We start from the raw sequence: 107,207 nt of genomic DNA, 5'->3' as shown, positions 1-107,207 counted from the left end.
GGCTACATTTCTCTGTCTTGATCAGTGCAGAATTTTGTTTTAATTAGCAAGAGGTTGCTCAGCATCACAGCATTGAATCTCRCCTTATGGAGAAAGTTAATTAAAAGCCCCCAACACTACAATTAGCCATTAACAATGTATAACAACATAATGCCATTCTAACGTTGTAAGGGGCCTGGTTGCTGTAAACAGACATGGCTCCTATYCATGTAGTGGGGGCTACTTGCACAAAGGCTTGACATTCGTATACTACTTAAGCTGTACTTTTCAGCAGRCCTCAGTTATAACCATAGAATCACATAATACTAAAATAATTTGGTTTGGACAGGACCTTTAAARGTCACCTAGYGTGWCTCCTTGCACTGAGCAGGGACATCTTCAATTGCATCGGGTTGCATACAAAAATAGTCAGAATAAACAAAACTTCTTAAATTGCAGTGGGTTTCTTTGCTTCTTTGTAAAAGTTCAGCTACTTGGTTGTGAGAACATGCCTTTGAGATCAGCATCTGCCTTAGAGGAACTGGAGGAAGGTGAGTAAAAATAAAAACTGACATAATTGCTGGAGTACTGGTTTGCAAACAGGAATATCAGAAAGTCATATGACTCAGATAATTCACAGTTAAGACTAAGAAGCAGAATGCTACTTGAGCTGAAATAAAGACCTTGCTATCCAATAAGAAAGCAAATTTTACTCGGTGAAGAACTCTGCTCCATTTCTTTGTCTGGATTTACTTTCTAGTAGTCGATCTGCTCGCAGGGAGGAAAATGTCACAGCAAACGAGTATTTGCTGTCATCTAGTGGTAGCATTTATTTCAGCAACTTCGGTAGCTCTTCAATGATGCTGATGTAGTCTTCTAGGAAATTCTATCAGATTTTGGTCTTATGCCCTTTTCTAGGTAATAAGGGAGACAGTTTATGAAAAATAATAAAAAAATGTATCCCTTTAGACTGATAGTTCCGTCTAACATCAGAGCGTGATGTTTTTCTCTCAGCAAATTATTTCCTCTTTCTTCCAAAACTAAGAATACTGACTTCACATTTTTGATGGAAGGCTTTGCTGATATAGTTGCAACATTGAATTATGATATCTAAAGTGCCTAAGAAGGTAAGGTTTAGCTTTCCACCCCCACCACCAAAGGAAGAGGGAGAACTTTAATCATGTTCTTTTAAAAGAGTGGTCAGTGTTGTCTTCATAAGCTATTTTCATTTTTGGTGGGRWTTTTTYTTTTWTTTTTTTTTTTTTTTTTTTTTTTTTTTTTTTTTTTAATTCCTCCCCCCTCTCACCCCAGTATTCTTGATGCTACAGGATGGACAGTGTTGCTGATTAATCATGTGGCTGTGAAAATGACTGGGGAGAAGTGGCATCATCAACATAATCTGATACAAAACCAAACTGGACAAAGATCAACAAAAGCAAGTCAAACAAGCAACTTTGGTTAAACAGCTACGTAGAAAAAGCTCTTCACTTCTGTGCAAGAGAAACATCCTGGGAAAAAGAACTAGTTGTTCTAGACTAAGGCAGCATGTTACTTCTCTAAAATCATTGTGATCTAAATAAGACATGTTTGTTCAAGACAGTTTCATGACAGATTTATTTTTTTCAGTGGTAGGCTCCAAAGACCTCAACCCAAATGTAAACRGAAGGTATAAATATATACTTTAACTCAGAGTCTCTGGCAATCCTAAGGAAATGGCCTACTCCACACCTGAAATTTGCTATTTCATTTTAGCTAACTTTTTTTTGTGACAGATAAGGACAGTCACACATTTTGCACAGTACATCATTTTTGTTCCACTTACACTTTCACAGAATCTAAATAAGAAAATCTTAAATTACCCTGGATTTATACACTTGAAAGTTCAGGCAAAACCAATAACAGAAGACGTATGAAAACAGAAAAACTAGTTTGTCTGACAACAAATTTCYAAAAGTGTACATACAAATAAATATCGCTAATGTCCTTTCTGGCATGCAGGTGGTGAGAAAAGAGACAAACTCCTCAGAGATGAGCCAGAAATTTTGGTAAGTCACATACGAGAAAAAGAAATCAGACTTTGTGGACAGAGCTGCACACAGCTTGACAGAGCAGATAGGCACACAGAAGGAGGCGCTGCTCAACCACTTTCCACACCTCACGGAGGCACCGGCAGGTGCTGGGTCCTCAGCTGCTAACCAGTACTTGGATCCAAATCTCTTGAGGTATCCTGAAATTATATCTTTGACTCATTTTCTAGTTTCCCCTGGACCTTAGCCAATTGTTCTTCCGGATTATTTTTATTATTTTAAAGAACTGCTTTTATGTCTAACCCTCTAAAAGAAGCAATCAGAGTCACTTGAATATAGAAAGATGGTTTAGTGGACTTGGTATGTTGCTATGAGAAATTTTCTCCCTTTCATCAGCTATTATCAGAAGATAAAACAAGTTCTCTGGCAAAATCAATTTGTCAGGTAGAATTTAGAGTATGTATGCTGAAAAATTACTTGACCCTTGACATGAGAGAGAAAAGCACTCTTGAAAAGACAAAAATCTGCAGAGCTATGTCCAACAGAATTTCCTTAAATGGCAGRGTCAAACACAGCTGGCATAGTGAAGGTAACTATTTTTCGGTGACTGCAAAAAAAAAACCCAAAGCAAATCTTCAAGCAAACTATGCAAAGAGATCAAAACTATGACATTGACACTTACAAAGGAACCACTGGAACTCTGTCTAGGACCCTGCCTTAAAACAGGACTTTTTAATCCCTAGGTCTCTTAGTGCTTCCTAAAAAGCCAGTGAATTTGTTTGGTGAGAAGTAAATATATCGTGTCTTCCACAAAACCTCAGAAATAAGGCTACTATTAAAATCCTCTTCCATGTGAAGGAGCTGTTTTTGTATGCTGCTTTATTCTTCCTTGTTTGTTTTCCTTTGTTTAGTTCCTGACTAGTTTTWGCTTTTTTAGTTGAGTTCTTGTCAGAGACACTATGACTCAGAGCAGGGTAATGGCATTTTGCCTTTATTACCTTCCTGTGTTATTACAGAAGGCCAGTATAAATAAGGCAAGGAATCCCTGTACCAATCATTGAGTGTATATCTTGCTTCAGACATGTTGGTTAAGAGGTGTTGTGGGAACATTTCTCTGTGTTTTAAAACTTATCATATGCTTTGACMTAATGTTAAAAATCATGGGCTTTTAAAATGGATGAACAATAGATCTCTACTATATATTCACTGTCTGTTTAATGCATTAATCTATTATACAGTAAGAAATCCAGTGGTTTTTCTGCTGCCTTTACTACCTAGCATCCCTGGGCTAGTAAATAGATAGGCAGGATAAAATTGAGAATGCATGTTCCCTTTCTGTGTTGTCATAGCCCAGCTCCCAGGATCAAACCATTGTGTCTCAGCTGAGATTTTCATTTTACACAGTAATTCCCCCGAGATAGATGGACAGTGCTCATAAGGAGTGAACTTTAGACCTTGAAGTAATTGGTTTGTCAGGAACCTGTATGCACAAGTGGGTGATGATGTGAAGGAAGCCATTTTGCTGGCAGTATCTGTAAGATGTATTTTGTCATGGCTGTAGTACATGATGTCATCTGGGCATTGCAGCTTGGGGGGCTTTGTCATACGTCACTCTCATTGGATGCAGTGGCAGGACCTATTTCTTGTACCTCTGAAAATCAGACCGGGAATCTGCAGGGCTGCACCAGTAGGAACAGTTTGTGGGTTGTGTTTTATTCTTTGCATATCATGTGCTGGAATGCCAATCAGATGGATAAGCTTTCCTCTCTTAACTGTGACACAACTGGTAAATAACCATAAATGGAAATGTAAGCCTTCCACAGTGTATATGAAATAAGTTCTGGCTAAATCAGGCCTTGACAACACAACACTTACTTGGCAGTACAAACAGCTTGTTAAACAGGACATATCTATCTCGGTCACACAGTCTAGCAAGACTGTGGTGACTGCACACTTAATTTTGCATAAAGTAAGATTAACTAACCTATTTTCAGTTAGAGAAAGTGTATCACTCACTTGATAGTGCACAAAACTATTTGAATAAACTTTCTGCAGCCTTTGGACATTTTGGGGGATGTCCTTTTTAAAGCAGTTGCTTTCTCTGTTAGGTAAATGATTGATGCTTGTCCTGGCTCCCTTTATCAGTCCCTCCTTCCTGTTTCTCAGACAACAGGCAATTTTGTAAGTAAGAACTTACTTGCAGAACATCACAAGTTGCTGGCATAGCAGGAGATTAGTTATCAATTATGAGAAATATGTTGTCAGGGTATTTTTCCTGTTTGGGCTTTGTAAATCAATTTCCATTTAAGTTTGTGTGAAAATGTTTCTTAAAAATACAACTATTACCCTGTTTCACAGTAATTACGCATGTACAGCTGAAGTGAAAAACAGCCTTTCTGGGGATTTAAATACAATTTCCAGAAAACAACCTGACTGGTATCCATGAAATCATAAACATTACTCATTARAACTCTGCTACAAGGGAACCAGCTTTCCTATAAGAACATAAAATACAGTTTCTTTGCCTTTTCTAACATAGTAAAAGTTCTAACATAAAAAAAAAACTTTAATTAGTGAACTGAAAGACATGACAAATCAAGTCAGTCAAAATAGCTGCCAGTTTTTCAATTTTATTTTCTCTTTAAATTTTTTTGAACTCCTAAATAATTAACATTTTGAAACAAAATCATTGCAAGCCAAAGAAAACAATGTTGAAAATACCTCATTTTGAAGCACTGGGGTTTAAAAGTCATCTCGCACTTATTAGCAAAACAATATATTAATTGAATTGCAATTTTTCGAGTGGTGTGGATAAGCTGACATTTCATTTTTTAGAACTGTTTTTGAAAAATGCTTATTTCAGTACCTCAGCTAACAACTTATAGTAAGTGTATGGCATTGTTCATATGATAATTACATTAGGAGAGGAACTGGAGTATCCAGCTCAGTGGCAGAATGAGAATTTCAACTTCAGTATATCGCACTRTGGGGAATGGCTGAACTAATTTTGAGTATCCACATTTCTATCTCAAACCCATATTGCATGAACAACTGTAAACAGTATGTTCCCTTCTACAACTCAGTAATTATACTGTCTATGGATTGTGAGCTTAATGGCAAAACTTKGTTAGTTAATGGCACTGGTTCAATTATGCTGCAAGATTTGCAAGCTGATGCAAAATGTTTTTCCTTAACAGAGAGGAAGCTCTATTGTGATTTCTCGTATACTGGCATCAAACCAGAGTTGGGCTGGGCTTCCATAATCTGCCTTCTAGAAGTTTCATCAGTATTTTCTGCCATCTTGCAGAGGGGACATTTCAGATCACCAGGTCAACTGATTTAGAAGTAATTGTGTGGATATAAAGGGTTTCTGTTGCAATGGGACAGACTTCCTTCCTTCATGTCCACACAGGTGACAACCCAATGCCCATCTCAGTGCATGAAAAAATGGATGAAGGCACCAGCACAATGCTGGTAAAAAAGGATGGACAAATACAAAAATTATAGCTCTTAAAATCATTAACACTGCCATGTTGACGCAAGACAAATAAGTTATGGTAAATATTTTAAGGTTCAGGAATTAAAAAGCTTTAAGAATCAAGAAAGAACCCAAGTAGGGGGCAAAAATGTTCTTGAACTAGATCGTGTATGTCAAACCAAGTTTCTAAAATTGATAGTCAGAAAGCTAATTGTTTTAGTTGGAAAGAGAACAAATTCAACATGTATCCTGTCACTCCATTAAGCTGGTTTTTATTTTAATAACCTTTAAAAAACTCACAACACAGTTTGGTAATACTAAGAATATGTTTAGCTGTTGTTCTCCAAGAAGACATTACAGACTTTTAATTTCATCTTAAACTGGTAATTATTTATTTATTGAAGATACACAGCAGTAACCAGTTAATGCACTGCAATATTGGCCATTTACAGAGACCTCCACTTTTGAATGACATCTGCTGAGAATGGGACTGCTTGTGGGACTTGYGTTGCTATAAAACAGAAATTGGTGCACTCACCCATGGATAAATTTATCAACATAATGCTAATCTGAGTGCTGGAAAAATAAAGAATTTATTTWAAAAAGTTTAAAAAATGTTCATTTTCTTCAGCTTTTGTACCAAAATGTTCAGACTCTCTACATTAACTTTCTCTACATTAACTTTACATTAACTTTCTCATGCTTTGCACTACTGCTCTGAAGTCTGGAAGTATTACAAGAATCACAATGAAAGAAGGGTCATATAAACTTTTGGTAGGACTTATCTAAAGCAGAGCTTTGAGTTTGAACTGAAAAAATTTACAGTGCTCATTACAACCCATCACACTTCTGGTAGTGTCTTTGTAAAGGCCATGCTTGAAAAGACTGTAAAACAAACTTTTTCATTATTATATATAAATTACATGGGTGGAGGCAAGCAATTCTGTAAAATTGACACTGATTGTCCCTCTTAAATGTACATTCTGGTAATGTTTGAAGAGTTTTTAGAATTGATTCAAATGGATATATTTTCTTCCACATTTCTTCTATCGGTATGAAAAACACAGTCTATTCTTTATTTCAAAGATTATCACATTTCTTCTTCAGTCATGTATCTTCCTTTTTCTCAGATCTCATCATCTGTTCTTTGCTGTTTCCTTGTTGGGTACTTGTCTGGTAGATAGCAGTTACCTGATTTCATTTCAGCTTTCACTGATGCACACTATATGTCAYGGTCCCATTGCTGGCAGTGCCCAAAGTTTGTTAAGATGGAGGTACCTCATTTATATAAGTGTGCTTTGCTTCCGTTAGGGATTTGAAAACTGGCATTGCCACAGGACAGATTGTTTTCCTTTTGTTGTTTAAAATGTACCCTGAATCAGTATAGGAAACCACAATCACTACAGGCAAGGTCTAACAAAAGAGAGAGAGATTAYGGCATCCCGGTATGTGCTCTGGCCCTCTGCTAAGGTAAATGGCCCATTATAAAAGTGTCCTGCCAGCAGAGCTAGAATTCTTGTATCTGCTTAAGCGATTGCTTYAAACTGAACTGCTGGGCCTTGCCTACCATAGCATGTGTAGTGTTTTACTGTGACTGCCAAAGAGATGGATGYGAAGTAAATAATTATATCTTAAACTGTCACAGTCTATCTGCTACAAACCACTGAGGAGTCTGCAGAAATAGGGCTCAAAACCAGGACTGAGTTCCTCTGAGTAGCATTCATCAGGTAACTCTCACCAACTCTTAATGAACCACTGAATGAACWACTTAATGAACTCTTAACCTCTGTACAAGGAAAAAGTGCTTTACCCCGTGTTTGCCTGGCCACCTCCTGTCMTGCAGCTAACATACTGCTTTGTTGAGCTATGACATTCCACTGTCCTTCTGAGTGGTGTATGAGCAGGCTCCTTTGTAGAAACCAGAAAAATGCCTTACAAAACTATTTTTGCCTGCTCAGATGCAAGTCTACACCAGGGATTTCCTAAGCACCAGGATGACATCGAGGTTACATGACTRTTTTTTCCAACTCTCATACTGAGAGCTGTCCTGGCAAAAAAATGCTGTGTGGGCCCGGTGTGAAAAGATCATTTGGATGGAAAATTTCAGCTGATGTTTGACAGTCACAGGCATCTATAAACACAGCCTTTGTACTGGGAAATGTCAGGCATCTTTGCCATCACTAGTGCCGCCACCTCTGCATTCATTTAACAGAATGAACCCACATCAATGAATTAAGCTTTACCATACATCTGTATTATAGAGAGGGTGACAGAGAGTCAGCCTGGAGCGAAACCAAGGCGATCAGTTAGCAAGCCCCTCTTTAAATTTAAAAATTGCTTTTGAACAATGCAGTAAGAAAAAAAAAAAAAAATCGATTCCCTTTGTAAGTTCTTTAATTGCCTGCTCCCTGTTTCCTGGCCTGGACAGCATCACCGTCCGGCCTCAGTGCAGCCGGGATTCTCCGCTCCGTGCGGGTGCTGCCCTCGGCCGGGCGGTGCTGCCGCCGTGCCCGGGGGTCGGCGGGGGGGCCCGGCGCTGACAGACCGTGATCCCCCCGAGCAAGTGTGCGGCGCTGGCTCGCCCGCTCCTCGCTGCCTCCAGTTACATCCCTGGCAGGAGCCCGCGCCTCTCGGCTTCGTTTCCAGGGTTATTTTTGGCCGGAGCCGCCGCACACTGACGGCAGCGGGCAAACCAGCCGCGGGCGCCTTTGCGGGCGGCGAGGCGCCGGCGGGGCCCCCGGCGGGGCGGGCGGGGAAGGGGCGGTGCGCACCCCCGGGCCCGCCCCGGCTCCCCMGCGACGCCGAGCCCCGGCCGGTGGGCCGCCGGGGGCTGAGCCGGCTGGGCCCCGCCCGGGGAACGCCTCTGGGCTCCCCACCGCTTGGCCGGGGCCGGCGCTGCCCAGCGGAGCCGCAGGCGGGCGGGCGGGCGGGCGGCAGCCGCCATGGAGCGGACCCCCATCCCCGTGCTCACCGTGCAGACGACGCCCTACGAGGACCAGCGCCCGACCGGCGGAGGGGGCCTGCGGCGGCCCACGGCGCTCTTCGAGAGCCAGCGCAACTACCTGCCCAACTTCGTGCAGAGCCTCCTGTCCTCCGTCGACCTCCGCGATCGGCAGGGCTGCACCATGGTGGTGGGCAGCGACGGCAGGTACTTCAGCAAGACGGCCATCGAGATCGTCGTTCAGATGGCCGCGGCCAACGGGGTAAGCGGCCCCCTCGCCCTCCCCGCCGCCCCCCGGCGGGCCCTGCTCCCTGTCCCCCTGGCAGCGGGACCCGCGCTCTGCCCGCTCCGCGCTCCCTTCCAGTGTCATCCCGGACAGCGCTCCACAGAGCCCGCAGGAGCTCCCCGGGCCGCTGTGCTCCRTGCTCGGCAGGGGCCCGAGCCAGCCCCACACGTGCCGCTTCGTGTGTCCCCCGGGCTGTGCGCTGGGCCTTGGCGACGGGACGGCTCCGTCGCGGTGTGACGGTGGCGATGGTGACAACCTCAGGACACTGCCAGCCGTGCCGTGCTGTTTCACACCTTATTTTAGAAGGAGGAAGGCTTGGGAGGCAGCCGAAGCGTAGAGTTCACTCGGAGGTGGGAAAATGYAGCAGAGTTAAAAATAAGTACACAGGAAACAAAGGTATCGGACATGCATCTAGGGCTCAGGATATTGTAAAAATATTAAAGGAAAATGGTACTGTTGAAGGAAGAGGAATTCAGTATTTTTCAGCATCTTAGAAAAATAATAGGTTTTTTTTTTTTTTTTTTTTTTTGTTTTTTTTTTTTTTTTTTTATTTTGATCACTAGTAAATTATAAAATACAGGAAGACAGGAGTGGCAGAAACCTCTGGCCAGATGGGATACATTTTTTTCTTGTGTAGTTTTGAAAGTAGGAAATAACTTGGGATGAAAACTTACATCTTTTGCTAGATACACGTGCATTCATGTGTGGATGTGTATACGCAGAAAACTGAAAACACTAGATGATGCAGGCTWGAAGTTTCTGTTCAAAATAGAGTTGAAACTGTTATCTCTTGTTATGATACCTAGATTGATCGACCAGATTTGGCAAAAGTAGTGATACAATTTTATAGGGTTTCTTTCTGTAGGGAATTTTCTTTTCAAAAGCCCAATAGTTCAAATGCAGTCCTTTCAAAAGATGTTTGAGTTTTGTAATCAGTCTCCATATGTGTTTCAATTTTCCCTGCTGATTTGTTGTCACATACAAGCTATATAGAGTAACCAATCTTGTATGAATAATGAGTATTTTAAATTTACTTCTAAGCGTGTTCTCAACATGCTGATAGTATCAAGCAGTTGCTGAGTGATGCCTGCGATTTCAGAGAGACTGTCTGTGTTACATACTCTCTACCTAGTGTGAAACCACTGTTCACATAGGGTCTTGTAGAGGCCTATGTGGAGTTTATGTGGACCAGGGTGTAGGAGGGCGATGGGCCAGACACTGGTGAAAGTGGGGACAGCGATGAGCCTGGCACAGTGGTTCCATGTGCAGTGACAGGGAAGGCAGCATGCAGGGAATGGCTGTAAGGCACAAGGAGTGAGCTGGACTGTGGGGAGTTGCGGGGAAGGTGGGACAGGGCTTGGAGCAGTGCTGTTCCCTTACTCGTTTGCCCATGTAGCTCAGGGGAGATCGTCTCACCGATGGAATTGTATGTGTTGACCAGGTGGGATAGTGCAGCAACAGCTAAAGCAAGAGCCCAGCAGCAGGAACTGCCCTGCTGGGGCTAAGGTCCTTTTCCTTGGTCCTTGGCATGCTGGTAGGAGCTACAAGAATGGGTTACAGTGCAGGGTGACCACAAGGATTGGGCTGCTGAAACAGACAAGAAGTTTAGGATTTAGAAGAGCAGGAGCTTCTCAGCCAAGTTATGCTGACAAATTTCTGCTGTCACCTGCCTCCTTGCTGCTTCTGTCACRTTCCCCATCTTGCTTGAGTAGCTTTTCGACTTCAGGACATTTCCAGTTTGGCATGTTTCTGGCACCTTGCTGTGGTAATGCTTCCCCTTTGTTAAGTTAYTACAAGTTTCTTAGAAACAGTTTCTCCTGAGTGTTTTCTGAAGTCAACCCCCAAATTTTTCTGCTGATAATTCCCACAGATATCTGAATTCATGTATGATTATCTTGCTGATGACACAGTCCTCAGAATATCAGGAGCCCAGCTGGTAGGGAGCTACTGACATTGAAAAGGCTTTCCATTTCCATGTTCAAATGCTCTGTTCCCTCTCTAACATCTTCACCCTGCTCACCCTCACCTCTGTTTCTCTCAGACACCATGCGAATGCATGAATCTCATGTTGCCTTTATATGTTTWATTTTTTGGCTGTTAAAATACACCTGCTGGGAAAATATCTAAATCTCCTTAATAGCATTGTTTAGTGCTGTGCTATGTAAGTAGGAGGAGAGGAAGACTCCTGAGAGCAAAACCTCTCCCTGTGGATGAGGTTAATATCGTGGGAAAGCACATAGCCAGTATCACAGGGAAAGGAGTGAGCTGATGTAGGCTGGATCARATGAAATGTGGGGAAGCCTTGAAGGTGCATTGAAAATTTTCAGCTGCCCTGAGTGCCAGGAGAGTAATAGCCTAACAGTGCTGATAAACTGAACTTTAATCTCCTTCCTGGAAGACACATACCGCGTGTCATGGTTAGTTGTGCCTGCTGAGTACAAAAATAAAAGTGATTTTCTATTATCAAGTGCAAATGGTTTGCCCTTTAGAGTTGCTAGGTTCCTCTTGTTCTAACTTGGTGACTCATCCCACATTCCCCCTGTGCTAACAGCCCAGCGCGGCTGGCATAGTCTCCAGTGCAAGGAATGAGATGAGGTCCCCCGCTCAGTCAGCTGCCAGTGCTTGGCCTGCCTTCTGCTCATCCTCAGTGTCGAGGGCTCTGCCCTCCATCTCGGGGCTGTGGGTGGATGCCCCACAGCCGCAGCCTGCACAGGCTTTCCTGGGCGGCAGCAGATACAGGCTGGCCCCTGCTCTGCTRCTGCAAGTGGCATATGTTCTGCCAGCTCATTCTGTTCAGAGCCGAGGGCTCGGGCAGGGTCGCCTTTGATGGGGCACACAGCTGGGGCTGCAGCAGACACGTTTGGAGAAGGGACTGCATGTCCTGTGAAGGTGGGGGAGCGTGAGGAAGGTCACACAGAGCTGTGCTGCTGAAGTGGTGGGAGTGGGGGAGTGAGGCTCTTTTTCTTTAGTCACCTGTGTCCCACAACAGTAGTGTCTGTGGCCCTTAGTGTCTGGAAGAATTGAGGTAAAAGGCTCCACAGCTGCAGTACAGTTCCTCAACGAATTAGATGCAAATATTCCATTAGACCCACCAACTGGATGGCGTGTCTCATTTCTGATGGAAAGTTTAGAATGGRTTTAAATGAGAAACTTGTTTGTGAGTCTCAGTGGCAGATCGGAAGCTAATGATCTTACACTGAATGTGGAAGGTCATGACAACATGACAGAGAGAGGTTGCTGGGTATTGCTAGTAAAGTTTGAGAAGGCAGGAATGCAAAAGGTCATCTTCTCTTGGTTCTGAATTTCTTCACTTTAGAAGTTTGAGAAGGCAGACAGCTAAGTTGCAGGTTGTCTTCTATGTAAAACCATTTTGGTTCTATTTTCCATGACCTTCCATGCAAATCCTGTCCTCCATGGGTCTGTGTGATATTTATTTGCTTCTGCACTGAGTGTGGTGTTCAGTCATCTTCAGGATACTGTAGTAAAGGATAGGAAGGCACTAAGATGTTCAGGATATGATCAGCTTGCTTCATGTTCTTTCAAGTATAATTGACTGAGGCATATGAGAGATTACTGGGAAAAATAATTTAAAAAAGCATTAAATGACTGCATGGTAATCAGCTAAATCGTCTGAAAATGCACAGCTGCAAGTGGTAATATTGCATAAAAGTGTTCTTGTCAAGTACTTGTTAGAATACTTTATTCTTTCTGTTTCCTCTGGGTCTTTGTCTGCTGTTGCTGCTAAAAGTGCAGTGATGAAATAGAATGTGGCGTAGGGACACAGTATTAAAAGAGACGTTACATGCCTGTGATCTTGTAGCTGTGCAAGTTTTTGAATTCCAAAGATAATCTTTCCATGCTATGAAAATGTCCAAGATCTTCAGAAGGATGTTTCTGGAACTTTAATTGTGAGTCAGTATGTGGGTAGCAGTTTGGTTATTGTTTTAGCCCAGATTGTGAGAAGTCTGTAAAATCATTAATTCATTAAAGAATTAYTGAAATGCTAGTTTAGTATTTGGTTCAAAATGAAGAAATTCAGAACCAAGAGAMGATGACCTTTTGCATTCCTGCCACCAAAATGAAGAAAGCAAAGGAAGATGGGTGGCACRTATACACCTCTAAGGTCCTCAGGGAGTTTTTTGGAAGCACTGATGAGCCTAATATAAGGTGGAATTGTACAGCAGCCACTGCGAATRAAATACCAGTGTGTCATTCGTTTGCAAGATCTTAATTTGGAATACTAAATACTGCAGTATTTCTACAGTATACAAATCAGTATAGTAAGTATTATTTCTAAGTAGTATAGAAATAATAATCTTGTGGCTGAAGGCAAATCAAATTACTCATGTTCATATTAAATTTGTCATCCAGAAGAATGGGAAAACTGGCTTGTAGAGCATCTGTTGAATGGGGAGAAATGAAATATGGTGAAGAGATATAGTGCTAGGTAATTTGTACATTCTGAATAAGTATTCTACAGACTTTTAAAAATACAGTTTTGTTGTGGATGAAGACAAAACCTTAAACTCACTAGTTTAGATATAGAAATACTGAAAACAGACTTGTGATAAGCCTGCATGCAAGTATAAAAGCGTTTATACTTGATTTGCTCGAGGTAGATTCAGTGTGGTTGTTTTCAAGCATTTTGTAAAATGCTATCGCTGTCRTATCCCTTTTGTTTACCCATACACAATACTGTTTTAAGAGCTGGCACCCATTTCTGACAGCTGTATTTGGAAGATTGAGTCATTGCACTTGCTTTCTACATGCTTCATAGTTTAAAAAAAGGAGGGACAACAGTCAAAACAAACAATTTCAGCATTTTTTAGTCATATTTATCTTTCCATAATAATTTTTGTTTGTTTCTTAACTTTTAGCTCTCCTGTTTTCTAGCAACATTCSATAGGCTTCAAAAATATCTACAAAAATTCTGAAAGGGGAAGAAGGTAGACAAACAACCCTTCTTTCATCAGAGCTTGAGGCAGAAATCTCAGAAGTGCATTTTCTGCACATTTTTTWAAGTTTGAAAGCAGATCCCGTGATTCTCAGTGGAAGAAAAAAGAGTAGATATAGTTTGTGATTGGTGAGAATTACCAAGAAGTAGCTTATGCTTATGGTAGAAGTTGATAATTTCTTTGTAATCTTAATTTTAAGTTCACAAATAGTTCACAAAACAGGCTAAATAAATAATCTCTTAATCCTTTGCTTTCTAAGTAATGCTCTTCTAAGTAACCATTAAGGCTCTCACATGAGTGCCAGAGAAAGGTCATCTGTGTATGAAGGAACAGCTCTTTATGGACAGGAGGCAGGTAGTGACACCTCCTGTGCTGTTGCTTTGCCAYACAGCCTGTAGAGCTATCAAATCTCCTTCAAACTAGAGAATGAAACCTGAAGTTCAACTCCACTCTGTTTTTAGATGGGGAGGGGGAAGGATTCAGTGTTCTGCCTCTCCCTCTGCCTCCCCTGCCTGCCCTACCCCTTCCCAAACTACTACTCAGTAGTGGTGGTGGTGAGGGGGGTTTATTTGATTTTTTTATATGGATGTTATTAAGAAAATCCAAGCTTTGGCAATATCCTTTTAAGCTCCATATGCAGCTGCCTCAGTTCTCATCTGTAACATTTAACCTCCCCTTCTCCCCTTGTTTTTTTATGTMTTCATGTTTCTCAGAAATTGGAACTCTTCTGTATTTCTTTGTAAATACATTTCTTGTTGGCTCCTAGATTATTTATGTTAAGCTGAAACTGTAGTATCTGTGTAGGGGATGAAGGCAAGGTTTTGAAATTGGAACCTTGCAGTGGAACTGCACATAATACCAAACACATTGAGTCAGTGTTTAATAACACCACCTGAAAGGTTTTTTTTTTTTTTTATTTTAAGAATGGTGGGAGCTTCCCTTGCTCAGCTGTGCCCTGGGAAACACACCCTGTTCATTTGGAATAGCTAAGGAGTCACTGATGGCTGAAGGAGGAGCAGCGTTTTCTGTGGGGCTGACATCCAAAGGTGTCTTGGCAATAAAAGTGGAACTGCAAAAGACAGCYGGTTACAGTGTGTAGTGATACTTGTGTTCGCACTGGAAGGCTGCTCTGTGAAAGGCAATTCTCCTTCTGTTCTCTTTTTGTTAAAGCTTCAGCCCTGCACAGTGCATCCCCACAGTCAGCCCTAAACAATACTGATCTCTGAAGGGATTTGCTGGTTTGTGTGGTTACCTGGGAAGTTTTCATAGCTGGATGACAGCCTAGTGCTATGCTTGGGAGCTTTGCAAGTCCCTATCATTCCTGTGCTCTTTACTGTCACGCCACAGGGGTTAAACATGCCAGGATACAGCGTTTTTTGTCTCCAGTGCTCCGGATGGGCATGCAAGTAACGCATATACATATATTTCCTAGCAAAAGAATATGTTCCATACCACAACTTTATCTATCCTGTACAAATATGCCCATATGTGTGTGTATTTTTGTACAAATTTTCAAAAWTTTGGTTCTATTCAGAGTACTTGGCCTTTTCTTTTTTCATGTAGATTGGCAGATTGGTTATTGGACAGAATGGTATCCTATCCACACCTGCTGTTTCGTGTATCATCCGAAAGATCAAAGCAGCTGGTGGAATTATTCTGACAGCTAGCCACAGTCCTGGGGGACCTGGAGGAGAATTCGGAGTCAAGTTTGAAGTTGCCAATGGAGGTATGGGTTTTGTAAAAAACATGCTACAACATTGCATTTTGGTATSCTGTAAGTAGGCTTTACAAGCATAACTAGCTCTCTGTAACTATGTGTTTTTCATTTACTCTGTTGAAACTGTGAAGAACATAGACCTATCCTTTAAAAAAAATAAATAATAGAAGTATATTTGCCTGCATGTGAAAATCTCCATTAAATGTTCATTGAAGCCCTTGGGGTAGCTGCAAGAGTTCTATAAACAACAGTCTTGCCATCCTGTGTTTACAGTGTTTTTTGTGGTCTTCCAGATCACCATAACCATTCTGATCCTTTTGTAAAGATGTCTATGAGGGAGCTCTGTTTTCTTCCTATTTTGCTTGTCTTGGCATTTAATTTAAAGCATGTAATTTCAGAAGTGCTGTAAGCAGTATAACTCATTGTTTTGTTAGAAGAAAGTGCTTCTCTACGTTTACCCAGGAAGTAACTGGTCTTATCCGGGTCGATAGTTGTATCGTTTTGCTACTGCAATTCCAGCATGGAGTAATGGAATTTGTGTATATAGCTRTTGTCTTGTTTTTCAAAATTGACAACTTTAACACATGTAGGTATGTTATCCATTCCCTATGTTTAACATATATGTACACTCATAAAACATGATGATGGTTGCTGGTACCTTGTATACCTCACACATGTAGAGTTCTTTCCATCTAAAAAAATGAACAGAAAGTGCTTTTAAAGTGTCTCTTTCCCTACTTTGAAGGTGAGAGAACTTGAGAAGGGGGAGTGCTTTTTCTTCCGACCCTTGTTTAATTGAAAAATATACATGGTTAAATGAGTGTGATTTTACAAACAGAATAGGCTTGAATCCCAAAGAGATTAAAKGGAGTGTGTAAGGTCAGCCAGTGAGAAAGCCAGGGTCACAGCATGCATATACCAGAGCCAGACCATTAGATGCATTAGCACTCTATAAACTTTGAAACACCACATGTGTCTGAAATCTGCTTGATAAATGGGTAACAACTGGTGGGGCAGTCTTTCTAGTGTGCTTTTTAAAGAGAATTCAAAAAGGCTGTTAAGCTTTATATATGAAACACTCCTCAAACRCAGGTTGCAAGGTTCAATTATTTATGTTAATCAGCAGGTGCATAATGAAGAGTAGTTGGTTTTCAGTTCCAGGTGAGAAAATATGGTTTAAGTATTAGGCAAGACTTTTAAACTAAGACAGTGGTTCGGCCCAGCAGCGATTGCTTTGGGAAAGTTATTGTTACTCTATGTTCTTGCTCAGTCTGTTTTGCAGATCCAGGTCGAGCTGCAGTGGTTCGCTTCTATAGCTGTAGAAGAGAATGTAGAGTCACTATGATATATCCTTAGCTGGAAATACAAGTAGAGAGCACATCCATCTACTAAGTTAATTTGGAGCTAATGATGTCTTCACCCTTTGGATGGGYTTGGATTAGATGAGTAAGAAGTAATTTTCCTAAGGTAAATGAAGAGTTAACTGGCTGGTTTTGGATGTATTGGACTGCATCTGAGAAGATACTGATTTATGTGGCAATGCACTTCATGTAGCAGCATTGCTGGGGGAGTGGGAAGTTCACATTGAAAAAGCCTCCAAAGATTCTTTGGATTAGAAGACAGAACACATGCAAGGGAAGAAAGCRAATAATTTTTATAGTGAAAGTGTGGCTTTAATATAATCGATGGAGAGTCAGTTAAGCCAGAAATTACTTTTGTTGCAACTGAGACTCAACCTTTGCCCTGCATATGACATTGTTTGTCCAGTAATTTGCACATGAAGTCAGCAGCTTTTCTTCGGTTGACAATAAATCTTTGAAAATAAAGCCATTTTTCAGGCTTTGGCAATGAAAGTAATTCACAAGTAAGATGTGTTTGCTGTTTCTGATTGATATAACTGATCCAGGTCATAATTGTGAACTGTTGAGCAATTAAGGTGTTTTCCAATGAAGATAAATTTCATTSAGGTAGTGGAGGGAATCTGCAATTCGGCACCACTGTCAAATGGTAAAACTTCTAAAAATAGTATTTTTTTATAATGAAATAATGCAAAACACCAGGCTATCGGATCTTCACAGATTTGCACAAAGTCCTATGAAACACCAGAAACTGCTGCTGAAGAAAAGGCTTTCCTTTAATAGCTGTTTCGAGGWTTTATGCAGAGTTAAAAAAAACAGTCTTTGACCAATAAGCCCAAACAAATATGACTGTGGTTACCTCATCCTCTCTGTCCCTGGCCAATTGATTTAAATAGCCTKTGTGAATCAAAATATTGTGAGTAATGCAGTGTAATTCCATGTCTTATTTTTTTGAAAAATGCTTAAAACCGGTATTGTAATGAAAGAACAGACCTTGTTTACTRTAGCAGTTTGTTTTTATTTATTCCATAGTAACTCCAGTATATTCAGAAAAATGTTTGCTGTAGCCATCCGTTTTAAAATAGGAAACCTTCATTTAAAAGAAATGACCCACCACATTATTTTTTCTTAYAGGACCTGCTCCAGACATGGTTTCAGAAAAAATCTATCAAATCAGCAAAACCTTGGAGGAATATGCTATTTGTCCTGATCTTAGAGTTGATTTATCACGTCTAGGAAGACAAGAATTTGATCTGGAGAACAAATTCAAACCTTTCCGAGGTATCAGTGTGTGCTTTTATGCATGCTTAGTCCATTGAGTCTAAATAGTAATACTATGGCAGAATTATAATGGGTAATTATATAACAGAACTTCAGTTTTTCAAGATGCCTTAATAAAAGTTACCAAAGTAAAAGGCAATATAGAATTGTGGAATGGTTGATGGTGGAAGGCACCTTAAGGATCATATTGTTCTAACCCTGGTGTCATGGGCTGGGAAGCCTTTCCTTAGACCAGGTTGCTCAGATTCCATCCAGCTTGGCCTTGAGCACTTCCAGCAATGGGGCAGCCAATTCTCTGAGCAACCTGTTCCAGGGCCTCATCACCCTCATAGTAAAGAATTTATTCCTAGCATCTGATTGAAATCTCTCCTTCTGTTTACAACCCTTCCCCCTATATATACCTGTTTTCAACTACTATAGTTTTTTCAACTACTATATACCTGTTTTCAAAGTCTTTGTATAAGCCTGTTTCAGGTCCTGGAAGACTGCTATTGCATCTCTTTAGAGCCTTCTCTTTATGTGGAACAGCCCAGGTCTCTCAGCCTGTCCTCATAGGAGAGGTTCTCCACTCCTCTGATCATCTTTGTGCCCCTACCTTGGATCTGCTCCAACAGGTCTAYGTCTTTCTGGTATTGAGAGCCCCAGAGCTGGATGCAGCCCTGCAGGTGGGGTCTCACAGAGCAGAGCAGAGGGGCACAATCCCCTCCCTGGCCCTGCTGCCCACCCTGCTTTGGATGCAGCCCAGGACACGTTTGGCTCTTCGGGCTGTGAGTACCCGAAGTACCGGGGTCATGTTCAGTGTTTCATCCACAAAAGCCTCCAAGTCCTTCTCTGTAGGGCTGCTCCCTGTGAGCTCTTCTCCYAGTTAGTACTCACGGCTATCTGGGATTGCCCTGATCCAGGTGCAGCACATTGTTGGACTTACTGAACCTTATGAGATTCTTATGGATCCACTTGTCAAGCTTGTCCAGGTCTCTCTGGATGGCATCCTCTCCTTCTGTTGAATTAACTGCACTGCTCAGGTTTATATCATCTGTAAACCTGCGGAGGATGCACTCATTGATGAAGGTATTAAGGAGTTGTCCTCCCAAGACCGAGCCCTAAGGGAACCCACTCCTCACTTGGACACAGAGCTRTTGACAACACTCTGGCTGTGTCCACCCAGCATACATCTTATCCATTGAGTCGTTGTCCATCCATGAGATCCATGTCTCTCCAATTTGGAGATAAGATGCCATGCGGCACTGTGTCAAAGAACTTAAAGCAGGCTATGTACATGGCATTGATCTGTCATTCATCATCTGAAAGGTCAAAGCAGCTGCTGGCATTACTCTAACAGCTAGCCGCAGTCTCAGCACAGCACCCCCACCCCTCCTTCTCAGCCTGTCTCTTTTGAAAAACTTGTAGCCCTCAATTGCATTGCTCCAGTCATGTAACTCATGCCACTATGTTTCTGTGATAGCAGTTAGGTCAGAGTTTTCTAATTGCACTGTTGAGGTTTCAACTCCTTTTGCTTGTGTCCAGTGCTGAGTGCATTTATRGGTAGTATTGTGTTTGTTTTGCACTTAAGGAATCTGAATTACAGACCTTTAAGTGCATCAGGTCTTATCTTTCAGCCARATATCTTTGCCAAGTTATGCTTTTATGCTTGCTAATGGTTAAACACCAAACACAAACCTTTTGGATTAGGAATGCTTTGCTTATTGAAGTCTAAGTGACAAAAGAGTAAGTGAAATTCTCAGTTTATTCATTCTTTGTTCACACTTTCTGAAAAGTGGAATTTGTRAGGCACTATCCATCCAGTGACTGCAAATGTGAAGGGATTGCTTAAGCACATGATTAATTTTAAACATGTGAATACTTTTCTGCTTACACCTGATTTAAAGTTATATTACACAGCTGTTTTCTTGAAGGTGTCAAAAACAAATCAAGGCATCCTGACATGTATTTAAAATTTCATGTGTATTTCATATATTTCAAATACTATCCAGTCTGTGTGGCTTCAAGAACTTTTYTGCATTCCTGATGCCCTAGTATTTAAAGCCATTTTGTTTTCACCCAAAATTCACATTTCAAGACAATTTATGTTTTTAGAAATTAAGTTTTTAATTATCAAAAGCCCCTAAATTATAGATTCAATGGGGTTATTTATTTTATTGCAAAGAACGTGTTTGGTGTTTTTAGGCAAACAAAAACCAAAGAGAATTCCAGCACCACTCTGGAATCATAGAATTGCTACAGTATTAAATTTTGCTTTTTAAACTTTATCTTGCCAAATAGTATTTTTCTAAATGAAAATGAATTCCCCATATATGTATAAAAGTATATACAAGTAGTTGCAATTTTTTGGTATTTTTTTTCTAAGAGAAAATAATTTCCCTATCATGTCTTCCAAGAATACATCAACCTGAGACAGTAGAGCTACCAGGAAACCCTGCTGAAGCAATGTAATTGGCTTGTAAATGCATGAATAAATACGGTTTACACAGATTTGAATGCAGATTGAAATTGCTGAAAGAATGAAAATAATTTAAAAAGTAATGTAAGGTACTATCTGTTGTATATAAAACTTGTCCTTTTTCAGTTGTGTGAGYTTACTCCTGGGAATCAAGGCTACAGGTGGCTGAATAAACTGAGATTGGGTTTGGCAGGAGTTAAAATAATTTTTAGACTTCAATCCTACATGTACTTTGTCTTCAAATGTTTACATGTGTGAACAGCTCCACTGGAGTTGCCACATTTGTTCATGTGTGTAAAGCTTAGAGCCTACTCAAATGCTGCTGGAGCAGGGCATAGATGATGTGAAATAATATAATCTTAGTGAATGTTTGAGACTTTCAACCTTACTGTAGAATTGACTCTTTCTCAGATAGGTTTTACAGATTGTTTTTCAGCCTTGACAACTTTTTTTGTTTCTTCAAGTGTGTTGTCGCAGTCCATTCTAAGTGTTTTTCTCAGGTTCAAAAAATGTGTATTTCATTTCTGTGTTRCTGTAAAGAAAAGTGTTAGTGTGAGGTCAGTGTTTCTGAGCAAAATTGGATGAGATTCTAAGTAATAATTTACCTTTTCAGTAAAATGTTTCAAGATACTTATTTAACCAGATGAAAACACTTTTGTATGACATATGCTTTTTCATTTGATTGGGAAAAGTAATTCATTCCAAGATGACTGAGAAGCATAGCTTTTGACAGTTTGGTATGTGCTTTCATTATGACAGACTTATTTTCATTAATTCTTATTTGTTTGATGTGTTGCATCCAAAAGAACTAGAAAAATTGTAGTGCTCTGCTTGTATGAATGTGTATTTCAAATTATGAAGACCTTAGTGAAAAACCAGATGCTGTATCTGAGTCTTGCTTTCCTAAATCAATGAGATCTACAATGCAAAAGTGTAGTTTGTTGCTCTATGGCAAGCTGAACACAGGTATTGTGGATACCAGAATTTACAAGAATTGGCTGTATATCTGTCTGATGGAATGATRCAGCTGGATACTGCTGTCACATAGAAGAATAGAACCTCTGGTGTCAACTTGTCATGGACATCTTCATACTCTGAGAATGAAGCTATTTATCTTGCAAAGTTTTTTAGGGTTTAGTTGTGTGCTCTGACTTTAGTGGGTTGCGCAGAAGAGARGTGGAAGAGAGAACTTGGCTTGTGTGAACTGTAGTCACTTTTTTCTGTGTAATTTTTCTAGTGGAAATTGTGGATTCTGTGGAAATCTACCTCAATCTCCTTCGAAGTATTTTTGACTTCAATGCTATCAGAAATTTGCTGACCGGACCCAATCAGATTAAAATAAGGATTGACGCAATGAATGGAGGTATGAACTCAAATGCTAACAGGACAGAATCGTAGGTATACTGAAATAACTTCCCACTAAAAGTTGTATACTGCAGTGGTTTCCCAATAACAGTMCAGCATATAAAAGTCAGACTTTTATGTAAAGTTAAGGATAATAAGAAAGGATTTGAACCTTATACTACCAACAAAGGCAATCTTAACRATGGGTTAGATCTGTTACTAGGCAAAGAGGTTTATCTTACATGATCAATAAATAAAGGCATATGTGCCCAATAAAACTTTTCTTTCTGCCTTTGGAAGCAAGCAAGATGAGGTAAGCTTGCCATGACAGGGTGATGAGGTAAATTGCAATGTCCAGTGACTGAGTAGGTTACACGGCAGTCTCCACTAAGAGGAAATTCGAAATGATGTAAAACTAGTTAAGTCTGAATAAATAAGTTAGGTGAGACCTCTWTCTCACTAGTGTTGAAAGTGAACAAATTTCAGTGTACTGTGAACAAGTTGAAAGTGTCGCAGAAGACAGGTAGGGGAAGACAACAATGGTGTGCTGATACTAAAAACCACAAACTGTGTCGCTTGGGGAAACACAGATCAGGATGAGATCTATTTTAGGCTACACTATGAAAATGTAAATAAAGATTACTACAGATAATGAGTTGAAGGAGTGTAAGTAAGAGTGTTCAACATTATCTTAYGGAAAACAGATAAACCAGGTTTCATTCCTTAATGGGATTACAAAAACAGACCAATAAAGGGGGCTGGATAGACTTAGAAAACTTCCRTAAAGCATTTTGTCCAGTACAGTTCGAAATACCATAGAGAGTTTACAGTAGTGTTAACACMCAGCTCACTGTGGCCAAGGATTACAGTCTCATCCAATCAGTGTAAACACCCAGTTTTTCCAAGCTGTGTCAAAAGGGCAGGTGGTGTCTTTGAGCGATGCAGAGGGAGCAGTGAGGAAGGCGCTGTCTCTTGGCAATTACATGTTGCTAAAATACCTTACAGAGCTCTCGTGTCCAGTCTGTTCCTGAGTGTTAAGAATTTTTGCATGTTGTCAAAAAGATGCATGGTCTTAGGGTTAGAAAAACTGATACGACATACAAACATTTTAAAGGACTGAGTTTATTTACTTTATWTACATGGTGATAGAGATTTGGCTTTATGACCTTGCATCTCAGTGGAGAGATAGCCTTACTATAACATAAACTACAAGAAGATTAAGTGTATACAAGAATGTTTCTTTGTACTACAAAGAAAGTAGRTGTTTTGGGGGATTTTTCTGCAGAAAAAGTGTTTTTCTGACTTCTATTCTGAAAATTACCAAAAAGAATTAATAGAGAGAGAAGTTGAATCAAAGCAAACTCTCCTGAAATGTTGCTTGCGTGTTTATGYGTAACAGTGAATAACCTTTGAAGTAATCTATCAAAAATATTTGGGGTTTGCCYTTCTCTTGATGACATCTGATAAAAGGACTTTCTAGATGAGACACATTAGCCAAAAGTGAGCCATTAGCCACAATATAGTGAACATTACAGAGGATCACATGTGTATGTTGACAAGCTGTCTTCTAAAATTTATTTTAGCTCTATATCTCCGGAATATATTTTTATGCCTGTACACTTTGGTAGTTTGACATTAGCAGAAAAAAGAGTAATTTGCCAGGAGTCTACTTTAGATAAGAACCTGAATGGTATATTTTACRGAGTTAACATGTATGTTTTCATGAAAAGAAGTTTCTCACGTAGTTTTACCTCAGGTCACAGCTGCTCCAATTAGCAAGATTTCGGAGTAAGGTAGGAGAAAGAGAGAGCAATCACTCCTGCATTTTTTACCTCTTGAGTGAGCTGTTCATGCCTGCATCAGGGCTGCATTGTGCTCAGGTAATGACTCTTCAGTTACCAAATGCGTATCACAATTATGTTGCAGAATAGCATGGGGTCTTAGTTGGCCATATCTTTAACAAAAGAGTATATTGGTATTAGTTTTGAGAAAGTTTTTATTTGTTGTCTGTGTGGTAGCAACTGAARTGCAGTAAGATTCTTTGGTGGACAAATCTATTACAATTTTCACATGAATTGGAATACTAAGGTAGGTGTATTTCCCATTTACATTCCATTACTGTTCACTTTCCTTGCTATTATGTGTTGTTTAGGCACACAGAATAGCGTTTTATTTTTATTCTAGTGAGAAAAACGCCTTCCTGCCTATGATAATTTCTTCACTTAACAATGGGTGAAAAAAACCCGTGTTTTTCACCATTTAGTGATTACTTTTTCACTTCCAGTCGTGAGCTGTGATTTTCATACTGAATTGATTATTTTCATACTGATTAATTATTAACTGTGAGGACAATCACATAGTCCTCTGTGAAATAATGGTTTGGGGATTATTGCAAGGACAGATGTATAGAATTGCTGAAAGTATGTTTTGTATCAAATCTCCACAGTACTGTGAAAAATTCAAATGTCAAGCATACGCTTTTGTGATTGCATGGCAGATTTCTGTTTTCACAGTTATGGGACCTTATGTGAGAAGAATCTTGTGTGATGAATTGGGAGCTCCTGCAAATTCTGCCATAAACTGTATTCCTCTGGAGGATTTTGGTGGACATCCTCCTGATCCAAATTTAACATATGCAACTGCCTTGCTGGAGGCTATGAAAGGTGGCGAGTATGGATTTGGAGCTGCTTTTGATGCTGATGGAGTAAGTATTTAGATCTGTCTTCAGGTTCATCATGGTTGTTGTTTTGTCTGGGGTCAGATACAGGACATGTAAGTATAATTTATTTGCCTTTCAGTAACCCATTGAAGCTGACAGTGCTATTACTTTCAGGTACAGATGGTAACAATTGCAACCCATAAATCAGACACATATGTTGTAATTTGTCTCTGCAGAAGACTGCAAATCAAGCAGGATTTCAAGGCAGAATGAGAATTATTTAAATAATCAGTCTGGCTTTGTCTTGTGCTGGCGTAACATTTTTCCCTGGTTAGGAGCAGACAGCACATAGATAATACAGACTTGTCACAGTAAACAGTAACGTTAAATCCTTTTTTGTTAGCATAATAAATTAAGGGCTTTTTAGCTAAATAAAGCAGTGAATCATAATCTCTGTTTATTTTATTTTTTTAATGTAATGTTGTCAGCATTCTAAAAAGCAGTTTGTTACAGAAGCAACTTTCTGTCCTGACAAGGTGGGAAAAGTATGAAAAGGTTCTGAAGAGCAAAAGCTGTTTTCTAGTCTCAGTAAACACAAAACACTCTCCCACTCCTGTAATAGTGTGTGTCATTGGCAAAAAGGCTCCTACTCACGCGTTCTCTTGGAAGAAGCAGAGATGCTAAAGTGACATATAGGAGGAAGAAGCTAGAAACTGATCTGGAGCTTTGATTTRCAAGGCAGGAGGGAGTTGATGGTATGACAGTGAGATTATGAACCTGCTGGGATAATGCCAGTAAATTTTTCTGCCCAGAGAAGGATGTGAATAACCCAAAGCCTATCCTTTTTTGTCTGCCTCCAGTGGATCTGGGARAAGAAATTATGTCTCCTCAATACATGGAATTTAGGATGCTATTTTGAATTTCTTTTCTTCTCYAGGACCGCTACATGATCCTTGGCCAAAATGGTTTCTTTGTTAATGCATCAGATTCACTGGCTATAATTGCTGCCAATCTGTCTTGCATTCCATACTTCTGTCAGATGGGTGTCCGAGGATTTGGCAGAAGCATGCCTACCAGCACAGCTCTGGACAAGTAAGATGAAATATTTATTTGTATCACCTTAGTCATTACATTASTTATCTCTACTTTTTATTACATAGCGATTCCAGAATTGTGACAACTTTTGGTAAGCGCTTCTAATTTTCACAGTCTTCATGTGCTTTATTTTTTAAACAAGATTTTGATTTTACCTAGACTAATTTTTCCCATCTTTACTTGCATTAAAAGAGTTTAATTCAGTCTGGAAGAGAAATAAATAGTTAGATCTAATGTACAAATATTTGGTAATTCTTTTTTCAGAAAACCTCACTCTTTTTATTAGAAAATAAAATGACAGTCATGGAAGTTTAAAACAGGTAAAGTAGTAATTCATACTAAACAACTATTCAAAAAACCAAAGCCTTCTTATTACAAACTGCTGAAGTATATAATCTGTTACAATATAAAATGTCCCAAAAGAGACTGCAGGCAGTTGAAACATCCATTCCCAGTTTCAAGACAGATTATATCTAAAACTATTACTGACAAATCCAATCTGCTCTTTAAAGATTTGCTGGATGAGTATCTTGTGTTAGCAGCTGAATTTTGAACAAGTTTCATCCAGGCCTAAATTTTCTGTAAATATCAAGATAAGCTGATTAAATATTACTGCCTTAATGTGTTCTGTGTGGAAAAAGCATGGGCTAAACCAGTGTTCATGTGGCTGCATAGCTTTAATAAGACAAGAGTGATCTGCTGCTTCCCTTGAATGCTCAGGAAACAGTCGTTTTAAAGTGAAATGTATCTTGTGTGAAAGGGTTGATTGCTCTGTCTACAGTTTGCCTATTCAGGAAGTTCTGAAAAGTTACTAAATTCAGAGCTTGCAGCTTCCTCTAATGCTTGACAGAATYTTCAGGAAAATATTCCTTAGTTGTGGGTGGATAGTCTAGTTTAAGGAAATACTGTTAGTCAGTGTTTGATGTATTTTATTTATTCTGTTCAGCAGTCCAGAAATCTGATTMTTGTTATATTAAAGTACAATATAAAATAAGTAGAGTTCATTTTGTATATAAACACCATATCTGCATTGCAGTAAGAACTGATGGAATGGTGACATTTAAATATGTTTGTGTGTCTTCTTTCATAAGGTTTGATAAATATATCAAAAAGCATGAACTGAAGTCCCCTTCAATAACGCAGTGACTGTTTGAGTTATATTCTTTGCAATGTTTACTTGATCTTCTGGCGCAAAAATCATCTCATGGTGATTACTGCCTTATTTAGTTTTGTGGAGCTGAGCCTGATTATTAAATAAAACTGAACAAGTGATAATGATGGAAGGATGTAAATATTTTCCTCTCCATTCTTACAAATATTTATTGTTATGGAATAATTGTTATGGAATTTTCTGTCTGTATCCAGGACACTTGATTTATTGATTTTCTATTTTATTTTGTAGCTCTCTGTGTTTTCTCAAAGACCTACAAGTTGCATGTTGTCATGTAGTTCAGTTTTCACACAGAACATCTAGTTCCAGCCCCTCTGCCCTGGGCAGGGACGCCTTCCACTAGTTGTGCAGCTCMGGCGATATGGCGGGGGCACTTGCTGGTGAAGATGAGGCAAAACTGCCATCGAATCCCTCAGCCTTCATATCCTGGAGAATCAGGTCTCCTGTTTGTTTCTGTAGAGAGTGCACATTTTTCCTTATCTTTGTTTTATCACCAGTGTACCTATAGGAACTATTCTTGTCACTTTTGACATCCCTGGCAAATGTAATTCTGTCAGATCTTTAGCTTTCGTAGCCTTATCCCCAGCTATTTGGGCAGTTCATCTGTATTCCTACAGGTGTCCCTGCTTCTTCCCTCTGCAGGCTTTCTTCTTTTGTTTAGGTTTGTGCATGAAAAGCTTGTTCATTCACACAGGCCTCCTGGTCTTTTTGCCTGACTTCCATTTTGGTGGGATGCATCTCTGTCAAGCTTGGAGGTGGTGTTCTTTGAATGTTACTCAGTTTTCTTGGTCCCATCTTTCCTCCTGGACTTTATCCCAAGGCACTCTATTGAGCAGATCCTTGAAGAGGCCAAAGCCTGCTCCCCTGAAGTCCAGGGTAGTCAGCATAGGTKTCATGTTGAACTGAATTCCAGTTACATGTGTCTGTAAACATAAGAAAAAGTTCTACAAATGCCAAGGACATCTCACAGTGGGACAGTGGTGTAAAAGAATGTACATAAGACATTCGGGATTCCTTTAATCCACCCCATTTGTGTGATTTTCTAAAACTGTTTGGCTTTTGCCTTCTTTGCACCTACTAAATATTTAGTGTGGGCTCTTCACCACCAGCATTTTCTGTCARAAAATATCCATTTGCTCCACGATTTTTCTCGCCCTGAGCTGCAGGGTAATCTCTGCTCCAGTGCYTGCAGCATCTTTTCCTTGCCTCCCTCTTCTCTGACCTTAGTGTTCCCATGGCTGTTTCTTCCTCACTCTCCWTTTTTGGACAGCTTTTTGGCCTTTAAAAGTATGTTTTCCCAGAAGGGCAGCAGCTTGGTTGCTCGGCTCATCTATGTCCATCTGGGTCTGTTGGAGCTGATAGGAATGGTCGTGTCTGGTGTGGGGCAGTCAGGGCCCCTTCTCATAGAGGCCACCCCTGCAGCCGCCAGCTAACAAACCCTACCATGTGCACCCMGTACAACATCTAAACCAAATCTTATATAGTTAAATATTGCTSTCATATCTGTCATTCAAATTGGTATTTATTTCATTTGAGGTAGTAGATGCATAGCAGATCTTCATAAATTCAGATATTAAGTGATAAACTTCGTTCATATTCATACCAGTCTAGATCCATGGGTTTCTTAGATGTGTCCCACTTACCCTGGTAGATTTGAAGTATGACAGCTTGAGTTAGTCRTAATTTGGCCTTTTATGCCTATGTAGTACCATTCAGTTCCATGGAAATACTTGTTTAAAAGTACTTTGAAAAGTCTATTTTGTTAGTGAATGTGAWGAAATAAATAAAGGAAGAGGACTTTCTTGCCAGCTCTTACCTACATTGTAACATGTAGTCGTAACAAGGGAGGGAAARCATATTTGATAAGCAGAGTACTTTAAAATTCTGCTGTGCCGTTGAGTGCTGATACATCTTATTTTTTGTATTTTCTTGTTACTATGGGAATAGAGAAACTGTGTTAAAATAAAGAGGATTGGAAAGGACACAGCAGCATTTATAATAGTAGGTTCAGTAGAATAGCAAAAGAAGTACCTATGAAATGAAAAGAGGTTTATGTTTTACTTAGTAGTCTTCCTGAAGAAGTTGGGAAATTGTAACTTTAAGCCCACCTAACCAGGATTTAATAATACAGCCACTACTCCATGGGAGACTAAAACAATTGGAAATCTTTTCCCAACCAGTATAGGAGACTAGGGAAATAGAGATAATGGTGGTTAGAAGTATCTTGTGTGTGAAACATCCCTTCATGCTTTTTTCTTGAGAGAAGGTGGAATTCCGTTTGARGTTCTTTTGCATTTGATGATGTCATTGCAATGTCTCTGGCATCAGTTATTTTCATGAAGATAACTGTTTTCATGAAAAGCCCACTATTATCTGAATGGTGTAATTTGATTTGTATTTACAAAATTATTGGTACTGTAATGTACTCAACCGGCTCTTTTGGCTGCTTCTGAGCCTTGGTAATAAAAGTAGATCTCTGGGGGAACTGAATCAATCCCTGTTTACTRCTGTCTTCTAAGGTCATGGAGGTTTTTCCTGATGTCTATGTTAGAGAGCAAATRAAAGCCACCACTTTGTATGATGTGTCCATGTTGTGTGGCCACAGTTTAGCCTAAATAATTGAAGCAGAGCTTTTCTTTAGCTGTATTAAAGAAAAAAATAATGCACAGCAGTATAAAGAAAGAAAATTTGTTCTTTTTTCACTTGTATGCATGATGTGTTGCTTAAGACTTGCTAAAAGGGCATTATTAAACTTAAATAGAAGGAGGCAGTAATCCAAAAGACTTTAAATGTTGCYTAGGAATATGGCATTACCAAATGGAGCAGTGAATTACGAGAGAATTCACTCAAAATATTTAACATTTGCRTGTGTTTGATTGAAGTGACTGCTGGAATATACTAGTATGTACTGTAGTGAGAGGATAACACTTGACAGGAAACATCTGCTTTAATATGCTCCAACATCAACAGGATTGTGGCAGTACGTCTCCAGACTTCAATTCTCTGGCATTCTTTTAGGTACCCTTAGGCTGGTGTTCTTTCTTTTTGTAAGGAATGTGAACTTGCATTCCCTGTTCAAAAAACTATTCTTGTTTCGTATCTTTGTATTCTGATTTATCTGATGCCTGCATAACAGGAAAGGAAATTAAATACTGAGATGTTAGCTAACCATGTACAAAATGAGAATCACAAGGGTGAATAAAAATTGTTCCTGTAGGAAATACGAAGCTGGGTGTGTGTGTAAAATAGCAGTCAAGAAGGAACTGGAGAAAAGGGTTTGTGAGAGAATACTACTGTGACTAGCATCATCTGATAGGTTGTTTCTACGGCAAGATTGTTTCAACAGCGTAGGTGCTTTGACTACACTTAGCCTGGGCAGAGCTAAGCACCTTACTGTGCTGCCCCCTGCCACTTTACATCTGGTAGCCCATCTCTCAATGCAGCTTTGACACATCTGTGCTCTGCTGATCGTGTTTATTGTCTGGTCATTTAGAGCCAGCTTTTGAGGGGGGCTGCAGTGACAATGAGTGTTCTGACTAAAGAAATGTCCTCGTGTGGTGAAGGACAGAGATGCTATAAGCACTAGCCAACCTGTCTTGGTTGCAAGAAGGAGGCTGACCCTCTCAGCAAGAGACATTGCTGGTTTGAGTGGGGTCCATTTTGTCTGAACCACACCATGAAGCTTTGCTTAGAGCATATAAACATTAGGYTGGAAAAGACAGATCATCTTCCAGTCTTCCTGTTCTTGTTCCTGTAAGATCATGAAGTCCAACTTTCTTCCAGTCTTCCTTAGTTGTTCCTGTTCCTTTTCCTACTTTTCCCCACCCCCTTCCTTCTCTCCCTCTTTTTCTTACAGCTTTTATTTGTTCTCTTCTTTTGCTAAACACTTTTTATTTTGATGTATCTTAGTTCTCTTTCTTATCTTTGACATCCCCATGTTCTTCCCCTGTTCCTCTTTTCCCACTTGCTTCCCATGCCATGTCTCCTCTGTTTCTTCAAATGTACCTCAAGCCATGGAAAGCAGCACACCACATTCCGCTTGTGMCGTTGTCATTATTTACTTGAATTCTTAAAATACATATCCTGCATGTATTTTTTGTCTGTCTTTTCTTGTGCATTTCTGTGTTGTTGGTCGTCTGAAAAAGTTTGTGCCAGAAGCAGGACAGGCACTGTGGGCTTCTTTTTCTCTGCATGGACATCCTTTACTGTTRAGGGATTTTTTCAACATAAAGGCTTCTCAAGCCTTTTCAACATAAAGGCTTCATAAATACATCTTTCTACATGGTTAATACTGCATTCACTCTGTGACTGTGATTTGTTCAAGTTACTCCAGTCATGACCTTACTCTTTTTATCTTTCTTCAGCCCGATAATTCAGTCTCACTCTCTCTGATCGGAAATAGGCTCACTGTGAATTTTTTAAGACACCTCTGTCAAATTGAGTCCATGTCACAAACAAGCAGTTCTGAAATTAGATAGAACAGAAAGACAATTTGTGTTGTTGAATGCTGCAGAAGGGCAACAGCGTAAAACCTTCATGAATGTAGTTTAACATGTTTGAAACATGATATAAAGTTGGGAGTAYTGTGATGGGAAAGACATTCAAGATTTGTAGCTTTCAACATTGCAACATTRAAAGTGTCCGTTTACATCCTTTGTAGTTAGTAAAGAATGGTAGTTTTTTCTGTATAATCTTTCAAGTTCTACAGCTAGATGTTGATTTACACAGATATGACATGTTTGAGAAGACCTGAGGAGGAAAAACCAACTCTTTACAAGGCACCAATGTCCTTTCTCTTGCTGTGCCTCCCTTGTAGTTTTATTTTTACAATGTGYTCATAATGTAGCTTCTATCCATTCATGAATGTTTTTTAAATGGTGGAGGCGATTTAGCATTGCAAATATTTTCAAGGATATCCTTAAAGAGTTGTCTTGGTCTTTATGTTTTCTTTGATGCTGGACTTGGTATGTTTTAGTACAGTGTGGAATATTTGACTGTTGCAAACCCACCATATGCTTCACTATCCAGTGTTTTCTTAATCCTAGCCTGAACTAAAAAAACATGCTTTACTCATTGCAGGCTGCATTTTGTATGTATATGTGGTAAATGTTTATTCTCAACACTTTACAGGACAACAGCAGATGGATACTCAAAACTTTTTCAGTGGAAGATGAGAATGAGCATTCATCAACGTATTGCATGCTATTGACATTTACAGGACAGAATTACCTTGTGTTCTTCAGTAGCTGTTTGTGAAAGAAAAGGGCAGAAAACATGGTGGTGTCCTGTCCTGTGAAGTATCAATAGGATATTGATATTTCAATCATATCTGAGTATCTGTGTGGTCCTTTATGGATGAATGGCAAGAGAGGCTAAGCAGTCCCATGGATTGCCTTCTTTTATTGGCACACAAATTAGCTTTTGAGAGGGATTGCCTGGCCAGTGCTGGACCTGAAGGCTCATCCCTGGTGGGAATGGCAGGCTACACAATACTCTCTCATACAAAGGTGGTTGGATTCTGATCTGTGCATGGAGTGGACTTAGCTTAAAATGAGCAGGTTCATTAGATGTGCAATGTGAAGCTTGCAAGACTGAGTACATAAAAGTGTATTGAAAGCTTTTTCATGTAAGAAAAGATAAGTAGAAAACTATGCACTGCTCWGTTTCCAGCTTAATTTTTACCTGAGAATGAGGTCAGTTTTTCAACCAGAGTTACAGAGTGAGATTTAGTACTTGGTGGGAAATAAATATATTTAGTAATCTTGATTAACTTGTGTTTAGAAATATGTGCGATTGTAGTTCTTACAAACAGACTTTTGTCTAGGCTTAATGTGCCACATCTGAAAAACTGTGTGAGAAAAGGAAACATTTTGCAAAATGCCTCTGCAGACCTTTCACTGTGCAGTAGACTGATGTTGGTTAACAGAAAGTTCACAGTTTTCTTAATGCTCCATCTGTCTTACATCTCAAAAAGTATACAGCTATGAATAAACAGCAGGAATTTGTCCTACAAATGTCCTGGTCAAAAAGCGTTTTAATTAAAACAATCTGTGAAATTTTGCAGCAAGTCAGTCACAAAAGACTTTGTGACTGCTTAAAGGCCCCTTTTCTTTAAAGGACTTACTCAGTCTTATTATGTGCTTCAATTTGGAAAGGCTTTCCAGCAGATTATCAAGTCTGAACATGTTTTGCCYAGGCTGGACAGCACAGCTGGTATGAACCCAAGAGCAGCCTCTCCCATCAAAGGGTTTTTTGTCAATGGGTGACCTTCATGGAGAAGGCTTCCTTCTGATTTAAAAGCAAACKTTACTGGCACAGAATTTCAAAACAGCATGTTTACATTCTATTTCTAGTGTGTATTAAAGTATAATTTTATTGGGTTGTTTACAAATGAAGAGGATGGTAAATTGTTCTTTAACTTCTGTGTGTTTTGAAGACCACCATAAGACTGTGGCAGAGACAGGGTACTTAACATTTTTGAAGAAGTTTTCCAACATCAACCATTCTTTGATTCTGTAGTAACAGTCTATATCTATGGCATATTATATTATCTTCTTTACTTTTTCTATGAGCACTATCCTGTAGTTGTGAAACTTCTTTCTTCCTTTTCCTTCCCAGCCAAGCCTTACAACCAAACAGAGCACTTATTAAGTAATCAGTTTCTTAAAATCTGCAGAACAGTTTGCAATAGAGAATAAGGAAAACTAGTGTAAAGCAATCCAAATCTAAATGGCATCACGAGAGAGCTACTAGAATAAATCATTTTTAACCAATCTGATTGCCTGGCTGATAAAATAATGGAATCTGTTGATGTRGTTAAGACAGCAGATGTCATCTATTGCCACTTTAGCAAGGCTTTTGAAACTGTCCCACATTATTCTTGTATCCAACCCAGTACTTTATGATTAGGGTGGGTGGACAGCTAGATGAGCAAAAGTGTGGTTTGATGCTCATTCACAGGTAATTGGTAAATGAACTGGTAAAAAGTGGGGTGCTGCAGGGATCTATTCTATGACCTGTCCTGTGTAACATCTTTCTCAGTGGTCTGATGGGGAAGATGGAGGATTGTCAAAACAGGTTTGTAGATGACACCACATTGTGTGTCCAGGTACCTGGTGGTGTGCTGGAGAGCAGAGCCACCAGTCATAGAGTTATCAAGGTTGGAAGAGACCTACAGGAGAGAAAGACCTACCCATCCAGTCCAACCACCAACCTGGCACTGCCATGGTCACCGCTAAACCACCACCAAAACACATCACCAGATCCAGATGCATCAGATCCAGTCCATATCCAGGGATGTGGATTCCACCACCTCCATGGGCAACCTATTTCAGTGCCTGACCATCCTAACAGTGAAAAAAAAATTCACTCCATCTATCCCCTATCTTAGCCTAAGGCCATTTCCTTTGTGCTCTCACTGCAGGCACAGCAGAAGAGACTGACCYCCACCAAATAACAACTTCCTTGCATAGAAGTTGCAGAGAGTGATTAGGCTTGCCCAGAGCCTCMTTTTTCATAGACTAAACAGAGATCCCTCAGACATTGCTCATATGATATGTTTACTGGATCCTTCATAAACCCTGTTGCCCTTCTCTGGACRTGTTCCAGAACCTCAAAGTCCTTTTTGAAATGAGTGCGCCAAAAATGAACACAGAAGTAGAGGTGCAGCCTCACTAGTGCTGAGTACAGGACAATCTCTGCCCTGATCCGCCTGGCCACTCTGTTCTTGATACAATCAGGGGAACCTGAACAGCTGGCAGGAATGGATGGCAAAGACTTAATGAAATTCAGCAATGACAAACCATGAATCCTGCTCTTAGAATGGCAGAGCCCTACAGTGATGCAGGCTGGAGCAGAGGAACTGAGGAGCAGCTCTGCAGAGACAGTCCAGCCTCCGTAGTTGTCTGAGCAGCTGTGTGCTCTGAAATCATTCTTACAAATAAGAATGTGGTGCAGAGAGTGGAAGAAGTGATTTTTCTCTGCTTTCCATGCGTGAAACTGCTCACACATACTGGGTTTGGTTTGGGGATCCCCAGTAGGAAAGACATCAGTAAATGGGAGTGAGTTCAGCATAGGATCACCAACACAGATGGAGGGTGGAGCACAAGCCCTAAGTGAAGAGGCTGGGTAGCTGGGTTGTCAGCCTGGAGAAGGTTTCTCTGGTGGTACCTAACAGCAGCTGCTTATACCTGTGGAGTGACTGTTGAGAAGGTGGAGCCAGGCTCCTCACAGCTGTGCATGATGGAAGGACATTAGGCAAAGAAATGAGGAAGTTCAGTTAAAGCCATGAGCATCCTCATCTGGACTAGAGACGTTCCGTGGTCGCTTCCAATATAAATTATTTTACAATACTGGGTCCCTGTGAAGAGACCTTTGCTGGAAAGTCCTTACACCACCAAGATTGTTGAGCCTGCCTACATCCTTGCACTCTTGTACTTACTGTGGAGCAGCAARGTGATCTATGAAAAACCTTCAAGTTGCCTTAATTTTTTATTTTTTTCAAATTTTCTTTGAGAAAATCACACTGTTTCTATCCTGATCATTTTCTGAGCCATCCTGCTGACTCTGCATGAGAGGTTAGAAGTATTATAGTACTTGGGAGGTGAAGAAGCAGCTCTGGAGGCATGCAGTAACTTCTGATATGTACCTAAAGCTATTTTTTCTCTGTTATTCAGATGATTCAGAGTATTGATAACCCAATTTGAATCACTGTCAGTACAGAGTTTTGTAATACACGTAGTGATTATATTCACATTTGGCTTGCATCTTYGTCAATGAGGATAGGCACAGTGAACCAGCTGATCTCACTGTAGTAAACCTGGAAAGGCTAAGAATAGGAAATGTGTACTCAGTATGTGTACTCAAATGTGCAGAGGGTATTTTCCCTCTGCTTAGTTCAAAGGATTCCTGCATTTCCTGAAAAAGACTATGGATCTTGCCAGTCTTTAGTTATTATTACTGAAGTTCACCTCCCTACGTTTCTGCAGAGGAACGTAAGGAGAATACCTCTTCACTACACCTTTTATTATGTCACTTTTCTAGTATAATAAAAATTTTCCTGACAATTTCTGTAGAATYAGAGAACTTACGTTTCCTCCTTGCCTTCCTAGACTGTTTTATTGTTGAAAAACCCATGGGTTCTGAATGCAGCAGTGCGGGACTTGAGACTAGAACAGAAAAGGTTTAAGGGTGGGAACRTGAGAAGGCTTGTTTTTTCCCTGTTCATGCTTTGGGATTTTTTTGTTTTTCTATAATTTGCATGCATTGCAGACGTAGCTGATATTTCATTGTTGCAYTTATTTTTTTGCTGAATCCTTAATGAGACAAGGTCCAATACTGAAATTAATTTATATAATTTTATTCTCTTATGTCATTAGGTAAGTTTCATTTTCCAGGGATGAGCTTGCTTTAATCAGCCGGGGTCTTTTTGTTTGTTTCTGTTATTTCCATGCTTTAAGAAGATTGGTCTCCTGTCTTATTCAGAAAACCAGAACAAGTCAGGCTGTTAACACAAGATACTACAGCATAGCAATGACAGCTGTTTTTTCTGTGTGTATATTTGAAAAACTCCTCCTTTGCTCGCAGAACTTAGCTGGTCACAAGCCTTGCTGTTGGGAATGGGGCAGAGACAGACTGTCTAATACTAAGTCAGTTGTCATAAAATAAGTGGACCATCTCTTTTCTAGAACAAGGCATAGTCTTACTGCTGCTAGCCATGACAGAACTTGGACTCTAAAATAAGCCTGYAATCTTTAAAAGAATTGCATTTGTTGTGTAAAAGTTCACTAAGTGCTGTAAGTTACCATATCCAATCGCCATGTATTATSTTTGTCCTTTAGTTTACTGACAGAGAGTTAACTTACTCTATAGGCCTATGAATGCTGAAATAATAATGAAAAGTGAATCTTGTACCTGAGCCAGGAAGGGCATGAATAACCTTAGGGATTACTGCAGTACATCTGGAGAGCATGGCCACATGCTTTCCAGCTGGTTGGACTTTTATTCATTACTGCTCTGAACTCTGCAACCAAACCTCATTCTCTGCGGATATACAGTACATATGTGTGCAATTTGTCACTGTAACCAGGGAAGTGGTTACAGCACCAAGTCTGTCAGAGTTCAGGGAGCATCTGGACAATGAYCTCAGTCATATGGTTAATTGTTAGGTCATCTTGCAATGAGCAGGAAGTTGGACGTGGTGATCCTTATGGATCCCTTCCAACTTGAGACATTTTATGATTCTAATTTCACCTCACAAAGACTCTTGAGTGCTATGCCAGCTGGTTTTATTATGTGAAAGACAAATTCTGTTGGGGTATGTTGCTGCCAAAGCACATCTCTCTCTTGTTATACTCACAGAAATGTGTGTGTTTGCTAGCTGTCTTTAGCAAAGCAGCTTTTGTCTCTTGCTTTATCCTTACTTCCAGCTCAGCCGTATCTAAATACTGTATATGTCAACAGCTGTTTCTAATCATTCTATTAGCGCTTGTGTGAAAGGGACAATGAGGTTTTCATAAGACATGGAGTCACAGGCACTCTTGTCCTGAAGGCTATATTCCTGTGGGAGTTGACTCTTGAAACATTTACAWAAGAGGGTGCGAAGTTATGCATTTTGGATCTGAATCTCAAACTGATGATTAAAGCAACATGAGACGGCATTTGGTGTGGAACATCATGATGAGTACACCTGTTAACATCCCACACACTGAGGAAAACARCCTCCTAATAAAAAAGAGTTACACGGCCTGGATCTTGTGCATATCTTTCCAGTACATTTGTAACCAAGAGAAACAGCTGGGAACAATATTASTTGCTGTAATACATTTTGTTAGAAGTTATCACTTGTAAGTTTGGGTTTGTGGAAAAGTACATTTCAAAAGCAATGATGGCATTTTCATGAACATGTGTATTATACATGGAGGGGTGTGTTATTTATGTTACAGAGAAGATAYGTTGCCCATATATATTGTTTTGACTGTAATGCGTAAATAGTTTTTTTTATCCTAACTGCTTTGATTTGGAACCCAGTGAGAATTTCATGTTTTCATCAGTTTCATCAGTTATATCACTCGTTTGAGTTTATGAGAAGAAGCATGGGCTTTGTTGTTGATGAAACTCACTATAGTTTTGCTCTCCAAGTAGCATTTATTACCACTAAAACAAGATAATAAGATTGCCAAAATATTACAGTGTGAACTAAGCCATAATCTGTAATCCTTGAAACATTGCTCTTCTTAGTTTATTTCATTTGGCACTACAGATCTGAGGTGTGGTATGTTTAGTTTTGGGTGATTTGACTGGCTTGCAGAATCTCTCTGTGATACAGAGGGAAATAATGTAGGTATATATATATATATATATATAAGTGTCTCCATAGACTTACTGATGAGTTGTATTAGGAAATCAGCTTAGTCAGAGATCTGTTTGTAAATTCTAAAATTAAGTTCTTTAGCAGCTGCTCCTGATTGGCTGATCCCTCTCTGCTGGAGTAGTCTGCTGAGCTGTTTCATCTCTGCAATCATCCAGTGTCATATTTTTCTCAGTATCTTTCTTCCCAAGTGCAGATTGATTTCTTAGAGAASATGGAACATGATGAGACCATAAAGATATCTCCTTTGTAGGCCAGTCAACACTGGTTGCCAGCCCTTGGACAGTGGTCGACACCAGTTCTGAGGTCTCGAGTCTTCCAGAATCAAGAGCTAATTCTACACGCCTCCTAGTCAACACAATATTGAGTAGATTTTTTCTTCAGAAACACATGAAATTGTTGTCTAAKATCAAATTAATATGATCTCATGAATTTACAGTCTCCGAGCTTATAGATGTTGAAGAGTACTTTTTCTTGCTCAAATGAATCAACTCTCTATCAGCTACAACTAAAGCTTTCTTTGCTTTTTTTTTTTGTCAAAACTCTGCGCAGATATGGTTTGTTTTTCTCCTCCATCATTTAGAAATGCTTAAGACACTTATTCATTCTTGCTTTCACCAATTKGAGAAATTTACTGACATTTTTACCAGGCTATGAACTATGTTTTTCTAGTTCATTTTCATTCTGACTTTGCTCCTTTGCAAAAATTTTCTGTGTGGTGAGTATCACTCAGACAGCATAATTACGGAGTTGATTAAGGGTCTTGTAATTCACTGAAATGAAGTATTAGTAGATTGTCCTGCTGAGTTTGCTGTAATGTACTGCATCTTGAATTAACCCTTTATTTCTATCCTTACAGCCACCATTAAAAGTGGGTTTATATCAAGGCTCACATGTCATATTTTTCAGAGAACTTCATTAGACTGAACATCTTCATTAAAACTTCATGAYTGAACATCAGTTCAGTCAATTCTTTGTTTCACTGGAAAGAATTGTGGAAAGCCTGGGAATATCTTTCCTAAAAATTCTTCAAAGGAATCATTCAGCACATTAAAATTTGTTACTATTGAATGGATGTGAGTCTTGTCAATGCTTTAGCATGTCTTCAGTGTATTTCTATACTTGAGTCAAAATGGGCAAGGAGTYTACTGTGTTTCCCCTGTGCTGTTGCTCATGCCTCAGTTTGAGGGGAGCTGTTATACATGCTTCTTATATAMTTGCCTATCTTTACATCTTTTAAACATTACCCTGTGACTTGGGAGAGTGCTGGAAAGTTGCCCTAAGTGAGCTGAACCCATAAGAGCAGAGTCTCAGTGAAGGAAATAAATTTCTTAACATTCAGTAGCCATTTATTCTAGAAGATTTTCTTCCCTCATGTGAATCTGRCAAACTGGCCTTCCTCTTGTGAGCTTTGAGGTCTGTCTCAGCTACAATTAATTTACTAGTGATGACTGATACTTCGCCAAGATAATTGGTTTGATGGACTTTAAGTGCAATGTTAGAGTTTTTCATGTAGAAAGTAGAATTTTCCTATTGGTACTTCTGTTTAAAGACAAAGGAGGAGTCTGCAGGGGCTGGGCAGGAGGAGTACATTCAGTCTGTAGTCTCAGCACAGATGAACCTTTCAGCTAGCTGTAGTTATACTGCAGAATCGTTTGGCATGTGTACATCGTGTGACCTGGTTTTGGGCAGCATCCTGTTTTTCTCTATAGGTTTAAACAATGATGAGAAATCAGAAGCAAGGGGATGAACACATCCATTTTGTTCTTTCAAATTACTTTTCCCTCCTTTTAAAATAATAAACTTTCCAACTTATCTTTATTTACACAGACCTATTCACCTTGGCATCATTTTTCTTCCTCTTCATAGAGAGTAGTATTTCTGTCTGTAAGGTCCTGAATTTGTTAGCAGCAAATTTCTTACTTGGAAACAGCTTTTACAGTCCGCATAACTGATTTTGCTTTATAATGGGGGTTTAATACTCAATAAAGCAAAAGCTGACATTTTCCTTTTGGTACCAGTTCAGCAACATGATTAAGCATGTTTAACTTTTGGACTCATGAGAACCCCTAYGGATTTGAATGGAAGTTAGAAAACCTTCAGTAATATTTTATTAAAAAAAAAAGGATCTAGAATGTAGAAAAAAAGAAGTTCTGCACAAAAGTACTAGTTTTTCTTTGGTTTTTATTTTCATCCATTTTATTATGTACTCATTTCTTTTTGGCACTGAGCCTCAATATAAAATAYTTGTCCTGTAAAGGAGAAATTGAAATCTGTGCCGTGACTGAGTCAGCATCCCCCAACACAAACCTCCTAGGCTGCTTCTCTTCATAAATCTCAGTGTGGGTGGCAAGCTGRAGCAGGGCCAGAAGGACACCAGAAGACATGGAAGGGGAAGGATTCTGAGGAACACAACTCAGAAGATGGGGTTGCATCCCATCTGTCCACAGACAGTACTGCAGTGTGAAATTGTGTAAAGCTTGTGATTCACACGCTGCACTTAAGGAAGATACASATTTAGCAATGCCTGAATTATGCCTCCTTCACTCTGTGCCGTGTTTTTTGTGGAAGCCTGGATAAGSCCATATGTCTACATGGTATCATGCAGAGCAGTGCAGAGATAATCTTAGTGTCTCACTGTCTGTGTGTTTGTGCCAGCAAAGCTACAAACCTGGACTGTGAAGACCAACCAACAGGAGCACGGTGCCACACTGATGGGACCAGACTGCTTCCTGCTGAACAGATACAGCTCCTTCAGTGTGACATTACAGGTACCTACGCCATGCTCTGTTGCTCAATGTGGCGTTCATTATTTACACCTTCAGAGGTGTGTAAGGTGGTGAGTGTCCAGCAGGACCTAAATCACCTCTTCTCCCACAAAAAGTTTTGTCTATGAACTCAGTAGACCTACCCCTGAGAAATGTTGCAGACGTTTTTCTGATCCCCTTCCTTGTTTATTCTCGTCATGTCTGTGTTTTCCCTTGCACACAGCAGAAAAGAACACTATTAAAAATACTGTACGTAAAATAAATGCTTGCTCTTAGCAAACTCAGTCCAGATACAGGCATTCAGGTTGGCATCTGGGTTACTTTTAAACACAGTGGATTCATTCGGAATTTTATCATTCAGTGGAAGAGAAAGAAGACGTAAGTGTTGGTAATGTGATGAGTTCAGAAGGGTAAACTTATTAATAGTTTGGAAAAATAATTTTACACTCCACTAATTCCTAGTAAAAAGTAACTAAGAGCCATTTCTAGTAGTTAAATGTGAATTCACATAAGGTCTGATTCCATTGCTTGTAATGAGAGCACAGATAGTTCATCTGAAATTAAAGGTTCTGCATTATGATTAAATTAACTTTTCTTGGAAAAAAATGCAGGAATATTAATTTTTTTGCTTGACCTGACAATGTCTTTAATACAGATGAGCAAAACAGTGCTCTTTAGTCATTCTACTCATAGCAAGAATCCACTGTAGTCATTCTACTCATAGCAAGAATCTACTCATAGCAAAATACCACTGAGTCAGTGTACATTCAGTTATACATTCAGTTAAATTTTATTATTGTTTTACAATAATAAATTGTATTATTGTTTTATTGTCTAGCAGTTTTATCCATTTCTGATTCCTTTCAGAAGATTTTCTCCATCCTAAAATCTGTGCTGTGATTCTTCTCAAAAGCTGACAGAAGAGATTTASGTTGTGATTTTTTTTCTGGAGACTGCAAGGAATTGTGTGTTTTGTAGTCTGGCATAGAGTGCTTTCATGCTGACAGCACTATCCGTACCTTAATAGTCTGAGCAGAAACAGATGTCACAGACTTATTTGCCACTTTCCTGTCTGAAGTAAGGGGCTCCTCACAGAATCCATGGTGGGATTTTTTTAAGGCAGTATTTTCTTGAAAGGAGGGATAGCTCTCACTTTCTGTGCATACAAACTTCAATTGAATTAAACACTTAACTCTTCAGAGAACTGTTTTCTTCTACGTAATCTCATTGCTAGCACTCTTTATTATCATCCAGATTTCAGAGAGGAATTTATAAACCACAGGTGTACTCATGGCCATAAAACCTAGGCCTGTGTGTGAGGACTCCATCAGTGTAACTTCCTAAAAGATATTTAACTTCTCAGTAAGCAGATTCTTTAATGCCTCATCGTACTCCTGAATTTGGGAGCATAACAATCTCACTGTGGTAACATGTATGTAACTTGCGTGCTCTTGATAATTATAACACTGACARTAATTAATATCTTGATCACTACTACAACACTAATCTATTTGCAGCACCTGCAAATATAGGGTGGTAAATCCCAGCTTTGCATGCCATCTGCTTCAGGTATTTTTTAAAGGTGCATTTACCATCGTTGTTCACCAGTGAGTTCTGCATCAGTGGCAGTTCATTCCATAGTAAATTAGTGAGACTAGGCTAAAGTACAGTGTCCATAAAAAGTATGCCTGCACCTCCTGCACGTAGTGGGCAGGATTATCATGTTAGTTCTGAAGGCAAAGGCAGACTCAGCAAGGAGCTGTGCTGGCTATTTTTACTTTCACCACTTAACTCCCAGAAGAGTAGGGAAGAGGCTTTTTGCAGTCCTTTCTCAGAGATATGAGGTAGAGCTGTGCTGCAGCTGTTGGCCTACTTACAAATGCACTTCAGTTCTGCAGTGCTCCCCTGGCTCTGTAGCTGGATTTGGAGTTAGGCATGCGAATTTACTTTTACCCTCTGGGATAGAATCAGAAAGTTGCCTCTTGGGATTAAGACACAAATTAGTTTTCCATTACTTTGTAAATTGTCTCAAATACTTTTAAAAGTGGTGCCTTTTCTGTGTGTTGCACAAGATGTTTGTAGCATTTGACTACACAGCTTGTGTAGGCAAACTTGATGGTATGAAATACGGACCTGTGTGTTCATACTGTGTTCATGCTGTGATAGGTAGCAACAAGGAATATGATTGACTGCAGGGCCTCACTGTGGATATTGGGGAGTCTGAGTTCTTTGAGTGTTTTAATCATCCTTACGATGGTGCAAGTTTGCTCCTAAGGCAGACAGATGAACCAATGAACTTGAAGGGCCCAAAGGGAGATACAGAGTTTTAAACTTAATTGTTTTTTGTTTAAAGTCAAATGTCTGAYTTCCCACACAATATTCCTGGGGTATGGTGCAGAACATGAGTTCCATGTAACTCAGTTTCTAAAATACATATATGTTTGCTCTCTTACCAGACACAAGCAAGGTAGATTGTATTCGTGGGGTTTATTAGACAAACAAAGCAAAGGAGAAGCTTTRCTGGACCTGGACCAGTGCAGATGAGCTCCTTAGAGAGGTTAAGATTGGAGACTAACTGGAATGTAGTGACCATGCCTGGATTGAGTTCATGATCCCAAGGAACATGGGCCTGGCAAGGATCGTAGCGTGGGCCGTAAATTTTAGAAGAGCAAGCTTCCAGTTGTTTAAAGATATTTTTTTAGTGAATGTGATCCCCTGGGAAATTGACCTTAAGGACCAAAGAACACACCATAATTGTCAACTCTTTAAGATCACTTTTCTTTGAGCATGAGAGATTTCCCTTCTGGTGTTGAGGAAATCAAACAGTGCACGACAGAAACTGACATGGCTCAGTAAGGATCTGGTTTTCAAACTCAGGAGTAAGAAGGAAGTGCACTGCCCATGGAAGGACAGGTGACCTCGGAAGAGCACAGAGATATAGTTTGGATGTGTAAGGATGGCTCAGGAAAGCTAAGGTACAGATGGAATGGGASTTTGCAAGGGATGTGAAAAATAACAAGAAAGGATTATGTAACTATGTGGGTCAGAAAAAAGTGCCAGAGAATAAAGGCCATGGTAAACAAGAAAGGAAAACTRGTGAAATCAATTCAGATAAGGAAAAGTCTGATGTACCCAATGAGTTCTTTGCCTGAGTCTTCACCGRAAGTCAGATTTCCCACATCTTTCAAGTCGCTGAACCTCCAGGTGGGGGCTGGGAGAGTGAAGTTCCCATCACTGATGGTGAAGAGCGGGTGTGAGGCCACTTGATTAAGCTAAATAGGCACAGGCCTGATGATGTGTGCTCCACGGTCCTGAGGGAACTGACTGATGTTGTTGCCAAGCCATTCTCCATCCTATTTGAAAAGTWGTGGTGGTCGGGCAAAGTCCCTGGTGACTAAAAAAATTGAAAAATCAGTCCCATTTTAAAACAGGGAGAAAGGAAGACAGAGGAAACTATGAACTGGTGAATCCCACCTCTGTGCCTGGAAAGATCATGGCAGATCCTTATGGAAGAAATGTCAACATCACATGCAAGACAAGGAGGTGATCCAAGGCAGCCAGCACCGCATTACTGAGGACAAATTGGGCCTGACCAGCCTGGTGGCCTTGTATGAGGCCACATGTTGACTACTATGTTTGACAAGGATAGACAGCAAATGTCGTATACCTAGATTTGTGTAATGCCTCTGACATGGTYCCACATGGCATCCTCTTTCTGAACTGAAAAGACATGGATTTGATGGATGAATTATTCAGTGGATAAAGATTTGGGTGGATGGACACAGCCAGAGTTGTGGTCACTGGCTCTGTGTCCAGGTGGAGGCTGGTGAAGAGTGGTGCTTTTCRGGGCTCTGTCTGGGCACTGGTGCTCTTCAATACCTTCATCAGTGACATCAACCCTCAGCAGGTTAATAGATGATACAAAGCTGAGCAGTGCAGTTGACACAACAGAAGAAAAGGATGCCATCCAGAGGGACCTGGACAGGCTTGAGAAGAGGTTCCAGAGGAACCTCATGAGGTTCAACAAGTCCAAACACAAAGGGCTGTATCTGGGTATGGGCAATCCTGGATATTAATGAGTACAAACTGGGAGAAGAGCTCATTGGGAGCAGCCCTATGGAGAAAGACTTCGGGGTTCCTGTGGATGAAAATCTAGACATGAGCTGGCAAAGTGTGCTCACAGCCCAGAGAGCCAAACGTGTCCTGGGCTGCATCATAAGAGGAGTGGGCAGCAGGGCCAGGGCAGGGATTCTGCCTTTGGTTGACCCTGCCTGCAGTGCTGCATCGAGCTCTGGGGTCCTCAGCACCAGAAAGAGGAGAGCCATGAAGATGATCAGAAGTCTGAAGCACCTGTCCTGTGAGAACAGGCTCTGAGATCTGGGTTTGCTCACCCTGGAGAAGAGAATGTTCCRGGAACACCTCATTGCAGCCTTTCTGTACTTAAAGAGGCTTATGAAAAGATGGAGAGTTACTTTCCACATGTGCACATAGTGATGGGGCATGGGGGAATGRTTTTAAACTGGAATAGGAGAGATTTAGAGTAGATATTATGAAACATTCTTCAGTGTGAAGGTAGTGAGGCACTGAAACAGGTTGCCTAGAGAAGTTGTGGACAACCCATCCCTGGAAGTGTCCAAGGCTGAGCTGTATGAAGCTATGGGCAATATGATGTAGTGGGTGGCATCCTTACCCGTTGAAGGGTTGTTGGAGCTAGATGATCTTCAAGGTCACTTGAAATCCAACTCATCCTATGATCCTATGGCTCTGTGGTTCTATGATTTTGCTGTTCTGCTGGGGCAGTTTTTAATTTTTGCTGTTGAAAGATTTCAAAAACAAGAGCCAATGTGACACTGAGAGGCAGGAGACAATATTGGAACAGTTAGTTGGCACCACAGTTACATGAGTACCAGGAGGCTCCATTGATAGAAGGTGAATCACACAGTCCTGATTAGAATTTAATGATGATTTTTGCAATTATTTGCAAGCAATTACTCAGGACTATCATGGCAAGAAAAAATCCACCTGCAATTACTAGTTTTCAAGACAGAAACTACCCCTCAACACCACGGCTTGATTCAGCATACTTTTATGCCACTTGCAAAAGTATTTTAGTTAAAACCTTGCAGAGGTTGGGAGGAAGCAAAACAAAAAAAGTCCTAACTTTTTAGATGCATCATAGTTCAAGTGCCTCCAGATACCTTTTCTTTATTGATTTCTTTTACTATGTTTTTTCTCTGTGAGATGTAGCATAATAAAAAGCAAAAAGCAAAGGAACTTTACCACCTATTTTCCCCTCTGTCTTACGGTTCTGACAGTCTTTCTGCCAGATGTGACAGCTTGCATCTTATCTTATTGATGTGTGCTGGTTATCTGTTGTGTGCGAGGGCTTAGCATTCCACTGCTTTTTGCTTAATAACTTAAAGACTGGGAAGGAGTAACACTGTAATACTTGACCATATAAGGGAGATAACTGTTTTAGTTMTGCTCCTTGCACAATATGCAGTTGAAGCCTTTTAAGGGAAGGTGGTGCAGCCAGAGTGAAAACATCCAGAAGCAGAACATYTATTTCATGTTATAGTTGGTGCCAATACTGGTGTTGTCATTGCTACTACTGTGAATTTCTCACAGTCTATTGCAGTTGTACAGATAAAATGGAAAGACTAAGAGGTGGGACTAAAAGAAAGTTACAACCATTTAGTTCATGATTTTTAGATCTTAAGAAATATTAAGAATGAAGAGAGAACTGACCAAAGGTGAGATTCATTAGACTTCAGGAATTGAAAAATGAAGCAGCAAAGAGCTTTCCAGCATCAGGAAGACAAGAGCACAGAGAGAACAAGTGGAAATATTGTGCAGTGAGAAAGGGGCGGGGGGGACGACTCGGTGACTAATCAGGCAATGAATATGGTTTCCTTCATTAAATAAAGTTTACAAATACTTTGGGGTTTTTTTTGTTTCGTTTTTCTTTCTTTTTGTTTTGTTTTGTTTTGTTTTGTTTTGTTTTGTTTTGTTTTGTTTTGTAGAAAAAATTAGAACGTTGAAGAGGCTGCTCCAGAAGAATGGATCCATTAAATATTGGGTCTGGCTGCAAGTACATTTAAGGCAAAGTCTGTAGTATATGATTGCAAAAGAGTTGACCCAGTATTTTTAATAAAGGGCTGGCAAAATTGATGTAGGGAAACATKTCACTTATGTTGACTTCAGAAGTGTCCAGTGTTAGAAAAAGAATCCAAGCAACTGAGGCAGTGAAATATGAAATRCAAACATTCGTAGGCTAAGGTTAGACTGTGTGAAGACTTACTTTCAGCTAGGGAAATTATTTTCTTGATAACACAGAGGGAAGTCCCTAATTAAAATATTTTAAATTCTTTTTATGTAGAGAGACTACGGAAGTRGAAAGAAAATTAGTTTCTATTAATTTCAGTCAAATAATAGCCTTGTCTTTGAAATAAAATATGCTTCAGACCTTAAAGGAGGCTTTTATCAGCTGGAGATTAGATAACACAGACTACTTCAGTGGCTARGTAGCGGTTTAGAAGACCTAGTGAGAAACCTTTTCCTTCTATAGCTATAGTAACTCTGAAAGAAACCATTACAGATGTCTTGATCTCTTATGGAGTGCTGCTACAGCACACTATCCTCCAATGGCCTACATGTTTGCCCCACAAATTCCTTCAATTCCTGATTGTTAGCGCCTGTCAGTGCTTGCCCTTTGGCTGTTCTCTGAATTACAGCACCTTATTTACCTCAGTGCTGCACTGCAGAGGGGAGTAGGATTGAACATAAATGTATCCATGCAACACAAGTCAGTGTTTTGAACCCTTTTAAYCCAGGTACTTTTAACCCAGCATCTTTCTGATGTCAGCTGATATCTGCAGGTGGTGGAAGATGGGAGAAAAGGACATGCAATAGCTGCTTCTCTACCTATTTCTTCCTCCAAGTTAAGCCTCCAGAATGAAAATTATTCTGCACTGCCATTTATCCTAGATACCATTTCACCTACAGTACAAAACTCTAGCCACTCACATCTTTACAAGTTCATGAGACCAGTCAAAGAAAGCCCTTCCCCCAGGGGAAGGTTGTGACCTTTATCTTTGTGGTGAACAGTCATCACAACTTTGGCAGGATAATTCTGTCTGATTGACTGATCTATTCTTGGAAGTTATAAGAGTTTCACTGGCAAAAGAAAGTCAGCTTGCCATAGGCTGTTGTATCTGACTGGTCAGATACAACATTCATCAGGATGTTTTTGTGGCATTGTAGAGATTAGGTTGGAGAAAACTTACATCTGACTCTTGTTTTTGTAAGTCAGGGTAATTCAGCTGATGACAGAATTGTTTTACTAGTGCAAAACGGTGGTGTCAGGGAGATACCATCAAAGACCACTTCGTTTTATTTGCCTATCTGTGAAAAATACCTCTAATRTTATTCTAATAATATTAGAGGTTGCTGGGGTTATTTTTTTCTGTCAGGAAATTTAAAATGATCTTTATCTTTATTATGAAGGCTATAATTATGTTTGCTGTTACCTTTATTATGACTGGCCAGCTCATGCTTATTGTAGAGACTCATTGCAGAGTTCAGGAGTTGGGTTAACATTTGTGTGTTGGTACTAAACTCTTCAGTAATTCTATTTTCTAGAGATGAAATACTGCTTTTCACAGTTGCATTGTATGCATTCTCCTCGTGTTTGAATAAAAAGTGGGCAGTCAGTATAGGTAGCATAGGACTAGCTCTTCAAAATAAAAATGACAGTGAAACTGTGAAACAGTAGGAGGGTAAATTTGACTATGGAATGTACAAGGGTTTGTATTCTTATTTTGATTCATTCTGTTATCTTCACATTTAAAAGCATCTGCTCCTGCTTTTTTAAAATTCACAAAATACAGTTTTAAATAACGTGTAATTGTAGAAAATACAGTCCACTCTTCTGGGATGATTTAACTTTTTCCCCTTAATTTTTATGTCAGCATCCTGGGAACATACATGCCCCTTAGTTCTGATATGGGCAGACTAACTAACATTATTCTAAGGTTATAACTCAGGTTACCTTTCACTTTAGTTCCATGTGTAAATACTTCGCTTCTTAGTCTAGCAAGAGCTAATTACTGCTACACAGAGACTGAAGAAACTTTATTGTATAATCTCATTGATGTAGTGAGCACTTGCACTGAAAGAAGACAAGCAAGAGTGGTGTTTGAAGTCAGTCCCATTACATGTCTGAGATGACAAGAACCAGAATGTCCATGGTTTGTTGTATTCTTTCTACATAGTTCATACTCATGGAGCATATAAACACAGGTATATCAGTTGTGTGATTAGACATAAATATAATGYGTTTTCTTCAAACAGACTAGCAAAGTGAACCTACTTATAGGGCAAATTTTTTTCCAGTTTTTGTTTTTAATTGCTCTGGAAGTATATTACATCCTTCAAGTCAGGCCTTTTAACAGCCAAAACTTACAGCATAAAAGTTCAGAGTCTGAGGTTTGCAGGTGCACTGCTGCAATCAATATCTTGCTGATGATACATTATGCATATATAAGGATATGTAAAATTTACTCTGCTGTGTGAGGCCTCTGCAAGAGGTAAACSCTTTGCAGTACCAGTTCCAAGACTCACTTCCATAAGAGAAGTAGTATCCTGTCTCATCAAGAGATCTCATATAGAAAAGACTCTTTGTCTTAGCTACTTGACTTCCCATTTCCAACTCCTCAAATTCAGGAATTCTAGATACAGAAAAAAGAGAAACTTAAAAAGCTGTACATAMATAGGCTTGTTTGAACGATTCTTTGAAAATACGTTGCTGAAAACATTGTAAAATGTAATTAATGGATCAGTGATTTTTAGAGGTGAAAATCCTTACTGTGACTCCTCAGCAGTTCTTGCAACATTGCAYGTTCCTGAAACCGTTACCGTAAGCATTTATTAGCCTAGCATCTATCAAGCCTGTCATGAAGCCATGTGCTGGAAGCATTCAGTTCAGTGGTACATGGAAAGTAATTTCCATATTTTGGTTCACGGGGATTCTACCAGTCTCAACTGGAACTTCTTTTGAAAAAAACTGGCTTCTTGCTCTAGCAATGATTGAAAGCTTTAATTTAGTAATTTTGTCTATAAAAAGGCGGACTGTTAAATATAAAGTGAAAAAAAAGACGTTTTGATAAATGAAGATAACTTTTTTCTTTTTTCTTTTTCTCCACTGAAGTAATACCAGTCATATTTTTAATTTAGAAAGATGCAGATGTAGGAGTGTTAAAAATCACTCCCCTTTCTCCCATCTAATCTCTGTTTTCCCTGGCTTTGAAGATCTAATAATTTCACAGTCACATACTTGTTTCCTTCCTGTGAGGGTGTTTTCCTGTATTTCGTGTGATTATTTGTTTGATCTAATGCAGCATATTATTCCTCAGAGTCTGCAGCTTTGAGAATTTTTGCAGCTTCCCRTGGGAACCCCCACATTTTTTATGGGATGATTTTTCACCTTGAATGTCTATAGGCGCATAAAGGCACATTCTGTATTTATTGAGACTTCCAGGGATGACTTTTTATGTCAGTAAAATGTCAGTGAAAAAGGAGTATGCTTAGTTTTCARTGTACTTCTACTTATTTACTCTGTTAAAATATTAAGAGCCAAAAACAAAATAAAAAAAGGAGTTGCATGGAACAATCTATCATATTCCTGCTATAAACTATTCATACTATAATGTCTGTACATATATATTTATGTTTGTTTGAGAGGCTTAGTTTCAAGTGAGCCCACATGCCAACAAAAACAAACACAATTTGTATTTTCATTGCTAACTTAGTGCATAGAAGTACTTGAAAATGGCTGCAGCTTCTGGAAGCTCTTAGTGCTGGTCAGGGTAAGTCCGTCCTAGGCTGTTTGTTCCCTGACTAGAGGAATACAGGGAAATGAAAGGGAAAGGATTTCCTTCTTCAAAAACTCTGCCAGGATATGGGAACATTTCTGCAAGCAAACATACTCCAGCTGTATTGTTAGGCTGCCTCAAGAGAATTGGTTTTACTCTTCCAGCATGTTAGGTATTGCCTTCTCGTTTATTGGGTTTTTTTGGCGGCACAGTCCTGTTTCCACTTGAAGTCACACAGAGATTAAATTCTTTTATGTTCTTGATTTTTTGCAAAGCCAAACAGAAACCTGTTGGTTTCTGAGGTACATACCTACCTCTGCCTCTAAACTAGAGGTATGAAATCTGAGCTCAGGAGTAAATATTTCGATATTTCCCTTCATGTACATTTTTAGCTCTTTTCAAATAAATATTAGCAATTCTTATTCCATCTCATTTAAAAACCATTCTTTTTAGATGTAATATTCAGGTACAAAAATGAACACCTAGGCTGAATAGGAGGAAACTTAGATAGCAGTGGATATTCTTGCATAAAAGAAAGATTGATTTGGAGACTTTATAACAGTGCAGACTGTGTTTGTAAAAATTACAGAGAAAATACTTAAGGGCTGGACTGTCCCATMACCCCTTATGGTGGTGAATGGAACTAAGCCCAGTCGGTAGCTAATCACTTGTGGTGTTCCCCAGGACTCAGTACAGGTTCTGSTCCTGTTTAACATCTTTATCAATTATTTGAGTGAGGGGATAGAGGCTCTGCAGAGGGATCTGGCCAGGCTGGATCATGGGCCAAGGCCAAGGGTGTGAGGTTCAACAAGGGCCAGGGCCGGGTCCTGCCCTGGGGTCACAACAACCCCAGGCAGTGCCACAGGCTGGGGCAGAGTGGCTGGAAAGCTGCCCACAGGAAAAGGACCTGGGGGTGCTGGTGACAGCGGCTGAACATGAGCCAGGGTGTGCCCAGGTGGCCAAGAAGGCCAATGGCATCCTGGCCTGCATCAGCAATGGTGTGGCCAGCAGGGCCAGGGCAGGGATTGTCCCCCTGTGCTGGGCACTGGTGAGGCCACACCTCAAACCCTGTGCTCAGGCCCTTATCACACGAGTGATACTGAGGTGCTGGAGCGTGTCCAGAGAAGGGTAGCAGAACTGATTGAAGGGTCTGGAACACAAGTCCCATTAGGAGCAGCTGAAATGTCTGGGGCTGTTTATCCTGGAGAAGAGGAGGCTGAGGGGGGCCTTATCACTCTATGACTGCCTGAAAGGAAGGTGTAGCCAGGTGGGGGTCCATCTCTTCTGCTACGTCTTAAGTGAAAATAAGATAGGAAATGGCCTAATGTTGTACAAGGAGAGGTTCAGATTTGATATTAGGAATTTTGTTTTGCTGGAGGAGTGTCTAGATATTGGAAGAAATTGCCCAGGAGGTGGGCAACAGTTACTTGAGTTACGAGAGTAACTCTCTTGAAGTGTTCAGCAAGTATCTGGATGTGGCACTTGGAGTGATCATGGTCATGCTAGGTTGACATTTGGACTACATGATCTTAAAGGTCTCTTACAGCCTTGATGATTCTGTGATTCATACATATATTTATGTACCAAGTGCATAAAGGGGTCAGTGCTGGCATATTTGGGCGGTTCATCACGTCTACTTTATGCACTTAAATTAAGACAGAGAAATACGCCATCAGAAAAGAAGTGTCTCTGTGTTGATCAGAAGGGKAAATGCTTTCACCTTGATACTTCCAGATGGATTGTGTTAAATGTGTTGAATCCACATTTGATCGGCTTTTCTTTGGCTTGACTGCAGTTATAATTATGTAAATTGTCTCGCTTCAGGAAACGTTTGTTAGGTATCAGAGTTGAAGCAATCATCAGGTCCTTGATGGCTGGTCAGATTGCTTCATTGTATCTCAGTTCTAACTTTTTATATTATAAAACAGTTGGTTCTGAAAATCCTAGGCACACAATGAAAACCATCAAATATAATTAGAAACAAGAAGATTGGTAGTATTCATTGTGCATAAATCCCATCTTGGGGTTTAGAGTTCTTTAGAGTTGTTGGGTGGATTTTCTTTCTTGTTTTTAGTCCAAGGAAGGATTTTTTTCATTACAGTGTATAACAGAAATATTTACCAGTTAACAAGCTGGGGAAGAGAATGCACATCCAGCTTATAAGGTGATTAATTTTGGTTCTTGAAAACACTGGCACGTCGCCCAGATAGTGGGAGGCTTTCATCGATTACATGAGAGGAGACAGGGAAAATAAGTTCATATTCAGGTTGAGTCTGGAAAAGGTTTTTAAAGGACCTACTGCATCATTCAGTGAGCATTCCTGTATTGTGTTGTCTTTGAACAGATTGACAAAAGTAAAAGTATCTTTCAAGCGTTTTAATATTGACTGCCTGTATTTCATAAAAGATGGTGCTTCAATATGGTACTTTAATTTTCATTCAAATATTATAGTATATAAAAGTATATATATAGTATATATATTTTCATTCAAATGTATAGTATAACAAAACTGTCCATCTTTAGATTAGCTGTTTCTTGCTCAGTAAGAAGAGAAAGATACTGGTAAGGCCTGTTGAATATTTTCCAAAATACTACYCTTAATGTATAAACATACATTGGTTCTGGTTGAAGTTAGGTGCTCTGATAAAGATAGGTTTTACATGGTGGTGTCGATCTGTTCTTGACTGATTTTTTATACTTCTAGCCCAGATGTCAGGAGCTTTAATTAGACCTAGAATATTCCTCAACTGACYTCAGTTGTAAAAAAGGTACTGTCTTAATCGTGTGATTTTTATKGTATGTTTTCCAGAGTGGCAAAAGTAATGAAGGTTCCTGTGTATGAGACACCAGCAGGATGGAGATATTTTTCCAATCTCATGGACTCTGGACGTTGTTCACTTTGTGGAGAGGAGAGTTTTGGCACTGGTAAGTAGTACATAATGGAACATTACCACAAACTTTTAATTTTCCTAGATGCTTTAAATCAAACCCAAAAGAAATAGTAAATTAGTTCTGTCTTGTGCTGAAACAGATAACTGTCTATTTCTCACATATTGAAGTTCTTCTTACAAGTGTGGTGTTCAGCACCTTGAGGTGTGAAAAAAATGTACAAAATTGATATTGAGAATTGGCAAGCAATCATACTTCTATCTGGACAGTTTTTGATGGTATCTGGCACTGTACTCTGGCTTGGAGCATAACGCAGAAAGACCTCACTGGTTCCGCTGCAAGTCTTTTCACAGACAGTAATGGCATATGGAGGGATTTTGCCTATATGGAAACCACGTGTTTTTTGCTAATGATAGGGTGTACAAAGTATGAGGATTGGTATATCTAATGGTATATCTAAACMAAATGGTTGCAGGCATCTCTTTATAGAACATCACAATTGCTCAAGCCTCAGATAAAATCATCATTAGAAGAAATCAGTTACATGTCAGCATTCTGTGTTTTCCTTGGGTATTTCTCCCTTATCTGCCACCAGAACTAATGAAACAAAAGAATGCAGAGTGAATGACATGTTTGAGCYATCAGAAATATAGTTTTGACAGTAACCATTAGAGCAAATACATGAACTGTGTACTCTGTAAACCTGCACAAATGTGGTTTTAGTTTATTAGAATAACTGAATAAATTTCCATGTTTCATTTTTTTTCTTTCCTGGATTCTGGCACAAAAATTCTTTCTCTTATTTATTACTAGGGCTATTTTACAAGTCTTTTTGAAAAAGCACAGACCAGAATAACTTAATAGTTTGCCTGGCTAATAGTTAATTCTGTATTTTGATGTGAGTTCCATAGAGTTCTCTATTTTGTGTAATTCCTTGGCTGTAGCTCTTTGTAAAAAGTTACTTACCATGCCATGAAACTTGATTTCAGATTTCATTTTGCTTTAATTGACTTATGTCAAGTATTAAGTTTGTTGGCTGGGGTCAGTTAGAGTAGAATACTGCTTTTTTTGAAAACGAGGATACTTTTATGCCATAGACATGTCACTTCATGTGTTATCYTGTTTACTTGTATGAATCTGAATGGGCTGTGATGAAAGGACCTAAAATACATTCAATTTCTTTGGGTCCTATATGTAAAAAGGAAGAGAATTGAAATTAATAATGAATGTTARTTTTCTTTTTGTTGTGAATGGGACCGAATGTCCCATGATTGCCAGACAGTATACCTTTGCTGTTTGCTGTGAGTGGCACAGATTYGTATTTCCTTGAATTTATCTTTTGAATAGATACTTCCTTCAAAAGGTGTTCTGTGAGGACATTGAGAGAGAGATGTCATTTGAGGAGAGACGGGCAGGAAGATCTTGTATCTCTTGTACCTTTCCGAATGCACTGCTATTTGTTGTGTTGTGTTGTGTTGTTGAACTGCATCTCCATTAACCCACAAGAGGTGTGAACTGGGAGTTTTCAACTCTCACTGCTTTTTAATACTTTTTCGCTGGTCCATTTCTGTACCCCTTCACTCTAAATACTGAAGTTCCTCTTGCTCATGCAAAACCAGAGACTTTAATGAAACTTGGATAGGTCTAGAGACATCAATATGACCTAATTGATACCCAAATTATTTGGAAAAAAGACTGACTTCATCATCATGCTGAAGAAAGTTGAGTGTGGGTTTTGACTGGAAGGAACTTAAAAGAGTTTTGATGGTGAGTTCCCATGGGCTGATGTATCTTAGCCCACAGAGTGCAGCATCTCCTGCTGCATCCAAGCTTATGTGTAGAGGTATGTAAAAGCAGCAGGAGTGGCCTCTCTCACAGCCACATCGTGACTGTGACAATTCACTGCCACAGATCTGTCTCTGCTTGGCAAGTTAGTGTCCTAGAMCATCTTGATCTGATGATGTTGCGTATGACTCTTTCAGATGCTTTCTGTCTGAGGGAGAAAGATGGAATCATTGGTTGCTTAGCAGAAATCATGTCTTCTTTCAGGAAACTTGCCATTAAAATTTTATGGTGCAGTTATAAAAGAAGACTAACATCAAATTTCCCTTTCACATTACAAAGGCGTGTTCAGGTTTTACTAAGCAGGTTGTCTCAAGTACTGGTGGACATTAGTCCTAGAGATTAGTCRTACAGAAATAAAAATGAAGTATTTTGATCTACAGAAACAGTGAGGACATTGTGATCTCTTGGTCTAATTTTGTCTTCCTGAGTATCCAACAGTGGTTGTATTTGCCACTGTGTATTTGTATTTGGGAAGAGAAGCACTCACGGTGGTAAAGGAGGTGCCTCTACGGTCTGTTCTAGATAGGCAAGAAAATTCCCCTAACTTCTCTCTTTGCTTGCTGTTGGCCTTTTTCTTTGCTTTTATCTTTCTGTAATGCTCTTAAACAATTGTCTTTTGTACTGTAGCCTCCCTTCCAAATTTGCAATTCCTGTCTCTTGACCTCAGACTAGTCTCTACATTCCTAGCACTCTGTGTTCCTGTATTAATCAGGTTCTTCCATCTGTCATCAATTCTTCAGATGCCTGATAAATCCTGTCTCTTGTGAATTCTAAGGGTGCTTGAACAACATTTTGCTGGCCCACATGGAGGGCTGGTCTACAGCAGTATCTCAACATCCCGGTATGTTCTGATCAGATTAACTTTGTTGTACCAGCAGCTCCTCAAAGCAGAAAGGCTTTTGACCTCCAATTTTATCCAATTCCATCTAAAGGCAAATCTGGACACTCAAGATTCGATCCCATAGGCATCCAGAGAACTTGAGCACTGGGTTTAAATTCCTCAGTGCATGTGTATTTGCTGTGTAAAAGAATATGTGATGGAAAGAGATTTCCTTAAGATGTTGTAGAGTCTTCTTCACTGGATGCAATCCTGTTCCATGTGCTCTAGGATAACCCTTCGTGAGCAGGGATATTGAACCAATGCYCTGTTGTGATACCTTCCAACCTGATTGTTCTGTGGTTCTGTGATACCTATGGGGCAATTAGGCAATGATTATGATGTCTACAGTTTATTTTTCTCACTGCCTTAATTTCCTTATCATCTTTCAATTTAATGCAGGTGTCTCAAATGTGTCCTCATATGCCAGGAGGTTTATTTGTAAAACATGGTCTGGTTTTTGGATGACCAGTACTTCAGCAATGTGAGCTGTTTTTAGCAGTAAATATTTACCTTATTGCAAATCTTTTAGTAATGTCCTAAACTGTGTGACCTTTGCATGTTTCTGCCRGTATTGGGCATTTGAATCAATTTTGTAGCTTTTGCCCAATTGTATCTATTTAGGGAACTGAAATTTGGCATTTCTTTAGCTTTCAGCATGGAATATTTATGTAAGTGTATGATACAGTGATCAGAGTGGGAAACTTATTGCTTGTGTCAGAGAAACGAGTTTAAAAAAATCACATTCTATCATCAAACTGTGTTGGAAACCGAATGCTTGTGTACCCAGGTAATCCAGCCTAGCTGGAATTTCCAAGTAGTASAGAGCCCTGGTTTTATAACATAAGGGACTTTACTCTGGCAAGTAAATAAAAGCAAATTTTCTGCTATAAAAGGAGAAAGATGTTGAGAACATCCCATACAGCTGTATTTCCCAAACTTGTTTTCTGGCAGCTGATCTTGGAACTCAACCAGTGCTTTAAAAACTTCTTCCATTTTTGTAGCAGTGTGGGGAGCTTGTCAGATGAGGTTAGTAGCTTTTTGGTTCTATGACTAATGCCCAGSACTCAGTTCAAAGGAGGGCCTCAGCAGCAGCAATTAGTTTCTAAATTTCATCAGCAAGCAATTAATCAGGATTGGGAGAACTGTGTGGCTGATTTATCTCTCTGCAGTTTGAGCCACTTCAGTAATTGCTACAACTTTTTAAAATTTGCTTGCGTCATCTCCAAAATTCCAGATTCTGTTTATATCAGCCTCCTTTTCCTGCAAGATTATGTTGAAGAAGAACTAGTGGAGAACATAGAAATGTGCTGTTGCTGAAATGAATGAAAACCTCAGAAGAGTTGTTTTGTGGTGTCTGTTGCAGTAACATAAATCTCAAATACTCTCTTGAATCTTGRTATGATCAAATCAGAATTCCCCTAAATCTCCATTTGCCTAAGATATTGTTAAGTTTCAGACTGCTGGATAGTAAATTTGTAAGATTCAAGTATGTGCAAACGGAATGATTTGTTGTGTGTTTTTGTACTCCTTTGATTTCCTTGTTTAAATTCACATTTACAGAATGCAGTATGATGGACAGGGATTACAAAATTAGGGAAAAGCAATGTTTTGTTCATGCATATGCTTCACAAGGTTAGCTTTCCCTATCAGAATTGGGTATCTCAGATGCAGACTGTAAGTCAGCTTTCAAATAGTAGAAAAATAATAATGTGAATATATTTGCATGATTTTACTTTGTTTCTCAAGCTGCTGCCTCTGAAGACTTTTCTTCAGTTTAAGACTATGTAAACTGAGTCCTYCTCCATGAATGGGAGCATGCTCTGAGAGTTTTTCCCAGGTTGTTTACGCTGAATCTGGACACAGCAATTTACTGTAGTAAAAAATAACTTTTGCTACTGTTATGTGGAGAAATAACAGATTAACTTAAAAGTAAATTGTTGAAACACCTGCAGTTATTATAATTTTTCTTAACAATGTCAAATTTAATACAATGGGATAATCAGAAAAAAAATTTGTTAATTCCTCTGCTCTGTTGTCTCTTCATGCTTCATCTCATTAAACAGAATCAGGAATTAATTAATTGCATGAATGTTTTAGTTGAAAGTAATGCTGAGAATCATTCTGAGGTAACTCAGAGCCCCCAGCAAACTGGGAGGGGTATTAGTATTGCAGTTTCAGGAGTAGAGAGCTGCAAGGCACGTTTTCCTTCTTCCCTTTGCCTTTGCAAAGTCATCGGATCTGTGGAGCAGAGAGAGAACTGAGGCAGCAGAACAACCTCCCTCCCTAGAGTTCCTACAATGTAGGGAACAGGGCAGTAGGACCGAGTTAAAGAGAGAGCGAGCACAGACACCTACAGATGACTGTTGGTAGGTGAAAATCAGAGTAACAAAATTGTAGTAATGGATTTTAATTTGCTGAAAGAAGGAGGGCAAGAAATACAACATAAGTGCATACAGTAGCCGAACTGATGGATGTGCTCAGTTTTCCTTTTATTAAGACTRACCAATGGAAACACTTCCTGGGTACAGGATTATGGTCCCTGTTACTCAGATTAGGCTAGMATTTTAATTGATGACTTTCAATTCTGAAACAGCTGTATTGCTTCTAGCTGTTCAGACTTTTRTCTCTGGATTGCTTTCTCCCACTGCTTTTCCTTTCCAGAAAAGTCACAATTTATGTCCTCTGAGGGACATGGAAGGACAGAGCACATGCCAAATCTACTAAATATATATGAAGAATGATACATTCAACCCTCTTCATATAGATTTATGAGCTTAAGTCATTCCAGAACAAAGCTCAGAACAGGGCAAAGAAATGCTTCTTCATGCTTCAGAAATGCTTCTGTYCATGTTCTAGAACATTTTGGTTCAACAAAATATACTGAAAATGTTTGTTAAATCAGAATGCATCTCTTTGGTGTTCACCTTAGCCTGTTGCTCCGTTGTCATGATGTATGGACTGTTTTGCTCAAAAATATTTGCAGTGCTTTTCAGTCAATGATTTGCAGGCCTGCAGTCTGCAGAGTATTTCGTAGGAGAATAAATGGTCACTCACATTGTAGCAAATTGCTGAGGGGTTAAGCTCAGTTCCATGTCTCCACTTCTTGCTGGTGGCTGTTGAGACACTTAAGCTGTTTGAGTGGCTGGTGATACCAGCCACAGAGGTGACCTTTTAGGTGAAATGGAATTTTTTCTGTGCTAAGGATGAATGGCTGAAAGGAGAGGCAGGCAGGTTAAGAAGGAAAGCAGCAGCCAGCTCATTTTGAACTGCTGTTACCAGGGCTCTGCTGGCCCCCTGGGGTTCCCCCACGCTGTCCAGGAGCAGCCCCAGGGCTGTCAGCCGCTGTCCCAGCCATGCCACTGCCCCAGCAGTGCTGCTGTMCCAGCAGTGCCACAGCAGGGCCAGTGTCCAGCTCCCCACAGCCCTGCYATGCCTGGCCGGGGTTCCCCAAAGCCAGGCCTGCCCATTCTCCTGCATTCCAGCCTGGCCCTTCCCTAGCCCCATTCCCAGTAGGGTGTGATGCCCAGAGCTGGGGCTGCTCTGAATTCCCTGAATGCCCTGCTGTGGGGGCAGTGGGACTGGAACAGGCCCTGGCTGCTCGTACCCTGCTGCCCGAGAGGAGCCCTGCTCTTCCCTGTCCCCTGAGTGTCCCCAGCCTCTGTGGTGTCGTGATGACCTTCTCTGCTGTTACCAGAGGAGCAGTGCATGCTGAGCGGGAAGTGACAACTCTATTCTAGRTTTCACAATTGGTGGCAGGGGCAGAAGCCTGCACCATTATCTGGGAACAAACTCTTGGCTACGGTGACAACTGTGACTCTGCTGTCTGCTTTGCCTGCAAGTAAACTGATTTTATTATCCATAGGACATATTGCTGGTGTTCCTGTAGGAGATATCCTTAAAACTGATCTAGCATGTTACTGCAAGGAGGGAGTGGAAAAGTTGAGGGATGGCCTTTAACATCCTTCCAGACCAAACRATTCTGTGATTCTGTGACCTGAGTGTCTGAGGGACTGACTTTCTCTGGAGGGACATTTGTTTTCCTTTCTTATCTGAAGCTATTTGCAAAGCTTTGACAGCTCATAAATAATCCTGCCCTTTTTTTCTGACTGGCTGGCACTCCATGCTTTCRCAGCACCCGGTACTGGAGCAGAGAACAGAGTGAGCTGTGGCCTTCTCTTGCAGCAGCTCCTCAGGCACCAGCCCTAAACTCTGGCTGTAATAGAGATTGCTATTGTTGCAGACAGCTTGCAGATTACAGATCAAAGCAGATTACGAGTAGCAGAACAGAGGTATTCCTACTGTCATGACAACTTCTTTGCCAATGTGAATTCATGTTACTATCTCGGTGTTAAATCCATCAGCAGTATTCAGTGTCCTTGTTTTCTGTAATATCTAGCACACAGACATAGTCTTCATGCAGATCTTTATCCTTGTCAACAAGTGTTCAGTAATCATCACTATAAAACTTGAATATTGTKCTGAATAGTTATCTGCATTTATTTAACCTTGTGGTAGTTAACTTAATGTTAAGATTGATGTTAAATTTAGAGTGTTGAAGTTGGATGTAACTCAAGAAGGGTACGAGGGCAGGCAGATCTGTTGCAGACCCAGGCCAGTGGGCTCTTAGAAGATGCAAATGGACAGAGGCTGCTACCCTGATTGTTGCTCTCTCACAGGAAGAGGGACTGCAAGTTCAAGGCAACAACAATGGTTGGGAGGCTGAACCCTAGGAATCATSGTGTCTCTCTGCACATGTTATTTTCCTTATATGCCTTTAATATGTTGACAGTTTTTCACAGGATTAACAACTTCAGTGCACCATTTTATATCATGGGAACTGTCCGCTGCCAGTAACAAAACACACCTGTTTTGACAGATGATTGTGTACACCTTGCAGGCTGTTATGTTAAACCAAGCCCTGCAAAGTGGCCTTGCTGCAACAGGATTTTTGTGTTTGAGGAGGGAGAATATTTCAGAAAACAGGTTTTCAGCCTAAGAACTTTTAGATTTCTCTCTAGTGGATTTTGTTAARTATCCTGCAAGGACACATAGTTCTATTGCTTGCCTCCACAATCAGTAGGTAATTCATGGAATAAATAGCTCTTCTAAATTACTGCACTTGCTTTGTACTCAGTTTCAATATTGTGCTACTAGACAGAAAACCATAAGGCTGCAACTAACAAACTTTAGCCAAATCTAGATTACTGTTATTAAACTCAAGTTTATTGAGTCTGTTAGCACATGTAATTGCCATCAGTATTGCCATCAGAGTGCAAGGGGTCTTGGATCTTACTTGGATCCGAGAATATGTGTTAACTCATGTGGGGTATTCCAAAATTGTTCCTGGTCTTCATTGATGGAACAGTTTCTCTCTTCATAAATACAAACCTATGATGAGATCTGGATCAGAGTGTCCAAATGTCTTTACCAGTGAGAGGTATGGAGAAATACAGAAAAGGGAAAAGTCCTGCTCTCTGAGACTTTTTTTTTTTTTGGTCAGGAAAAGTCCTGCTCTCTGAGACTTTTTTTTTTTTGTCAAGAAAAGGTCTTTTAAAGCTCTTGGTTATTGTCCTTACAAGAGGTTATGAATATTCTGGAAATTTGCAATTTTTATGGAATGGGGAAGTTCTTTCTCTGCAACTTGACATCTGCAGATGAATTCCTGCAGAGGTGAACATCTGCAGAGATAAGGAGATGCTGTTGAACTTGACTGTCATAGARGAGAACATTCTGGCTCATGGGCAGGGTTTGCATATCTAGCTCAGTTCCAGGGCAGAGTAGCAGAGGTGTGAAAACACTCCATACATCAGTGAGCAGGAGTAATGACTAAGTATGTTTTCATACTACTATTACTGTTTCTGTTCAAGTACTTATTTTTATTTACCCTTAGATGTATGGGCTTTATTGTGCATAAATAGATCATGTTTTAAACATTGGTTCTGGTTTTCTGTCTGGAACTCATCAGAGGTGCTGGAGCTAGTACTATTGGTTACTGTTATGTGACATATACAGTTAAATGAGACATTTGCCCAGCCTCCTTACCTTGTTTTCTTGTTTTCAGTGGTACAAAATGATGTGCCCAATGTCTGTCTCTTTAGGGTCTGACCACCTTCGAGAGAAAGATGGACTGTGGGCTGTGCTAGTTTGGCTTTCAATCCTAGCAGCTCGAAAGCAGAGTGTGGAGGAGATTGTCAGGGATCACTGGGCAAGATTTGGCCGGCACTACTACTGCAGGTGAGAGAAATGAGGAAAAGGCACTTATGCAGCTGACAAGAAAATTCTGCTACAGTAATTTCTTGTTTAGATGTGCTCAGCTTCACTTAGGTGTGCATTTGCTGTGTCTACAAATGAAAATCTGCCTCAGATTATCACTGTTCTGTAAACAGGTTTTTCCAGATTAGTAGTGGCAGAAAAAGCAGCAACAGGTATACGTTACTGCTAGCATATGAGTAAATGAATTTTCTAATACTGAATGGCAGAAAGATTAGAATTATTTGTGGAATAAGATGCACCTTGTTACATGATGTTGAAAAAGAAACATAATCCCAGCAARATTTGGTCCTGCATTTTTTTTCTGTAAGTGTCTCCATGTGACAGCATTTTAATGAGAGTTAAAACCTGTGCCTGCTTCCAATTCAGGATAATTCCTCCAAAGATACAAATATTTACTTGGTTTTATTAAGGTCTCAATATGGTGAGTTCTATCTGTCATTTTCATCTTTGCTTCTGCCTCTCTCTTTATCCAGAGGAGTTTGCAATTTGTAAGGTCTTTTGCACACATCTGTTCCTGTCTAGCAAAGTTTTCTCTGTTTAACTTGTCTGTTGAGCACTGCACTGATTGTGTCATTAATTTTTGAAAGCTAGCTGTGTATTGGTGATGTTTTCTATGCTACTTTAGAAACTGCATTTTCTAGAYGATTTCTGTTGACCCGGAGTCAGGTAGCCTGTGTAGAACTGTGGTTGCACGCATTTAATGGTCAGATTGTACAGGGTTTGCATCTTTGTGCTGGTTTCATTTGCAATCAGTACTTCAGTGGTCCGCTTTGATTTTAAAATAAGCAGTAAATTGCTAATTGTGAGTATATAGAATTCTGTGAAATCAGAACTGTTTTCTCAGCTCTGGGGCATTTACTTTCTGGTTCTGCTTTTTTTTTTTTTTTTAATATATGTGCAAGGTTTGATTATGAAGCACTGGAACCCAGAGCAGCGTATTTCATAATGAGAGACCTGGAAGCTTTGATCACTGACAAATCATTCAGCCATCAACAATTTGCTGTGGGTAACAATATCTACAGTGTGGAAAGAACAGACAGCTTTGAATATGTAGATCCTGTGGATGGCACTGTGACCAAAAGACAGGTATGGYTATAGTGATGGATTGGCAAAGTTTTGCAGCTGTCATATGATCTCCAGCAGTGCTATTTCTAAAGTTCGGCTGGCAAAGACTGTCTATTTATTTATGAGATGGTGTTTCCTTTGCTTTGATAGGTACTGCATTTCCTGCTTAAGATTAGCTTGGTCTGATAAAATAATCCACTTTTAGCTTGCTCTTGCTGCACATAACTGGAGACCATAGTATCGCAGTGAATATAGGATGGGGTGAAGTCCCTGTTGATGGCAATGCATGTGTAGGGAGAATTCCCTTTCCAGAGCAGTGGAAAATACCATACAGAAAGTAGGTCTTCCCTTTTTTCTGTTTGCCATCTGAAATCTCCACAGGCTATAAATTATTAAAAAACCCAAAACATTTCTTGCTTGGTGACTCACAGGATTTACATACTATATATTGTAGCCAATAGCATKCAGGACACATGCTGTTGTGGGTTTAAACCCGTTTTTCCCTTATCCGAGTCATGGCACCAAGAATGTCGGGGTTTGAACTTGACCGAAAGCCAAAAAGCACCTGTGATGTTCCCTCCCCGACCACTGGAGAGGCAAAACGCAGAGCAAAAGCCCAATTAACATTAAAATTTATGTCTTTTAGATAACATAACATTGAGATGAAGATATGTATATGCTCCAGAAATGGTCAGACAGGCTGAATAACTTAAGTTGCAAAACAGATTTATTACTAAAAGCTAATAAGAATACTACAGCATCAGGGAAGGGAACAAAGATAGGGAAAAATTTACAAGAAGAAAATAAAAGAAAACAGACATTTTAAGACGCCTGTTATTCTTTCTGGGAACCTGGCTCTCTTCCAAGTTGCCCCTCTCAACTCCCCCATGCCTTCCCACATGCAAAAGGGGACAGGGATGAAAATTTAACATAGATCAGGCTACTCGTTATGGTTGTCATCCATCATTATGAAGAAGCGTTCTTACAGCTCCAAGCTGTGGAAGGTCTTTTCCCAATAAACAGTCAGTGTATAACTGCTGATGGCAAGGGATTCTTTTCTTTACCTCGTGGGAGAAAGGAGAAGCAGTTCTTCAAGGCTGACTGCACTATTCAGCAGCGTAAGGCCACTATCACAAATCTCCTGGCAGAATACATCTTCTAAGCATCCACTCACTTCAGATGTGGGGCGGGGGATGGGGGCACCTCTTYCCCCTCCAGAACACAATTTCCTCTAAACGTCAACTCGCTTCAGACGTGAGGCGGCGGCCAAGCCTCTTCCCCCGTTTTTGGCTCCTGATCAGTCCAGTCCTCAAAGGCCAGTTTTTTTTCCTCAGAGCAAGGTCGCTCTTCTTTTCTATGCAGGTCTCCCACTGAAGAACTAGTCCTTTCGAGAACAGCTTGTTTTCTCCATGTTTGAGCACCACAGCAACAGCACAGCACCTGTCTTCTTACTGTGATCTTGGGTCTCCATTTTWTTCTTTCATATTCTCACTCTCCTGCTCTGTTTTTCCCCAGTGCATGATATTAAAACTAAATACCAACCTCAAAGCAAAATGGCAGCCGCACTCTATCTTGTTATGAATTCTTAAGTATAAGACCATACATCATCACAGAGGTGTAACCAACCTGTGCAATTGGCCCAGGCCTGACCAGCAGCCTGTCCATCAACCTCAGGGCCATAATGGTTTGGTTCTAAAACACAGGGGTAGGGCTCATTTTGCTGGAGAAGAAGGAGAAAGCTAGAACTTCCTCACAGAAGCCATCTTTGTGGTTTCTTGGTCCCATCCCCCCACCACCAAAAATCAGACTGAATAAAACCAGGACACATGCTTAGGTTGTAGCCTATCTTGGCACATTTGGCTTCCCTAGCCCAAATTATCATTTCGTTCTGGACTCTGTTGATACTGAGATTCCTTTTTTATCAAGAACTGCAGTTCAAACTGGGCCTTCAGTATCTGGAAATCCATGATCTTTTCATAAGTAACCATGTATTTTTGCTGTGTGTAAATGTATATTCAGGTATCTTGAATATGGGCTGTGACATATATTAAAGTTTGTCCTGATCTTTTAATCTTTTTATTGTCCTGGTTTCTCTGGTTTTTAAATTATTTCACCTAAAAAGACCCTGGCAAATTATATTAAAAGCCATTAAAACTGTTGTCATGCTCAGTCTTTGTAGGTTCCATTCATCATGCATCCAGAAAATATAAGCAGCTCATCTGCCACTGAACTACTCTCTTTTTGCATGTTACTACTGAAACAAGATAGGAGGATATTGTCATATTCAAGTCCAGTGGAAAATCACAGGCAAGGCGGACTTGTGACCTTTGTAGTTTAAAAAAGCAACTTGTGAATTTTCATTGCATTTTTCTTTCCTTTAATTTTTTCATCCAAAGCACTTACTCTATATTGGAATAAAACTTCTAATCATATCAGCATGTAACACAGAGAAACGTGACTTGGCCTGTTTTCAGACGGACTCTAAAAGGGAGCCCATAAAACCAGAAAGCATGTCTTTTCATAGGGAGAGCCTCTTACTTATTCAGAGTATAGTTCAGCCAGTTTGTCCTTTGTTCTAACTTCATGTGTTTGCAGMCTCAGTGGGATCCTTGAAACACAATAAAATAGGAGAGAATATGCAAATGAAACAACAGTCCACTGCTGCCATTTTCTTTGGGTAGCTTGCTCATCATCTAAATGCAGCATTCTCTTTCAGACTGTCATAGGCTTCATGCGGACAGGTTCAGGAGCCTGTTCCAAGTTTTGTACCCTAATAGGTAGGGGAGGGAGATTTACATTCAGTGCAAGTGCGCTGTGTCATGAATGAGGAGCTGGCTACATGATAATTATTCAGTGCTAATAAACAATGTATTCAGAAAACAAACACAGCAACGAGAAAATAGGCAGCAAACCATACACACAGACTGTTGCWTCTAATTAATTCTGTCTATTGAAACCCATGAATCACAGCGTAATGAAAAGACTTAAATTGAACATTCTGTGGTTCTTGAAGACAGTTTTAATTTCTAAAACCCTACTGTGCTTTTGCACACATAAGCATATAACAGTGCTGCTTCAGAGGATCCAGCAAGCCAGGAATGGGTCAGTTGCATTTTTGTGTGAAATTTGAATTATTAGGATACTATATGGATTATAGGATATAAGGAGAGGTCCAAGCTGGCTGTTACAGTAAGAGACAAAAGGCTCCAGAGAGACCTTATTTTGACCTTTGATACCTCAAGGGGACTTATAAGAAAGATGAGGACAATCCTTTTAGTAGAGCCTGTTGCAGTAGTACAAGTGCTAATGGCATTAAACTAAAAGAGTAAATTCAGGCTAAATGCAAGGAAGACTTTTTACAGTGGGAGTAGTGGAGCACTGGCACAGGTTTCCCAGAGAGTTGGTGGATGCCCTGTCCCTGGAATCATTAAAGGTCAAGTTGGATGGGGCTCTGAGCAACCAGATCTATTTGAAGATGTCCCTGCTCATTGCAGTGAAAATGATGACCTGATGACATCAGGTCTGAATGACCTTTAGAGGTCCTTTCCAACCCAAATCATTCTATGATTCTGTGATTATCAAACAGTGCTTTATATGGTGCTAAAGGTATTTTGGTACATATCTGAGGAAACAAAGATTTTACTGAGGTTTTATTTTAGGATATTGACACGCTGTGTTTCCAACATCAGTGTCTTGTCAAGGTGCTGATAAAACTGGAAGAATAAAATGCATCTCTTTTAATTATCTTCTCTCATTTTTAGCAGTTTACTGCCCTCTAAGCAAAAGTAGCGAGGATCTCAGTTTATGCACTAGGCCTTTGACGACAGAAGGACTAAGGGAAGGAAAATTTCAGTGGCTTATCATACATAGCACTTAGTCTAAGGGTACCATTTACATAAATGGAACTAGAATGTGTATTAGTGCACAGCTGGTGGAATATTGCAATGCTACAACTATTTATCTGTGCAATTTAGTCCTTTGGTCTTTATGGTCTTCCAGTATAGAAACTGTGGATCCAAGTATTTGATTAGTTGTCTGTTAAAAAATGTGTTCACATATACAGTGCAAAAGTGGGGAGGAGAAAAGAAAAAAAGGTGTGAAGATAGGAGCAAAGAGCAAATTTTTAGTTAATAAATTAATCAATCCTCCTTATTATGCAGACCGTTAATGTGCTTTAATTAGTGTACTTGAAATTAATTATCACCTTAAGTTCTCCAAATTGTACCACAGACTTACTGAAATTCTTGCAGTCAGATATTGATGCACAGTGTTTGAGGAGTAGCAACTGGTCCTGTATTCTRTATTCACTGCTGACAACTGTTTTTTGATCTAGGGATTCTGTAGCTGTTTCTTAAGCCACTTACTTTTAGTGATCTTTTTTTCTCACAACTGTCATTGAATTTATGCTCTGCCATGCAGAATAAGAGCAAATCAACTCAAAAAGATAAAAACATCAGTAAAAGAATATTTATTAGGAGTGGGATGGAATGTGCARCATCATTTCTAGTCTTCATAGGGGCAAAAAGAGTAATGGATGGGTTGTCCAAAGTTACAGGGAAAGAAAAATTGTATTCAGATGACTCTTCCTTTCACTTTTATTTTGAAGCAGTGAATGGTGATTTCTAAAGGTACTGCCCTCCTACATAYGTGCTGTTCTTCTTTCTTTCATAGGGGCTGCGGATTGTGTTTTCAGATGCTTCCAGACTCATCTTCAGAATGAGTGCTTCTAGTCATGTGAGAGCTACTCTCCGGATCTATGCAGAGAGTTATGAAAAGGATCCTAGCCAACACAATAAGGAACCACAGGTAATGCAGTAGCATTGCAATAGGTCAGTAAGTAATTCACTATCTCTGTTATAGCAGTGGCTACAGGTTTTCATCTTTRATCAGAAGCAACAGTCAATGCTTTGGCCCATGTACATGTAGATGATTTTCCTTGTCTTGTAAATGTACACCTTTTGAGGAAGGGTCAGCAATTTTAATATATATTAGTGTAATACCTAACATAACAGGAATGTTAAGGGTTGAAATGCCTCATGGTAAATGTTGAGCAGTGACTTCAGGTCTATTAAGAGAAGTATTGAATTTTTTTAGGGGTTTTTTTTAGTATTGTGATCTGAGTTACTTCTGTAACATTTTTAAAATAAGATAACCATTTTTCAAGCAGATTATCTGAGAGCCACTTAGGGCATCCCAAGGATTCCTCACCGTCAGAGTACAGCTAGAAAATACGGATATCGGTCTAAACAATTTAGAGATTCCTTGAAAGGGAAAGACTTGTACTGTCTAAGAATTATCTCATGTTGTAATCAGACTTTTTCCCTAAGAAGAGTGAGGGTCGAGAGCAAGTTTCTGGATCGCCCAGCAGATGCAATACACAATTAATAATATAAATTACACTTCACACTTTCAGATTTTTCCCACTAAATGTCCTTTATGGTATGATATACAAGAGAGGACTAAGGATATTTAGTGGAAAAGAGGTTAAGCATTTGGCTTGTAGTAAATCAAAATCCTATAGTTTTAAGTCCCCTGTTGTGTTGTGTGTTGATGACTGGAATGCAAATGCAAATCTACCAAAACCTAGACGCTGTCAAATGAATTTGAACTCTATGTAAGTGTTTGATGTTTCTCTTTCACGAGAGTCTGACCATAAGCTTAGTGAGTTTCTTCTCATGCTATGACATAGTTGTGTATCAGTCATGGAAGTGGTTCAGTTGTCATAGAAATGTTGCAAACTCCATGTCGGTAGATATGATCTATTAATTTTATTTGCCTTTTTTTTTAAAGTAACAGTTTGCATCCTCAGTAACTTCTTGGACAGAATATTTAAAACATTAAAGCTCCAACAGAGTAAAAGACCRTATTTTAGCAATTTTATTGTTTTTCTGTGTATCTAGGTTTGCCCAGCTAGCAGGACCATTAATATATTTTTGCTTGGGGAGGAACACTGCTACAACTCCATTTGTGCTTGTACGATACTAGGTTTACATGGTAAAGTTTTGGTAGTTGGGGGGCTGCAGGGGTGGCTTCTGTGAATTATTGCTAGAAGCCGCTTCTCTGTTAAAAAGATCCAGTTCAGCTCACTTCTAGATGGACCCATTGCAGCCAGAGCTGTAGCCCTCTGTGATAACATTCTTGAGCAGAGTAATAGACCCACTACGCAACAACAACAGGGAAGGAGAAAGGGGGATCTGTGTGAGAAACATCTCTGCGGGTACCAGGATCAGTGCAGACTGGAGGGGAAGTGATATGGCAGCCTGGTGGGCACCTGACAGCCAGCCAAGGCCAGTACATCACAGTTACATCAGATTTTGTTACAGCACAAATTGTTTATCGGCCGTGATAAAASTGACCATTTTGCATTTGTGCTAGGTAGGTTAGGCATAGATGAAATTAAAATAATTCACAGTAAGAGACAGAATATGAGTTGATTTTAGAGGTTTGAAGTGGGCTTACAGTAGCCTTGTGGTATGTAACCAAAATATGTGATCTGAACATATTTCTTGTCTGAAAAGACCCAGCAGAAAATACTGGAAAACAATGGAGCATATACTGGCAGCATTATGTAGCTAAACTTTTAACTATTTTATTGCAAGAGAGAATGTGCATTTTAAAGTGGAATCRTTGCTGTGTTAACAGATTATTTTCTATGGGAGAAGTGATATTCTAGTAGAATTTAGGCTAAATTAACCTAAAATCAGTGCTCGGTATTTAACGTTTTTTCTTTTAAATGAGTGGAAAATAGTAAATGTTCTCAGTGAATTTTCTGCTTATGAAGAGACTGGATTGAGGGAGCAGTGGTTATCCTCAGAAAATGAAAAAATGAGAAAAATAAGAGTGCTGCCCTGCTCTTACATTTCTTCTCTGTTCTGCTTGCATTTTCTTGAGAGAGATGTGTAAAGTCTCATCAGCAGCACAGTCCATGTCCAGGGAGCAGCAAGAATGGGTCTGCTGCACAAGGCAGTAGGAGCCAGATACCCAGACCTGCTGCACGACACACACTGCCCTCCTTGTCCAGGGGACAGTTCCACAGCAGGAAAGTAGGAGGACAGGGCAGGGCTCTGGTAACAKCTCCCTCAACAAGTGATGGATTCATCTCAAGCAGGAGATGGGACAAAGATGGACAAGGCAACAGTGTGGACCTACCCAGGCAACAGGATCAAAGTCAAAACTGGAGATAAGATACAACATCTATCCAAGCAATCTTTCAGGGAAAGGAGCTGCTTGCAGCATAGGCCTGGGGTCCACCCTGGCTKCAGAGTCAGAGGTAAGGCTGGAGACAAGCACTCTACAGCATAGCTCAGGCAGAGACCAACACCCCTGGGACAGGCTGCAGTGGACCTTGGGCAGGGTGCAGGGTAAAGTCCTCAGGGGATATTRAGCAGGCTGGTAGGGCTTATGACTATATTTCAGAATTTGGTCTTTTATTCAGCACACCAAAGGGTCTGTTGTTCCCAAGCACAGAAAAAAGACTGGAAGGGATTTTTTTCCTGCATGTATTGGAGCCTGTCAGATCATAACAGTTTTGGCTGTTTAATCAGCATATTCACTAGTGAACAAGTAATACCAGGGGTAGAAACATCATTGCCTTGAATCTTGCTGCAGGGACTTTCCTGCGTTTATACACTTCTGACAATGTATAAATATCCATACTGGCATTTAAMTATCCATACTGTCTCAGGAAATACATGATATAGTAAATGCCTTCCTCATCTCCTGCCTGTGCACAAAATCTGGGATAACTAGTGTTCTCATCCCAATTAATACAATAAAAAYTTTATTTTGTTTCTCATTGCATAGTATTGCACACTTCTCCTCTTTCCTTGCCGTGGCTGGATGCTTTGCCAACATGAGTACATTAAGGGCAAGGTCATAGATTGTGTCCAGCAGTCAGAATGACAGACTTCAAGGCAGTATATAAATTTTAGRAGATCCTCATGTACAAAAATAACTMAACTGAAATGTGCTGCTCTAGAATTGAAGACCACTCCATTGAYGTGCCTTGTCACAGGTGATACTTTGTCACTGGACATGCCTAAGAATATTGTTTTCCAGATAGTTTTTCCATAGAAAATTCATATTTTAAAAGTATTTCTTTGTTTTTAACTATTCAAATAGACTAGCATTTCTAAAAGTTTAGTTCATTATAACAAACAACAGGTTTCTATCTGAAGTCTTGTATGCATTGCATCTTTGTGCGTTGGCACGTATGATAACAGAGTTATTTCTTGTCCTAAATTTAATACAGATGTAAAATATAGAGATAAGTTCAATGGGTATGAAGTATAAAACTGAAGAGTTTTCAGACCTTTTGTCTAATTTATWGCCTTACTTTATTGGTCACCTCATTGTTCTATATTTGCACATTCCTACACATGCCTTGTCCTTTGTCTAGCCACATGGATGTATTATTGAACTTGGATAAGAGTCAAACAGAAAGTATCATATACAAAGGCAAAGAAAGAAATGATCCACTATGGTTTTACTAGTAAATCCAGTGTGTCCTTCAATAACATTGTTGTGCTGCTCTTTCTTGGCTGGAAAGAGTGTAGTCAGTAGTCTGGATAATTGTGGTAATAACTTAATTAGCTCTATTTACAGTACATTATTATTCATTATGTGAATTCTGTCCGTAATAAATAGGCGTTGTCATTGAGTCACAGGATTATAGAACTGTTTGGGTTGGAAGGAACCTTAAAGATCATCTAGTTCTAACCTCCTTGCCATAGGCAGGGAGACCTTTCATTAGGGCAGATTGCTCAGACCTCCATCCACCCTGGCTTTGAAGATTGGGGATGAGACATCTACAGCTTCTGTGGGCCTCCTGTTTCAGTGTTTCACAGTAAAGAATTTCTTCTTAATATCTAATCTAAACTACTCTCTTTCAGTTTTAATCCATTCCCTCTTGTCCTGTCAGTATATGACATTGTAAAAGGTTCCTCTCTTTCTTGGCGGTTCCCTATAGGTACTGGAAGGCTGCAGCGAGGTCATCCCCAAGCCTTCTCTTTGCCAGCCTCAACAAATTCAATTCAGCCTTTCCTCATAGGGCAGGTGCTCCATCCCTGTAGTGAGCTTGGTGTCCCTCCTCTGTATCCTCTCCAGCAGTTCTGTGTCCTTCCCGTGCTGGGACCCCAGAGCTGGATGCAGCCCTGCAGGTGGGGTCTCACAGAGCAGAGCAGAGGGGCACAATCCCCTCCCTGGCCCTGCTGCCCACCCTGCTTTGGATGCAGCCCAGGACACGTTTGKCTCTCTGGGCTGGGAGTGCTCATGGCTGGGTCACATCCAGCCTCTCTCCAGCAGCAACCCCAGGTCCTTCTCAGCAGGGCTGCTCTGATCTGTCCATCCCCAGCCTGTTTCGATACTGGGGGCTGTCCCTGACCCAGGAGCAGCACCTTGCACTTGGCCCCATTAAAACATGAGACTCCCATGGATTCATTTCTCGAGCTTGTCCAGGTCCCCCTGGGAGGCATCTCATCCTTCAGGTGTGTCAGCTGCATCACTCAGCTTGGTGTCATCTGCAAATCCATTCATTTATGTCATTAGTGAAAGTATTAAATAACACTGGTCCCAGCTTGGCCGCTGAGGGGCACCACTTGTCAGTGATGTCCATGTGACATTGACCACTGTGACCTCTGGATGTGACTGTCAAACCAGTTCCTCATCCATTGAACAGTGCACCCACTAAATCCATCTCTCCAATCCAGAGACAAAGATGTTTGGGAGACTGTGCCAAAGGCTTTACARAAGTYCAGATAAATGACATCTGTACCCCTCCCCATGCCCTCTGCTGCAGTCACCCCATCACAGAAGGCCACCAGGCTGGTCAGGTGAGACCTGCTCTTGGTGCAGTTGTGTTGTCTGACCTGAATCACCTCCCTGCCCTACATGTGCACAGCTCCAGGAGCATCTGTTCCACGATCTTCCCAGGCAGAGGTGAGGCTGACAGGTCAGTATTTCTCAGGGTCCTCCTTTCTACCCTTTTTAAAGGTGGATAAAATGTTTTCCCCTTTTTCCAGTCACCTGGGACTTGCCCTGACTGCAGTGACTTTTCAGATATTATGGGGAGTGGCTGTGCAACTACATCAACCAATTCCCTCAATCCTGTGCAATCTGTATTGACTGTGCTTCAAATGGGATGCAGTGATTCAGAAACACTGCAAAATTACTTTTGCCCAAGACTAGTAAACAACATGCTAGTTAGCATCAGAATCATTATGTATGCAGCAACCAAGCAAAGATTTTGGGCAGGAGTTGTTTTTTTGTGTTTTTAATGGAAAAGGCATGCCCATGCAAAGGCAAAGGAAAAAAAAGTTTTAAAAATATGTCTTGATCATCAAACACTGTATTTCTGAAAAGGTTTTTGAACAGTGAGCACTAGAGGAAAAAAACCCCAGATTTTCAGGTGAATTTTGTTTGGTATATGAAAAAAAATTTGTTATGTGTGATTGTATAAATGAGTGATTATATTAAGTGAGTGCTTATGGTGTGATGCCGTGGCCGTGGCCATTTTTAGAGCTGTGTCTGGGGGTTGGGCTGGAAAACAGCCTGGCCTCAGACATGGTCAAAACAGGCAGACTCTAGATGAATGGGATTGGATAGATGAAAGTATTCTACCAATTAAAGACAAAAACATGCTGTATAGAGATTGGAGAGTGCCCAGCTGTGTCATCTAGCTGGGACCTGTGTAATTGGTTTGTTCTCTGAACCCGGGAGATAAAGAAAGYGTATATAAAGCATGCAGTAGTAGCTCGGGGTGAAGAGAGAGCTGGGATYGTCAGGTAGAGAGGGAGCTGCAATCACTAAGAGAGACAGAGAGCAGAGCTGAATATCACTATATCTAAGAGAGCCTGAAATCCGAAGATTAATAAAGAAGAACCTGCCTGCCTCRTCTCGTGTGTCTTTCCTGCGCCRGGGGATCTGCGGGCGTATTTTGGCCTCCAATAGTGTGAGATGGTCCAAGGGCAGGGAACTGAAATCAGCCACCCAGAAGTCCTAGGTTGTGTATCATTTAATAGGGACAAAATGATATGGTTCTGTCAAGACGCTGATACAACACTAAGCACAAGTGCATTTTGCTGGAGAATTATTGCCTCTTTGTTTACTTTTGAGGGAATGGGGTTTTTAGCATGGCTCTGGTTAGTTATTAGAACATACAGTATGGTCCATAAAAATCATATAAAGTTATTCTGGTTTCATCTGATTAGGATTTTCTTCTTAGTAGGTGGTAAAGTCCTGTTTTGGATTTGGAATGAGAATAATGTTGATAACACTCTGATGTTTTAGTTGTTGCTAAGTAGAGCTTAATCTGTGTCAAGGACTTTTCAGTCTCCCATGCTCTGTCAGTGAGGAGGAACACAAGAATCTGGGAGGGACCATAGCTGTGATGGATGATCTGAACTGCCCAAAGGATATTTCATACCACAGAATGTCATGTTTGGTGTATAAACAGTGGGTGAATTTGCTGTGAGGGGATGATGGCTGCTCAGGTCAGGCTGAATACCAATCAGTGGGTGCTGTGCTGTTGTATTATGCTTCACTTGTGGGGGTTTGGTTGGATTTTATCCTTCCTCTTTTTTTCTATTATTTTGTTTTAGTTTCTTTCTTTGTGTTTTAGTTTCTTTCAGTTATTAATGTGTGCTTATCTGAGCCCATGGGTTTTACTTTTTTCCAATTCCCTACCAGCCTACCAGAGGCAGGGGAGTGAGCAAGCAGCTGCATAGTACKAAGTTGCTGGCTGGAGTTGAACCATAATAAAAGTTTTGCCTTTGCTATTAAAATTCATAGAATTTTCTCAGAGGGCATGTGGGGTGTGGAGACACACTCTTAGATAATTCAACATGTTTGTGCTATTCAAGTAATTTAGATTCAGATTCTTCCCAAAGTCACACTGTAGAGTCAACAAATTCTAGATCAACTGGGGGTGCAAATRAAGTAAAGCATGGGACAGTAATTATCAAATAGTCCACAAATCAAGGAAATTAGTTATTAAATCTGATCTTCCCTCAAAACTCTTTGGATATACTAGAAAAGAAGTAATCTTTTGCAAWGCAGATGTCTTCATGCACCACTTTCCTTCTGTTTATTTCACCCTTGATGCCTGCCCTCCTCTATTGCTAGAAGCAGAACAACTGGCTTCTTGATCTTTATTATAATTTTATTATTAAATAATAAAAATTTAAATTATTATAATTTAAAATTATAATTATAATTTAATTATATATAATTATATATTATAATCTTGATCATTATTATAATTATATAAATATAATTTGAGTTAACAGGCAGACCATGCACAAGAATAGAGAGTTCAATATCCTTTTTTGTCTGTCGAAGGTGCTCTTCTTCGTGGTAATCAGCTGAATTCCAGCAGTGCTGTGGGTGTTAAAAGAGTCAGTTTAGTTTGTGTCACAATGAATCAGGTTATCCACACTACTTAGATCTTTTAGGAGAGGTGGCTGTAGCACAAACCTTTCCAAAGACTTCTGTTTGTTTTTTTTTTTTTTTTTTTTAATGGAAGGCCAAAGCAGGCTGTGCTCATCTGTGTGTTAAGCTCTTATGGTAGAAGCTCTGCAGGATGCACAGGCACATGCTTAACTTCGAACCTGCAAGCAGGTGCATTTCAGCCTGCCTAGCTCTTTGATAAACCAGATGCATCATGGCACAAATCCTACCTGAGACCTTGTACGATTTTCTTGCAAGGAAGAGAGAAGTTGCATGGAATTTTCTTGCAAGGTCACAGAGAGAAAAATTGCTACATGAGCCAAGCAGGAATGATACATGTCTGACAGCTCTGGTACAGATTATTCCCAAGCAAAAAGCTTTTAATCTTTATTTGTCTGATGTTAGATGTCTGCTTGCTTGATTTATTTCCTCATAATCATTCCTCCCAGTTATTTTTTAGAGATATAACTTCTATCTGTGATTACTTAAGCAAGATTCTGATTAAGTCAGTTCTGTTAATTTTCAGTTCTTAAATTATATCTAAAGGGTAACATGCCATATGTCCTAAACAGTTGCCAAGAGATAAATGTGCTATTTAACATACAGAGTAATGGCATTTATCATTTAGAGTTGACACATCAGTAGTAAAATTTTACAATTTCTCAAGTAGAGAGAACCATTGAAAAATACTTAAAAATCAAGATCTATTTGAGATACAGACGTCTTTCTAGAGGAATATTAACAATGATTGTTGGCTGAGATTTATCTGCTGCAACTGAAATGTAAACTACTCATGGCAGAGGTGAAGGAATTTTTAAAAGGCAGTCCCAGATTCCTGTTATTCTGTTCTGCTCTTGCCATTCCAAATATAATGCACTTTCACCTTTTCTACATCTTTCAGATGAAGAAAGTGTAAAAATTAAACTGAAGTGTGAAAAGACAGAATTTAAAAAGGACTTTTTCTGTTGAGAAGCATGATTGTTACAAGCAGAATACTGAGTAGTAATTGGAATCATTTGGCAAGCTAAATTGTTTATGTAAMTGGATGTCACATAAACTCATTTGATTCTGTGTTTTGTTCCAGCATTGTGTAAAGTGGTGTTTGTGGTTTTGGTTTTTTTTTTTTTCCAGAAAGCATTTGTTGCCTAAAAAAGCAGGGTCGAATAAAGCGGGTCAGTAGAGTTGCTTCTTTAATTTTTCCTGTCCTTTTTAGATTAAATAAGGAAGAGGTTTATTAGAAAAGTGCTGGAGACCTTCAAACGTTTTTGTCTCATCCTGRCTTTATAAATTGGCCCATTTTAATATTTACTTTTGCGGCATTTGCTCATCGATGCGAATTTGTGCTCTGCATATTAATCTTCTCTAAGTGTGTTTGACTTTAATAGACTTGTGTTCTGCTTCAGTGATTATTCAGTAGATAGATATCTACAAATATGGAGCTTTTTTAACAATAACATGTCAGAGTGCTCMCACTTGTGCATAACTGAGCTTAATCATAAACTCACTTGACACCAATGGCATTCATGGTGTTATTCCATGACTTGGCTTCCATAGTTACTCTCTTCACTCGTTTGATTTAACTGTCTGACTGTTTGCATAAATAAAGCAAACACCTCATCCTGTTAGGTGGCTGAAATAGATTCAAAATATTGATTATATTAGGCTTATAAAAAGAGGTATCTGTTTTCAGCTTTCTGGAATTACTGTTTTRTTTCATTTGATTTTCAAATCTAATCTGTGTGAAGCTGTAAGTAGTTTATCTGAAAAGAGCAGCCAGGGGAAATCTCCAAGGGTCAAAGAATTCATTTGCTAACCAAATATGTGATTCTCTGCAAAGAAAATTTTCACACAAAACTCAGCTCTGCCATTTTATTTTTGTGTGTCATTTAACRAAAGAAGATGCAACTGCCATTTTAAAATTTGTGTTTTACTTGATTTTCATGTGGTACTATCATAGTTGTTAGCTGTACTCACCCACCCGGGCAGGTAAATGGCTATTTAACAATGTAGTCTGAAACTTGCAAGTTCATGCTGTTCTGTTGGAATTGATCCTATTAATACATTTTAATGTTGTATTAGCCAGAACACATTTCTGTGAGTTCTGTTAAGGTAGTTGCTACAGTACCTTCTGACCCTAAGCTTCATATATTAAGTGTATTTAGGAAGAAAATGTCACATATGTGGCTTCCACTCATCAGAATAGAAACAATTCTGCTTTTGTGATTTCTAAGTTGTTTTATACAGCAGATTTCAAAGACATCCACAATTCCTGTTACACAGAAATATAAGCAGTACAGTACTTGACTTACTGATTTCCCTTTTCTGCTTTGCTTAGGTATACTCGATGTAGTACTTCRCAAAACATATACTAAGCATGATAGTTCAAGTGTAAAATAATAGACTTATAGATGTGTCAGTTTTTGATGTTATTATTTACTGCTATTGTATAATTGTACAGTTAAAAGAAGGATTTATAAGTGTAAGATTTCTTTTGATATTTCTTCTTTATGTAATGCAATGTATTTCTTCATCTTTAGGCTGTGCTGAGTCCTCTGATAGCAATTGCACTGAAAATATCTCAGATTCATGAGAGGACAGGACGGAAGGGACCCACTGTCATCACCTGAAGCCACGGAACATTGTTAAACCAGGGCCAAAAGAGGAACAGCAAGGAAGAGACAGAACCTTGTTAAGACTTGTTAGCCATTTGTGCCTTGTATGATTTTAAAAGTTTTCTTGGGGAGAGAGGTAGGGTGGGAAGAAAAATTCAATATAACATTGAGCATAATCATTTGCATTGATCTCCAAATGCAGTAGTGTATTGACTTCTTTGTTTTACCTACAATATCATAATTTCTGATAACAGTACAACCAAAGAAAGAAGCCTTAATGTTCCAATGTTGTTCGTAATGTACCAGAAAACGACAACTGCTTGGTTTTGAATGCTGATTGGAGAAATTTCAGTTAGGGAGAGAAGGGGARGAATTGCAAAGCGAGGACATTTGGTGAGTATAGTTTGGGATTTTTGTCACCTTCTGGTAGGTTTCTGAAGAGGCGTACAGAGCGTGTCTGAGTCATAAGGCTGTGCACTAAGCACTGCATGGGCTGTTTTCCTCCCCTGGCACCATGCCTCCTCTCCGGCCTCTCCTTTGCTCACAGATGCACGCTGACAGCAGTGTTGTATACACACTTGCTCCCAATGAAGGGGTTATTCCATACATTTTTACCCTTGCTTTTAAAATATATAAATGTGATTTGTGCCTTTAGATTTTTCATATTTTTTTGATTCTTTGGTTGTTTTCCTCCAAAAGGAGGCGTTTGTGTTCTAGAGCTGATTTTGTCCTTCCAGCAATATGTCGGGTATGGAATCTGACTGTCTTTTTTAATATTCCTCATGTCAGGAGATGATACTGGTGCTTACTGTGTTAGAAAGGTAACCTCTGCAAGTTCAGCACTTCTTTAAGAAGGAATTACAGAAGTTTTTTGAAGTCTTTGGAATACTCATGSTCCACTTAGCACAAAGTGAAGTAAGTGAGAGCGAATTAAACAAACACTAATCAATTAAATAGAAACACTAGTCTGGTTCACCCTCTGGACACAGTTTCTRTTAGATTCTTGGTAACAGTGGATCACACAGTTAAAATTTGGGGAGTGCAAGAAACATCCCGGCATAGATCTGAGAAGGGTGTTGGGGATATGGACATCAGCATTTTTTTGCCTGTGAAATGATACTGCAGTTCTAACTACAATACTGTACTCTGAAAAAGAACACACTTTATGCATGTGATTTGCTTGAAAGCTTTGCTTCCTTGGAAATAGTGTGGTCACTTGTATCATTCGTCAAGGTGGCTTTATGCAGCTTGCCTCTTTGCAGTGTATTTCAATTCATTGTGATTGTCAGATTTTAGTGCAATTTATATAATATAGCAGCAAAGGAAATTGTTTTGATTTCTTTCAACACTTAAGTCAAAAAATGGCTATGGCACTTCATTCACAATAAAGAGTAATGCTGTGTATCTGTCTTAATAATTTTGGACAAGACACCATGCACCTTCAAGCATCCTAATAAAATTGTGCTTATTACAATTATATTATTACTTAATTGACTCTATAAACAAATGAGGTGTGAATGTATTCTGATAACCCAAAAGACATTTTAAGACTTTGGTTCTTTTTATGAAGATTTTTCTTTTATATGACCGTGATATTCTCACACAGTTTGATCATCTGCTTTTGAATTTAAGGGCTTTCTTGTTCACAAGAAAACAAGAAAACTTGTTTATCTAATATTTCATATTTATTATAGATTGAACTTCTCTAGGTGCACAATAATAAGCTCCTTGCTAGTAGATCATCCATGGTCAAGGATGGACACACACTGGATTATGACAAGTCAAATTACTGAGTTGTGTGAAAGAACATACTGAAAGTTYGTTCACTAAAATTTCAAAAATCTTACACATTCTCTGACAATGATACAATTTTTGATCACATAGTGAACTACCTGTTCATACTACTGAGTATCCCATTTGCTAAGATTTTCTGGAATTGAGAGAATGCAGACGCAGTTTCAAATGCAGTTTGAAAAGTAAGAGGTACTGAAGGCAGGTGTCTTTCAGGATGYGGTGGGAAGACTCATGAAGAGCAGATGAGCACTGTGAAGAACCATACTTGTGCCTTTATCAGAAAGCTGTCACTGGAGCTGCAGCAGATGGCAGTCTGCTTTCATGAAGGCAGTCATCATAAACAAAGGGCATATTTTAAAATCTCTATATTGACTTTGTCCTGGGCTTTAGAAATGTTAGTTGTGTCTATGTACTGACATGGAGAAAAGAGCTGTTTGTGTGTGGTTTTGAATAGCTGTCAAACAGCAGACTTGCAGAAGTAGCCTACCCCCAAATCCAACCACCATCCCTTTTTCTATGGTGATTGGTGATATAGTGTAACTTTTCTACCATTTAATTGCTTTTCTCTGCAAGACAATAAAATTTTTTAAGGCTCAAGTACACTGTATATCTCTATATCTGATGCRTGTGGGAGCGGATGGCAGCCACAGTCTCATAAAGCGTGCTGTGTTTCCTGAGGTCTTTTAATTATTAACATGAGAGATGAATGCATGGAAAAAAAAAAGCAGGGTGTGTGAATTTACAAAAAGATGCAAGGCTCCTAAAACCCGACAATACTTTTAGCAGAGGGAAAATTAGTATTATTCATATTATCACAGTATCTAGGCACTGTGACTGAGACCCATATGCTTTTGTACTATTATTGAATTGGCAGTTTCCTCAGGTCTGGAAGTTGCAAGATCCCTGTATTATTCTGCTGTGATTGCACTAACATTTACTTGGACAGTTTCCCAAAACTTCAGATTTTCTCTGTGTTCAGAGACAATTTGGAAGGCATTGTACTATTCACCGAAACCACAGGATCACAGCATTTGCAAGGTTAGAAGGGGCTATCTAATTCATCTGCTTGTTTTCATTATCTCCAAGAGCTAAGATTCCACAACATCTTTGGGCAAACAATTGAAGTCATGCTCTCATAGTGAGAAAAAAAAACAAACCAAAAAACCCAACACCAAAAACTTCTTCAGTGTTCAGATGGACTTTTATGTGATTCAGTGTGTGCCTGTTGCTTTTTGTTCTGTTACTGAGAAGAGCCTAGTTCCATACACTTTTTCTTTCCCATCAAGTATTTCTAGAAATCAGTAAGATCCTTTATGAGCCTTCTCCAAACTAAACACTCACAACTTTGTTCAGGCTCTTACTGCATCACAAATGTTCCAGTCCCTTTGTCTTTGTGGCCCTTTGCAGGAGGTACTTTGGAATGTCCATGTCTGTTTTGTGCTTGGATGTATCTTACCAGTACTGAGCAGAGGTGAAGGATCACTTTCCTCCACCTGCTGTTTTTCCTGGTGCAACCCAGGATGTCATTTGCGGTCTTTGCTGTGCASGTGAGTTCATGGTGACAACTTTCTGTTCCATGTCTGACCCCTGGATCCTTCTCTTGGAGCTCCTTTTCCAGCCCACTGCCTCCAGCATGTATTGCTGCCTGGGTTTTTTCCTCCACAAGGGCAGAAATTCCCTTTGTTAAGCTTCATGAGGTTCCTGTGAGCCTATTTGACCAGCCKTTCTAGGTTCCTCTGAATGGCAGCTTAGAGTGCCAGCTGCTCATTCCAGTGTCGTATCATCTGCAAAATTGCCATAGATGTGCTGTGCGCCATGATCCAGTGATGCCAGTATTGGCTCCCCTATTGACCCTCGGGTGACACTGCAGGGGACTGGCTTCCCATGGCCTTTGCAGCAGTGATCACAGCAGCTGCTGCTTACCTGCTTTTTGAATCCACCTCACTGTCCACGTATCTAAGTCGTGGTTTATCAGTGTGTGGAAATGTTTTTGGTGATGGTGTCAAAAAGCTTACTGAAGGTGAGGCAAACAACATTCCACTGCTCTCCCATCATCCACCTAAACTTTCATCTCATTGTAGAAGGTCATCAGGTTGGTTAAGCATTATTTGCCTTTCATAATGCCTTTTGCCTGATCTAATCATCTTCTTGTCCTTAGTTTGGTGAGACTGACCAGYGTGTAACTCCCCAGATTCTCCTCTTAAAGACTGGGGTGATGTTTGCTCCCTTACCTCASGAGCGCCTCCCAGTCACACACAGTCTTTCAAAGGTAATAGAGGTAGCTTGCGATGGCGTGACAGCTTCTTCAGCTCTGTGCATGCCATCCTAAGTCATCCCATGGATTTGTGTATGAACAGTTTTTTCAAATGCTCCCTGACCTTTTCTTGCTCGATCCAAGGCAATGCACCCTTACTCCAGATTTTTCCTCTACTCTCCAAGACCTGTGATTCCTGAAGGCTGCTTTTGCCAGTAAAGATGGAGGTAAAGAAGGCATTGAGCTCCTCAGCCTCTTCTATGTTTTTCTTCCACATATGTAGRCGTAGAAGCTTCTTCCATTACTTTTCACATTCCTCAGCTGTCCTAGTTTTGGTCAGGACAGAGTTACTTTTGCCTTTGCTGGGATAGGGGCATGGGAAGKGCACAGAGGCTGGAGCCATGTGGATGTGTCCAGGGAGTTTATTCTGTACAMTCATGTCATAGCTTTGGGTTGAAGAAAAGGCACAGTGGAAGCACAGCCATTTTTGTGCTGTCTTCACCTGGGAGAAGCAAAGCCYTGAACAGACTGGTGCAGTCGGTGTGGTCTGGGCAGAGCAGTGCAGACTCTCTGGTTTGGGGGGGTTTGTCCGTCACTGTCTTCCACAGTCTCAGGCTCAGGCGAAAAACATCCTGCATTGGCTGTGGTAATGCCTGCCCTTTTCCCCTTTTTTCAGGAAAAGCTACATGGCCATTAGGATTGCAGTAACATCTGCCATTTTTCCTCCTTTCTCTCAGGAAAATGCATGTCACTGGCCATGGTGACAACAGAACAGTTAGATTTTCATAAGCATGTTTTGCATGTAATCACACTCTTACACGTTATTATTAGTATTGTTTATGTTTCTGTTTGTTTTCCTTATCTCATTACTATTTTTCCAGTAAATTGTTGTCTCAACTGATAATTTCTGCCTTTCTGTCCCTTTCTCAGTGGAGGGGGTGAGAGGAAAGGAAGTGGCTGCTTGAAGGTTCATTTCCATCTGGTCTTAAACCACAACATCACCTCATTSAACTCCAGGTGGGCTTTGGCTTTCCTCGTCTCATCCCTGCATGATTGGACAGTGCTCTCTATTACTCCTAGCTCCGCTGTCCTGCTTCCACTTACCATACATTTCCTGTTTATATCTAAGTTTATTCAGGGGCTTTCTGACCTTCCATGCAGGCCTTTAGGTGCCTTTGTTTGATTTCTGCATGTCAAGTTGAACCGTTCCTGAGCTTAAGGGAGGTTATCCTTGAAAATCAAGCRGCTGTCCTGGACTCATCTTTTCTCCAGGGCCAAAACCCATGGGACTGTTCCAAGCAACTCTAAAGGTGTTAAAGTCTGCTCTGCAAACTTTGGTTCTACTTTTTGCTGTTTTCCCTCCTCTCAAATTTCTGAATTCACCGTTTCATGATCACTGCAGCAAAAACATTCACATGCCTACACAATTCTTCCAGTGTTGAGTTGCCAAGATTGTCTGTCAGTCACCAGTGTCAGGAAGTTTTTTGTCAATGCACTGGAAGAATCTGTTCTGTTCTGTTCTGAAGATTTACTTGGACCGGTTCATATCCTTCAGCCCAAAAAAAAAAGTTCTTTGAATGTAAAATTTCCAGCTGCTACTCTTGGCAAAGATAATTTCATGCTGTAAGTATGATCAAAAGCAAGCTGTTTAAAACATTTTGCTGCTTTAAGATTGTTGATATTTTTGAGCTCGTTGCCCATGCAGGTTCACAATCAGATAGTTCACTAGGTGAAAAGACCAGTTGAAAATCAGATTATGTCAAAATACTAGAACTTCAATCTTCTCCCTATCTCAGTAATTTTTGTGTATCAAATAGTTTATTGCATGCTGCAGGTTGAAGTTGCTCTTATCTTCAGTTTCACATTTTGGATCCATTATGACCTCGCAACATCTGCAGAGAGCTGGAGCTAAATAAGGGCCACTGCAGGACTCTCATGGAATTGGGAGAAAGGAAGAGAGGTTTAGGGCCTCCTGATTGTTCATAAATTATGTGGAAGCTTTCTGAACTCATTTCCAGTAGCAMACCACTCCAAGAGCAAACTTAAATGGTGCTCCTGCAATGTTTGCTCTCTGTATGACTCAGAACTACCAGAATGGCTGTTAGTCCCAGCCATTTCCCACTTGTTTGGTCTTGCTTTAATATCAGGTAGTGGAAAAATTAGATTTCCACAGGGGGAAAAAGTAGGGTGGGCATGCACTGGWCAGGCATTTTGCTGTGGGATATCTCCTGGTTAATCAGCCTCATCTGCTGTGATTGATCCTTGCGCTGACACTTCTGCAGTGCCTGATGCCTTCAGCATCTGGGACTCTGGAGTAAAGAAGCAAGAGATTTTGAGGGATGGGTATGGTAATGYCAGGAAGTAAGACCATAGTGAGGTCACTCAAGTAGATCCTTACTTCAGCTGTTCTGGAAACAATGTGCTGTGTTCTTCTGACTTTCATTGTTCTTGATGGTGGGCTGCTTCTCAGTCACTTTCAAAAATATTTGTACCTTCTGTCTCTTTCAGGGACTCTTTTTTTTTTCTCTTTCTGGGTACTTCACTACATTTCTTATCCAAAATCTGTCTTCAAAGCATTTTTCTTCCTCTCCAGCTTGTCCATCCGTTTTATTTTTTTCTTTTCTTTCTATTTACAGTAACTGAAGGTTTGTATGTTCTACACATAAAAGATTAAATTCTTTGAAAGACAAAATTGATAGAATTGTCAGTTCCCTGGCCTTTGCTACCATCATGGCATTGCAAGTTCAGCCATAATGCTTGACTTGYAGTCTTAGAGTATGTGAGCATCTGGAAAGTGTGACAGCTTTTCTGTCTCACTGGTCTCTAACAAAAACAGTCAGCCAAAAAATTTGCCTCGGTGATTTTATGAGAGGAAGGATACGTGTAACAGAAGAAGGATGAGTCCAAGCCTGTCCTTTTCCTGGTATTTGTTGTGTTATGTGTAATTATGAGGACCACATGTGAGAAACAGGGTGCAGGATCCCTTTTTCAGTTCCCACAGTCTTGAGCAAGCTGTGACAGAAACAGCTGCTCTTAAGAGTTTGTTAAGAGGAATCAGAGATGATTTTTCCTTCTGCAGTTGCTAGGTCCCTCTGACAAGCTGTAAGCATAATCAGGGCTCTCTGGCAGCTAGGTAATGWATTTTATTGTGCTCTTATCCTGTATCATGGGCACCTTTTGTCATATAAGCAAATACAAGGCATTTGTTTTAAATACAAAATTTATTCATAAATTCACTAGTAAAATAGCAGTTATTTTTATCCCCACATAAAACAAGCAACTTGAAAGTCATATAATACAAAAATAATCAGTAACAACAAATAACCTGCAAATTTCAAACAAAAGCTGAGTTGAAAGGTTTCTCAAATCAGCTAATATTTCAAAACCGCAAATAATGGCTTTCATTTGAAACTTCGTATGGGGCACAGGACAAGATTGGTAACACCATGATATTTCTTTTGTCTTGCAGCATAAGAAACTCCTATTGCTGGAGATGGTGACTTCTACAAGATACAGCCTAAGCATTTCTCTCTTTATGGAGATTTATTCTAATTTGAAAACTGAGCACCTTTGCCCCACCAACTCCACTGAAAGTCACAAATGATCAATGCTTTTCCTGTGCACTTTCACCCGAAACAGTGTACTATTAGGGATCACTGACATAAATCTTCTTCCAGTTTTCCCTGCTTCACAGATGCAGGATTTTACTGGCTGCCCATCTCACATGTTTTGACAGGTGTTGCTCTTCCTGAGATCCTTTGGAAGTCTGTATCCTGTTGGCAACTGCATTCTTGCATGGATGTATGAGAATTTAACTCCTCTCTGGGGTTTGGGTCTTGGTCAGCTGTTTGCTGCTGCWCCACACATAATGTGTATGGTGGTGGCTGTTCCTGCTCATTTGTTTCACTGACAAACTCTGCACTGCTTTCACTGTATGGAGGAGGAGGGATATTGATGAATTCTTGCTGTTTTAGTGTGGAGGCAACTGGCTCTGGGGAGACCAGTTTTTCAGGATCTATGCTGTCTTCATAAGCGGGAGGGTAGAAGTCAGGCCTAAAACAAGCAAACRAAAAAAAACAACCCATGATGGTGAAGTATGATTTATCTCACAGAGCTTGGTGAGACACTTTGTCCGTTAYGTTTGCAAAATTTAGATGAGGGTTTAACTGTAAACAGACACTTAAGTGCGTTTAGAGCAATGGAATATATTAATATTAAAAAGTAGGCATAACTGGGGTTATTTCCCTTATCTTTGTACAAAACATTTTATTAAAACACAGCTTTCTAAAAAGACAAATCCTCCTCATGAAAATTTTCAACCATGACATAGAAACACTCATGCCTGTAAGTATTTCAACAAGTGCCTGAGAAAAGTTTAATTTGGAAGAAGAATGAGATCAGTGTTCAAAGTTATTTGTTACTACAATAACCATTGTTTTCCACAGTTTTAAAATAAATTCGGTATGTCTCTGCTTATCTAACCAAAATTTGCTGAATRTTGTTTTTATAGTGTCTTAAGAGCACCCATAGTCAGTGTTTCTAGAGCAGTTTCCACAACAGACTGGGGAAAGTAATTTGTATTCAGTGACCCTGCTAAAAAGTTTTACCAGGCCTAGTGCCAATCAGTTTAAGAAACTCTCTGTCTCAAAGCACCAGGCTCTGTTAAGACAAAAAATCATAGAGTCACAGAGTGTTAAGGTTTGGAAGGGCCYTTAATGAAGGGTGGCCAGGGCCACCTTCCACTAGGTCAGGTTGTCCATCCAACCTGGCCTTGAGCATTCCAGGGATGGGGTAGCCACAGGTTCTCTGGGCAGCCGGCTCCAGTGCCCTACCACCCTGACAGTAAAGTATTTTTTTCCTAATAYCTAATCTAAACATAACCTTTCGCCTTTGAAACCATCCCACCTTGTCCTGTCACGACATGCTCTTGTAAAAAATCCCTCTCCATCTTTTCTGTAAGTTCCCTTCATGTACCTAGGGTGCTATGTTCTCACTGAAACCATCTTCTGGCTGAGTAACTCCAGCCCTCTCAGCCTGCCTTTAGGTGTTCCAGTCCCCTGATCACCCTTATGGCCGTCCTCCAGACTCACTGTAGCAGATCCATGCGCTTCCTGTGCCAAGGACCCCAGACCTGGATGCAATGCTCCAAGTGGGGACTCACAAAGACACAGCAAAGGAGCAGAATCCCCTCCCTCAGCCTGTTGGTCTCACTTCTTTGGGTGTGGCCTTTCCGTGCACAAAGTGCATATTGCTCGGTCCCATTGAGCTGCTCAGCAACACCCCCTCTCCCCCAACCCCCCAGGTTATTCTCCCCAGGACTGCTCTCAATCCATTCTCTGCCCAGCTGGTATTTGTGCTTGGGTTTGCACTAATGCACATGCAGTACCTTGAACTTGGTCTTGTTGAATTTCATGAGGTTTTCAAATGGGGGGACAACTAGACAAGAAAACTTTAGCCTTAGTCACATAATGAATGAGCTGAGGCCCCTTGCACACCTCAACTTTGATAACTTWTATGAGCACCTACCCCACAGCAGCATCTTAAATTGTCTGCTGAGATGCAACTCAGGATGCTCCTGCAGGGATTTGGTGTAGCTGCACCTCCTATCTTCTTGGCTCTGGAAGACTTGGAAACTCTGAAACCTCTGTTTCTTGCAGTACACCTTACCTTATGTATTGTTGGCATGAATGACTCTTTGTACTTTGTGGTTTGCTCTAGTAAATAAAATTTCASAGTGCAGTTCTCTCCACAGAAGTGCAATACGATTTTCATTTTGTAAAAACCTTGCATTGCTCCCTTCTTCTCACAGTGAGTTTACCAAATAGCATCCCTCCCTCCCAATTTATCTGCAACACATACCTGTCTACGGTGCAGACATGTAGTTCTCTGTGGCTGGGACTTCGAATGAAGATGCCAAGGGCCCTGTATTTCAGGGCTTCGTGGAAAGTGCTCCAGAAAATGCCAGTTACAAGAAGAAAGAGCCCCAGAGCTAGCAGGCAGTAAAACACTAGCTTGTTGTTTCCACATCTGCACATGGAGGAGTGTGTGGACATGCAAAGTAATCCCAGGCAAATAGTGGAGAAACTGAGTAAGAGCATGAAAAGACGAATGAAAGTAAAAACACCTTTTGGCATCTTTCACAGAAGACAGCACTTTGCTCCTGTCTGCTCTTTGTGAGTTCTCTCTGCTGTACATCTCATCTTCATCTRTGGGTACTTTATATGCTGCAGGACCAACTGACCTTTAGAAAATTAAGAGAAGCAGGCAGTTTAACATACTCATTAACTCTTGTGAGACTTATAAACTGTATTGAGATTAATTTGTAACCTTCAGCATACTCTAAGGAAGGAAGCAGAAACTTCCTGAACGATCTCCCTTTGCTACTGTAATCTCTGGAGTGTAAACTTGGACTCCTGCTTTCCTTGCATGTTATGATTTGCAGTGAATTACAAATGAGATTTTATTTGTTAACTTTTACTTATTTGACTTCAAAAGCCAAAGTGCTGTTCATAAATCCCCATTAAAGTTTGAAGGGAAAATAAGCTTTGTATACATGCAGGCATTGACACGGGAGGGAAATGGGTACGGATATTAACTGCTGTTCTCTGAGGGGGGATAGATCTCACCTCTCTGGCTTGTCAAGACAAGGTAGCACTAAAGCACATTAGTGTCTGACAGGTATCAATCTAGGTGCAACAAAGGATTTAAGTGTCTAAGCACTGGTCGTTTCCACGCAATAGCTTGGTCCAGAGGGGCTAGGAAGCTGACAGGAAGCACTTGCACSACCTATGCAGTCCATAAAGGAGTCCAGGACCTCAGAATGGGACACAGGGCAGCCCTGAGGGGTGTTTGTGTGCTCCCAGAAACAGCAGCAGGAGGCATTACATCTCTAAGTAAGCAGGTTTCTTAGACATGAAGTTACTCCAAAGATAYACTAGGCTTTGACTAGCACTTAGAGCTTTCTCTCCAGCTGCATAACTTGAGTGGTTATTACTGGATGGATTTTACAACAGGCAGCTCATACCTCCCCATACTCCTTTGTAAGATTTGAGCTGCAAAAACAGCAAGAAATGCAACTGCAAAAGCAGCTGGTAAGGACAACAAATATCACTTTTCTTAAAAGAGCTGCGGCACTGAAAGAGACATAAAATGGAGCAGACTCCTACTAATGTGAGTTGCCACTTGGCATGTGTGCAGGTGCATGCTCCTTGGGGACTGAGAGCGGGGGGCTGTCAGGGAAAACTGTGACTTTAGGCACTGGTTTCACCAAATTCAGGTGTTTGAAGGAGGTGGCCCAGTTGTGACAGAGGAAATCAGTAACAAGGAGGGTAAAGCTATGTGTTGTGGGTAGGAGTTTGTGCAGGGAGAGTGAGAGTGGAGGCTGAGAACACGAGAGACAGGTGGAGCGCAGTGAAATGGGAGAGTCAGTGCTCCTGGATGCCCACGCAACAGCAACAGCTGCTCTTGCAAACATATCACTACAAAAGGATAATGTGATGGAAGCACATTAAAATAAACTGTTGCAATTAAAAAGTAATTGTACATCTGTCTTGCCTAACATGAAGTCCACCAGTTCATCTTCCTGCTGCTGTAGGACTGTTTTCTAGGATGCCCTTGCTTCATGCTCTGTCTTTTCAAACACTAATGAATGTTCTTCCTGCAATTTTGTTTTTCCCATAGGTTAACAGATCCAGCTGAATTTACAATAATAGTTTTTCCTGTATGATTTCTACTTTCTGTGTGTCCTTTATTTTATGAAATACTTTTTATTACTTTTTCCTGTTTTTTGACATTTCAGATCTTAACTAAATAGAAATACTGAGTTATTCTTGACTGTTATCTTAAGTTCAGTTAATTAATGTAATTCACATCTTCTGTTGTGCASCTCCTTCTGCTACAAGATGGTATTTCTGAAAGAGTGATGTTCATAAGAATACTTTTTACTTCTTGATTTCTGTATAGATCTGTTGACCTGTGTGTCTTAAATTTGTGACTGGAACACTGTAGCATCATATCTCTGATGAGAGAGGACTAATTAATTGTTACAGGAAAACCTGAACAGGAAATTGTATTCTGTCTATGTGAAAAAAAATCTGAGAATTCAAACACGCTCCCTTTCTATACTAGCAAAAGAGATAAAAGGAGATAGTCTGAAAAGATCCTGCACTGTGAGGTGCTCTGGCCAGAGAACAGCCAGCTCAGCATGGGAGCTGAGGATGGGGGGTCACAGAAAACAAGGGGTTAGTCCTTGTGATGCTGTGGGAGAAGAATACATGTATAGGAGCCCCTTTTATGGGGAAGATATATATCTGCCTCTTGTTTTGCATTTGGAAATCCTATTTTTTTTTGCAGGCTGCAGAAGTTTGGTGTTTTCTCCAAGAGGTCCGTTTACTCTATGGCAACAGACGGTGGGTGTGTTGTCTTTGAAAACAGCATTTGATTCTGAATCGCTGAATCTCACGCAGTAGGTATATAAAGGACAAGGGGAAAAAACTGTGAGAAAAGCTCCATAACATTGTTTAATTATCAGGGTTCCATTATTTTTCTTATTTTCTGTCACTTCAGAYTTTCTGTAATGTTGTTCTTGGCCTTTTTCAATTTCCCTAACATTTTGCAGCTTGATTGTTTTATTGGCAGTGAATGTCTTGGACTGCATCAGACTGGATGAGCAGATTTCCTATTTCTCTTACAAAACAGGAAGAAAGTTGCTTCTAATGAGATCAGGTGGGAAAAGGGAATAGCTAACATGGTGTAAAGGTCACTGAGCAGAATTGGCTGCAGACCAAGGTCAAAAGGTAGCAGTSCAGATGCAGAAAGGGCACTTCTTAGGAAGTCTGATTGAAGATGAACTTAATGGATGTTCCACTGGATGATTTGATGATTGCAATTGTTTGGCAACTTGCACTTCACTTGGAAAGGTCACTGCTTATCCTGTATCCTGTTGAAACATGTTGAAACGGTTTCAACAAACCAGTTTCTAGAATTATGCTACTCAAAAAGAAATTCGTGATATCAGACACATTTTTATGAGAGTTCTGAATGAAAAACATATTTTTAACTACTACTTTTTTTCTCTTCTCTAACTTTCTAACACTCTTGGCTGACATGATTTATTGTAATAAAGGTATCAAAGGATTTTGTACATTCTTGTCAATAATTCAGAGCAGATTTGCCAATGGGTTTCTTTAGCAATTCCAGTATTCATAAAAAATATGTGCTTGAGGTAATGTGAAATAATTTTAAGCTCTGTAGATGCAGTCTCTTCTCAATATTATACCTTAATTAATGACAGTGGTTTTGAAAGCATAGAAAAGTTTAAGGATGACTGAAAGTCAATGCAATATGAACATTAAAATCATATTTCAGAGACCAGTTCCCAGCCTGAGAACTTGATGATGCCTAAGCAAGACCAGATGCATGAGGCRAGCCAGGGCTACTCTTCCTGTTTGAAGATACTGTGATTTCATGAGATGTGGCTCCTATTTGAAAATGAATAATTGAACTTTGTAAAAGAAATGAAGTATAAACTGTTCCACAAATACTTGAAAAGAGTAGGGATGAACTAATTTAATTGAAAATAGCACAGAGCAGGATTTTTATTGAGAAGTTTCCCCAAATGGCTTACAATGGTTTATTCCAGATATGGGTAACAAAAACAAGCAATAAATACTTAAAGTAAGTAGAATTTAGATACTAAATTTTAAAATCACTGGGAAAATTTTTAATTTTAACAGATAATATTTTAACAAATATTTAATTTTTGGTGGATCAGGTGTTCTTTTTCTTCCCAGGCGTTCTTTTTCTTCCCAGGCGTTCTTTTGAATTATTATTTTATTTATTTCCTAAAAGAATGAAATACAGTAATTATTATAACAATTGTGGTAACTAACAATTGTTTAATGTTTAAAGTGTCAGTATTTTAAATAGTTTAAAGTGGTGATGTGAACTGCCTAGTCAGAAAAAAATTACTGTAAATGGGACAGTTCTCTAATGAATGTGGAATTATCTTTGGTCTATCAGGCTATTGATRTATCTATCAGAACTTGCATATTTTGTATAACTTTGAAATGAACATTATGGATTACCAGCAGATGTGAGGCCTTCCCTTTTAATTTATGTCTGTCAAAACCAGAATGCTAACTGTGTCAAAAAGAAAAAAATTACCAGTATATATTGCACTTCTTTTTCTCTTAGCAAGAAGCATTGAAGGAAGGATCTACCAATGAAAATACCTGCTGTGTTTGTCTCATGTTCACATCTTTAAAAATATCACATCTTGCATTCTATCCAAAAGCCTRGGAAAGCTATGAACAAATATGAACGGATATTGAACCAGACATTATGATTCTTTCTGTGGATTTAAGTGCTAAATATTATCMTGTGTATAAATAGAAATGTAATAGAAAGCTTTTAAAATTAATAAAAAACCAAAACCAAACAAGAAAAACCCAGCCCACCAAACAGAAGGTTTTGGTGTCTGTTTAGCTAGGCACAAGAATTAGAGGTGTGAGTAAACAGAGTGGCTGCCTGACTGAGCAGTGTGGGTTGGATGGTGTGAAGGGCCATTGTCTCTTTCTGCAGTGTTCCAGATGTTTGTGGTGCCTCCTGCACAGCTGTGTCTGCACAGCTTCTGAGGAGGAAACAATTTTACAGCATTTCTCAGCAAGCACAGATAACTTTGACTCCAAAAATWAGGATCCTCTGTACGTGAGACAAGCTCCCTTTTGTTCATGGATCAGTAGTGTAGAGATGAAGTGCCAACTGAAATGCGCATCTTGCAGGAAGTTTTGCATTCTACCATTACACGTGTAAGGATTTTGGCAGAATTCCAATCATAAATTAGTAAAAAATTACCTGTTAAATAACAGTGATATSATAGGTAATTAGCTGATTATATTGTTTAATGACAGTGTAAAATGTCTGGTAAGAAATTTTACTTGGTGGGAAAGTGAACAAGCATCATTTTCCATTCAAAACGTGTCAGTCTTCTTTCTGACTCTCATTCCTACATACTTCTTTTCTACAGAAGATGATTRTCCTAGGGGTTTTTAAACTGAGGTTTAGGAGTAAAATATATTTTTGAATAAAGAATTAAAACAAGACATATACCCTCCATAGATATTTCCAAGTAGGGCTCAGGAGAGCAGGAGAACATAGATACTGCCCATATGAACGGTGCTGTCCTCCTCTAGGAAAGGTGAGGACTGCCCTGACCACTTTTTTATCTGACTYTTGTTTTGTGGTGTGGAAGGCACTGCAGCACAGGCCTGTTGGCACTAATGCATGTTTGCCATGGTTAGCAGGAGCAAAGATGTTCTGGCTTGGCTTTAAGACTTCAGCAGTTTTGTCAAAAGCAGATCAAAAGTGAACTTTGAAGGAGCTGCTGGTAGCTCTTCTAACAAAGCACAAAGAGCTTAGAGCTAGCTGTTTGGCTGTGCTGGAAGGTTTAATATTTAAAACAAGAAATCCTATTTGCTCTCAAACACAGTTAAATATTGTAACACAATTAGATTGAACCTCCTGAAACTCTTTTTTATTTGACGTCATTCCAGTAGGTTGGCTGAACACTACAAACAAATACCGTATCCTTGTAGAGTTTAAAAAATCCTTCGACAGTTTTACACAAAGCTGGCAAATGACTCCAGGTAGTAAGACCTTAAAATATTTTTCAAAGTCATTTTCAGAGTGAATCTGATRTTAGAAATTACAGTTATCTGTATCTGTTTCTGTAACTGCAGTGTGTGCTTTGGTATGTGGTTTTACTTGCAGAGGTCTAGTAATTTTTGATTTGAACCAAACAAGTTAATCATTACTCAAGTAAACCTCAACAGTCCGTCTTTCAATCAGTCAGGTTTGAAAAGAGGCAGGTTTTCAGCACTTACAGCATACCTGATTTGTCAAAGAAAATGGAGAATGTGAATATCACAAGAAAATACAAAATAATTTAGAAAATGAGAGATAAGCATGGTGGCCTAAGCAGCAGTTAGCACAAATATGGATTGACTGGGAAAACACATGGGAAAGAACTACAGCCTGTTGCATGTGTAAAGCTTGCACTGTGCAAGGCTTTCACACTTCTGTGCAAGTGATTGGGCCCAACTGAGAGAGAACTGCTCAGCCATACCAAAACAAAAAAAAAAAAAAAAAGGAAAAGAAAAGAGGGCAGAGTAATCAGGAATGTCCTACAAGGTGGAGGTTAGAGATGACGGTCTGCATTTTTGACAAGTGGACCCCAAAATATCATTAGAGCCCTGGGGTTCTAATCAGTTTTCAGTTCAGAAACCAGACCACTGTAACTGSAAAGGAGTACCCATACAAAACTGCTCTTTAATGCACAGAGCAATGAGATCTACATTTAGGCTGCTACTTTACAGGAAAATGAGTGCAGGACACTGGCATCTCCCTGATGATTCAAGGACAACCATCTTGGGCTACTGTAGGATTTTAAATGCATGACCCACAGGTGCATGCAGAGGCTGGCAGTCCCATTGCAAAAGCTGACAAATTCCATGCCTCTGGAAAGCATTTCCATTCTCTTTGCAGGCTGCTGCACAGCACTGTCCTGGCACCGTTTGCCATGATTTGAAGATCCCCTGCTACAGGATGCAGGAACATCTCCTGCTCCACACAAGGCATGTGCCAACACTATCTCCTTTGCTGATCACCAGACTTTTATTGTTYACTGGACACTCCCCTGCTCAGAAGAGGCATCTGTCAGGACAGACACAAAGGTTCTGCAGGAAAGCAGGGGCCTCCCTTGAAGTCATTGGCTAAACCCTTCCATGGGTGTGGTGGGGCAGAGYTCTTTCTGGTCAGAGATGGTACAGACTGATGTATGCATTCCTAAAATACAACAATGTGCCGATCTCTGGGCTCACAGTCACTGCCTTTTGTCCTTCCCAGCCCCTTTTCCCATCCCTTCCTTGGARCCAGCAGGACCACACAGAGAAAGATAATGCTTCACAAAGAGCATTTCTGGCTTCACAGGAGGGGAGGGAAGGAATCTGCAGCACTGCTGGTGACAGTCAAGGCTCAGTGACACAATTGAAATGGAGACAGATAGGACCCCAGGAGCCCTCAGGGAACATCTCTTCTGGAGGGATGGAGAAGTGTTAATGTTCATATTCAAAGGTATTGATTCCATACATGACTTACGATATCCTGGTCAAGGCTCTTTGAACCTGTAGCAGACACACAGAAGTGTTGTTTAGTAAAGAGTGAACCAACAACCCATTGTGCAGGAAGAAACTGAAGGTGATGGACATGCTGTACTGGGCAAAATGAAAACTGAGAGGCAATATGGTTGTTGTCTACAAACATRTCAATAAGGGAACACAGGGGCAGAAAGAAAAGAATTATTGTAATTATCAACTGTGGAAGCATGAGAAAAAAAAAGAATTCAAAATAGCCAGGAAGAAAATTCAGCTTGAAAATGAGTAGATGTAGAAAAGGGAAATTCCTGATTCATTYCAGAATCAAAGATGGAAAAAATAAAACAGCTATGAAACTAGCTGAATAGAAAGAGACTAAATACCAATGAATGCATATCCACAGAGACAAGTCCCCTGCCCTGTGTTCCCAAGACACCTTGCATAAACAGATTTTTAAAAAAGGAGGATATAGATCCTGTAAGTTTTGTGAAGTTCATTGTAACTGATTAATTTGAACTACAGTTACTGTTTTGTGAGCCCATACAACAGACTCTAATTAAAACAATAGTGTTGTCTTAGAGAGAAATTATGTCAATCTTTCTCTTTCCTTCCCAGTATGTTTTCTCCAAACCAAGAAGCTATAAAACTCTTTTTAGAGGTATTTTAGCTGCAAAGTTTAAGGCGAATCTGGTCTCCAACTCACTCTATCAGCAACGTAACTCCTTTTACTGATTGGTTGTGCTCTGGAGAAAGAAAAAAMCTGCACCTGTCACCACAAACCTGCAGAACACGTCATGGTAGCTTGATGACTAATGCCTCATTTTCCCAGATAAGTCTCTAGGATTGCCTTCCCAGCTTCCTCTTCCCAGATGACCATCATCAATTAATATTTCTGTCCACCTGAACTATGCCAGGTCTCATAAGCTCATGATGCTGCATGCTCCTGATATCTGTTGTCTTTACAAACACATTCCAAACATTGAACCCTTCCAAACATAGAATTCTTGTCTAAAGAATGCCGAAAGCTATCAGAAGTACAGCTTCAGAGATTTCTCCTCTAAAAATGTGGCTATTGAGCAGTGTCTCTGCATTTTCTAATGGGGCCAGAACAGATTCTTCTATCCAGACTCAGCTCCAGGATTTTTTGGGTTATATCTTTCAAAGCCTTCAGTAATCTAACATAGACGGAGCAGCAGAATAGAAATCCTGTRTATTTACTTCTCCTTATTCTCCTGTATATTTACTTCTACTTATTCTCCTCCTATTGAAAATTGATAAGAAGTAATTTAACTTCTGGAATGGTGCTTCAGCCCTTCAAATAGCATAAGCCACTCTCCAAGGGATGATGTGCCTATTTCTTAGCTCACGGTCACTGCCTTTTGTCCTTCTCAGCCCCTTTTCCAAACATCCCTTCCCATTTGATCCAATGCTTATGTTTAAATGGCCACAGCTCGAATCAGAGAATAGAATGGGKTTTTTTGTCCTTTTTTCACTTGCCCAGTTCAACTTGCAGCTGCTCAGCTCCTCCAGCCAAGCAAAGGAGCMGCTAGAAACAGGTGGCTGGGGCAGGAAAAAGGGCATCACTTCACCTTTTGGTAACTGTGAACTTGTTGATCATGCCTCCRTAGGCGAAACAGCTTCTACCTATATTCTGAGTAGGGTTTTTTATTTCTCAGGCTGAAATTCTGTTCTCTGCATCTAATTCTCTCTCTTCTTTCCCATTCTTTGTTCACCATTTTCTCCCAGCTTTTTTTCTGCCTCTTACCCAATCCTCTTTGCAAAGACAACTTCTTTCTTTGAAGCTGCTGCACTCATCTTTAAAACATGCAGCTTTGCAAGTTGCGCAGCACCGAAGTGTCCAATTTTAACTCCCGATTATAAAACAGATATCAATAAAGTTGAATGCTTCTTGGTAAGGGTGACTCAAATAGCTGTAGCAGGAGCATAGGAAATATGAGAAAAAGTTAGACAGGGAGTTCCTGTTCAGCCCAGTGAGAGCAGGAGGAAGTGGGGAAACTTAAGCAGCTCTCCATCTCCTGGAGGGAAAAAAGAAAGACAGTTTATTATGAGACAATTCACTCTGGAAACATTGTACACCCTCCTTTACAGTGTGTTATTTGCTTAATGAAGACAGACACATTTTAAAGAGAAAGAGTGTCCAGTACCTGTTAAGTTTCATTATTTTTCACTCTTTTCCATTTTTCTGAGCCCATCTCATTTGCTTGCAATCCACGCTCCTGAACTCTACAGGTCCTGTTCTTCCCTTTATCCCTAGCTATGAACCACAAAAGTTGATCAAGTCTCAACTTACCCTCCAGTATTTTGTTCATGTATAATTTTCTTTGCTTTCAGCTTCATTTAATCTCAGTGCCTGATTAACTCCTGGATTATTTCCACTGGAAATGCTGAAGCCAGCAAAGACAATCTACCTGAAGCATGACAGAGAACAAGCTCTCATACGTAAATACACCCGTGAACTTTACGGGGTTTGGCTGTTGGAAAATTGGCTCTTTTCTTTAAATTCTCAGGTGCAAAACACCTCAATATGTGGAGAGTTCTGATAAGTAGTGTTTTAACTCTGTTGATATTCTTCAGACTCATGATATTCAGCAAATTAAAACAAAGCGTCAGTGTTTTTTTTAAGAGGAAAAAGAGAAATTTGAAATTTCTTATTATCTTAAAGCTCAGTCAGTTTGCACATAAACTAGAAAACTTCCATACAGATCTTAAACTGAGGAAAAAGGAAAGGAGTGACTTATGACTGTATCAAAATTCAGGATTTTTTATAATGTTTCAGTCCACACACAGCTTCAATTCTGCCATTGATCATTGCTCTTTTTTCCCTGCAGAAGAGCAGATCTGTGTCCATCTTTACAAAAAAAGTGTACCTGCAGAAGATTGCTGTCAGACTAAGAAATAAATAATTAAATTTTTATTTTCTTGTAATTTGTTGTCTTGTAATTTGTGATTCATGCAAATTGTTACTTTGTTGTAATGTTGTTTCAATGMTATCTCCCCTAGCTGGGCAATAACAAACACAGCTTGGACAATGCAGCTTGGGATCTCACTGTAAGAGGTATTTCCTTTGATGTAACTCAAAACATCTTGAACGCCTAGTGACAAATTTAATGTTAAAATTCTTTTGTGCTCYGTTTGCCAACTTACCTGATGAAAGTGAATCATCTTGCAGTGGTAAAGGAGAACCACCAGAATCACTGCAGTCTAATTACTCACCTGTATGCAAAATAYGGCTTTGTAATACCACCACCATTCCCTGGCCCCCAGATTTCTCATTTGAATTAAAGTTTTCCTCTTAAGATGGACATTTATAATGATGCTCCAGGTCAAGGCAAAAAGGAGACTGTGCCTTCAGTCCTGGCCTTGGAAAAACATGATCATGGCAGCATTTATCTTCTGCAGTGAGTGAAAGAAGTGGCTGATTAAGTAGTTYCATCATTTGTACAGATGTGTGTGTCTATTTTAAGGTTCTATACAYGTCACTTTCATAGTCCTCAAGTTTTAAACAGGAATCTGAAAAGATGAGGATATTCTWCACAAAAACAAATAATAATATTTACTTACATTTCAATAATAATAATAAAAATTATAATATATAATATAAATGATAATAAATAGTAATATTTACTTCCATTTRCTTACAACTGATAAATATAAATCTCTTTATCTTCCCCACCAGCCTGAAATTCTCTTTTCTCAACCCAAAGTTCCATATGCTGCAGGCACCCTTTTATCCCATGCAGTTTTCCACCTGATAATCCTGGCCTCATGAGAATAATGTGAGGCATTGCACAAACATGAAGTGAAAAAAATGCCTTGAGCACAAGAGATGTCAGACTAAATACAGAATAAAAGACCTTAGCTGCATGCTAAATACTCCAGCGAAACTAACGCGATCACAGTCGGAAAGCTGTATTTATAATTGATTGTCCTAAAATATAGGTTATCTAACAGGGAGTTCCCTTCCACCCTCTTAYTCTTTGGGGTTGCAGAAAAGCTCATGCCATACACAGAAAACAGAGCTCCCCAAGACAAAGGGATTTTTTTTTGTCTGGGATTGAATCCATGATACTGGATTATTGATAGTAATACAATTTTTTTGTATTGATATTACACCAAAAATGCATCCATGTTCATTATCTGCAAAAAACAATACATACTTGAATCACACAGAGCAAGCAGAATTCTAAAATATGCAGAATTTAACTGGTATACATCAATTAACAATCTTCAAAAAAATGAATGCAAAATAAATYACACCATATTGTAACAAAGCAATTTATATTGTTCCATATCTATGTCTGTGGCGAGGTGACATTAGCCTGCTGTGTGATTGGCTTATATTCATGGGTTACAAAAGTGAGTGGTTGATGGATTCTTTACTCCCCCTCTGTAAGACAATCCATAAATCCTAACTCATTCCTTACTTCAAGAGAAATCTTGCCTGATTAAGCACAGAGTCGACAAGATCATTAGCAAACCTCTTGAAGTAAAACTCATTCAGCACTTCCATCCATTCAAGAAGTGAGCCTGCACAGTGTTTGCCAGCCCGTGCAGAAGTTTGAGTTGTTTTATCCTCAAGACTTGCTGCACAGAAAGCTTGCTAAAACAAACAAAAAAAAATGTAATTCAAGTTATAAATCCTTAAATATTTAGTTCAAGCCAGCTTGCCAGATGCGAACACACACCAGCAGCCACAAGGGCGATCTGCAGCAGAGGCAGTGCTGACTGTGCCTTTCAACATGCCCTGCCCCATGCMAACACCCCAGKAAATTATTTTACTCCTCTGAGAGGCAGAGGCTCAGCAATCATGCYTTCCTGTCTCTCCTGGAAGCTTCTCCCCACCCAGGATTTCGCTGCCTGTCTGCCGTGGATGCAGCACTGGTAGGACACAGTGGCATTACCTTTTCTCAGCCAGCCAGGTGGTGAGACAGGACTGTGCACAGCTCAGGGATTCAGACATTTGCTCCATGGCTCAGCTCAACACCTGCACAGAGGTTTGGAGGTGAAAGCTGGAACACTGTGAAGGACCAGAGCTCGGGGCTCAGAGACARCCTCAGAGAGAAGGCATAGTGAACTTGTTTCCCTGTCTTAACACAYGATTGGAGTAGTCTGCAAGACTAGCAKGATTGGARCTGCTTCTAAKGAAACTTCATTCCTCCCAATAAARCAAATCACCAAATCACAAATTAGTYCATTGGGACAATACAGTAAAATAATTGTGGCTTTTGCCTTGAATRCTGTGTAGATGCTCTAGAGTTTATGAAGAATGGCAGCTGGAGAGATTTTCAATAATCAGAACTATCATTTGTAAATCATTAAGCATGAAACTACATTACTGACAGTAAATAGTGCAGATTAGTGTAAGCCTGTGCAGTCTGTAGTGTTGRTTTGGTTGCTCTTCTGGTTATAGCTGAAGGGTTTTTGAACAGTTGGAAGTTAAGTGATGTTTTCAAAAGATTCAGTAGTCAGCATAACGTAGTTCTACATCTGGTTRCACTTGACATAAAATTTCATGAACAGTCATTTTTGTTTGGAAACTTTTACCACCATTCAGCAATTAAACATTATTTTTTCACCAGTGGTGTAATATTCATATATGTCTACATAAATACATGCATATATTATACTGGCATTTTTTTTGAAAAGCAAGAATTTCTGTTAACTTCCATTGTACAACTGGAAATTTCCTTAATATACTATTTTCTACACTCAGGGAACAATTTCCCTTGTTTTTCCATGGGACCACCTTCTCATTTCTTTAAGCAGACTGCACGATTGAAGCATCGCACCTTACCCCTTCTCCTGCAAGGTAGAAATTTCACACTTCAGAAATGGTCATATACATAATTATTCTTTTAAATAACATGCTAACATCATCACAATCACATCRGCATTTCATGAACTTCACTGATCGAATCCATCTCAGTTCCTTCCTAATTCTCAGATTCTCTACACTCTTTGTAAACCTTGAATAAAAAATGTTAAATAAGGAAAGTTAGATCTCATAGAAGTGAGATGGGTGAAGATGCTTACATGGCTTTTATTTAGTTTTTCTGGAATTGCAACACTAAAAGCTCTGGAGGGCCACAGACTTGTAAGCACGGCAATCCCAGCTCCTGGCTATCTGAGAGACCTGCACCACTGGTCCCTTCCAGGCATGTCTGTCGGAGGGAAAGCAGCTCAGAGAGTGCTTTCTCAGCAGCTCCTGCAGCTGAGAGTGCTTCTCTGAGGAGCTCCCTCATGGCCTGGTTTGGCTGGGACTGCCAGCCTCAGCAGCTGGTAGCACCACCGCTCYTGTCTGAAGCCAAGGTCACTCTCAGCTGCATCATGAGATGACCAGAGCAGATCCAGCTTGATCTGCAGCTCTGTTTTGATAAGAGAGGGTGATTTAACCCTGCAGTGTATTTCCTGCYAGAAGGCACTTTCTGCAGGAAGTTGTGCTGAGGAGTGCATGTACACCTCCCTGGGAAGGGGTGTGTGACACAGGGTTTGTTCACAAATGAAGGATCAGTGGACATTTGCTCACATCTAGGATGATACAGGGCAGTGATCTGCTTGGGAAGGGCTCTACTCCTTTTCTCCCTCACAGCAAAGAGGTGCTTTACATCTGTAAATCCTGTGTAGGAGCTGTGCATCAGGACACATCCCCAGCTGGTGCCAGAGGTTCCTGTGAGAAGATGTTGGATCCTGCGTCTCCTTCCAAAGGAGCACTCTGCCCGAATGGAGATCACACAGATGCAAATAGCAGAGTGTCACACACAGGCAGGCATCATGGAGAGTGAGCTGATTAGTTGATCACATGTTCTGAGGGCAGATACCAAGATGCATCCCCTCTTTTGGCCACAACATTTCTTAAGACCCACCTTGCTTTCATGACTGCAAGAGCCAGATGGGTGGCATGTGCCAGGGCTGGGCGTGGGGACTGCAAGACAGCCACATCTACGGTGCTTCTCCTCTCCTCCACTCCTCTGGTAGTGCTTGGAGTAGGAAAAACAGTTTGAGAAGCCTTAACTGGAAGGGCTGGAGAAGGCAGTAAGCAGCTGGATGGAATTGGTGTGGAAAAGTGGAGATGAGGCAGAGGTGCTGACAGAGAAGGTGAGCCTGGCCCTGCTGAGTCCAGGAAATGAAGGGAAAACACACATTAGGAATTTAGCACATGGAAGGAGCTCTGGAATGGGGAAACTGGAGTTCCAATGTCTGGCATGTGGAATTAAAAGATATGGAGTTTTATGACACAAAGGAAAGGATTRGATCAGTGTGGGAAGGAACTGTTCTGTTGAATTGTACAGCCTGCTTCATTCTGGGAATATTTTTACTGAATTTACCAGGAAATGTCCCTTGAAGTCATTTTAAAACTCCRTGCTTTCCAGGTTTGAGCCTACAGTCATGGAGTTAGGCTATGTTCTGTGGTTCAATCCAATTCAGTGATTTTTTTTGCCCCAAAAATGTCAGAGTGCTTGTCTTTCACTGACACCTGTGGATATAAGGCAGAATTGCAAACAGGCTTTCACACACTGAAAGTCAGTARTTACAGCTCCCAAATCTTACAATTATTTCTGGAATAGACTTTTGCCAGAGGAGGTGTCAGTACTGCACWATGTTCATGATACTGTTGCATGTTACACACGCTAACTTGTGAGATTGAGGTTTGTTGGTCTTTCTCTCTTTCCTGGGGGAGAACTATCCRTGCAAAGAGATTTAGGGATTTTGCTGCTTCTGCAAAAGCTAACCCTGTGTTAGCTGCACACCCAGCCATGTGTTTTACAAGGTTAAGAGCAAGGCAAAAGCAGTGTAGTCAAAACAGACAGGCAACAGAAGCATCACTGCCCACCTGGAAGCGGGTTCAGGCGTGCTGGGGGGCTTGCTTGATGAGCAGAGCAGTGGGATGGGAAGAGGGGACAGTACYTGTTTCACACTCTGAATTGCTTTACTACAGGTAAAAGTGCTGCTGAAATAGCTGTAACACTGCTAACACCCTATCCTAGACTTGGTTAGCTTAAAACAGGCTAATGTTTTATACAGCCRGAAGCACAATATTAATCATATGCTTTTATGTGCAGAATAAACTTTTAAATGCTTGTTTTGCTGGTACCTACGGGTGTGGAAATCCTTTGGTTGACATACAGGATTTCTAGGAAAGTTACTAGCTAGGATAATTTCAATACCAAAGACGAATATTTTTGATAAGGCTAGTGCTGTGTGCATGAAGAATAGAGTAGGGATTAATTTACAGATGGCATTATAGAATTGTTATAAAAGAGAGAAGTACAAGGCAAGGACCATCTCTGACCATCCTGACATTCCCACCAATGAGTCCAGGGCCTTTCTGGAGACAAATGAGTGAGTGAATGGGGGCATTAATCACCAATGTGTTGTAYCATCACTTGCAGTTTACTGTGGTATTATAGCACATGACCATTAGGAAACATTTCTTCTTTCCTTGCCTTTGTCTTCGGTGATTGTCCTGRCTGCCTTGGTAAAACAATAGCTCTTGTAAGTTCAGTTTTGTCCCTGATACAAAGCTGCACACAAACATTAGCTCCAGCTGAAGTCAAACCTAGGGAGAGTGTGACGATCACTCAACAATTATTTCTGATCATATTGGTTAACTGCAAGGGTGCCTTTCCCTGTCTCAGAAGTACCCTCTTCCCCACCCTTTTTGCACAGATTTGTGTGCTTTGCAGGAGCTTTAATTGGCAAACCCTTTATTGCAAATGAGTTTTAAAAGAACTGTGATATGTGGTGAGGTTTCTGTTCATTCTGGAAAACGTGACTTTTCAAAATCAGTTTCTCTCTGATGTTTGTGGTRTTTTGGAAATAAGCAGTGCCTGATCTACACCATTTCTGGGGGTAAGATAAAAAGAAAGCCACAGGTTTTCTGCATTGCTGCAGGATCTTCTTGGGACCAATAAAGAYTAAACAAAAAGAATTGGTTAGTGGTGAGGCCTTCCTACGGTACCAAGAGAAAAACATGCATTTTCCTGGCTTTCAAGAAATGAGAGTTTGTGAACAGCCCTCTGGAAAGCTGTTCACAGGAAAGCTCGGGAGATAAAAAATCTCTTGGTGATAGACACTCTCTTTGTTTGCAATAGACCTTAACCCATACTTTGGTGATTTTTTTTCATATTTTAAATATTTTGCAAGACCTTGAGATAGATACAGAGCACTCTCTCAGGAACTCTTCCTGTTTGGCGATGTTGGCACCCTTTCTGTGCTGTTCCAGTGCTATATCAGTAACTTCCACTGAATGGCAGTAGCAGTCTGTGCATATAATTCTGGCATACCTAAAAYGCCAGGTATTACATTAAGTGTGTACAATAAAATCATTCAAATTTTTCACTGCTCTGAGCTAATTTGGACRCCTCCCCAGTACTTTATAAATACASGTTGTATTTACAGTTCTGTGGTTAGATTGAAGTAATCTATTCTCATAATGATGGGACTCATCCTGTCTATTCAATATGAGAGAAACAACAGGAGAAGGCACAGCTAGATAAAAAAGTGACATCTTTCTCCTTTAATAGTAAGGGCTATTACTTGTGGCTTTACAAGTCTGTGCTATGGTGACCAAAATTAATCTTCTAAGGTTTTTATATTATATCTTTGTACAAGGGTSGTGTGATACTAATACACATTTCATGCATTTCTTGCCAGAGAATTTTCTTCTGGAGTGAGAATAATCCATATTTAGAGAGGCATAAAATGCAGTGATAATATTCTTTGATTAAGGTCTCAAAAGGATGTGGTTTTTAGCTTAGTAAAAAGGCATTTCTCAGTTCTTTTTGTGATCTGTATACACACAGAGTTGTTGAAAGCAATACTTTAATTGTGCTTTTGTGGTCATTTGTGCTCTATACAGAAAAATACATCTGTCTTTCCAGCCCTTATTTGTGGGAATTCACCCAAAGAAATGAGGAGTCAGGGTTTGGTTATCAAAGAATCATGGAATGTTTTGGGTTAAAAGCAATGTTAAAGATAGTCTAAAATCCCACCTTTCTCTAAAACAGATTGCTTAAAGCCTCATCTAACCTGGTATGGTTATGCTAAAGAATTTCTAAGCTGTGCCCCCTTGTACTGTTTACATTTCTCAGTTTCAATAAAAACATGAGATGGGGTAGCTCTTCACTGAGATAATTCTGCTCAGATTGCTATCAAACCACCAAACCAAAAACCAAYACAACTTCATTGCACTAAATATTTATTCCTCTTTAAGGTCTCAATTTTTCTCTGTAAAACACATTGCTAGCTAAAAGACACCAATGGCATCCTGGCTTGTACCAGCAACAGTGTGGCCASCAGGACCAGGGCAGGGATTGTCCCCTGTACTGGGCACTGGTGAGGCTGCACCTCACACAACTCACCCTGAATCCTGTGTYCAGTTTTGGGCCTCTCACTCCAAAAAAGACATCAAGGTGGTGGAACAAGACCATAAAAGGGCAATGGAGCTGGGGAAGAGCCTGGAGCACAAGTTCTGTGAGGAGGGACTGAGGSAGCTATGGGTTTCCAGCCTGGAGAAAAGGAGGYTCAGGGGACACCTTGTCACTACAACTGCCTCAAAACAGTTTGTAGCGATGTGGGGTTGGCCTCCTCTCCCAGGTAACAAGTGACAGGGCTAGAAGAAAAGGCCTTAAGCTGTGCCAGAGAAGGTTTAGATTCGGTATTATAAAAGAATTCTACACAGAATGGGCTGTCAAGGACGGGAACAGGATGCCTGGGAAGTGATTGGGTCATTATGCCCGGACTTATTAAAAAGACAAATGGATGTGGCACTGTCTTGGGTTGATTTTTGTGCCAATTTTGTTCTGTATTCCTTTTCTGTTGGCATATACRCCCAAAAGATGTTCTGTATCTTTAAATGCAACCYGGAAGAAGCAGCAGGGGCTGCTGGGAAAGGCAGCGCGGGCGGTTTAAAAGCCMGCGCTGCCACACAGTCCTAGCTTTTTCCAGCTCAGCTCTGGCTCAGCTTTCTCTCCGTGGGAGTCCTTCTGCTCRCGGAGTGAARCGCAGTTACATTGTTACAGTTTCRGCTGTTAGCTTCGGCAGCTCTCCTCGGACCCCYGTCTGCATCTCCTGTGATCCTCCTCCAGCCGGGAGAAAAGCCGCGCGGCTTCACCTCRTCCWGGATTGTGGAAGCGAACCAGGCTGGCAGCAGAAACACACCGAGTCCTCTGACCCGTCACAGGGAAGAAAGGACTGTGGTACAGGTTTTTTGTTTTTTTTTT

The 107,207-nt window shown here is 40.0% G+C and overlaps 2 protein-coding genes across 2 annotated transcripts; one reads left to right on the top strand and one right to left on the bottom strand.

Annotated features, from left to right (window-relative positions):
* The first annotated feature begins 8,354 nt into the window (after window positions 1-8,354).
* Window positions 8,355-81,100, top strand: PGM5 (phosphoglucomutase 5). Its single transcript, XM_057381353.1, has 11 exons — window positions 8,355-8,687; window positions 15,230-15,392; window positions 17,876-18,022; window positions 21,718-21,843; window positions 24,338-24,528; window positions 25,421-25,575; window positions 53,567-53,682; window positions 62,470-62,605; window positions 63,547-63,730; window positions 68,381-68,515; window positions 78,691-81,100. The coding sequence occupies exons 1-11, from the start codon at window positions 8,427-8,429 to the stop codon at window positions 78,778-78,780; spliced, it is 1,704 nt and encodes a 567-aa protein (XP_057237336.1). The 5' UTR covers window positions 8,355-8,426; the 3' UTR covers window positions 78,781-81,100.
* Window positions 81,101-86,517: 5,417 nt separating this feature from the next.
* Window positions 86,518-88,956, bottom strand: TMEM252 (transmembrane protein 252). Its single transcript, XM_057381362.1, has 2 exons — window positions 88,673-88,956; window positions 86,518-86,866 (listed from the first exon to the last, which is right to left on the bottom strand). Exons 1-2 carry the CDS (start codon window positions 88,945-88,947, stop codon window positions 86,518-86,520), a joined length of 624 nt encoding a protein of 207 aa, XP_057237345.1. The 5' UTR covers window positions 88,948-88,956.
* Window positions 88,957-107,207: the final 18,251 nt, after the last annotated feature.

The sequence above is a fragment of the Malurus melanocephalus genome, unplaced genomic scaffold (assembly GCF_030028575.1).
Source record: "Malurus melanocephalus ecotype Western Australia unplaced genomic scaffold, MMel_1.1 scaffold_506, whole genome shotgun sequence".
Classification (NCBI taxonomy): Eukaryota; Metazoa; Chordata; class Aves; order Passeriformes; family Maluridae; genus Malurus; species Malurus melanocephalus.
This window is presented reverse-complemented; position numbering and strand designations above follow the sequence as displayed.

What these genes read in the sequence shown, in the direction of transcription:
- PGM5 (XM_057381353.1), top strand. Translation starts at nt 8,427, where the DNA reads ATGGAGCGGACCCCCATCCCCGTGCTCACCGTGCAGACGACGCCCTAC. An exon ending in AGATGGCCGCGGCCAACGGG is followed by an intron (nt 8,688 to 15,229) that starts GTAAGCGGCCCC and finishes TTTTTCATGTAG; the next exon opens with ATTGGCAGATTGGTTATTGG. An exon ending in AGAGGAGAGTTTTGGCACTG is followed by an intron (nt 53,683 to 62,469) that starts GTAAGTAGTACA and finishes CTGTCTCTTTAG; the next exon opens with GGTCTGACCACCTTCGAGAG.